Source organism: Syngnathus leptorhynchus, chromosome 22 (genome assembly GCF_054491065.1).
Source record: "Syngnathus leptorhynchus isolate UIUO chromosome 22, UIUO_Slep, whole genome shotgun sequence".
Classification (NCBI taxonomy): Eukaryota; Metazoa; Chordata; class Actinopteri; order Syngnathiformes; family Syngnathidae; genus Syngnathus; species Syngnathus leptorhynchus.
Genome location: NC_141216.1, coordinates 2,731,918 through 2,841,187, shown reverse-complemented (window position 1 = coordinate 2,841,187; position 109,270 = coordinate 2,731,918). Strand labels below are relative to the sequence as shown.

General features: G+C 47.1%; 13 protein-coding genes across 25 annotated transcripts; 7 read left to right on the top strand and 6 right to left on the bottom strand.

Annotated features, from left to right (window-relative positions):
- Window positions 1-2,829: 2,829 nt before the first annotated feature.
- Window positions 2,830-7,032, bottom strand: LOC147039308 (alpha-1,6-mannosylglycoprotein 6-beta-N-acetylglucosaminyltransferase B-like). The gene is made up of 11 exons (XM_085904605.1): window positions 6,886-7,032; window positions 6,622-6,791; window positions 6,419-6,550; window positions 6,217-6,350; window positions 5,356-5,480; window positions 5,104-5,259; window positions 4,865-5,011; window positions 4,684-4,800; window positions 4,550-4,624; window positions 4,322-4,482; window positions 2,830-4,257 (listed from the first exon to the last, which is right to left on the bottom strand). Exons 1-11 carry the CDS (start codon window positions 7,030-7,032, stop codon window positions 4,068-4,070), a joined length of 1,554 nt encoding a protein of 517 aa, XP_085760731.1. The 3' UTR covers window positions 2,830-4,067.
- On the top strand, window positions 6,891-14,487 carry tbc1d24 (TBC1 domain family, member 24). 4 transcript variants are annotated; one of them, XM_085904277.1, is made up of 8 exons: window positions 6,891-7,211; window positions 7,684-8,034; window positions 10,737-11,806; window positions 12,161-12,319; window positions 12,388-12,451; window positions 12,520-12,615; window positions 13,293-13,539; window positions 13,621-14,487. In XM_085904277.1, exons 3-8 carry the CDS (start codon window positions 10,821-10,823, stop codon window positions 13,773-13,775), a joined length of 1,707 nt encoding a protein of 568 aa, XP_085760403.1. In that variant the 5' UTR covers window positions 6,891-7,211; window positions 7,684-8,034; window positions 10,737-10,820; the 3' UTR covers window positions 13,776-14,487. The 4 variants fall into 4 exon arrangements, with proteins under 4 accessions (XP_085760403.1, XP_085760401.1, XP_085760402.1 ...); XM_085904275.1 differs by lacking the exons at window positions 6,891-7,211; window positions 7,684-8,034 and adding an exon at window positions 9,894-9,971; XM_085904276.1 differs by lacking the exons at window positions 6,891-7,211; window positions 7,684-8,034 and adding an exon at window positions 9,981-10,134.
- A 1,970-nt stretch (window positions 14,488-16,457) lies between these two features.
- atp6v0cb (ATPase H+ transporting V0 subunit cb) lies at window positions 16,458-20,391 on the top strand. Its single transcript, XM_085904098.1, has 3 exons — window positions 16,458-16,714; window positions 18,596-18,779; window positions 19,024-20,391. The coding sequence occupies exons 1-3, from the start codon at window positions 16,642-16,644 to the stop codon at window positions 19,226-19,228; spliced, it is 462 nt and encodes a 153-aa protein (XP_085760224.1). The 5' UTR covers window positions 16,458-16,641; the 3' UTR covers window positions 19,229-20,391.
- On the bottom strand, window positions 20,170-21,914 carry nubp2 (nucleotide binding protein 2 (MinD homolog, E. coli)). The gene is made up of 7 exons (XM_085904097.1): window positions 21,813-21,914; window positions 21,423-21,541; window positions 21,051-21,249; window positions 20,815-20,972; window positions 20,640-20,750; window positions 20,486-20,555; window positions 20,170-20,389 (listed from the first exon to the last, which is right to left on the bottom strand). The coding sequence occupies exons 1-7, from the start codon at window positions 21,823-21,825 to the stop codon at window positions 20,250-20,252; spliced, it is 810 nt and encodes a 269-aa protein (XP_085760223.1). The 5' UTR covers window positions 21,826-21,914; the 3' UTR covers window positions 20,170-20,249.
- spsb3b (splA/ryanodine receptor domain and SOCS box containing 3b) lies at window positions 21,383-26,142 on the top strand. Of its 4 annotated transcripts, none has more exons than XM_085904096.1 (9): window positions 21,390-21,613; window positions 22,149-22,327; window positions 23,173-23,213; window positions 23,302-23,467; window positions 23,545-23,740; window positions 23,861-24,048; window positions 24,119-24,221; window positions 24,373-24,462; window positions 24,560-26,140. In XM_085904096.1, exons 4-9 carry the CDS (start codon window positions 23,387-23,389, stop codon window positions 24,967-24,969), a joined length of 1,068 nt encoding a protein of 355 aa, XP_085760222.1. In that variant the 5' UTR covers window positions 21,390-21,613; window positions 22,149-22,327; window positions 23,173-23,213; window positions 23,302-23,386; the 3' UTR covers window positions 24,970-26,140. The 4 variants fall into 4 exon arrangements, with proteins under 4 accessions (XP_085760219.1, XP_085760222.1, XP_085760221.1 ...); XM_085904095.1 differs by having other exon boundaries at window positions 21,428-21,613; window positions 24,373-24,498; window positions 24,560-26,133; XM_085904093.1 differs by having other exon boundaries at window positions 21,383-21,613; window positions 24,373-26,141.
- Window positions 25,465-27,441, bottom strand: eme2 (essential meiotic structure-specific endonuclease subunit 2). The gene is made up of 8 exons (XM_085904092.1): window positions 27,025-27,441; window positions 26,808-26,929; window positions 26,651-26,746; window positions 26,443-26,555; window positions 26,316-26,355; window positions 26,127-26,242; window positions 25,836-26,025; window positions 25,465-25,770 (listed from the first exon to the last, which is right to left on the bottom strand). Exons 1-8 carry the CDS (start codon window positions 27,371-27,373, stop codon window positions 25,615-25,617), a joined length of 1,182 nt encoding a protein of 393 aa, XP_085760218.1. The 5' UTR covers window positions 27,374-27,441; the 3' UTR covers window positions 25,465-25,614.
- On the top strand, window positions 26,808-30,868 carry mfsd1l (major facilitator superfamily domain containing 1-like). Of its 2 annotated transcripts, none has more exons than XM_085904089.1 (14): window positions 26,808-26,946; window positions 27,792-27,833; window positions 28,130-28,230; window positions 28,298-28,407; window positions 28,533-28,588; window positions 28,826-28,969; window positions 29,081-29,239; window positions 29,315-29,430; window positions 29,515-29,615; window positions 29,703-29,814; window positions 29,897-30,034; window positions 30,109-30,248; window positions 30,314-30,425; window positions 30,502-30,868. In XM_085904089.1, exons 2-14 carry the CDS (start codon window positions 27,812-27,814, stop codon window positions 30,640-30,642), a joined length of 1,452 nt encoding a protein of 483 aa, XP_085760215.1. In that variant the 5' UTR covers window positions 26,808-26,946; window positions 27,792-27,811; the 3' UTR covers window positions 30,643-30,868. The 2 variants fall into 2 exon arrangements, with proteins under 2 accessions (XP_085760215.1, XP_085760216.1); XM_085904090.1 differs by lacking the exon at window positions 26,808-26,946 and adding an exon at window positions 27,598-27,661.
- Window positions 30,869-31,320: 452 nt separating this feature from the next.
- On the top strand, window positions 31,321-39,299 carry LOC147039301 (actin-binding LIM protein 1-like). The gene is made up of 19 exons (XM_085904099.1): window positions 31,321-32,197; window positions 34,462-34,587; window positions 35,333-35,516; window positions 35,624-35,733; window positions 36,127-36,253; window positions 36,325-36,418; window positions 36,526-36,613; window positions 36,679-36,737; window positions 37,130-37,207; window positions 37,346-37,516; window positions 37,652-37,681; window positions 37,750-37,870; window positions 38,179-38,226; window positions 38,323-38,381; window positions 38,471-38,516; window positions 38,601-38,608; window positions 38,787-38,861; window positions 39,006-39,086; window positions 39,152-39,299. Exons 1-19 carry the CDS (start codon window positions 31,894-31,896, stop codon window positions 39,263-39,265), a joined length of 1,923 nt encoding a protein of 640 aa, XP_085760225.1. The 5' UTR covers window positions 31,321-31,893; the 3' UTR covers window positions 39,266-39,299.
- A 2,262-nt stretch (window positions 39,300-41,561) lies between these two features.
- mpripa (myosin phosphatase Rho interacting protein a) lies at window positions 41,562-61,767 on the top strand. Of its 4 annotated transcripts, none has more exons than XM_085904086.1 (25): window positions 41,562-41,704; window positions 43,152-43,229; window positions 44,435-44,500; window positions 48,540-48,691; window positions 48,879-48,963; window positions 49,188-49,229; window positions 49,580-49,808; window positions 49,872-50,376; window positions 50,889-51,018; window positions 51,089-51,202; window positions 51,961-52,017; window positions 52,091-52,159; window positions 52,226-52,315; window positions 52,820-52,929; window positions 53,796-54,468; window positions 54,543-54,659; window positions 55,272-58,754; window positions 58,970-59,117; window positions 59,273-59,378; window positions 59,492-59,651; window positions 59,726-59,833; window positions 59,895-59,981; window positions 60,085-60,247; window positions 60,336-60,421; window positions 61,114-61,767. In XM_085904086.1, the coding sequence occupies exons 1-25, from the start codon at window positions 41,585-41,587 to the stop codon at window positions 61,183-61,185; spliced, it is 7,050 nt and encodes a 2,349-aa protein (XP_085760212.1). In that variant the 5' UTR covers window positions 41,562-41,584; the 3' UTR covers window positions 61,186-61,767. The 4 variants fall into 4 exon arrangements, with proteins under 4 accessions (XP_085760212.1, XP_085760211.1, XP_085760213.1 ...); XM_085904085.1 differs by having other exon boundaries at window positions 49,185-49,229; XM_085904088.1 differs by lacking the exon at window positions 41,562-41,704 and adding an exon at window positions 41,717-42,994 and having other exon boundaries at window positions 49,185-49,229.
- Window positions 61,768-63,612: 1,845 nt separating this feature from the next.
- Window positions 63,613-85,544, bottom strand: lrp2b (low density lipoprotein receptor-related protein 2b). The gene is made up of 80 exons (XM_085903394.1): window positions 85,397-85,544; window positions 84,447-84,557; window positions 84,233-84,355; window positions 84,047-84,163; window positions 83,785-83,895; window positions 83,431-83,547; window positions 83,221-83,337; window positions 83,004-83,147; window positions 82,539-82,655; window positions 82,336-82,464; window positions 81,965-82,134; window positions 81,674-81,897; window positions 81,346-81,552; window positions 81,086-81,288; window positions 80,885-81,025; window positions 80,574-80,783; window positions 80,176-80,368; window positions 79,968-80,093; window positions 79,756-79,886; window positions 79,546-79,683; window positions 79,189-79,467; window positions 78,872-79,111; window positions 78,617-78,739; window positions 78,419-78,535; window positions 77,959-78,336; window positions 77,642-77,890; window positions 77,321-77,529; window positions 77,061-77,245; window positions 76,764-76,992; window positions 76,523-76,700; window positions 76,328-76,456; window positions 76,072-76,238; window positions 75,842-75,985; window positions 75,663-75,772; window positions 75,417-75,594; window positions 75,136-75,349; window positions 74,824-75,060; window positions 74,559-74,750; window positions 74,014-74,486; window positions 73,461-73,908; window positions 73,233-73,398; window positions 73,002-73,160; window positions 72,631-72,920; window positions 72,344-72,547; window positions 72,030-72,272; window positions 71,723-71,848; window positions 71,530-71,649; window positions 71,320-71,451; window positions 71,010-71,211; window positions 70,637-70,932; window positions 70,050-70,566; window positions 69,819-69,974; window positions 69,584-69,754; window positions 69,302-69,525; window positions 69,050-69,227; window positions 68,772-68,968; window positions 68,451-68,696; window positions 68,258-68,383; window positions 68,068-68,187; window positions 67,875-67,991; window positions 67,669-67,785; window positions 67,451-67,588; window positions 67,257-67,379; window positions 67,060-67,188; window positions 66,823-66,954; window positions 66,629-66,754; window positions 66,413-66,556; window positions 66,181-66,346; window positions 65,980-66,108; window positions 65,684-65,904; window positions 65,416-65,598; window positions 65,228-65,347; window positions 65,068-65,155; window positions 64,922-64,986; window positions 64,693-64,846; window positions 64,530-64,593; window positions 64,299-64,424; window positions 64,005-64,085; window positions 63,831-63,887; window positions 63,613-63,750 (listed from the first exon to the last, which is right to left on the bottom strand). The coding sequence occupies exons 1-80, from the start codon at window positions 85,461-85,463 to the stop codon at window positions 63,712-63,714; spliced, it is 13,767 nt and encodes a 4,588-aa protein (XP_085759520.1). The 5' UTR covers window positions 85,464-85,544; the 3' UTR covers window positions 63,613-63,711.
- Window positions 85,545-85,996: 452 nt separating this feature from the next.
- muc13b (mucin 13b, cell surface associated) lies at window positions 85,997-91,478 on the bottom strand. 2 transcript variants are annotated; one of them, XM_085903895.1, is made up of 13 exons: window positions 91,328-91,478; window positions 91,209-91,256; window positions 88,881-89,459; window positions 88,693-88,815; window positions 88,496-88,605; window positions 88,352-88,410; window positions 88,117-88,271; window positions 87,856-87,987; window positions 87,722-87,767; window positions 87,596-87,633; window positions 87,410-87,497; window positions 87,003-87,282; window positions 85,997-86,926 (listed from the first exon to the last, which is right to left on the bottom strand). In XM_085903895.1, the coding sequence occupies exons 2-13, from the start codon at window positions 91,228-91,230 to the stop codon at window positions 86,699-86,701; spliced, it is 1,860 nt and encodes a 619-aa protein (XP_085760021.1). In that variant the 5' UTR covers window positions 91,231-91,256; window positions 91,328-91,478; the 3' UTR covers window positions 85,997-86,698. The 2 variants fall into 2 exon arrangements, with proteins under 2 accessions (XP_085760021.1, XP_085760020.1); XM_085903894.1 differs by lacking the exons at window positions 91,209-91,256; window positions 91,328-91,478 and adding an exon at window positions 89,963-90,216.
- Window positions 91,479-91,563: 85 nt separating this feature from the next.
- Window positions 91,564-98,335, bottom strand: znf281b (zinc finger protein 281b). 2 transcript variants are annotated; one of them, XM_085903584.1, is made up of 7 exons: window positions 98,196-98,335; window positions 96,340-96,852; window positions 96,155-96,268; window positions 95,946-96,069; window positions 95,584-95,667; window positions 95,397-95,515; window positions 91,564-95,321 (listed from the first exon to the last, which is right to left on the bottom strand). In XM_085903584.1, the coding sequence occupies exons 2-7, from the start codon at window positions 96,781-96,783 to the stop codon at window positions 93,735-93,737; spliced, it is 2,472 nt and encodes an 823-aa protein (XP_085759710.1). In that variant the 5' UTR covers window positions 96,784-96,852; window positions 98,196-98,335; the 3' UTR covers window positions 91,564-93,734. The 2 variants fall into 2 exon arrangements, with proteins under 2 accessions (XP_085759710.1, XP_085759709.1); XM_085903583.1 differs by having other exon boundaries at window positions 95,584-95,677; window positions 95,947-96,069.
- A 907-nt stretch (window positions 98,336-99,242) lies between these two features.
- kcnj19b (potassium inwardly rectifying channel subfamily J member 19b) lies at window positions 99,243-104,847 on the top strand. Its single transcript, XM_085903585.1, has 3 exons — window positions 99,243-100,243; window positions 102,653-102,869; window positions 103,205-104,847. Exons 1-3 carry the CDS (start codon window positions 99,575-99,577, stop codon window positions 103,858-103,860), a joined length of 1,542 nt encoding a protein of 513 aa, XP_085759711.1. The 5' UTR covers window positions 99,243-99,574; the 3' UTR covers window positions 103,861-104,847.
- Window positions 104,848-109,270: the final 4,423 nt, after the last annotated feature.

Below are 109,270 nucleotides of genomic sequence, written 5' to 3'. Positions count from 1 at the left end.
TGATTGAATTTATTAGCTTTGTTTCATGGAACTCAACACCTGAACTTGTTTGGGAATCTAAATATATATATTGAAATGAATATATTTAGGTTGAAGGAGATGTTTTGGATCGGTGATCTTGAAAATGTTGGTCTTTGTGTCGTTTGGCTGGTGCTATTTCCTTCATTGTGTGTGACCCCGCCCCCCCCTCGTACTAAATCCACACTGGACGCTGTCTCATCCTCACACAAACAAACACACCCACTTTGTCTTCCTTCTTCCTTCTGTGTCCCGCTCCTCCATGAAATCAATTCCAGGTCCCTTTTCTCCCAGCAAAGAGCAAGACACATTTCCGTGCCAGCCTCGCAATTCCGCTCATCGACCCACAACGCCCCCCCCGAGCCCCGGCCTATTTGCCTCGCTCCCACAATTCATCGGTGCTCCATCTGAATCTTCTCAAATCCAAGTCAAATTGTTTTTGGTGCATGAATCGAATAGCAATATAAAGTGACTGGGGGGAAAAAAAAAAGAAAGTTGAAAGGAAAAAAAGGCCCCTCGCTCTCTCGCTTTTAGCCTTGACCTGCGAATTACAACCAGACCTCGACCCAAACATCGGTGATGTAAGCCGCTCAAATTTGAAAAGCACGTGTTAGCAAAGAGGCGGCGTGACATTCGGAGGCTTCCATCGGCGCCGATTAACTCCTGAGAGCTTCTATCGAGAGAGACGGCGATACGGCGAGTCGTTAAAGCGGGATGTTATAAAAGTCCAGATGACACGTTCCAGATTCTTAACGGATGAAGAGGAATTTTCCAGATTTGACCAAGTCGTAGAAAAACTCGGGAATCGTCATTGTAAATTAGAATCAGAGAAGGAATGAGCCTTGATGCTTTCCATATGATGGATGGGATGACTGCTGGAAAAAAAAAAAAAAAAGAGTTCACAGATTCTGAATTTTAGAATATTTTTCTTCTCTTCAACCAATTTTGGGTTGTTTGGTTTAACACATTGTAGCACTTTTGTCTGGTGGGGTCATGTCAAAGAAGTGCTTTGGCGCACTAGACGTAATAAAACAGATGTTTGCTCATTGTGACTTGATGACAGACGATCATCAAGAAGTTGGAAGTTCATTCAATCTTCTCATTTGATTCCAAATCCCCAAATTGGCTTCAAGTGAGGCAAGATGGTCATAGCGGAGCTTATATCGTTGCCCCCAGGTGATGCCCGCCACTTTTCCCCCCTAATCCGCACTGACAGGGTTGTCATCATCCGGCCAAGCGGGAATGATGGAGGACTCCTGGGAATGGGGAGGAGGAGAGGGGGGGCGGAGGAGGAACTCTCCACTTCTCGCTCCACCCAGCGGCGCTTACGGGTCTCGCGGCTTCAGCAAGGCCCCCTTTGTGTCGCTTATCACCAAGTGGTGAGTGATGCCGCCCCAAAGATGGAAGAGCTTTAGCTTGGAATGTTCCCAGGTGAGAATGGAAGAAAAGAAAAGAAGGCGGCATTTGTAGCGCTCTCGCAGGTGCAAGAAAAGAAAACATGGGCGGAGTCCTGGGAGAAAAAAAATAAATAAATCAAGATGGCCGCCGTGATGTTTTGCCGTGGCAACCGCCTCCTTATCGTGGTAGATCTCCCCTTCCGCCCTCAACGCACCTGTGGTAGCTCCCTCATCTGTCTGCAGAGATAGCAGCATCACAAACATTCCTGGACCTGCGCACCTGGGCTGCCGGCTGTCATCGCCGTGGTAACCGGCCTCCAGCTGCCTGCGTCGCTATCATCTGCCTCATCTTCTCCAATAATAATTGGCCCAGCCAGAGCAAAAGATTGAAGTCAATCTTACCCTTAAAAAAAAAAAAAATCTCCACCTTGGACCAACTTTTCCTTCAGTTTGTCATCCAACTCCAAAGTGACATCACGCGTTAATAAAATCCACATGAAGAAAAAAAAAAAAAAATAACACATGACCACCCAGATTAAAACATCAGGTCTTGTTATTCCAATTTAATACCACAAAAAAGGCCTCATTCCTGACTTTTTAAAAGGTCAGGATCAGGCGTGAGGGAGGGGGAAACAAGACTTTTAAAGGACCCCCTGCATGGGCGGCTTTTATGACATCACAGGAAGCGGCGGCGCTTTAATGCCAACCACCCTGCTCGCCATCTTGTGACTCTTGAGTGAAAGCAGAAATACCGTTTGCTAGCTTTTAACGCGCTAGCCGTGTGTGGCGTAAGCACCGTGCCGCATATGTGCAGGCGTGCCTGCAGCGAGAGGACATCAAAAGGTGGGGGGGGGCCGCTGCCCCCCCGCGGCACCCCGCCGCACAGCCCATTGCCACTCCATCCTCACTAAAAATCCCACCCCAAAAGGAGCCATTTATGGGACAATAAGAGTTGGATTTATGAGGCTCCAGAAAATGAAGGCACTTTCGAGGTGTGGGATGAAAGATGACAAAAAAGATTTCGTGGGAGGCAAGTTGCACTTTTCCCTCATGATGGCCTCCATCTTGAGAAAAAAACAACCTGCAGTAAGGATCTGAGATTTTATTGGCTTCCATCGAGGAGCTTTTTAGTTGTTCATTACAATCTTGGCACGCCAATAAGAGCTTTTAACGAGAGCAGATGCACGGGATTAAAATACTCTCTTCCCTCGCTATCTCCTTTTCGGAAATAACACACCGATTGGGCTTTTGTCCGTGTCAGCATATTTCTTTTTCTTGCGTGTTCTGGTTCAGTCATTTTTTTAAGTATTGCCATGAGTCCATATAGACAAAAATTGGGATTTTATTCTTAATAAACAATTATGCAGGAATTAATGAATGCAAATGTCCTGCAATCCTGTGGAAGAGCCTTCATTTTTCTTGGCTGCAAAGTGTAACTTTGTGAAAGGTAAAGCAAAAGCCATTCCTTCAAAACTTCCCATCCTGTATGTAAAATTTCCAATCGCTAACCTGGAGCGTCAACATTCCTCGCTGTCCGTCAGCACGTGACCTCACTCGGTGTTTCCTTTTCGGCTCGCTCCATCAATCATCTCTTATTTTCACACCGTCTAATGGTTATTTCAACATGGATGAGGTGGCACGAAACTGGCACTTGGATAACATGGTTGTTCAGAGATGGCTAATATAAAGTTTCACAAGTTTAAAAAAAAAAAAATAGAAAATGTTCTTGATTTCCTCCTTTTGGTTGCACAATTAAGCAGAATTCACAAAGTGACCATAAGTAATTGTTTACACTTTGGAGCCCAGTGATGACATCATGGTTTTGCTCCATCCCGCTATGACAATATATTCCCGTCGCACTGAGCGCATCAGTGAGAAAAAAGGTTCCCCCCCTTTGGCCAATAAATGTCAATTCCGGGAAAGGTCTCCCGTCGGTTCCAGTTTGAAAGAGTGAAATCTGTTGACGCCGCTTTGGCCAAAACAGCTGCAGCGTGTCGGGCCAGAATTAATCACACTCGGGTTTATTATGACCTGGATCTTGGACCTTATCATTTCTTTCATAATGACAGAAGAAGGCATCTTCACATTTTTTAAAAAATCTCCCAACGGCCTTGACTGACAGAATATGTGTCGGAAAGACAAACAGTGTGATGGGGGCGGGGCTTGCAAGTTAAACAAAGCCAGGACAGTGGCGTTTCATATGACAATATAATCACGCTCATATGGCAGTGACCACCCAAAGGCATCCAGAGGTTATCCGTGATTCACTTCCATAATGAGCCTCATCACTTAGGCTGTCAAAATATCTCCGAAGAGGCCCCGGCCCATCATTTACAGCCCACCAGGAATCAAAGGACCATGCAAATGTGACCCGTATGATTCATTTGCAATTGTGCAAAAAAAGTGGAGTTCAGCTTTCACTGATCCTCTTCTCGTCTATTTCATTTTTAACAAAGAAGCAATAAATTTATATTTGACATCAAATTAATGAATCTAGGCAAGAGTGATTATTTTGGTTTGCACACCATGGCCACCGGGGGCAGTATAACACAGAAATAAAGACCAAAAAAAAGAGGAGTTTCACAATGAAGCAAACATTCTGCAGTGATTTTAAATATGTGTCAAGGATTTGAAACACTGCCCTAAAGTGGATTAAGGACTGAGTGCAACCTGTCCAGGTTGGTAAGTTCTGCACGGACACAGGCGGCGCTGAGAAGAGTCCGAACCGGCACAGCTGAACAACAGCGGCTCTCGCTGCAGGCGACAGTGCCGACCCCACGGGGTGTAAGCGGGCAAGATGTGATTGACGTCCCGGGCCAGGCTGGAACAATCGATCGCAAGGCTGCAAAAATGACATGGAGAGAGAAATCGAATCGAATCCATCGGTCAACAAAATCAGAACTAACCTTGCAAAGACTTCAGGGCTGTTGAGGCGGTGAAACTGAGAAGGTTCGCACACCAGCGAGGCGCGGGCGCACACGCTGACGCACGACTCCCCGAGGGGACCCACGTGCACCCTTAGCTCGCTTTCCGGCGGCCACGTGACGATTGATGGAGTACAGAAATTCTGGAAAATCACATCGGGGCTGATTAATGATATGTCAACATTTCCGCTGGGTGAATAAAGACTTGACCTGCTGTGTGATATAATGATGAACCCGTTCCAGCATTCCGTCACAGGAGAACTCTCGAGGAACGAGAGGCTTCACCTGCAAATTCAATGCAATGTCATTTCATGTCACGTAAATGGAAAAGTATTTTGCGTTACCTCTGTGCGTAGAATTTCACGGAGGGCTTCCCGTACTCGCGTTTCATTGGTCACATCCACAGTCCACACGTGAGGTCTGCCAATGAATTCTTCAGCGTACGGATGCTGGGAGGAGATCTGCGATTCAAAGTTGATCATTTTTATTCAAATTGAATTGATTGTATTTTATTCCAACGCATACCTTTCTACTTGTGGGTTTGCTTTTGTAGAAGTCGTTATTGTCCGAGGAGTGAGGCGGGTCGAGTCGCGGCTGCAAGAAGACGCAGCCCAGAGCGATGGCCTCGATGGGCGCCGGACCCTCGTAGGGGAAACCGAGACCTACAAAGACCTGTCGGGGAGGGGTGAGTATGTGCTCTACTAACTGTTGACTTTAATCTTCAATATTGGACAAGCGATGTGGAAAAATGGCTGCTGTCTGACCTTGGCTCTGCGGAGAAGTTTCAAGAACTGCTTTTGAGACAGCAAGCCGTGATTTCTGACATAGCTTGGCAAAGCGGAGACATGTCCAGAAGGTTGGTAAACTGTAGCGTGACTCTCTAGTTCTTCACTGATTACTTTTACATACTCTGAAAGATCCTGAAATATTCACACACCCAAAAAAAAAAGCGAGACAGCATTATTTTCCATGCAAAATAAAAAAAAAAAGAAAATGTACATTGCTGTTTACATTACCTGCCACATGTACTCTTGTTTGCCGTAGATGACGGCAATCTTCTCTTTCCTGCTGAGGTCCGACTCTGGGCCTCTCTCCGCGTCCTCGCTTACAAAGCCCAGGAAGGAGTTATCAGGTGTATGAGCTACAAACAAAAAGGGAAGAATTCTGATTTGTGCAGATGTACCTAATGGAATGTCCAGTGTGTGATCAAACATATTGATTTGATTGGAGGAAAGAGTGGAAATCCAGCTCTGACTGTTTGCTTAGGCAGCCGCAGTGGCCGCCTCCCTCTGACACACTGAGTTGAGGGATGACTATTTACCTAAGAAATGCAGGAATGTGCCAGCAAAAGGGTAAGTGCCACTCGAGTTGAAAAACATTTGTGGTGTTTGGGCAGAACAGAACTGATTCAAACCCAGAAACTTTTACACTGCCAAATTGACAGTGAATTGATGTTTGGAATTGCTTTGTCGCCCTCTGGTGGTCAATATCTGAAGCACACGCTTAAACCCTTCTAAAACGTAATATAATGTATATTGTATATGTGTATTTTCTGCCCCGTAGGCTGAGACAGTGAAAGTTATCCCCCTTTTATTTATTTATTTTTTCATTTAAAAAAAAAAAGTGGCCTTTAAACCTAACACCTATCTATAACTCTCCTTCGGCAGGATAAATAAACACGTTCCGGGCCGAGGGATGAAAACCGACTCATCTCGGCACATCCAGCTTGTCTCCGTCTGCCAGCGGGCCAGGAAAGGTGACAGGGCGAGGTGTTCCACTGAAAGTTCTGTCTGGACCACCAGTGGATTCCATCTCAATTTTTTCTCACCATGAGAATACTTGAAAGTATCTGAGGGAAACATACAATACACACTTACGGAACATAGTCATGTACTGCAGAGGTTGGAGGCCCCAGCTACCCCAGAGTGTTTGAAAGCCATGGGCACGTGCATAACTGGCCAAGTTGAAGGCTGGTTCGGTGCCAAACGAGTCCAGAATCCTGAAGCGGCATCTGAAGTACAATTTTAGAAGCATATGTTCAGAATAATTTCTCCACTACAAACAATGAGCAAAACTTACCGGTAATGCTGGAAAGCCAGTCCCATGGCTCCTTGTAGGTGAGCAAGACCGTGATAGTCGGTATAGATGAGGTCAAAGGTCAGGGGCCCCTTGATGGGACAGCTGCCTCGGCCCGGAGCCGCACCGATCAGTCTGGACCGTCCCCAAACATGCTCAGTTGCTTCAAATGTTCAAATTCTATTTGCCAGGTTTTGGTTGCCCACCTGTGGAGGTGGTGCTGCGAGGTGGTGAGGATTACATCGTGACCCAGGATAGTCAAACAGGCGCTAAGGTCTGCCCACTGGACCAGTTCTCCAAGAGGACCTCCCGTGTCCACCGTAGCTTGGAAATGTTGGCCTGCAGGCCCAGCGAGAGCGCCGGGGTAAAGCAGCACCTACAGGTCAATAGAAACACGATCGAAAAGTTGAAAGCCGTTGTGACTCCGCCCCCCCCCCTGTTTCTACCAGTGACAACAAGCATGTTCAAACCCTCATGAGGGATCCATGTGTCTTGTTTTGCTGCCTCATCTTGAGGGAAGCCTGTCTCCAGCATTCCGACATCATTTCCACTCTGGAGCGCATGAATCCGAATGCCGGGCCGCTGCTGTTACTGATGATGTCATAGAGTGAACTCATGGTGGTCCTTATCGTTGCCTGCGTGAAAAGCAGCAAAATGGTGTAGGGATGTCAAGCAAGTGGAGTCCTCACTGAAATTCCGATACCTTCTTTGCGTAGAGCTGAGGTCTTTGATGCCATGGAGGCAAAGAGTGGTTTCGTCCAAGTTGAGGCGGGCAGAAGGTTTCTATTTGACTGAGGTAAGTCAGTATGGAGCAGGTGGTACCATCCACACCGTAAAAGGCGTAGCAGGGGTCTGACTGCCATTTGGCTTGCAGGAACTTGAAGATAAATGAGAATTCCTTCAAAATGAGAAGTACACACTAGTTTTTTTTGAAAAAAGACTTTGTCACCTCGACTTTCTCCGCACATAGCGGATAGGCAGGATCTACAGGCACCGCACATTCTTCTTTGGGCCCTTCTAGGAAGATAAAGATTTTTTTTAATCCATTATAATTCCCCCCCCCAAAAAAAAAACGTGTTTTCTGTGATTCTCACGTGTCTCAGTTGCGTGAGACAAGCGATGATGATTGAATTGGTCCAGTTTCTGGGAAACTCTCTTTAGCTCCGTCTCCACCAAACGGGCCAAACCTTGCTGGTCCTGTCGAAAGCTAATAATAATCATAAATAATTGTTTTTATTATTATTTTATGATTATGATTACCTCTGTAGAAGCATCTGAAGAGCCTCGGAGGTCATGGTAGCATCTCGCTCTCTGCTCAGCCGCTGCACCTGAGTACCAAGAGCTTCCAAACGAAGGGCCAGCCTACGAAAGCGTGGATCTCGCTGACCTGAAAACAACAAAACACATATTCTGCAACAATATTCATCTTCAGCGTCACGCCATGATAACGACGCTCAAGATAGGCTCCTCTTTTTGTACCCTGATCGTCAGCAGGGGACCTCCCAGCAGGGTCATGTGAGGACATTTCAAGAGGCACCCAGAATGTCTGCAGCAGCAAAGTGAAGGCAGACACACCGAGGCAGAGCACCAGGCAACCACTACGGAACGCATTAGACAAGGTGAGATGAGCGTTTCAATCCTGACAGCCCAGTTCAATAAAATAATAATAATAATAGCTCAATAAAATCATTTTACTGGTTGATTTGTATGGAAATACAATTACATTTAAATACAAAAAAAAATGCAATTATTCAAATGTTTTTATTGGAATAAATAGTCTTACAAAATATAGTACTGTATAAAAAGAAAGTAATATTTGAGCATCATTCATTCAAGCTGCAATTGTACTTTGTGTCCACAAGAGAACACTGTTTTACCAAAATACAACAATTAATTAATTCTCTTTGTTTTGTTTTAAAAACACCCAGATTTCAGCCAAAGTACACTTTTAAGTGATGAAAGGGAAATTAAAATAATTACAATCATTTTTTATGAAAAAATTATATTTAATTTTACATGTATCAACTAAATTGTCTACAACGTAATGCGCGAATAAAGTCATTCAGTTATTTGAGCGGAACGCAGCTAAATCTATTGCATCTGGAAACTGTGAGCATTAATCTGATGATGCTCAGTCTTACCTGCGTGGCCGCAGTGCAACACGCATGACCTCCTTTTTAAGCTGTCGGTGTCAGGCCTCACTGCCAAACACGGGATCAATCGAATTGTACAGCATCATTGTGTAAGACAAGATCAAATTTTCAATTCATTATATATTTATGTGATGCAAATGCATGGCTGGCCAATAATCTGGCCTCGTCTGTTTGGCAGAAATAAAAAATTTTTAAAAAAAGCCAAGTCAGCAAATTGTGGATAGCACTTGTGTTATAATAGACCAGCCACATGCACGCACGCCACACCTCCTGAGATCGGCTTACCCTCTGCCAGGCTCCCATCAGGCCTGTTTGCAAAACATACAGACTTTAAAAAAAAAAACAAAAAAAAAAAGACAGAAACAAGCAAAATAAATGAAGTCGGGTCTGGAAAGTCCTTTTTTGTCTGCCGACGCTCTCTTTACATCCTTCTCTGGCAGCGCCCTTTCTCTGTCTAGCGACCCATGGGTGGGCATCCTGTGGTTGCCGTGGTAACCTGACTCCCCTTTTTAAGGGAAACAATACCCACTGTAGCACTGGGGCTTTTCACTCACACAATGGAACCCACGCTATAGGGGGACGGAGTTTTCTTTCAGGACTGTGAAACACACTCAAGTCTGGGCTGTGAAATGACAACAAGATGCTCCAAGCACCAATCACATAAAGTATGTTTGCTTTTATTCATCTGTATAGTTGCATAGTTGTTGTTTTGCATTTGTTCACTCCTACGTGATGTCATGCCATGTGTGAGAGCGGAAAGATTTGACAAGTATAAACCTCCATAAGCTAGGCCCTGAAGGCTTACTGGCTTTGGAAGCCATCTGTCTCGCTCGCCGTCACGCATGCACAATCATGACATTTCATCGCAAATGTCTAAAAAAAATCATAAACTTAGCGTTTGACAAGGATGATGTATGATCTTTCTATTCACTGACTTGCAGTATAGTATTCTAAAATGAATGACGTCATGGTGCGACGCAAGTTGTTGCAAGTAGCACGGGGAGGTTCTCCACAATTGAATCATCAGTAATAAATGTCATGTGTTGGCTGGTTAGTCTTGGTGGTAGCTTTGACCAGAGCACAAAGGAAGCTTTTGTTGCCTTATTAAGATGCTTCCTGTCCAACTGTCATCCACTTAGACAGCCTGGAGGTAAACAAGTAGCTTAGATAAGTTGTATTATGCGCGAGGAATAATGCATTTGGTTTTGGAAGGTGTATGGAAGAGCTTAAGTCTTAACATTGAGTCAATATATCTAAAAAAAAAAAAAAAAAAGTCCATGTGCTCTTGAACTTCTCGTGCAACTACAAATGGACCCTGAAGCAAAGTAGCTTTTAGGAGCAATTGCGCATGCGCGAGGCGACTTGATGAATTCCGCTTGACGTCTCAAGACATCTGCATCCAGGTAGGAAGGAGGAAGATCGGCGTTTTTCTGCACCGAGACAAGTTCTCACTCCTGAAGACGTATATCTGCTGCTTCTTGACACCGGGGCTTAGATGCACTCGAGTCGTTTTCTTGCCAAGTCAATGTGAAACGTCAAGCGCTCTGTAAATTCGTGTGGCTGGGTGTAGGTGACATTTCTGTTAGCCGATGCTAAATTGTTAGCTGATACATTTATACGAAGTTGTTTTATTTTGTGTCTCGGCGGGATATTTGCACGATTTGTGTGTGTGTGCGTGTATATGCATAGGGCGTAAGTTGCTATGCGTTTCAAATGTTGGTAGTTTGTCAGTTTGACAGGAGCAGCTTGCTGCTAGCTCATGCTAACAAGGCTAACTTGACAAGAATGAATGAGACAGTTTCGTTTTTATTGCACCTTAGCTAATTATATGAGGATCGCGTTTGGATTTTATTGCCTAAAATGTTTTAATTGCATTTTTGCAGCTTTGTGTTGGTGTAACCAGGTGGTTGACCCTTCTTTCAATTATTTCCAGGATACTGCAAGATTTATTGATGCTTTTTGTCAATGTTTTTTAATATCTGTAGCCTTATGTTTATTTCTGGGCAAAATATAAAAACGAATATAAATTTAGCTGCATTCCAGTTACAGCACAGATTCATTTGATCTAATTTTCCCAGATGTTTTTGTGCAACCCGATTGGATTAGGCTGGTTTGGCTCTCAAATTGTGTGTTCATTTCTCCCCCCCCCCCCCCCATTTTCTTTGCAGCGACAAGTCATGGGGCTCTCACTAGAATAGGCTGGTGATCAGCTGTGTAGAGGAGGCGTTAAGTTCTAGCCTCGATTTCCCAACATGGCCCAAGAGGACTATGGCACCTTTGTGGACTTCAACCAAATGGGGGATCTGGAGAAAAGCAGCGGGCCCACCAAGGTGGACTGCAAGGACCTGAGAGAGTTTAAGCTGATGGCTCGACAGGGTTACTGGGCCAAGAATCACAAACTTCGGGCGGAGGTGTACCAGCAGCTGATCAAAAGCATCCCCTGCCGTACGGTGACGCCGGACGCGGAAGTCTATCGAGACCTCATGGGAAACGCGGCCGCCAAGAAGCCGTCCACCAATATCCCCCTGCCGGACTTTGTGGACAGTAACCCCGTGCCGCGCTACTGCCTGAAAGCCGACGCCGTCGGCTCCGCCCACCGCATCATCAACTGCCTGGCCGGTCAGTTTCCCGACATTTCCCACTGCCCCTCCCTGCCGGCCGTCACTTCTTTGCTTCTGCACTTTAGCGCCGACGAGGCTCAGTGTTTCGAGCACGTGAGCCGCATACTGGCTTGCAACGAGCCGGGTAAGCGGCTCCTGGACCAGACCTTTCTGGCCTACGAGTCGGGCTGCATGACTTTCGGGGACCTGGCCAACAAGTACTGCGCGCCGGCTCATAAATTGATCGTCGCCACGGCCCGGGATGTTATGGAGGTCTACTCGGACTGGCAGCGATGGGTGCTGGGCGACTTGCCCTTCAGTCACATTGTTCGCATCCTAGACGTCTACCTGGTGGAGGGCTACAAGATTCTCTACCGCGTGGCCATTGCGGTACTCAAGTTCTACCGGAAACACAAGGCGGGAGCCGCGGCGGGGACGGCGGACCAGCAGCAGGATTCCGGCAAAGTCAGGTCGGACATTCAGGCTTTTGTCCAAGGAATCGCTTCGGTGGTTACGCCCGATAAGCTGCTGGAGAAGGCCTTCTCCATCCGGCTGCTGAGCCGCAAGGAGATCACCTTGCTTCAGCTCACCAATGAGAAGTCCCTGCAGCAAAAGGGCATCACTGTCAAGCAGAAGAGGTAAAACTGTGAGAGTTTTTAATTGACACTTCAAAGTATTTCTGTTCTCAACAAAGAGGTCAAGTGTGCTTGCTTCAAGCTGTTTATTGGTTTTGCTTCTCAGGATTTTTTTCTTTTGTATTCCTGACTCACATTCTCTCCTTGTTTCCTCCTTAATTGTTCTTTTGCCTTGTTCTTTATATTTTCCATCTCACCGCCACTTCTGGTTCAGATTGAGGTGGGTTCTCACCTCTCCCATCTCCATTCATTGCTTTCCTTTCTCAATATGTTACAAAGTTGTAAAGCGCTCACGAGGACTGCGAGTAGATGACCAAGCGTCGCTTCCTTTTGTTTTGCTTCCCTCGGCATCGCCAGGAGGAACGTGCAGCTCGCGCTTAACCCGGATACCTTCTCCTCGGAGATCGTCAGCGCTAAGGAGATGCGAGACATTTGGTCGTGGATCCCCGAACGCTTCGCTTTGTGCCAACCGCAGCTCCTTTTCACCACCTCCACCCACGGCTGCAGCCTTAACAGGTACGCTGAGTTTTTTTTTTTTTTTTTTTTACATTTTAGCGGAGGTTAACCGTCACTTCTTCTCACAGATTTTACGAGCATTGCGAAGGTTACGAACCCACGCTGCTCCTTATCCGAACCACAGACGGCGACGTAAGGCAGTTTAAAAACCAATGTTAAACACGATGAAGCGAATCATCCCGTCGTTTCTTTGGGCTCAGGTGTGCGGAGCCTTCCTGTCTACCGACTGGGAAGAACGCAAGAGGGGAGGCAACAAGCTGAGCTTCTTTGGCACAGGGGAATGCTTCGTGTTTAGGGTTAGTTGAATTTCCTTCTTTTCACAAACTGTTTTTCTTCACTTTGCAAAAAAGACAAGTATTTTGCGGCCACAAATCATTTTATTTGCGTAGTATGTCTAAATTGTAGTTTTTTTTTTTTTTAAGGTCTGAGGCTAATATCCTGCCTGGCTATGCATTTTCGCATTATGACCAGCAGAGGGTGCTGTGTATTCGTTTTTGAGGCTCTTGAATTCGGCGTCATTGGCTGCTCCAAAAAAACTTCTCAATTTCAGGAGCCAATTTTTTAGTCATGTTAGACAAAAAAAAAACCACTCATTTGTCTTTTGCAATTTGGGAGTTTATTGCTCTCAAAATAGAAAGGCTATTATATCTCATATGTCCCCTTTAGTGTGAATTATTTACTCACCACGCTGTCAGCGCTGTGCACACCATCAAGCGCACTCGTCTTGCGTACACATGTTCAAGCGTGGGCAGATCCGGAACAGCTGTAACCTGATCTGCTTTCATTTCATCCTGGCGTCAGATGACACCATCGGGTTGCACGAGTCAACCTGTGACGCTTATATGCTCTTCTAGCTGGTGCTGCGCGATTAGATTTATTTTGATGATTATTTATTGTAGCTCAGGATGAGTTTTCTTCAACACACATATCCTCACTGACAATTCCTGACTGAATCCAAATTGTTTGTCGCCAGCTCAAGCCAGAGATGGAGCGCTATGAGTGGGTGGTGATCCGTCACCCGGAGTTAGCCTCCGCCGTTAAGAATCAAGTTCACGACGACACGGAACCCTCCGAGAACCAAAACTCTGACGGCGATAATTTGCAGCAGCCAGAGAAGGCGCTCGGCGAGCTTTCGCCCTTCCTGTCCGCCCGCCATTTCAACCTCAACTCAAGGAACACGTCCATGTTCATGGCTGGGAACTTTGACTCCATCATTGTTGGTGAGTGGCAGACGACAGATGTTTTGCCAGATTCACTTCAAGTCAGATATAAGATTGGGTAAATCTGCGTTCTCCGATCAGGCGGCGGCGAAGGCAACGCGCTCTACATCGACTCGGAACTCAACCACGGGCGTACCGGCCGCTGCACGACGTTCGACAACCCGCCGCTGTGCGCCGAGAGCTTCCAGGTGGCCCTGCTGGAAGCGTGGGGCTTCCAGGACACCATGGCAACATAATGCCACGCCTACTTTTCCGTAACAAAAAGCACTTCTTCTACTCTGCTCGCAAATAAAAGCCACAAGTGAATTACAGAAAGGCATAAAAGCGTACGTCCAGAGATTTTCCAAATTCAACTTCAGCCGTCCTTCATAATATCAATCCATGATTGTATTTGTTAAAGTCCAAAATGTGAGATTATTATTATTATTTTTTTTCCTGCTGTATGCATCTTGAGCGGAAGTAATTAAATTCGTGAATCTAAATGTCCGTTTGGTGTCGTGATATTTCCAAGATTGTGGCAGTTCCCGAAACAAAATGGCCGTGTTAGTCGTGTTTTCTCTCAAATAATGTGCAACCATGAAGTATTTTGTAAATGTGAGATAAACCGGATTCAAATGTCATAGTCATGTGGATTAGTTTGAGCGATGTGCTTGTTATGAGTTATTTCAGACTTGCCGTTTTGCACTGTTTATTATGCCAAAGCTGCCGAGAGACTGACAGCTAAGCAAGCCATTTTTGTTTTTGTTTTTTTAATGAATGTCTATTTGTTTTGAAAGCAATGCTAACTATCCTCCGCTTACCGTTTGGATTTTCCGTCCTTGTGAAAAAAGGCCTAGAATCGAGGCCCGTTTGTGAAATCGTCTCACTTCTGCAACCTTTTTGAGTTTTGATATGTGTGGATAAAATGTCACAGGTGAATTCCATGTCATAATACAGCACTTAATCGACTGTCTTGTGGTCTTCTTTCTTTCCTTCACTCCCTGAAGTATGCCAGATGCCTTTTGAGGTCAGCTGACCTGGAATTTAAACCTTTAATCCGTATCTGCTTGTGTGCCTCGCTCGTAACTCATTCTCCGAGTTAGTACTGCAATTTTATTTCAGTGAGATAGTCTTGTTTGATGCGCAAACATTTTAATAAACTTAATGATGCTTTTAAATTGTTAATATAGCACTTTATGGAAATAGATATATGCATGTGAGGGAAATAATTTACTCACCTCTATTTTTGTTGTCTATATAGGGAAGTTACTGACTGAACCGCATAACTGGAAATTATGTACACAGCACGCATCCGCAACTGTTTGCAGTCTGTTGGTAATCCCTTTTTTTTTTTCATTTCAATAGAATTTGTATTTGTGTCACGTGTTGGGTTTGACATTAACACAAAGTAGGAAGTCAACATTTCATACAATTATTTGACCCACTGTAACATGAACATTTATTTTAGCAATACTTTTGCGCAACACTAGAGAAAGTCTGTGAGCGACAGTATTGAAATGAACTGATGAAAATAATTTATATAAGAAATTCGAATCAAAATGACCACAATTGAAACATTCCCCATTCTTATAGAAGACACAATGTATTAAAACTTGTTATTAAAAGCCAATTCATTTGCAGTGGGCGTGGCTGCGTAATGCATCCTGTGAGATGTAATGTCCGGGATGGTAAAGCGGCGTCGTAATTCCCACTTTACGATAAGTGCCATTGACTCTGGCTTGCCAAGGCTGCACTCTTCATTGAGGATTCTGCTAATCACGCATGCGCTTCTATATTTAGCTGCTGCTTTGGGTGTTGGTCTGGCGCATCTCATGAAGAACATGCTTTCCAGCATCCCCTACAATAAGATGCTTATGGCTTAACCCTAGATGGGCTTCTTCTCTCTACTAGCCCCCTTTAAAAATAAAGACTTTAAGAAGCAGTTATGTGTCATGTGAGAGGGGGGGGGGTTGCTTTTAGAGTACCACTGTGACCTCATCATGCCCTTGTGAGAATTTGTCACATTTCCCCTTTACAGAGGCTCTGACAAGGACAGTCATGCTACAAATGTTGGCTTCTCTGTTCATCCAAATGTTTTTTATTTTGCAGCCACTTGAAAAAGAAGGCCTGTGCTGCTGGTGAAATTGTGACGTGTGATGGGGCTTTGCCGTGACACAAGGAGGAGGAGGAGGGGGGGTCTCTAGTGCTGACTGGGCTGCAGAGGAGGAAGGATGGAGGAAGAGGATGCAATTTCTGACGCACGCACTAGCTCCCCATCCCCTCTCTGAGCCTGGAGGAGAGGGGATTTCTCAGCAGCCACCCCCACGTCAACAAATTCTCTCACTCCTGTGCCCCACGTTGCAGCATGTCACAGCTAACTGCAAAGTAACAGTGCAAAATGCAGGGATATATGTGTGAACGCATGCAGTGTAGTGACAGATGGTTTCATTCAGTTAAGTCAATTCATTGTGCTGCTCCTTCTGCTGTACACGCCTTTGCCACCAGGGGGCAGTTTAATGCAGTCATACAGATACAAATGAAGACGTCACTACTCATATCCGTGGCTCAAAAAAGCTACAATAATAGAAAGTGTCATAAAATTCATAAGCATATATTCTTCATCTTTTGTGAAAACAACTGTCAAAGTTGTTAAATTAATGGATTGTGCTGATGTTGCCTCCAAACGGTCCAAAGGACGCCTGCAGCGGACTGTACCAAACGGACTCTTACATAGGGGTGACCTCCAACAAATGAGCGACAAAAATCAGTATTTTGTCCAAAGTACAAGAGTGCTTCAATATATTTTTAATTTAAACGCCGTTTTAGACATTTTTTGTGGAATACGTTATCACTTAATGTTCGCTTAACGTAACTAAACACGTTAATGGCCCCGAGACTGGTCAGGTGATACATTCCGCTTCGCCATTTTGTGCCTCTTCGCCCGGTATTTATCACAAGAGTCGTGACTGAGGTACGATACAAGCTACTGCTAGTTTAGGTCGACGGTTGTTGCCTCTTTCATCCGCCTACTCAAGCCCTTCGGCTGGGTTTCCCTTTTTCACTCGACGTAGTTACCTTACTCCTTTTCTGCTGTCATTTTTTAAACGTATTTTTTGTGGAACAATGTCGGCCGAAAGTCCCGAATACTCCTCGTTCTTCGCAGTGATGGGTGCCTCTGCGGCGATGGTGTTTAGCGGTAACTATCACTCAAGCTTGTCTTTATTATTGTCAAAATATTATGCTTATTTTTTTATTATAACCATGTTGTTTTCAACAAAATGGCGACGTGTGTGTTTTTGTATTGTCATTTTACGCCAACAGCTTCCACCAAGTTCTTCTCAAAATGACAACCGTGAAATTGGTCTTCAAGCTAGCTCGTAAATGTCGGTTGCTCAATTTAATTAAAAAAGCATTTGTTCTCGGTTTAGTCGAGTCGTAGTTGAATGGTTTTATCACAGTATAGCAGCCAGTCAAGCTAATAGTGCTAAAGCTAACAGATGACGTCCACCAAAATGAACCTAAATTTAAACAGACTGAAAAATAAAATTCTCACATTATCAATTTTCACACACGTAAACACTCGTCTAAAAAATGCATTAGAATCAACAAAATAGAATCCTTAAATGGGTTCACGAATATCACAGAGGTTGGCCACAAAATTCCACGTGTAACGTCAGGAAAACGATTTAAATAAACCAAAGTTATCGATCAATTATGACATTGGAATTGCAGTAAACTGTCTTCCCCTGTATACCAAACAGATTGAACGATTGTTCTAGTCTGCACCACAAGATAATTATGCAAAATTGCAGTTTAGTGTAGTTTAGTGTGTGTATCATAGCTGGTTTATGGTTTATTGAAATGGGCCTCAGTGACTTGACTTTATGGACAGGCCATATTTTAAAGTCTCTGTCAGAGTTGAATCAATCTGGGGGGGGGGGTTAAGAATATTGCAAAGACACTGAGTATATCATGAACTGTCGTTTTGGGAACTGGGCTCGGAGGGCTAACTTCCTTGTAGCTCACAGGAATGACACCAAGTCACATGACAATCACATGATGAGCCTTCTGACTCGTACCACCCATCTGACTGGTCTTGTGAAAGATTCTTGAGAGGCATACCTTGACGTGACGTCTGTTTGATTAACGTGGCAGATGTTTTATCGTCTCGACACGAAACAAGGTCCTTTAGGCTAAACCGCAAGGTAGCTGCGACACCAAAATGATCAGAAGTTAGATCGCGAGAAGCAATGTTGAGAAGTGACAGCTGGAGAATTAGCATCCTGTGGGGTGAGGGGTTTTGCGCTTTCATGGAGAGAGAGAGAAAAGCGGAACTAATAAAGTTGGTGCCGTGGCGACATTACCTGCTGTTTCTGCTTGACTTCACAAGCTTCAGTCAACATAATGTGTGCTTTTTGGATTTTACGATTTATTTAGCTGCAATAAGATGTCTTTCCTCTGATGGAAAGCATTGTGTGCACTCAATGTATTGAATTAAGTATCAGTAGTTAAATTATCCCTCAGCTAATCTTGGCTACGCCAGCTCTCGACACATTGCCACGAGAAACGAGTTAAGTGAGAGAGCATCCCCAAGATGTCTCTTGAGGCCTTTTAGATGCTGTTAAGTGTTCTGTAGAGAGCTCTTGTGTACGTCTCCATGTCTTTTGTTCACAGGCCACATCAGCAATGCAGCGTGTTGACTGAGCCACGTAGGAACGAGCTTTATTTGATTACTAATTTTTAAGCTGGGTATTTGTAATGCTCTCAAGCATGCACACGCGTGGGGCCTTGTGCTTGTTTTGTGTCGGTCTGATTGGAAGAGGAAAAAAAGCAATTTTCTAGCTGTCTTGCAGCTGCCAAGTCCAGTTCAGGCTTGAAATTCAATTGTGATATGACCTTGGAACAGGAACCATCTTCTACTCTATTTGAATGGAAACAAAATTCTCCCCCATGTCAGCATGCTGGATTTTTGCGAGGAACTGAAAGTGACGAGAGTTTTTCCACATTTCATCATTCGGACGCGATGTCTCGTCTGTGCAAATCCTAACTGGTTTTGTTTTGTCCTGTTCCACGGCAGCCCTGGGAGCGGCCTACGGCACGGCCAAGAGCGGCACGGGCATCGCCGCCATGTCGGTGATGAGGCCGGAGCTCATCATGAAGTCCATCATCCCTGTGGTCATGGCGGGCATCATCGCCATCTACGGCCTCGTCGTCGCCGTGCTGATTGCCAACAGCATCACAGAGCAGGTCACCCTCTACAAGTGAGTTTGCTTCCACCACGCTCCTTCTTTTTCAGACTATGAAGTAAAAGCAAAATGTTATTTCTCAAAATAGGTCATTAATTGAATTTGAAAAAATAGAATAAAATACAAATACTATTCAAAATGTCAGTTTTCACATGCCTTCAAAATCAAACCTGTACCTTAACAGGAAATGCAAAAATAAAAGAGCAAAGCAAACGTCAAGAATAAAACTTGAATAAGACTTTCTGTCTCCGTGTTCAAGGAGCTTCCTCCACCTGGGGGCCGGCCTAAGCGTGGGCCTGAGCGGGCTGGCGGCCGGCTTCGCCATCGGGATAGTGGGCGACGCGGGCGTCAGGGGCACGGCTCAGCAGCCGCGACTTTTCGTGGGCATGATCCTCATCTTGATTTTCGCCGAGGTCTTGGGTCTCTACGGGCTCATTGTCGCCCTCATTCTGTCCACGAAATAAACGCGGGCCGCCACGCAGCACCTCTCCGCTACAAGATCTGGTCCACGTGTCACTGCTGGAGAAGGAGTGTGAATTGTGTGTGAGTGTGCGTGTGTGTGTGTTGTGAGGGTGGGGTGGTCTATTTGTAAAATATCTCCAACACAAAGTGGAAGAAGAGAAGACGGTATCAAAAAGAATCAAAATGGCTCCGTGATAGGGTCTCATCTCAACAATGTGTACAAATTTGGTAGTCGACTTGTAAATGAGCTATCTAGTCATTTGTCTGTCTTGTGTTTGCGTTTCAAACCAATTGTATGATGAAAGTTCCTCAGCAAACCCCCCCCCCCCCTCCCCCCACTCTCCACTCCACTTATTTGGGGCCTGGAGCTGCGCTCTCGAAAGAGCTGACCAAATTCTCCTGCGGGGATAATCTCGAGGATCTCTTTGTAAAATGGACTTTTTTTTTTTCTTTCTCCTCTCCGCTGATTTTATTTATAAGAAATTGTCCATTAAACTGTTGATATTCATCAAGTCTAACTTCCCAAGATATATATTTACATCTATACAGACATAGATAGGTTGAATATGCTAAGTGGCTGGAATTTCTTCAGGATGTAGTTGTCGGTTTCCTCATTTCCGACCGCCCGGGCTTTGTCGCTGTCGGGCCGGGAGTTGTCGTGTGTATCTTGTGTTCCAATCATGAACGCGGGAAAAAAACAAAACAACGTTCTCAATGTTTTTCCCTGTAGTACTCATGTTTGCATTAAAGGCGCGAGCGTGCGTGTGCCCAGTGTCGGGTCTCCCAAACGCTCCCCATCATCGTACCACTTATCTGTTGCTGTACCTCGTTTTTTTTTTTTTTTTCCTCCTTCCATTCCAGCAGCTTGAATCCCGCACAGATACATTTTGCAAATCCTGAATGCACCAACCTTCCGATCCTGTATTATGTTTCCACAAGCAAATTAGTACAGTCAAACCCAAGTTCATAAAGTCATGTTTATTTTATTTTTTTTGTTTTAACACACTGGGATAAACTTTTTATTCAGGTGGTTTGAAGACTGTTGAGGAGAGTCTTAGTAATTCCGCTAATGGCACTGAAGGTGGCGCTGTCTGGGAATGACTCGAGGAAGTCTTTGCCTTGCTCCACACTTGCGCTCAGCTGAGGATCCAAAGGCACCGAACCTGGATGGGAGACGGATGTCCATCGCTTATGACACTCAATGAATTGAATCGTAATTATTTAAACTATCACAATATGGCAAATTTGTTTGAACTCACCTAAGAAAGGTGAGCCGGTAAGTTTGGCCAACTCTTCCCCACCACCTTTGGAAAATATATTACTGCATTCCTAGAAGAAAGGGAAGAATATTAGTCAAAATAATTTTGGTGGGGGGAAAAAAAAAAAAAGGAGCAGGGACAAAATTCCACTCACTGAGCAGTGCGGGCAAACAAAGCCGCTCATGTTTTCGACGATCCCGAGGATACGCACTCCAGTTTTCTTGCAGAAAGTCGCCTCTCTCCTGACATCCCCTGTTGACACCGCCTGCGAGACCAAGATGTCTAAGAATGTAAGAGTTAAAGTTCACGTCATCTGTCGTGTTCTTTACCTGAGGGGTGGTGACTAAAACCGCCCCGTCAACTACTTTGTGCTTCTTGAGGTTCTCCAAGATGGCCAAATGCTCGTCAGATGTCCCCGGCGGCGTGTCCACCAGCAGGACATCCAACTCGCCCCATGCCACGTCTGACACAAACTGACCAATCATTGCTAGGAAGACAAAAAGGGGCCAAAAAAAAAACATTCTCATGAAGGTTCCCCTCCACATTTGACTAGAAACTAGGCAACCTGTTTTCTTGGGCCCCCTCCACACCACAGCTTCGTCCGAGTTGTCCAGTAGGAAGCCGATGGACATGAGAGCTAGGTTTTTCTCCGCGTCGGCATACACGGGCACCCAGCCTGAGTCGCACTGGTGCACATCTTGATGGTGCACGTTTAGCATGCGCGGGATGCTCGGGCCGCACAGGTCGACGTCCAGGATGCCAACCTGGTGGAATAAAAAAAAGTTATTGTGCTGTACGTGATGGGCCAAAAGGTTAGGCGATAAAGTTGACATTGATGACAGGGACTTCCTTTGCATCCTTCCAATATTTCAAAAAGTGCATATCCAACCGCATGAATCAAAATGAGCTTTTCTTTGAGTTCTAAATGATCACCAGCCTTTTTGCCAGCATGCCTCAGTGCCAGAGCTAGCTCGGTGGTGATAGTGCTCTTCCCCACACCTCCTTTTCCGGACAGAACCAAGATCACATGGCGTACTTGGGCTAGGCTGCTGCTATCTAGAAAGGAAGAACACGGTTTATTTAGTGGTGGGAATGAATGGACAACAAACATTTCGTTACTGCACTGAGGTACTGTAGATTTTTTTTTTAGGATAAAACAACTTTCTATTTGTCCGGTTTTGCAAATTATGAAAGCAATTACAAAATACAGTAGGAAGCGATTTTTTGTTTATATTAGCCATTTGAAAGACGGTTAAATGTGTTATTTCTATCTGTTATTATTATCCTACAGGTGTTTAGAGGAATTGAAAACTAACTAAACACTCACCATTCTGTTCCATAACTGTTATTTGGTAAACTACGCAGCATCGGTACACATTGGATGCCGAACACACTTCCGTAAATGGCCTAATCTCAGCCAATCGTATGCCGTTTACAACTCGAAAGTGGCCAATGGCAGAGCGCGTGGCGTTCACTTCCTTCATCGTTGCTCGGATTTTTCTATTTTATTTTATTTACAGTAACTGTAACTGACTTACCATACTCGTGGTATATGCTTGGTCGTAAAAGTAAACGTTTAATATATTTTTTTAAATTAATGTCATTTAAAAAAATATATTGATTACTCCAAAGAGATCGGACGCAAAACCCCTCCCACTTGTAGGTCTTATCCAATGAGCGGAAGACAAAGGCGTGGCCAGGTCATGTTTACGTCTGGCGATCTCGGGGGAGAGGAAGTGGGCCACAGCAGAGTGCACCTGTCGCACGCTCGCTGTGGTGGTGGCACGCTGACAGTCAAATGAGCCACTGCTGCGAGGCAAGTCACTAGAAGATTCCAGTAAGGTAAGACCACCAACCTTTTGTTTTTTTAATCTAACTTAGACTGACAAGCTGAGGCTGCACATGTGCTCTCTGATGTCACGTCGCTGTCTGACAGTTCAACCACTTGCTGGCTTTGATTTGATGATGTCATTCGAATTGCATTGCCAATGCTTATTTCCAGTGCAGTATTCTAAAGGAATGTCAAACTAACTCATTAAAGCTGTTCACTCACACCACAGTACTGGCTGCTCATGAGTCCAGATGATGCATTTCCAGTATGTAGGGCAAAACCCACTTAAAGCGAACCCAGCCCCAGACTAACTAATCTAAATTGTTGGCAATTATCTGGTCCACCTGCTTGGAAAAGCAGTGACCAGCTGCTATGAACACTGGCATGCCAGGCAAATCGATCAACAGTACTACTGCAATTTCCCGTGTAACAGGTTAAGATGATTTACAGTAACTTGTGAATTTGTCTTTCATTATTTAAAAAAAAAAATTCCCTCAGCTATTTTATATTCTATATTTTATTGCTATAATTGACATTCTGCCCTGTTGTATATCTTATACTTTTGTGAAAGGAGTTGAAAATGATTTTCCAGAAGCCGCAAGGCAAATGCTCGACATACAGTACGTGACCTAATTTGTGCACAAGTATAGATGAGACTTGCTCCAGCAAACATGGCGGCACACTATCAGCAGAAGGCTGGATTTAAACGTTGCACATACCAATTGCGGCATATGGGAGAGGTAGAAAATAGGCACACTGACTGCTGACTGCGAGGAACCTTGAATGAAATCAAATGCAGAGTAATACACCGTACCGTATTGGAGTATTAAAGTCACTTATCTTTTATCGATTTCAGAGCTTGATCTGATTTGAGGGAAGCTACAATACCAAAAGAAGGTAAGTTCCCATCTAATGAATTGAGTTGACAGTATTTCAAGAATGGATTGTAAATTACGACGATTGACTTGAAAACACTGCCTTCTAGGAACACTCATAAAGGGGGCCAGCTCTGCCAGTTGCACATAAGAAAGAGTAGGAGCGGCCAGGCTCGACATTTGGCCTGGAACGAAATGTCCCGGAGGATGGATTCCGTCACGATGATGCCGATATCAGCCGAAGGGGAAGAATGGGAAAGCCAAACAACAACGCAGGTCCAGTGTCTATCTAACTTGATTGATCACTTTGTCAAACTGGAATATACTACGGCATTGTTGTTTGCATCATGCAGATCAGTGACGTGGAGTCTGAGGTGGATGACCCGGTGACCCAGACGGGCTCTGAGTCGATGGAAGCCGTGTCCCCATCCAGGCTGGCGCCCGTGCTCGGGGAGGCTTTCTGCCAATGTGCCTGGGGAGACGAGCCCAACCCGGGCTTCGGAATCAGCGCCGACTGCCTCTGTGGGGAGGACGACGACGACGTCGACGGTGTGCTCAACAATAATGCAATCGTTACAATTTGTGCCTACAGTAGATCTTTAATGAAGAAGAATTGATGAGATCATATGAATCCTGATATTCATCTTGAAAAGCTTTTGGCTCTTTCAGACTTTGACTGGGTATGGGACCAACGCATGAAGTCGTCCGGCGCCTTCCTCAGCTGCGACTACCGGAAGGTGAGCTTCCACTCGGACTACAGCTGCGGCACGGCCGCCATCCGCGGAACCAGAGAGCTCACCGAGGGACAACACTTCTGGGAAGTCAAGATGACCTCGCCCGTCTACGGAACGGACATGGTATATACTCATAATGATATACTCGTAATAAAATACGTAAGGTCTCTCTTCCACTGTGTGTCTTCTGCAGATGGTTGGAATTGGAACTGCAGAGGTGAACCTGGAGAAGTTCAAGTATAACTTTGGCAGCCTGTTGGGTCATGACGAAGACAGCTGGGGGCTCTCCTACACAGGTTTGGGGTTGAAACTGGGAGTAGCGATAGTCTTGTCGAAAAGAAAAGATGTTGCTTTGTCGCCGCCTTGTGGTTTCTCCGGGAAATTACAAGCCTTTTAGGCGAGCCTTGCCGTTTTGTCTTAAAAATATGTTTTTTATGTCTTGTATAGGTCTCCTCCAGCATAAAGGCGAGAAAGTGGACTTCTCCTCTCAGTTCGGTCAAGGCTCCATCATCGGACTGCACTTGGACACCTGGCACGGTACCTTGACCATCTATAAGAATCGACGCTGCGTAGGTGTGTTCCTCAACCTTTTGGGTCACTTGCCAAGGCCAACATATCCATTATCTGCCTCCAGGTGTCGCTGCCACCAGGCTGCAGAACAAGAAGCTCTACCCCATGTTGTGCTCCACAGCGGCCAAGAGCAGCATGAAGGTGATCCGCGCCTGTTACACGCCCACCTCCCTGCAGTACCTCTGCTGCACGCGCCTTCGCCAAATCCTCCCCGCCTGCCCGGACGTTCTGAGCGCCCTGGAGCTGCCTCCGGGCCTGCTGGCGCTCCTGCGCCGGCGGCTCGGCTGGGTGTTTTCCGTTACGCAAGACGAAGGGTCGGGCCCGGTCGTCCTCAGTGCCTGCGACTCGCCCAGTTCGGAAGCGGAACATTGTCCCGAGTCACCGTGCGGTCGCTCCCCACCGACGCCGCCCAGCAGCGACAACGAAAGTTCCGAGCCAGAAGATTATCAGAGTAAAAGATGCCGCTGGACATGAAGCCTGCCGCTTCCCATCAGTAAGTCTGTGGCAAATGTTCTTAAACTCTTGCCGTTTAAGATGAATTGAACGCTTTACTTGTCCCAACTCAAATGTGACAATCGGCAAGCGTCGTTTCTAGCGGAGAACTTCAAGCGGAAATTACGTCAAAAGTTTTCTTTGCAATAATATGTACTATCCAGCCCCACTAGTCTAAACGTGCTATCCAGATTAATATTGCATTCATTACTTGGACTTGGCTTCTGTTTTAATGACTTGCTCTCTTTGTAAGTGACAATCAACAGATTAGACCCCGGGGAAAAAAATTAAAATAAAAAAAAGCTCAGTTGAAATGTAATAGGAGCGATCCATATCAGGAAAGAAATGAATTACTTTTTGATACTATGAATATAACCTTTTGTAACATATCACTTTCTTACTTGTACACTAAAAAATAAAAACCAAAAGACCAAAAAAAAAAAAGTTCTGCTGCAGGTTTTTAATTGAATGCTACAAAAAATATCCCCAAGACTTGAAATGGATTTGCTTACGTCACAATGTAGTCTTATTTGGAACATAATTTATTTTAGCTTATTGACACCGACAATCAGTCAGCTGCAGTGACATCTGCAACTTGTAACAAGATGTACTGTAAACATTTTCAAGTCAGTCCAGGACTAGTTCCGGGTTTTGAGCGGTGAGGCAGCGATAAACTCTGGTGGAAATCTCAGGTCCCACCCGCCTGTCTTTGCCTTCGCCCTTCACTGCCAGATCGGCCAGCAGTTTCTTTCGCTCCTCCTCTGACCTCGATGCCTTGTAAGCCTGCGACAGAAAATTATTGTCACACACACACACTCGATTACACCTCACTGAGGTCGAAGGCGTACCTGCAGCAGTAGCTGCGGCGACGGGTAAGCGGTTGTCACACAGGAAGCGGTGGCCTGACTGACTCTGTTGAGTTGCTGGATCTGCTTGCTCCAAACCTGCTTGAGCCCGGAGCCATCTTTCTCCACCCGCACCCCGCTGGCCCACGAGCCGTCCACGCAAAAGGGCAACTCCGACTGCTCCGTCAGCTGCCTATACGGAGAATCCGAAGCGGAATGAGAGGTGGGAGTCATTCAGATGAGTTCTCTGACATTGTGCTGTCCATTTCAATTCACCCCTCTGAAGCTACGTACTTAAAAGGTCGTTTGGACAAGGACTTGGTGACGGCGCACACGTGGTCGGTGACGTCCTGCCAGCCGTTCGTAAAAACCACGGATATGTTCTTATAAAGTTGGAGATACACGAGAACCTGAGCAGAGCGCAAAGGACGCGTTCCGGTATGTCGTCTTTTCGGCGAGCGCAGCAGATGCGATACCGCTAACCTCTTCTACGTCCAAATTCGTTTCGCCTAATGTGTGTCTCCTGTTGGTCAGAAGCACAGAATCTGCAGTTGACAAATCTACTCAAAAACAAGATATGACTAATGATAATGTATCTTTTGACAGTCACCTGTAATCCATCTGGGACTCGGTTACCAAGAGAGTGATCGCCTTTACACCATCCCGATCGAGGAAAGGACCGAGGACAGAGTCCACCGCTGGTTCTTCCTCATTGTCCATCATCTGTAGTAATAATTACACATGCAAGTAAATTCAGGTGAGATTGGAAGACTCTTATCTTCAAACTAAATACCCGACTCACCGGAACACCCACTTACTTTTTTCACAGCGGTAACCATGTCTAAGAATTCAGATGGACGTAGCACCTGCACGAGCTGGTCCTCTGCGACCGTTCCAGCGCCATCCTCAGCCAGCTGGACGCAGTCACAGACATTTTACGGTGATGTTCATATACGGAGAGAGGGATTCTTTCACCTGAGGTAAATCCCTGATCCATGTGATGCTGTTTGGAAGGCGCTGCTGTTGGATGCTGTACCTCCATTCAAAAGATGACAGGGTGCCTAACAGGATGTCACAGCCTCCCTGTTGCAGGAGAGCTGCAGCCAAGGGACAGGTAAGCCGGAAAAAAGAAAACATTCAAATCGTGATAGAATATTTTTGGTGGTGTTAAATGTGATCAATAGCGACAGACCTGAATCGATGCAGACTGTCAAGCGTTTGAGATAATTCTCCGGCTTGAGACTGTTAAGATGTTGTGCAGCTTCTTTTCTTTCCTGCTGCTCCTTTCTCTTCTCTTGCTTCTGTCGCTCCTTCGCAGCTCGCTTCTTCTCTCGATCCTCCCTCCGTTGCAACGCTTTCTCCCTATCCGCCTCGATTTCCTCCTTGGAACGGCGTTTTTTTGCTGGACTCGGTCGATCGTGGCCTGGCGGGGAAAAGTTTCGATCTGCGGAGTTTTTAGTACTTCCGTCACGTTGTAAATCGTCTTTTGATTCTTCATCGACCTCAGTATCTGAATCGGAAATTTGCCATATCGCAGACATTTTAATAAGAAAAATGCTACAAATCCCAACAATCAATTGAAAAACGTTGTGTTTACATCCTGCTTGTGACGGTGTCCTCTGAGGGTCATTTGAGTAAGGCACCTTACGGTGTTCGTTGGTAATCAAACTTAGAAAACGCGTTTCATATTTTTGCTCGTAACATGTGTCATAGAATGCCAGTATTAGTGCTTTAATAGTCAATAAGAATAATTCGAAGTCAAAAGTACGTTTTAATATGCTATGGGTGGTCAAAAGTGTCAACAATTTTGCGACTATCACGTGAGGAAGGTAGTAGCATCTGCGCTTGCGCACCGTCGGCACTGATTTGTAAACACACCTTTCGGCTTGCTAATGTCCATGTAAACAACACTAGTAGCTCTTGTAAACTGGACTTTCCCCTTTTTCTCTCTCCATTCAGTCTTCCTTTATCCTCTCAGCATGGCACAACCGGCAGAAAAGGGTACGTTTCACATAAATGCACAATTCTGCTTAGTTAGTCGCGTGACAATATGTTTCCTAACGGGGACGCTTAAATTGCCAACTCAGCATGCTTGCAGTGCCAAAAGTCAGGAATGGGAATTTAACAAAACCCATTTAAATGAATTAATGAATGCACAATGTGATAGCAAACAACTTAGTGTAACCATCTTTGCATTATGAAAGCCACTTAAAAAAAAAAAAAAAGTCACTATGAGCACAGAACTCTAATTAATTGATCAACTGTCATTTGTGTCAAACTTTTATTTTTCTTCCCAGGTTACTATCGCTTCGTGGTGCTGCTCTTCAACTGCTTGCTGACGTTCGGCTCCTACTTCTGTTTTGATATGCCCAGCGTTTTGCAAAACCAGTTTCAAGGGGTATGTAAAGTTGCATCCTAGAGGGGCTTGTTCTGTCAAATAAATCATATGATAATCTCCCCCAAAGAACCTGACGTGCCCCAATGCGTCTGTAATCAATGGGACAATGGACTGTGTGGAGGGCTTGGGGATGACCCCCCAGGAGTATAATCTTCTCTACGCTATCTATGCATGGACGTAAGTACCCAAAAGCACAGGGTTGATCTGATGCACACAGGCAATATGGATTACAAAATGTTTCAGAAGCAATCTCTGCCATGCGCTTTTGAAAAGATGGCTGATTGTGTTTCTCTCATCGTCAGGAATGCAATTGTGGTGATCTTGGCTGGCTTCCTGATTGACAAATTGGGCAACCGATGTAAGACTCTTCCCATATCATTCTGTGTTTTTATTACATTTTCAAACCATCGTTGTGGTAGTCACAAAAACTTATCAAAATCAATCATTTTGTTGACAAATTAACGTTTGTATTGGTAATCTATGTAGTCGACCTGATTACATCCCCCAGCTGATCAACTTATAGAGCACTCAGTCAGTTTGATATTGATTTTGGCCAGTGACTTCTGCTAATAGTTGTGTTTGTGGTTCTCCACAGTTGGAGTGTTTGTCTTCTCCTTCTTGTGTGTTTTGGGCTCCTCTCTGTTCGCTCTGGGCTCCCATTTCAAAGGAACTCCCTATCTGCTGCCCCTGATGCTCACAGGACGACTCCTCTTTGGGTCTGGCAATGGATCTCTGACCAGTAAGAATCAAAACTGCAATCACTTTGGAATGATATGGAACTGTTTTGAATTGATAGCGGGGGGGGGGGGGGGGATACTTGATGTGTGATTAAAGTGTACTTCTCCTCCAGTTGTTCAGAACCGCATCACTGCCTTCTGGTTCAAGGGGAAGGAACTGGCCTTAGCCTTCGGGCTGACCTTGGCCTTCTCGCGCTTGGGCTCAGTCCTCAACTTTTTCCTCACGCAGCGCTTTGAAGAAAGGTTTGGCATGCAGTGGACCCTCTGGGGTGGTAAGTAACAACAAACTGGGATTCTACCGTAAGCCTGCTGTCATCTTACTATACGTTTTTTTTATTTTTTTTTAGGTGCATTTTTGTGTGTGCTGGGCTTTACGTCTGCCATCATCGTGAGCTCTCTGGACAAAGTGGGAATGAGGCAACTAGGTCTTGATGGGGTCATCCAAGAGGAGTCTCGCAAAGTGGTACAAAACTCGCCTTTGGTTTGTGTTATACAAATCAATCATATCGATATCATTCCTAATTCCCGTGTTGGTTTGCTTCTGTAGAGAATTCAAGATGTGAAGCAGCTGTCCTTAAGGTACTGGCTGCTAGTTCTGACCATCATGTTCTTTTACAATGGAATCTTCCCTTTCATTGCTGATGCCAGGTATTGAGAAAAAGAAACAAAAAAAGAGGAGAGCGTGCATTTCCGGGCTTTTTATGAAAAATCTTCCCATTGTGATTATCTGTGCAGTAAATTCATTCAGGATAAGTACGACGACTACACTCAGAAGGAGGCATCCTACGTGGCCGGGGCCGTTTACGACAGCTCCCTCGTCCTCTCCGCCTGCGTGGGCATTCTTATCGTAAGTTGTGATGATGTTTGGATTATATCCGAATCCTGTAACTAGAAGTGAATTGAGAAATCTGTTCCCGTGTCTTTTTTAGGATTACGTGGGTCTGCGGGGCATTTTCGCCGTGTCCTGTGCCGTACTAACGCTGCCCGTGTTTGGACTGCTGGCGTTCACTTTCGTGGCTCCTCTGGTCTCCACTATCTGGCTGGGAGTCACCTACTCCTTTGCTGCCGTCAGTTTGGCTCTCCATGCAAGCCAACTTTTAATATTGCATTCATTTTTCCCATAATGGGCATTCTGTTTCAGGCAAGCATGTGGCCATCTATCCCTCTGGTGGTGCCTCAAGCGACTATCGGCACAGCCATGGGGATCGCCACCTCCGTCCAGATGATTGGGATCGGGATCTCCAATCTGGTTGTCGGGCAGATTTTGGGCACCAAATTCAGGTTGGGAATCCCGCACAGTGCGTCGTCGTTTTGGTGCATAATATTTTGATTTCCTGGCCGCTCAGTGACACAAAGATCCCGCTGTGGCGCTGGCAGAGGATGATGATCTTCATGTTGGCCAACACCATCGCTTGCATCGTCACCTCGGTGCTGCTCAACATCGTCGATCACAGACAGGTCTGGCTTGTATTTCATCTATTTGAAATGATTTCCTCCCTCTTTGGCCGTTTGGGACTAAATGTGTTTGATTTAGGGCGGGACCCTGAACAAGTTAAGCAAAAGATCGACACAGGCAGAAGGGGAGTCCGACACGGAGCCGCTCGCCCGTGGAGAGGAAGTGGACGACGAGGACGAGAGGGACGCACGGCCACCGTCTGGCTCCATCAACTCCTGACTTCTCCATTGTCCTCAAGTTTGAGCATTTCTCTAAGCCTCTTTTATTTGATGAGCCGTTTGACTTGATCGTGACTTACTGTCAATGAACACTTTTTACAAGAAGCTCAATGAAGAGCAGTGCTTTTGTTTTCAACTCAAAATATATTGCATGATTTTAATAGTACTGAATAGTAAACCCAGATCCATACAAAATAAATAATCAAAGCACATTGTCTTGAAAATAATACCTCTGACTGTTACAGTTTTATTCCACAGCTATACGGTTGATCTATTTGAATTTGTAAATCAACTATTTATGGCTAGTGACTTTAATATATTCTTGAAGAAGGGAATTATATCAAGCCATAAAAGATTTTTTTCTTATTTAAAAAAACAAAACAAAAAAAAGGTTTACCAGAAGTGACCACACTTCAAAACTTTACAATGAAGTATACAGATGTGACCTTAATGTGCAGGAGATGAATTGAAATCCACCGCAGTTGTTTTTACAAACATAACCATTAAAATACGTTTTTCTATGAAGAGGCTTTTTATTTTTTTTCGTGTGAACATTTTACACATTATAGTCTGTAGGTAGAGCTGTGACACTAGCAAACAAGCATTTACACCGCCTAAAATGGATTTGTCAAATGTGTATTTATTTATTTCATTAAATAACTGCTCTTTTGTTGTTTTAATTTTATTTACAAATCAATCCTTTTGTCATAGCACAGAATGTGGATTAGTAAAAAAAAAAAAAAAAAAAACCAATCGCAAGTCGTGTTTTGGGCCGGTAGGTATTTGGTACAGTTGTTTTCTTTTAATCCGACTCAGAAAGAAAAACAAAACAAAAACATTCAATTTTGATGCTTTGTTTTCTCCTGTGAGTGCTCATGTATCACATAGAAAAAAAAACAAATAAGTGACAAAGGGGGAAAAAAAAAAAAAAATCTAATTTAACAACCAAAATGCAAACTAAATGATTTCAAATGATGGACCTGATGATTTCTATCTCCACACAATGGTTCAGTTACTTTCCTCTACTGCAATTATGGGATCCTATGGTGACATACTTGGAAGAATGTAACCTGCGAGACTCTACGAAACACTAAAAATACACCTGCCTTAATCTTCTTACAGGACCTGTGCTGCCTGATGGACCACACACACACACACACACACACACACACACACACACACACACAAAGGCAGATTGATCCTTAAGAGCAACCTTAATTCGTCGAATCATCTCGTTCCAGGGTCCGCTCGTATGGTTTCTCTGCTGGAGGGTCTGTGCGGCCCGGACTGTTTGGCCGAGATGAGCACGTCGAGCCGCCTCAGCCTCAACAGCTTGGGTCGCATCTGCGGAATCGGACCCAACAACGACACGGTGGTGCTGGACCGGGTCAAGCGGAAGAACTCGGTCAGGCGGATGTCCATCATCGAGGACGGGCAGATAGCCGAGGTGCTCTACTTGATCCCCAAGCAGTGCATGATGGAGCAGCTGCCGTTCCTCAATCCCAATGACTACGTCCTGTGCGAGAAGTTGGCGGCCATACCTGCTGATGTGTCAGGTACGCACACACACACGCCACTTTTTCCCCCCCCCCTTGGCTTGTAATCTGAAAAAAAAATTCTTTTTAGGGCCATTTTTAAATCCAGGTCACCAAATATGTCCAGAACTGTTAAATCATCATATGTAACGTGTCTTTGTTTTTGTTGTTTAATTGCAAACTTTCCTTTTAAACAATTTATTAGCTCAAAACTACCAGACTTAATTGGTTCAATTAATTGACTGATTAATTTAAAAATATTTATCCCCCCCCCCCCCCCAAAAAAAGCCAAGGAACCACTGTATCTATATTCGTGCGTACGTTCGTGCAGGCTAAAGAAAAAACACACATACTTTCCATCGAGTGGATGATGTCATGGCTCAGAAGCACATTTACTCCCTTAGCTTTCATTTCGAACACACACACACACACACATTTTGTCACATGCACGCTCGCGTTCTCGGCCTGCTCGGACCGCCCCTCTCCCATTGTGAAGCAATAGTCCAGCTTGTTCCCTTTCTCGCTCCGATCCACTGCAGTCAAGAGTTCTCGCCGAAAGACGCGCAGTCACCGCCATGAAAGAGAAAGGTAGTGTGTGGACATGTGTATGCATCTTGAAAGTTTTTTTTTTTTTTCCCCCAGAGAAATTATGACATGCAGTTTTAAAGTTTATAACATATTTTTATTATTCCTACTTGTAGCATGTTGATTTGATATGACAATTTGAAATGATGACTTTGGAAAGTGTTTGAAAAGATTTGCTGTTGTATTTATGTAGAACACGCAATTCCTCTGAGTTCATCTATAGTTTTCAAAAGGTTTCAAGAAACCCAGACTTGCAACGTTTACGGAAGGAAAGAAACTGGAAGGAAAAAAGCATTTCTTATTTTCAGCTTTGATGCGTATCACCCTTGACCTCTTTCCAGAAATATTTCAATTGACAGAAGGAGAAAATAGTCAGGAAACAAAATGAAGGGATCCAAACTTTGTTGTTGCCAAGTGTGGAAAAGAGAAAGCTCAGCTGGTGCAGTTAAACATAGAGCAGCGTGTGAATTTTGCATGACCATTAAAGAAAGAAAAGCCTCCTTTCACATACCTACTATTATTTTCTTTTTTGGGCACAAGTGCTCTTTTGTGACTTATCTGCTTCGTCAGGGCGAGACGTTTTTCACTTGCAGTCATAAGTGGGAAAACAGTTCTCTCCTGAGACATTCCACAAGAATCTCATGAGCCGCCTCTCAGCTTACCTCACAATTACAAGATCATCGTTTTGCTCAAATGGGACTCATGGCCAAATCAAGTTTTCTGTCAAAGAATACAACATTGTTAAACGCTTCCTGTCTTGGACGTAAAGATGAATGGCGATACCTTAAATAGATTCTCCATCGCTCGGCCGCACATACGCGATTAAGTGAGCGTCTCGGGTTTCTCGCCATTTCTAAATCTACCGTTTGCTAATACCTGACAGCAGATCAGCTTCACGGGAAGAACTTAAGAACTGCGCAGAGTCGTTCGGATCGTCTCATCGATTCCATTGTTTACGCATTTGATTATATACAGCAATGATTGTGCGCCCTCTAGTGGTGTGTGAAAGCATCGCTTTAATTGATCTGACCGAGTGATTATTTTTATTTCATCATATTTTTGCACGTGTAATAAAAAAAAGTACAATGAAGCAAAATGTTTAAAAAAAAAGATTGCAATGTTGCCAAAGGTTAGCACGTCATGATTTTTCAACATGCTAGCACACAATGTCGAAAAGATGACAACGACCAGTCCGGGCCCCTCTCTCAGTATAGCTTAATCAGTTAACGTCAACCTTTGTAAAGCATGTTCTTGTAATCTTGTTTGTTGCTGCATACACGCCTGTAACCATGGTAACAAATCTCTTCTATAGCAGGGCCGCATACCGATGTCTCAATTTTATTAGCTTTCACCAGGCGGAGTTTTTAAGTTCAGCTGAGATACAAAAACAATACAAAAAAAAGCCATCCACATGCAGAGTGGGAGAAGCAAAGCTGTCAATGTGTCACATTTGTTCCTCTGCCAATCACAGGCGGGACCTTCGCAGTGGCCTGTGATTAGATTGTCCAGGCATCCTCGCTTTCTGGCTGCCAGTGAGTGTAGATAGAAGAAGAAGAAGAATGGGGCCCCAAGCACATGCTGCCATGTGACATAACTCGATTGCGAGCCGCTAAGTCTCTGAGGGGGGAAACACATTTTTTTGTATTTGAATGATCCCGAGTCATGCCGATGACAAGCACCTTCTGTTCTCCCCCTCGCAGTGCTTCACACTCACTCTCCCGTGCCCAAGCGGGTCATCAGATGCGTCAAATGCGGGGAGGTCTGCAAAGGGGAGGTGCTTCGAGTCCAGTCCAGTCACTTCCACATCAAATGTTTCACCTGCAAAGGTCGGTGTACCGTTCCAATGACACCCGCAAAGCAATGCGAGCAGGTGGAAATACTGTCGTGTTGCCAAAGCTGTTCGCGAGGATACGTTCGTTTAAAAAAAAGTTGATGACACAGTTCTAAGTTGCTGCTTTAATTATTCAAGCTTGATTCATTGTAAAATATTCCCTTTTCAATGGGCTCTCGTGGTTGCCAGACAACCACGTACGGGAGTACAGGCTTCACGTTTACCCAGCAGGCCTTTGTCTTCACCTAATTGAGCCTGACAAGCTTCTCACGTTGTTTTCTTCTGCTGAGTTTGCATCAAAAGTGGAGTATCAAAGGCATCGATTAATAAACAAATAAAAATAATAGCAAGTAGGAATTCAAAATTTCAAATTGAAACCCAGATGGCGTAGCTATATATATATATTTTTTTAAAGTAATCCATAAACCTTTACCTAGTTAAAATGTAATAAATTGACTGAACGAGGGTACAGATGCTTGTTTTCATTGTGTCCAACAATGTTCTTGTATGACTGAGTCCCAAGACAGAAATAGACAGCCCTTGGCCTTCGAGTGCATTCTGTCGAGGTGCAACTGTTACGGGCTCAGATGGACTCAAATATTTTTTTTCCATTTGTCTTCCAGCTATCCAAATACTTTTTGATAAAACAGGAAAAAGATTTAGTATGCAGGGATTTTTTTTTTTTTGTTATTCATTGTGCAACATTAGATTGTTTCTTTTCTCTGGGTGTGTTTGTGTAGTTTGTGGCTGCGACTTGACCAGGTCGGGCTTCTTCATAAAGAACGGCGACTGCCTCTGTCCGCTGGACTACCAGAGGCTTCATGGCACGGTCTGCAACAGCTGCGGGGGATTTGTGGAGGGAGACGTGGTCGCCGTTTTGGGCAAGACCTATCACCCGACCTGCTTTGTGTGCACCATTTGCAAGTAATAATAAAAAAATAAAAAAAACACATTTCTATTGTGCTCCTAGTTTATAAAAGGGAATTTGTGATCTGCGAATCAACTGTCTCGAAATTTGTGTTATTCCTCAGGCAACCTTTTCCTGCGGGCGATTGCGTCACCTTCAGTGGGAAAGAGTGCATCTGTCAGCGGTGTGTTAACCCGTTGACTCCTCCGCCAACTGGTATCAGATACTCCGACAGTAGGTGCATCTTTGTGTCATTTTCAAGGCTTTTATTTTTTTTTTGCTATTTCGATACATGTAGACTTTTTAGCTTTTCTTTCCGGAGCGCGTCGAAACAGCGACTCGGTGACCTGAGTTTGACTTGACCTCACTTGGAACTGCATACAGCAGTTCTACCGCCAAGTCTGAGGATTAGGAAGACAATTGTGCTCGACACAAAGGGATGAGACAAGCTCGTGTTTACTTTTTGCACTTATAATGCGCTCAGGTCACTACTTTGTCCGGAACGGCATCCCTTCGGAACATTTACGTGTCGAGGACATCTGTTAGCTAGTTAGAATCGAAAGCATTTTGCTAATGTTTGAGTCATATTAGCAAAGAGTCGATAATGTTGTGTTTTTATCCTCGTAGACTGCAACGCCTGCGGTCGTGACATCAAGAACGGTCAGGCTTTACTCGCTTTGGGCAGCCAGTGGCACCTCGGCTGCTTTAAATGCAATATCTGCAAGAAATTGCTGAGTGGAGAATACATCAGCAAGTAAATAGCAAAAGCTGAGTTTTTTTTTTTCATTGGACCAATCTTATGGCATTCTGCTGTGTCATGTTCAGGGATGGCGTTCCATATTGTGAGAGGGACTACCAGCTTCAATTTGGGGTGCAGTGTGACGCATGTCAGAAGTTTATAACGGGGAAAGTCCTTGAGGTACCCTCCTTTACATTCATATTTAAAATAAATAAATAAATAAAGCACTGACTTTAGGAACAGCCCTTTGTTTAACTGGGTCATGATCCTTTGTGATTTTTCAAAAGGCGGGGGACAAACATTATCACCCGGAATGCGCGAGATGCAGCCGATGTGACAAAATGTTCACCGAGGGCGAAGAAATGTATTTGCAAGGTGAGTGTGAAGGCAGGATTTTTTACGTAAATAGTTAAGTGATGAAGCTTTTCTCTGTTTACTAGGCTCAGCAGTGTGGCACCCGGACTGCAGAGAGAGGAGCAGGAATCATGACAGCAACAGGGTAAAAATTCAACATTTGAAACGAGGGATGAAATGCAAGTCTTAGCCAACGGGATCTACTTCTCCACAGATCCGACAAAGCAAAACACCTTGTCTTGATTTCTTTTACCCTCCCAGTGAACTGAAGGTTAATCTCATAGGCGACCTTTGCAGTTTGTTGATTTTTTTTTTTTTTTTTTTTTTTTGGAGTGCGCTGTGTTATGTCGTAGTTTGAGATTCAGCAGCTGCCATCATGCCTCCTTAACTCTTTGCTCACTCGTGTCTGGATTGTGTTTGATATCATTCTCATATCCATTGTAACCTTTATCCACTGCACATTCTAGTCTTTTTGCAATAAGAAAATAGAAGAAGATGAAAGAAAAATGAAAATGCGTCTTTCTCTCTCTCGCTCAGTCGACTCTGACTTCATCTGAAAGCTCCTGCTCCAGACCCGGCTCGTGTACCCCCGGAAGCTCCGGTCGCTCCATTTGTGTAAGTCACGGAAATGTCGTTTGTCCCCTGTCCGACATTGACAAGCGTGCAAACTGTCTCAGCCGTAATGTCTGCTCCCCTTTTTTCCAACCCTTCTCCTATTGCCGCCACCTCCCGCTCCCACTGTCCCCCACCCAGGCCAAAGTAGATGATGAGATCATCGATTACCGAGACTTAGCGGCAATTCCCAGAGTCAAGGCTATTTATGACATCGAGCATCCCGATATGATGTCCTATAAGAGTGACGACCTCACCTCAGCTGCTATGGACGGCAGAGGCAACACACGGGACAAAAAAAGCTCCGCCGAGGTAACGTCATTCAGCGGATGTGCCATATTTAACCGTCAACTCTTTTTTTAGTTTTTAAAACCACAAAAAAACAAGCGGTGCGTCCAAGTTGAGTCTTGCTGGCTAATTCTGTGCATCTTTTTTTTTTTTTTTAAGTCTCTAGCAAATGCATCCGAGACCACCGAGGTAAATATAGTCGCCGTTCAATCAGTTTAACATCAACAATCATCCATTTTTTTTGTTTTTTTTTCAAGGAAGGTTACGAACTGAGGAAATGCATTCCCAAATCGGCGAGCCACGGATCATTCGGCGTTCAGTCGTACAGTCGTCACAGCTACACGCCGACGCGATCGCCTCAACACTTCCACCGGCCCGGTAAGACTCGTGAGATTTTTTTTTATTCCAACTTTAGTGTCAATAGCGCCCCTCTCCCTCTTGCTTCTACACCTGGTTGCCTTTCCACTTGTCTTTTTCATCCTCCACTCCCTTCCCTCCTCTGGAATAACAAATAGGCTCTTTATTTTCTGCCAACGACACTTTGCCAACTTCCTGTCACCTCTTAGCTCCTGACAACGCAGGTAAGGTCACCACAGCCTCTGCTACTGCGCACTACCCTTATTTTGAAAAATGTCACGTGTTGTCAAAATGTATTTTTTGTTCATGCCACTTTTGTCCCGCTACAGATCAAGGTTTCAACATGTATAGAAAACCTCCAATTTTCAAGCAGCAAGGTACTTTGAAGTGTTTGTTTCATAAAACAACATGGCGCCAACATGCACACATACAGTATGTCGGATATATAATTGTGCTATTTTCCATTGACATAGATCCAAACTCCACCCAAACGTCCTCCTTGCCTGGATACAGTTGTAACGGCCTCAGTCCAGTAGGTCATTTGATTCTTATTTTTATTCAGACTGCGACCCCCATTTTGAGAAATTATACATCGTTATTTTTTGGTTTGTTTCTACTCAGCCACATTCTACTGAATTCCTCCGAAGCAGCGGTGACACATTAAGAGGTATTTTTCTTTTTATTTCTTTCAACCCTCATCACTCTTCTTGTTTTGTGTCAATCATTCTAAAGCAAGTATTTTCCTTTTCAGATTTCAAGGTACGTGAGAGGACTTGAATCCGTAACATTTCTTCTTCTCCTCCATCAAGCCTCCACGTAACATAATGGCGTCTCGATTAACCTCACAATCTCAACCGTACACGTTTTAGTTCAATTTGCCACCTCGGCTTAACGGTGACTAACCTCATTGCGGCGAGTGTTTTGCTTGTGTCTGTAGCTCCCTCATGACAGCCCGCATCCATTTGCACGAATGGACAGAGGAGTGTCAATGCCTAATTTGCTGGAGCCAAAAGCAAGTATTGCATTCATGTTTGGCGCTTCCTTCCAAATTATTGTCACTCTTTGCTAACTAAAACTAACCAAGCATGTATTTGTTGCCCATTTGTTTTATTTTTGAAAACATCTCCTGTATTTTGTCCTGCTTTGTTGTGTCTAGATCTACCCGTATGAAATGCTCACGGTTGCCAACAGAGGACGTGCGAAACTTCCCAGAGAGGTCGACAGAACAAGATTAGAGGTAAGGTAACGGCATTAGTTTTGCTCTGACAGGTGGAATTTGAAAATTGCATTCTTTCATTTCAGCGTCATCTGTCCCCAGAGTCCTTCTTGGAAATCTTTGGCATGACCATAAGAGAATTTGACAAACTGCCGCTTTGGAAACGAAACGACATGAAGAAACAGGCCAATCTCTTTTAAATCATTGCTATGTTCTTTTATTTATTGTCAGATTGCTCCGACTCCATCTTCCTCATGGGGGCACTAGAGCAGCAAAAAAAAAAAAAACAACGTTTTTTTTCTTTCCTCCCTGTCTGTTCAACTTCTCATATTGAAGGATTCCGTGGACTAAATGATCTGAGCTAAAAGCTGAATCATAGCAATGTCTGCGCGTGGAATGTTATGTTAAAGCAATCTGGAAGATCTCAACGCGGGGCTTCCAATGTTAAGCTTCCCGTCTTACCATTGCGACACTCATGCCTCAGTTCATATTTGCCTTCAGAAAATTATACAAAAGACTTATTAGGGGATATATATTTGTAGATATATTTCTAAAATTGCTGCAATCATAATCATACATTCAAAGAGAGAAAACCAAGTGTATTATTAGCCTGCCATAAAAAAAAGAGTGTTATTGATTGGGCAATATTAGTACTGTATTGTTTTAAATCTGCTTATAAATCACGAATATTGAAAGGTATATAAAAAAAAGCTATTTTTCCACATCATTCTGCTCAAGCGCTGTAAAAACATGAGCCAAAGTGGATATTCATGCCTACGTCTGTGTTTCTATGCACATTTGAAATTTATTTTTGGCTCACGTCCCTAAAGAGTTGCACATGAATGCCTCAAATGAAAAGTACCGGGTTGTCATTTTCCACTTTCATGTGGACCTCAAAGAACCAGTTTATGATGACAGATGACTTGATCTGCTTATCTGGACTGTGAAGAGAAAGATACGCTGTATGTTTTGGGCTATTATCCTGTCTGCAGATTATTTGAGCTAATTTCGGTAGAAAAAGAATTGCTATTTTACATCCTGTCTTCTTCTTGATGGCTTTTAATTTTGAATCTATTCTTAAGTTAAACCTGCTTTTTGCCTTCTTTACTGTATTCTTCTTCACTGTATTTCAGATGCATTTTTTTTTTCTCTACTTTCTTTTCTTCAAAATGTTTGCATCTTTAATTCTGTCCCCGGCTTGGTTGTCTCATCCCCAAACGTGATGTCATATGTTTTGACTGAGTTTCAACGAAGCTGCCAACATTTTGCAAATGTTTTGACACACTGTCATCTTTCCTGTGTGTCCTTTGTCCTGTTTTTCTGAACTTGCAGAGATTTACACAGCAGACAACTAAACAAATTATCAGCTGAAGAAATAACCTTGACTGATAACGAGAGTAAGCTGAATAAACGGAGGAGAAAGAATGAAAAACATTGTCTCAGGTTGATGTGGAAATTACTTTTTTTGTAATCACATATTCTTTAAAACGGTGTTCCTAAGTCTTTTTGTGCCACAAACTGGTTATATTTGTTATATTTTAGCATCTTCATTTCCTTCACCTTGACCAGGTTACTGGTTTCATCTGTGGGTATGGTGTTCTTTCGGTTAAGTTGTACAGGATGAAAACGTTTTCAAATGATTTATCATGGTTGCATTTTTTTTTTTAACACATAAACCTGCCATTTCATTTGTATCTTCATTTCAGAGTCTGTATTTTGTTACTTGAGTTGATACAGATGACCACTTTTTTTTTAATTATTATAAATAACATCTTTGTCTATATGCATCTGTATCCTTAGGAGTACTACCTCTGTCCGGTACCGAATGTCCCACGGAGCGATTCCGGTCCGCGGCCCGGTGATTGGTGACCAACGTTTAAAGCCCACCTAACAGAGGAAAGGTGGGTCTTCATCGGCGTCCAATTGGTCAATTTACAGAGCGTCCACACGGGCAGGTGCCTGATTGGCCAATGTTGCAGTCAATCACCAACTTAGCCCCTCCTTTCTTTACAGACAGTTGATGTCCGTCCACTAGCAGCATTTAGACGAAAACATTCAACTCAGCTGCGGCAGCGTCCATGGCGTGTTTTTCAACGTGAATTATGTCCGGACAACAAAGTAATCGCGTATGAACGCTCGTTAAATAGCGGTCCAGAGGTGGAGGAGGCGGATTGGACTCTCCCTTCGGTAAGTTGGCGTCGTTCCCCCCGCGATGGAGGCTGCTGACGGGACCCGCCAGGACCACCGCAGTGTCGTCCACCACTCGTCGACGCTTGGTTGAGCAACCCATGTTCGACCCAAACATTGCGCACTCGTGTCTCCATTAGTCGACCTCATCCAGAACTTCTTGGTCGGCTCCAGAGACAGCGAGAAGTTCTAACGGGTGAACGTTAGCCCCCCTGGAGCACGATGACCAGCATAGACGTGACCTAAAGAGCCATTTCGTATCATTTGTTTCCCCCCCCCCAAAAGTCATTTGTTTCTTCTATTTTGACATCCCGTCCTATCCTCGACCCACCATGTCAGTCAAAGAGAACCCCTGTAGGAAATTCCAAGCCAACATTTTTAATAAAAGCAAATGTCAGAATTGTTTTAAGCCTCGAGAATCTCACCTGCTCAACGACGAAAACCTCAACCAGGTGAGTATTTGATCACTGTGCAAAAAAAAAAAGGCAAACAAAGTTAAAGTGCTCTTTACCCCAAGTAGAATTACAGATGCTGAAGTTCTGATTCAACATGAGAATGAATGGCCTTGCGCTTCGGTTTGTTTTTTTGCTTCATGTGTCAACAGAGGCTAGAAGTGCAAAGGTTTGTTTCTCTGAACTCAATTAGTCATCAACCCAGGGATGCTTATTGACCTTAATTTCACGCTGAACTCACAAAGCTTTCCACTCGAAACAATCACCGGCTTCATCGTCTTCTATTTGTCACACTGTCCAAATTCTTGCTCCCCGCAAATCGCATTACTGTATGTTCCATTTGGTTGATTAATTACAAATGGTTATATTCCAACAGTATTTCCCAGCTGGTCAGAGAGTGATGTCTCTGGAAACGTAACGGCGCATTTTCCTTTCAAATATGATGGAAAATAGCTCGTCTTTCCCTGCGGAACACCGGCTGTCAACCTCCAACCCGGCCAGTCGTGTCTTAGTTGGAAAGTTTTCCGACAGCGGTGCGCTTGGAGGCACGCCGGTGTCATTCGGTTCATGTCTCGAGCCCAGCCGGATAACATTTTAGAAATCTATTTTTTTTTGCCATAAGAAACAATTGGAACTGACATTAGGCCGCATTCTAATTGGTAGAACGAGGAGGTCGGGGGCTGTGGCGACACGCGCCGTTTAACCACCGAACCAATGAAGGGGAAAGCTTGACCTGAAATGATCAGAGTGTATTTTTTCAAACGGGGCCTGCTGTCAGGTCACGTGAAGAAAGACCACAGCTCCTTTTGGATTTCGGGCATATTTTTACAGGCTATCAGCGCGATTCCTTCCTGCAGGCGAGCCCGTTATCAGATAGCCTGGCCGCAAAATTCAGATTGGAAAATTGCGGTTCTTTCGTTTTTGTTTACAGAGCGACCGTAGCTGAGCTATGTCCCGCCGTACTTTTTTGCAATCAAAACAAAAGCGGATTTTAAGGTGGATTATACTTGGCTTTGCGTGGGATGAAGTTATGACTGTAATCAAAACCCCCCTGACGGAGGAGCCGGCCGGCCGTAAATGTCAGAGCTTAATTTCTAGCCCACTGTTTTGTGGATTATTCTTTTTATTTATTTCTTTTTACATGTTATCTTCCGAGCGGCAACGTCTGGCAAAATTCCTCGCGATATTTCTCACCATGCACACATCAAGCCAGCCACCCAGCCAGCTGTGGTTAGGCCGGGCTTGTTTGACTCGAAATAACTGCTGACTACTCAAGTGGCAGAAGTTCAAGTATGTGGCACAACTATTTAAGAAAGCACGCCAGGCTAGGCCAGGCCAGCCCGCCTTTGTTGAATTGAAATTGCAAATGTATAACTTTCCCTTTTCCCCCTTCTCAAACATTTGTGTTTCATAGTTGATGTTTATCATCGCATCTTGTCATCAACAGGCGAAGCCGATTTATGGAGGATGGTTGCTGCTCGCGCCAGAGGGAACCAATTTTGACAATCCCTTACACAGATCTCGGGTAAGTGGCTTCAATTCATGATGAAATGGGTTCAAGGAGTCTTGTTTGCTCGCTGGCGTCATGATTTATATTTTATTTCATGAAATGAAATGGCCAATTTATGTTTGAATTCTCTTCGATATTTATTTTCACTTTGCCATCGGCTGTTTTCATTTTGCTATCTTTACTTGCACTCTTTGGGAAAAACTTGACTTTAGCTTCCTGTGGGAGTGTTGTTGTTTTTTTTAGTCCCCCAGAGCGACAAATGGCGGTTCACAAGCAATAATGATCCCAATATTGACATGATTCCGCGAACCCTGCTCCCCTTTGGCACGGTGAAACGCGAGCCTGCCTCCGTCGCGCCGCCTTCTTTATCAACCCCCAGATAAAACCGTGGCGATGCATCCCAAAAGTGGAGCTGGGAGAATGTGGGGGAGGTGATGGAAAAGTCCCAGTTCTCACAGCCGCTCTGATGGATTCCACATGTTTTGTTTTTCAGGGGGGTCGTTCACCCCTGCGTTTGTCAATAACCTGCTGTTTACATTGACGACACTGATTTGGTCGACCTCGTCCGATTGACTGCGCCCCAAAAAATTGTGGGGAAAAAAAAAAAATCAACCTTCAAAACTGATGTGTTCCATGCTAAAATAGAATAGACTTTCCAACATCCCATGGTAAATGTTTACCAAAGGTTGGCTTGTATATTTACTCTTTGCATGTGTGTGCACTAGAGTGCATTGATCATTTTTCTTTTCCCTTCCTTTAAAACTTGGAATGTGATTGCAGGGCGGCATGGTAGCGTAGCGGTTAGCACGTGCCCCGCAGTTAAAGTCTGGGGTTCGAATCCATAGCGCCTGCCAGTGATCACTCCCACAATTCCTGACATTCAGAAAATGTGCAGCAACATTTTTTTTTTTTCTCCTTTTCTGCGCTTCGCATTCCTCCGCCGTGTGAGAAAACCACGTCGTTGGGAGCCAAATGTGGCTCCAAGGGCGGGGAGTGACAAATATCAAATAAAAAAAATGTTGACACTTTGAACAGTTGTGTGCCAGTTGTACTCCGCCGGTTCCAAAACACTCAGAAGCTTTTCCTAGTCTAGCAGTACGGGACAATTCCAAATTCCTTGACTTCGGTTCATAAAATTTGAAACCTCCAGCGCATGAAAAGTTTTCCAACATTGTCTACCTGTCATTGTTTATAATGCACATCTTTGTCTTTGAATGCAGAAATGGCAAAGGAGGTTTTTCATTCTTTACGAGCACGGCTTACTCCGCTACGCTCTGGACGAAATGGTGAGTAAGAGCCTTTTTATCTCCTCTTGTATATTTGTGGAATTTACCACCTTAAGTACTTTTCACTATAACATTGCTTATCTTCCCCCCCCCCCCAAATCTTCTTTCGTAATTTCGTCTCATCAAACGTATCGGTTTCTCCTCGGCCGATTCTTTCTTTATACCTGCCGGTAATGAAAACCCGCACTGTATTAGACAACAGGAGGGAAGTGACCGCCCCCCCAGCCCGAGATATCTCAAAGGAGTTCCTTTGAAACTCATGGTCCAAAGTAGCACGGCCGTGTCTGGAGGAATGAAGTTCCACCACACACGATGTTGATGCGGCGTCATGCTCTCTGTTTGTTTTGTGGCCTGTTCAAATATTGTGCAAGGTCCTCGTGATAGCGTTGGCTTCCCAAAGGAAAAATGCTTGAGATGGTTTTGTGTATTGTAGCAACTCGCCTGTGTTTTTACAAGTCACCTGTTCTGGCTGCAGCGTGTCATGCGATTGAGCCAGAAGCGGCGCTTTTCAAAGCGCCGTATTCTGGTCAAGCATCAGCACATCCTTTATTTCAGCTTTTGTGGCATGTTCTGGCACAAGAGCGTGAAGAAAAAGCTGGCCCGTGTGTCCTCTGTTCATTGTTGGCCCGATGTCAATCATCCTCTTTTCATCTCCTTACTGAATGTCGTCGGGTCTTGGAAAATGTCATTTTGTTGTTCCAGCACGTACGTACTATGGCGAAAACATAGATTCACTTCCAGTGAATAACCGAGGACTATTCAAGTCTCCTGTACTCGACTCTAAAAGCCGGTTTCCCGGGGCAACCGGCGCAGTTATTTCAGAGGGGGGGGACTCTGTTGCCAAGGGCAACATGTTCTGTCATTTATTGCTGCAACTAATGCCCAAGACATGTACTGTAGAACAATGGACAGAGTTAGCTTCTCTTCTTCTCCTCTTTGCAAAACTGAGCAAGTCACTCGGGTGAGCTCGATCAGAACAAGTGCGTCGGCCGACTTCAAATATCTATCAAAAATGGAGAAGTGGCTTTTTTTTTTTTTTTTTTTTGCTGACTTGCAAGTGTTCTTGTGGCGTGGTCAAGGGCGCTTGACCGCGTCAGGAACATGTGCTGCCCGGCGGAAACTTCAGCGTCGTTACCATATTTGAAGTCTTAAACCGTTGGAGCCCGTCCGTCCAGCTACATGAAAAGCCGACGCGCGCATCGGTACATCACGTGGTGCACAGGACTTGTCAGATGGGCGTTAAGAACCCTCCATAGGCATGTGGATGAGTGTTAATGACCAACACCCACGTTCAAATAACCGCTCGACATTGCTGATCTAACCATTAGTAAGTGGCGGCTTACTGCACTTTTGTACAGCGCGTCAAAAATAGTACGTGGGAGGCGGTACTGCGCTCAAACGTTGCACAAGTTTTATTTGGAATAATACCCGCTGAAAAAAAATATCAGTGAGGTCATCGATTAATCAACTTCACATGGATCGTCGGCTATAAAAAATGTTGTTATTATTTTTCTAGCCCAAATATAAAAGTGACTTAAATCAAAACAAACTGTTTAGTGCGTCGACCGCATCCCTCATTATTCTCCACAAGAACATGATGTGCTCATGATGTGTTTTTTTTTTTTTTTAAGTAAGTCTTTTCAATTCATTTCCTGTGTTTACTGGAATTCAAAGATGTCTGGACAGAGAAGCACCCGTTTGTAGGAAAGAAGGCGTGTCGACATCTAAGAAAGACATGATTGTTGTATTCGTCAAAGAAATGTTATCAGTCTGGGAAAGAGCACACCCACTCGGGCTAATTCTGGTAAGACGGCGGGCGGGCGCGAGTGTGAGCAACGGGCCACGTGACAAAAGTTGAGCGGAGCACCTGTTTTAGCTCTCTTTTCCCAGCCAATCTGTCACCATCTCAAATTATTTCTCACAGTCCATGATTGTTCGGAACGCTTGCACGTTAAAAAGTGTGTGTTTGGCCCACACATCCAGTTCTCCGTCATCTTTTTTAATACAACAACCAATTTGGAAATAGTGACGGTGAACCTTCTCTTCATCCTCTGACACTTCCCTCCTCCTCTTCCTCCTCCGCATCCCCCCCCCCGTCCATCTATGACGATGCCGGCCTCCGAACAGGCCGCGCGAAAGCGCCCACGCTGCTCTCGCTATTTGCAGCGAGGACCAAACGCTGCGGCTGCCCACGCTCTCCCAAATACCTGCTGGCAAATGTGTGAAGCGCGTTCGCAGATGGTCCAGTTTGAATCTGTTTGGATCCAGAAGCGACTTTGGACGCGATTCCATCCGTCTGGCACCCGAGGCCATTTCCTCCTTGCGGCTTACACTCGTGTTTACCTCTATTGTCCCCAGTTGCTAGGGAAAGTTTTCTGTTATCGGTAATGAGCAGGATGTCGGAGACCCCGAGCGCTTGCCATATTTGTGAGTCAGGGTGATTCAGTGCCAGCTCATCGTCGTTCCTCCGCACAAAAGGCGAGCGAGCGAGCGGTGACGGCTTTGGAACCTGTTTGAGGGTTCATGTTGTTGCACGTCAAAGCGTTTTGAATTTGTCAATCCCGGCAGACGAGTGACACCTAATACCAGACAGATGTTTACGATGGTCCTACAGGTGTTTGTAAGTGAGCAATATCCCTCTCTGAAGTTCTGATTTGAGAAAGAGCGCTCGTACGGTTCCACTGTAGCTGACAATCCCACATTGTGTGAATTTGCGCCGACGCACAAAGGCCCCATTGTGCTCGGACATGGCCCGGAGAGAGGGGACGGGGTCTGAGATAGGTGACAGAGGTGCGGGTTCAAGGGGGGCCCGGCTCGGGGGCTACAGCGGACCCAAATAGTGTGTGGCCATTGCTGGGAGGGTCCACACGTGTGAGCGGAGTCTCGTGCTGCTTTTCCTCTTTTCTCTGATAGCCATGTCAATTCAGTTTTATTGCTTAAGAACTTGTGGAACTGTTCCCAGAATCACAAATTTCTGTTTTGACTCCCAAGTCCAGGACAAGACTAGCACGAGCAGGGACGTCCTCTCAATATTGTTTACGCGGACAGATGGGCAGCCCACTAAAAGCATTTATTGCCCACCGACCAGTTGGAAGTTCCCTAATCCGCCCCGCCACTTTTCCTTCCCGGCTCCTCCGGGCCAAGTCTGAGAGTGACAGGGCTCTCAGGTCAAGCTGACGCCAGTCTCCCCTTTTTGCCATCTGAAGCAGGCCCACCAGGCCCTCGCCCAGCTGTCCCAGAGTCTGTTTGTCCGTCTGGCTGTCAAGCACAGCTGTCGTGCCGACCTCTCACCCAATGGAGGACCCTTCATTGATTTTAATCCACGGGCAAGTGGCTACCACTGTGGCACACCCGAGTCATGATTTGGTGATGTCGCGAAATGATGAAGTGTCACCGCATCAGCATTTGGAGCCGGTTTCCAATGCAAAAGAGGTCAGCGGTTAAAGTCACGGGGGGGACACGCAACGCAGCAAGTCGACCGCCCTCGGGGTGGGATTACCATCAAGTATTGACTTCTCCATCCACATCAGAGGCCATGCGCCCCATTTAATTGCTCTGGTAACAGTCATGGCACGGTTAATGCCGCACAAATAGGTTTTCCTGAATGTGATTTATTGGCTCAGCGGCCAAGTCGAGCGCCATGCCTTTTAATCTCGTCCCGACGCTGTAATTTATCATTTGTGGCTGGTACTTATAGACACCAAGACACCGCGTGGGTCGCGCGCTGTAATGTTTCCCGTATGTGACGGCGGAACGCAAACGTTGTTCAAAGAATGCTCGTTCCGCTCCGCGTGACTCATTTGACTCTTGTTTCAAAAGCGGACAAGAAAACCCCAAAACGTCACAATGCCTCCTTTTATTGTCATCTTGAATCATATTTGGAGTCGAAGCGCCGACTGTTGACGTCTGCTGTGCAAATTCTGGCACCGTGTTGACGTCTGGGTGGATGATGCGAGAAAATCACGCCGAGCGCGTCTGTTCCGTCAAGTCGCCGCCCTTCTGTCGCATTTGCTGCATGTCCTTCTGTTGTGTCTTGCAGCCCAGCACTCTTCCCCAGGGCACCATCAATATGAACCAGTGCTCCGACGTCATCGACGGAGAGTCCAGGACGGGTCAGAAGAACTCCTTGTGCATCCTAACCCCTGAGAAGGAGCACTTCATTCGAGCCGAGTGTAAAGAAATCATTAACGGGTAAGCGGGCTTCTGAAAGAACTGGGTCAGGTGAGCTCGGAGTTACGGGCCGAGTTTTAAAAGACCAGAACGCGTGATTGACTTTGATATCGGAGCGACTCTGCCCTCTGCTGGCTTCTTTGGACTACTTGTCCTTGGTGACTGCACATTGTTGGTCATCAATCGAAATGTTCTCTCCACTCTACAGATGGCAAGAAGCTCTGACCGTGTACCCCAGAACGAACAAGCAGAATCAGAAGAAGAAGCGCAAGGTGGATCCGCCCACTCAGCAGGTAAGGCATTGCTTGCCACTTCACCCGCAATGTTGTGTGTGTGCCCACAAAGTTCCATTGTTTGGTCCCCCTAATGACGCTGGCATAAATGAGGCCGAGTTGACGGACGTTACATAACTCAGAGTGGCTGAACCTCCATAAAAATTTTGCCAAAAAAACATTGTAGTATAACGGTAACGTTATTAAGGATATGAAATTAAAAAAAAGCTTTGTGTGATCAGCAGGGGGGGCAATGTTTTTCCACCAAGGACATGAATGGACATCCAGTGAGTCAGCTCCAAAAATGCAGAAGTAGATTGTCTGTATAACACTCATTCAAGGTCAAAGGCAATGAACGGGCATTTTTCTTCTAACATGGAGAGGCTTGATTGGAATTGCATGTTGGCGGTGATTGACAAAATTTAGGGGCTGACACAATCAGGTGTTGGAAGAAAAAAAAAAAAAATCAATACACAATTTTCCTGAAGTCAACATTTTATTTCTTTCATCAATCAAGTCACCAAATATTTCTTCTTTTTGTGGACTAAGACGAAATGCATTTTTCACTTCTATTCTCACTTTTCCCCTAGTCTCAATTTGACCTCTCCCCCTCCTTCCATCCCAAACCCCCGTCCAGGAACCGGGTCCGGCCAAGGTGACGGTGACCAGCGGCGGCGGCAGCGGAGGCAGCATCCCGTGCCTGTCCAGCAGCATCGCCAGCGCCGAGCGCGTCCCGATGAGCCGGGCCACTTTGTGGCAGGAGGAGAACCGCTGGAGTCGGGCCACCATCCCCTGTAGCCGCAGCGCCTCCTGTCTTAGCCAGCTGGGCCAGAGCCAGCCCGACTCCACCATCACAACTCAAGATGGTTAGGACAATAATTTGATTAGTAAAAAAAAAATAAAAAATAAACAACTCATATGAATTTCAGATGGCGGAATGATGAGCACCGGACGCAAAGTACGAGTGGAGAGCGGTTACTTTTCCCTGGAAAAAAACAAGTCGGAGCCTTCTCCAAAATACGCGCAGAATTCCCAACCAGCGCAGCAACTCCCCCTGTCTTCGTCCACCTCCTACTGTTCCTTAGGAGCTCCCGGTCCCAGGTACAACTCTGAACCCGAAGGCCAAATTCCCCCCTGTCCCCCTTCCCCAGGAGCCCTGGCGTCCCCTAGCTACTCCACCGTCAGTTCCTCCCAGAGCTCCCTGGACTCGGAACCCAGCGGCGCCACCGCCGCCTGGGAGGGCCGCGGCGGAGGGAGCGACGTTTGCGCCAATAGCAGAGGGGGTCGCGCGGGCAGGCAGTACGCGGCGCTTTCGGACGTGCCGCGAGCACGCAGGATGACCTTCCGTACGGAAAAGAAGCAACAAGAGCTAAGAGCACGCACGCGGAGTCCCGGACGAGAAGAGGTGGCCCGGCTGTTTGGGGAGGAGCGCAGGTGAGAACAAACGGATCCCAGTCTCGCATGGCATCTCCTTAAACAAGACGTGGATTGGATTTCGGGGTGCATGTGTTACCTTTCTCTTTTCCACTTTACGCTAGCTCCTTTTGTCGTTTTGATCTTTTCCAGGGGCTTCTGAACAGCAACCCCTCCGAATCTATCCCAATGCTGTTCCCTGCCGGTCACCGTCGATTCCTGCTTTCTCTCATTTCATCTCTTCTTCTCCTGGGAGCGCACACACGCTATCGTTTACGCACACGCACACACACACACGCTCACGTTATTCACGTTTGCTGGTACAGTACATTGGTTTCCTCTCTTTTTCCGACGCCACCTTAACCGATATTTGTCATCGCTGCTTCTCCTGCAAAGCGGCCATCTTCCAAATCTCTTTTAATTCAACTGCTGTATATATAATTTCACAATTTACTCTCTGAAGTTCATCTCTTGGGGAGAACTTTTTTTTTTTTTTTAAATTGATCAGCAATATGATCTTCTGTCGTTCACAGACGTTCGCAAGTCATCGACCGATTCAAGGAGGAGCGGATGGACACGAGCGGCTCCAGCGAACTGTCATCAGACGTCACCCGTGTGCAGCGACAAGGCCGTAGCGAGAGACGTTACCTGGCCTTCAAACCTGTATGTGGAGCTCTGAAGTCTGTTTGACTTACTTCGATTCCTGAAAGCCTGTTCTCTGGCGTTGTCGTAGGACACGTCGTCATCGGAAGCCGGGAATGAGCGCTCGGTCCCGGACGTGTCCACTTTTGCAAACTTAAGAAGAGCCAAATCGCTTGACCGCAGAGTCACCGAGTCCTCCATGACTGTGAGTTCCTCCAACCGTGTAAATAAAGAAAATTGTACATGACTCGCGCCAGCCAGACAGCCAAACAGAGAAAAATGATCCGCTTGTGCCACCGTGTCAGACGGGCTTAAAAGAATACATTGTACATGACCTATTTAGTTGAATCCCCGGGAATGTGCCAAGGGTGATTGGAAGACGTGTGTAAAAGTATCCTTCGTTCCTTCACGCGGGATTAAAGTGCTGGCCGGCAAGCTGCTTAAGGCCGCAAAGGTGTCCTCCCTCACGACGTCAGTCGCTGACCCCAGACCTGCTACTCGCGGTAATCGCCACGGTGGCTCCCTGCGATTTAGCCGCAGCTGCCAGCGACCCCGCCCACCCGGGTGCTCGCTCCCACACTCGCCGCTAGCTACCGCCGTTTTATAAATAGCCGACGCGGTGGCAGTTACAGTCGAGCGTGCTGAGAGTCGCGTCCCCCCCTTCCTTCTCTCGGGGTAGAGCGACGGCAGAGTGGATTGTCAACACATGAAGTGAAGGCAGATAGGCGTCGCAATGACTCTCTGCCAGACGGTGACTCCGCCGCGCCTGATGAAGCTAAACAAAAACAAGGTAGAGTGCGCGCGGGCCCCGTTGGGACGTTTGCTTTTGACCTCGCTGTCGTCACCTTTTGCCACTTGCGCTGACTCGCCGGAGGCTGAAAATCACAAAGCGGTTCATCTTAAAGTCAATTCCAACAACTCGTGGCCAATGCTAATTGAACTCCTTCTTTGTCTTCACTACAGCCCGATCTGTTGAACTTCAAAAAGGGATGGATGACCAAGCTCTATGAAGATGGAATGGTAATCATCTTTATGGCATCTGCTACATTGTACACTGCCCGAGTCGATAACTCCCCCCCCCTCCCCTCCCCAGTGGAAGAAACATTGGTTTGTCCTCACCGATCAGAGTCTGCGCTACTACAAGGACTCCATAGCCGAAGAGGTGAAGAAGTGTGTCCGAGAGACAATTCTTGTTCTACGTGTCGACAATCTGCTCCGCTCTTCCCAGGCTTCCGAAGTGGACGGCGAGATTGATCTTTCCACATGTTACGACGTCAAGGAGTTCCCAGTCCAGAGGAATTATGGCTTCCAAATCCTGGTGAGTGAGCGTCATCAATCATGTCGCGTCATTTATCACCAGTCGGGATTGAAAAGTCAACTCGTTTAGCCGGTCTGCCCGTCGCCAGTCTATAAACGGCGTTTAGACGCCATGCGGTGCAACTTAAGGTATCGGGTTTTGCTGTTTCTCTTTTTGAAGTGATTCTTTGTCCGTCACTTGACTTGTCATCTCACCGTGACATCAGCGTCTAAATCTGACGCATGGGTTGCCGGCCTCGCTTGCATAATCGCTTTGTAAACATTTGAAATGTGTATGTCACGAGAGCAGTTTCAGTTTTTGTTTACATTTGCTCAAATGAGCTTCCGCGGCTATTTTTTGGCGGATGTCAGAAATAGAGTCGCCGAGGGGATCGTCGTGTCTTTGGCGGAGTTGATGTCAAGAAATTAATAACTCCAGTATTTATATCCGCAATTTGCTCTCACGACAGAGAGGCTCCTGTAAATGCAGTCGCTCCTTTCTAATCCTTGCTCATTGTGTTGTCAGTGTGCAGAAGGCGCGTGCACCCTGTCGGCCATGACCTCCGGAATCCGCCGCAACTGGATCCAGGCCATCATGAAGAACGCTCGACCCACCGTCGCCCCCGACGTCACTCGGTAATACCCGGAGAGACTCAACGCAGATGCCAACGCCGCTTTTCTCACCTACTTGAACTTACTCCCCCCCCTACCCCACCCTCTGTTTCCTCCTCTTCCTCCTCCCAAACCGCTGTTTACAACCTGCTTCCAGGAAAAACATCTCACTGAAACTATCGGTTCTGAAGCCCAGGTTGGAAAGCTTGTGCGTTGAATGTCACCTAACCCCTCCCAACTTGCCTTCTTCCTCTAAAAAGTGATGTCATTGTCCTGCCCGATGTCATGTGACGTTGAGTCGTGTCTCCTTGTCAGTCGGCTCGCTCGACAACCTCGGATAACCCCCACCCCCCCGCTCGATCGGCGGCGCCCGACTTGTCGTAATGAAGATGCAAACCTTCCGTGTGTGTGTCGTCATGTCGGGCATGCCAGTATTAGCTCGGGTGAAATGTCGAGATACATTCTCTGACGGTCATAAAGAAAATCACAAGCTACTAGTGTGTCTGGTAGGCTGCATAGACGCACGCAGTTAGCGCCTCCTCACCAGCGAGCGACCCGTCCCGACGGAATCCATTGTGTCACTTTTTTAACAAGCCGCCCTGCCGGTCAATTCCAAACACGGCAATCCATCCAGTTTAGCTCAAATACATCCTTCACGCTGAGCTGTCGTATAAATGGCATTAAGAGAAGGCGTCTGCCATCGGGCTTATTTTAGCTTGTGTGTGTAAACGCTAAAGCTGCTTTCAGACCGGCACGTCGTGCGCTTGGATTTTCATGTGTCTAACTGTGTGTCTGTTTTTTTTTCAATGTGGCTCCACTGAATGTTCCCAAAGATTTCTAAATACATGGGAAAGACCTGATTTTTTGTTTTGTTTTTCCTCCCCATTCAGATCCGTCTCCGAGGAGAAAATACAAACACAGGTGCTGCTGGAGCCGTGTCAACAGGTCAAGCCCGAACCGAGCCCCTGTCCCGGCGGGCCCCCCGATCCCGACGGCCCCGGGCAGCCCACGGACAACGAGGCCTCCACGCCTCCCTCGGAAGCGCGCAAAAGCAGAGTTCGCGAGCGCAGACGGGAAGGCCGCTCCAAGACGTTCGACTGGTCCGAATTCAAAACCGAAAAGAAAGATAAGCCGGCCAACGAGCGAGCGGACACCGTCGACCACGGCTCGTCACTTTCCGCCAGCGCATCCCGCTGCTCCGTTTCCTCCTCCCCAGCGTCTACCTCGGCCCTGCAAACCCGCCGCGTATCGGACTCCACGACAGAAGATAACAACGCTAGCCACTTGCCGAATCCCGTTCTGGTCACTTCCACCTTGAATACCGTCTCTCCCGCGCAACCGTCCTTACCCGATCGTCAAGAGCAAGGGCGGATGGAGGTGGACCGCAACCAAGATGGGTCGAGCCCAACGTCGGGCGTGAAGGAGGAGATCGAGCAGCGGTGGCACCAGGTGGAGACCACGCCGCTAAGAGAGGAGAAGCAAGTGCCCATCAGCTCCACGACACACAATTCCGACGCTGACAGACTGCCCGCGCACGAGCTGGCTGCACTGCTCGACAAAGAGGTCGGACTTTCGGAAAAAAAAAAAAAAAAGTCATCAAAGTCTGTGTTTGAATTTGACTCCGTCTCTCTTTTCAGTTGGGGCAGAAGCAAAAAGAGTTGGACCAACTTCAGAGACAAAACAATTTGTTAAAGGAGCAGCTGGAAAACGCGCTGGGAAGAGAGCAAAGTGCTCGAGACGGCTACGTCCTGCAGGTAAGGAAAAATGGCTGAAAATATTGACAGTATTGCATCAATGTAACCTGGATGGAATTCAACTAACTGGGTGCGGGTTCTAATCTGAATCTGAAATGCATGATTGTCATCTTTAGCATGTGATTTATCTATCCATGCTTTGTTACGGAGTTTCACATCTCCTGGGAACGTAACTAACTGGAATTTGACGAGAGGGCCTTGCGCTGTGCTTTTTCTTTGTTTCATCTGTGCCTTGTGTGTGTCATTTCTTGGCCTGGTTTGGGTTTTTTTTTTCCCTAAGAAATGAAATTAACCGTGGATGGATGGGTCTATTTTGCATGGACTTTGAGAATTTTTGAGCTGATGGCTCTTTTCGAATTAATTGCGTATTGACCATGCATGCTAAACAGTTTTGTTTTCCCCATCACATCAGAAAAGAGTGTCACATTTGTTGACAGTTTTGGGTCACTACATTCATCCAATTTCTCAATTGTTTTTTGTCACGTCACCCCTGAAAAAGCACAGCAATGGAGGGAGAGAAAAAAATTGGTACTCGAGATGTGGTTCTCCGTATCAGACAGGGAACGCGAGGCGACGCAACTAATCGAGCTTGTTTGATCGATCTCTTTAAAGAGCGCCACACCCCCCACCTTCTCGCCATGGCAACACTTGCACAAGCTCAACCAAGACTTGCAGGGCGAGTTAGAGTCCCAAAAGCGCAAGCAAGACCTCGCTCACCAGCAGATCAAAACACTCAAACGGAGCTACACCCAAGCCCAGAGCGCCGCCGACCGCCACGAGGCGGATATTCAAGCCCTGCAGTCCAAGCTGGCGTTCGCCTTGGCCGAAATCTCGGCCGGCGAACAAGCCGTGGCTCGTATGCGCAACGAGCTCAAGCTGGAGCAAGAGCGATCCAAGGAGCAAGAAGAGGAATACGGACGCAGCGAAGCCACCTTGCGAGCCCAGCTCAAGGACAGCGAAAGCAGACTCCGTGAAGTGGAGGCCAGCCTTTTAGAGAGGAACCAGGCCCTCCGGCAACTGGAGCACCAGCAGGCCCTGCAGCGGGACCACGTGAGAGAAATCCAGAGGTTACAGGAAAAACTGCAAGAGGTGATCGCCCGACTGGCCGCCACAGAAGAAGGGCAGGCGTTGAAGGACGAGCGTCTGAGAAAGGAGCAGCTTGGCCTTCAAGAAAGCCACGAGAGGGAAAGGCAGAATCTGTGCAGGAGGTTAGCCGAAGCCGAGAGCGCGCGGAAGGAAATGGAGGTCAGACTAGCCGAGGCCCAACAGCAGGTGGAGGCCCTGTTAAGGGGCCGGCGGGGCTCGGCGGCAATAGAGCGCAGTGAGGAACTGCTCAAATTGCAGGAAGAGCTCACCCAAAAGAGCAATACGTCGGAGGCCCTGAGAGAGAGCGTCCGTCGACTGGAAGAAGAGAGAGCTCTGCTCACGCGTCGTTGTCAGGAGCTCCTCAACCAGATTGCAGAGGCGGACCGGGAGGTCAACAAACTCCGCGAGCGCCTCCGAGGCGAAGAGGCGGATTATTGCTCTCTGGAAAACTCGTACGAGAGGGCCACCCGGGAGTTTCAGAGGATCAGCCAATTCCTCCGGGAAAAGGAGGAGGAGATCCGTCAGACTAAGGAAACGTACGAACGGCTGATGAAGCGCAAAGAGGAGGACTTGAAAGAGGCTCTGGTTAAAATGACTGCGCTGGGCAACAGCTTGGAGGAAACGGAGCAGAAGCTCCAAGCTAAGGAAGATCTTCTCTGTCAAATGACTCAACGGGTCGAGCCCGGCGGCGCCGAGCAAAATCTAAAAGCCAAGCTGGCGCTCGCGGAGAATCGCGTCGCCGAGCTGGAGCGGCACCTCGACGCGCTGCAGCTCGGCTACGCCGATCTCCAACTGAGGAGGAAACACGTCCGAGAACAGAGCCCGCGGGAAAGTTTGGTTCCAGATGAGGAGAGCCCGCCGTCGAAAACCGAGGACGCCGCCGCGGACGAAGAGTCCCGAGCCAAGAAACCGAGAATCCGTTTTTCCAATATTCAGTGCCAAAAATATAACAACCTGGACGATTGCCATAACGATGATGTTAATCAGACAGACTTTGATTCCACTCAAGCACTTAGCTCACCCGATACCGCCTTCCCGCATCCCAGTGACTCCGAGAAGTTTATCTCCATCGTCCGTGCCCTCGAGACTAAACTGCTCGCCACGGAGGAAAAGCTTAAAAATCTCACTCGAAATCTCCAGGAGCGTCGCTCCACACACGCCGAAGATCAGAAGACGGTCCAAAAGGAGCCTTTAGGTTGCGACGACGGGCCTCAGATAACGGATCCTTACGCCAAGGCCCTCCTTTGCGTGGAAACGAGTCGGCAGAAAGTCAAGGCCTTTTTGTCGGGCTCTCACGATAACTCCGAGTCACAGCTTCACTCCTTGTCACAAGTGGAGAAGGAACTTTTCAGCGCATCGGCGTACATCCGCCACGGCCAGAAGACCTTGGAGGAAGTGTCGCCGTACGGCCCTCAAACGCAGACCGCGGAAGCTTTGGATCAAGAAGCAATTCATCTCTTTGCCAAAACGCTGACTTTCGAAGCGCTCGTTTTGAACAAAATGGCCTCCCTTCTACAGACGTCCGAGTCGGACCTTCTCCAAACGCTGAGCGCCGTTTGGGAAGACTCTGAGGACATTCAAAACGCCGATTGTTTAGCAATCGTTTACGCCGACGTCTTGAGCAGAAAGTTGACGTTAGAGGCCGAATTGAGGAAAGAGCCGGAAAGGGAGGCGACACCCCGGGACGGCGCCAAATCGCAAGACGTTACGGCTGAGCCGGACGTTAACGCCGCGGCCGTCTTTAATAGCTTCATCAAAGCAGAAGTGTCCTACTCCTTTCAAAACCTGAAGCTCGGCTACGAAGAGAAAGTCCGGCTACTTCAAGGTCAGCTGGCCGAAGCCCACCGCAAACTCCGTGAAAGGGAAACGGCCTTGAAAGCCATCATTGACGCGTCCAAGAGGTCCGATTTAAAAAGCGTGATCAAAGAAGTCAAGAGCAACTTTGGCTCGGGCAAACAAAAGTTAGCCGACATCTGCCCGCCCGAACTGGCGCCGTACGCCGAGCAGATCCAATCGCAGGAAGCCCGGGACCTGGCCGAAAAAATCGTCGAGCGCCATCTGGACGCCGTCGACTCGGCCGAGTCTCTTCAAAGCGCCCATCGCGGCTTGGCCGCCGAGCTTCGACAACAAGCGGCAAAGCTCCACGAGTACGCTCAAGAAATACAAAAGACCGGGAAGCACCCCGAGCTGGCCAAAATGCTCTCTGCGCTTTTCAGCCCCGGGACGTCCCACCTTTTCACGAGCACGTCTCTTTGCATGCGCGAAGCTCTCATCCAGGCTCAGGTGGCCTACGTGGCGTGCAGGTTGCGATGGGCTCACCGACGAAACGTGGCCCGCTGCGAGCGGACGCAGCAGAGCATGGACGCTCTGGTGCAGCAGCACGCCCGCAGCGTCAGAGTCATTCAAGAGAAATACCAAACGTCTCTCCAGCGGGAGCGCCACCGTTTGGAGCAGGCCCTGGAGCAGCTCCAGAAGGAGAACGCCACCCTGAAGGAGGAAGTGGGTCAGCGTTCCACGCAACTGTTAAAACAGCAAGAGCAGCTGGCCAAGCTGGGGGAACATTTTCAGATCCAAGTGGAAGAGCTGGAGAAGAAGCACCGGGAAGAGCTACGCCGAGCCGAGAAAGACCACGCCGCGAAGGAGTTGGCTCTCTCGGAGACGGCTGCGGACAGCCGGCAAAAGCTGAAGGACCTTCTGGCTGACATGGAGGCCATGAAGGAGCGGCACCAGAGTCAGGTCAAAACGATCCAGGCCGACTTTGAGCAGAGAATCGCCGGGCTTCGGCGGATCTACGAAGACCAGATTGCCACCTTGCGGTCTCCGACGGAAGAGGAGGAAGAAGGCGGGACGGCCGAGTCCGAGGGGCAGACCGTGGTTCTTCTGAGGGACAGGATCCAGGAACTGGAGACTCAGATGAACACCATGAGGGACGAACTGGAGAGCAAGCACCTGGAAGGAGATGTGGCCAGCCTGAGGGCGAAATACCAGCGAGACCTTGAAAGTCTGAAGGTTTTTGTTGTTCCACTTTTACTCTAGCTATCTCGTGAGTAGAACGTAGCGATGCTTCTGAACGGCGTAGTAGATCCATTTCCGCCTGCTTCAACCTAATTTTAACGCTTGAGGTGTTTTGCTTGCATGACCGCATGGAGCCGACCAATGTGCACGCAATTAGATCAACTTTAGCAACCTTGGGGTAACTCAACTCGCTTGCCTCTGTCCGTCAGGCCACGTGCGAGCGTGGCTTTGCAGCGATGGAGGAAACCCACCACAAGGTGGTTGAAGACCTCCAAAGGCAGCACCAGAGAGAGATTTCCAAACTGATGGAGGAACGAGAGAGGCTTCTGGCTGAGGAGACCGCCGCTACGATTGCTGGTACTTCATCGCCGGCCGAGCGCTATGCTAATTTCTTTAGCGTGTGAATGGCCTTTTTCATTGTAGATTTGCATTCAGCTAACTGACTTTTATCCTCCAAGTGTAATTGTGCGCGATGTCTCCTCCCCCCCCCCCCCCCCCCCCACCCTCGCTAGCTATCGAAGCTATGAAGAATGCACACAAGGAGGAACTGGAGAAGAACCAGCGCTCCCAGCTCAGCGGCCTCAACTCTGATATTGATGAACTTCGATTACAATACGAGTATGTTTTTCTAGAAGTGGAAATAAAATCAAACAACGTAGCTAGACTAATAGCGTAGTCATCTTTGATTTTTTGCCAATTGATCTGAACTTGAGTTCTACACGACTGTCCAGGGAGGAGCTGCAGTCCATCCAGAGGGAGCTGGAGGTTTTGTCCGAGCAGTATTCTCAGAAATGTCTGGAGAACGCCCACTTGGCTCAGGCCCTGGAGGCCGAGCGGCAGGCCCTCAGGCAGTGCCAGCGAGAGAACCAGGAGCTCAACGCTCACAACCAGGTTGGAACTTGTCCGTCCGTGTATGCGTGGGCGCTCAAGGTCTCCTCTCCCTTAACTCCGTGCCGCTCCGGCAGGAATTGAATAATCGTCTGAGCGCCGAGATCACGCGGATGCGCTCGTCTTTCAGCGGCGAGACGGCGCTGTCGCCCAACACGCAAGGCAAAGATGTCTACGAACTGGAGGTGTGTTGAAGCCTCGCGCTCGCCATTAAAAACGCCGTTAATTTTGTCGGCGGTCCCGAAGGTGCTGCTTCGAATCAAGGAGTCCGAGATTCAGTATCTGAAACAGGAAATCCACTCTCTGAAGGATGAGCTGCAGTCGGCGCTCCGGGTCAGTACATGGTCATGGTTCGATGGAGTTTAATTTTTATTTTATTTTTTGGGGGGTTATGTAAATTACACAAGATGATGTCATTCATGCGTTCTGGCAACAGGACAAGAAGTACGCCACGGACAAATATAAAGACATCTATACGGAACTGAGCATCGTCAAAGCAAAGGCCGACTGCGATATCGGAAAACTGAAGGAGAAGCTGCTTATTGCCACCGAAGCGTTCGGCGAGAGGAGCGTCGACGGGACCGTTACTTCGGGATACGGTGACTCATCGCTAAGTGCAACGAGAACAATCTTTGATTGCGACCGTTCAACCTAAAGTGTCATGTCGTGCGCCGCTTGCTTTTGCAGACATCATGAAATCCAAAAGTAACCCTGACTTCACGAAAAAAGAACAAACCACAACCTCCAAGCCATCCAGGGGTGTCAGGTCAAAGGCAAGTGTCACCTTATTTAAAACAAAAAATGTTTTGTCTGTGCGGTGAAGTCTTGTCAAATGGTGCGTGGCTTGTCATGCGTGTGTTTTGTCCACCAGTCTGTCACTGGACAGGTGTCGTGGGATAGCTGACACTCCTCATGTGGGTCTTAAGCCCTCCCCCCCCAAAACCCGCCCGAGAGACACCGTATGTATATATCACCAAATAAGCATGTGGAACAAAAGCATCCTTTGCATGACATGACCTCACCTCACCTCACCTCCTTTCTGCTTATATGACGCACGGAGAACTAATTGCAGACATATGAAAAGCGTTGCCTTGACTTTTGGGTTCAATTCATTCCAAACCAAGGTAAAGGTTGAAAAGCTACATGGTATTTATAAAAAAAAAGCAAAAAAAAAAGCAATGCATAACATTGCACAATGGCCTTTTTCCTGATTTCTCTTTTCGACTGCCCCCTGGTGGCCAAGAGATGCAGATTAGAAGAAGCAACAGTAACCATTGAAATATCATGCACAAACCTTTTTTTGAATTATTTGTCAAACCACGAATAAATGTTTGTAAAATGCTGTGCTGTGGATGTCCGCCCCATTTCCCGTCCTCCGTGCTCATCCTTTTTGCCATGGTCTTTCCGCCGCTCGCTCGCTGTTGTGTCCTCAGAAATTCTCATGGTCCTGTGTTGTCTTTGGCAGAGCCTGAAAGAGGGACTGAGCGTGCAAGAGCGCATGAAGCTGTTTGAGGCAAAAGATTCCAAAAATATCTGAATACCACAACCCCGAAGCTTCTCCTCTCTTCACCGCCACTTGTTTTTATAATATCCTTTTTTTTTTTTTTTTTTTTTGCCATGAGCTCGATTTAGGACAGGTGAGAGTGAAAGGTCTGCTTTCAAGACAAAAACCCTCTGATTTCCTAGAAGACAAATTTTTGCATGTCTTACTGGACTGAACAAACAAGTCTCATAGTAAAAAAAAAAAAAAAAAGTAAATTGTCATTTAAGTTGGGGAAACCCAAAATAAGCTGTGAGGGATACATGGCAGCATTTTTAACCCCCTTCCCATATGCCAAAATAAATTACACTCTGAAATAATATATACAGTATATATTTCCTGACATTAATAATTTGTCTGCTGTAATTTATTCTTATTGTTACAATTTCTATATCGGAATGATTTTAATGTGTTTGGTGTACTTAACTACTTGAGATTCAGTATGTAAGCGTGTGGTTTGTTCTGTTGACTGAGGCATCTGCTGTAATATCAATTTGAGTTTGTGGAATTTTTGTGATGCTTGTATAAGGTTTTTGTATATATTTTTTTTTAATCCAATAAATTGTCTCTGTGATGGGGTAGGGAAAGGTTGAACGTGGCGATTGGCTGACGCTTCAATCTGGAAGTCGTCTGTATTTCAGTTTGTGTGACAAATACATGTTTGGCATGATTATATTGAGCACGCGGCCTCAACTTCCTATTTTGACACTTCAGTGCGTAACTCTCGTTACATAAGCTCTGCTTTGCAAGTCCTACTGTTTCACTGTTACTGTGAGCTGCAATTCCCAGAAGCACTTGGCCCGACCCCTGACCTCTCCTTTGCATTCTAATTGTGCCTCAACCAAGTGGAAAAACTCATAATGAATCCCAATACATATTTAAATAAAAAGAAACGTGCAGCTATTGAAACACACTGTATAGTATTGAAAATGCTTTATATATATATATATATATATATATATATATATATATATATATATTATATATATAATATATATTATATTAACGTATATATCGTTATATATATGACGATATATTATATATATATATATATATAAAATAAATGTTTGGAAAATTGCAATATTTTTCTCCTGTGATCTGTCACGTCATTTTTTTCTTCGTTTTGTTTTACGGCGAGGTGGCACCAGCTTCAATGCACATTACTGACACCTACTGGTTGAAGTCATATGAACTCACAAAAGAATGTTCACTCTCGTTCACTGAAAACATGCTGAGCTCTGCGGTCACCCCGCTTTCACTTCGATTCATGTTTTTGTTCCGAGTGGAAACCTCCTTGTGGTGCCAATGGCCGAAAGGTTAAAGCTTTTCCCTTGAGTTTGGGATAGGCGGGTTCGAATCTTATGTGTCACCCTATTTCATTTGATAATGCTGCCAAGTGCAAGTATCGAACCCGAGGCTGCTGGACACCAACCCAAGTCATAAAACCATTCAGCCATTTTGGCGTTGAAAATTTCGGAATTTTCTTTTGTATTCATAGTATGTTTCACGAAATGGATAAATTTACTAAATCACCCAACATATTCCGAACATTTAATGGTCTAGTAGGTAAAGCTTTTGCCTTATGTTCGGGAGGACCGAGTTCGAGTCTCACACTTTTCCGACTTTGGCTTAGTCTGCTTCGTGCGGGGCTCGAACCATGGTCTCCCGAACACCGGGTAAAGTTAAAAACCACTTTGCCATTTTGGCTGCGAAACTCCAGCTTTTTGTTGGAAAGTGTACTTTAAAATGTCAACTTGCATACTAGATAATGCTAATCTACCAGTGTTTGTGTGGTGGATAAAGCTTTTGCCTTATGTTCGGGAGAACCGAGTAATAATGCAAAATTTAGTTTAAAGTTTTCTTCGTGCGGGGCCCGAACCATGATCTCCCGAACACCTGGTCAAGTTATAAACCGTTCTACCGTTTTGCCGGGGAATGTCGGCCTTTTCATTAGGTAGTGTAGAGTACATAGAGGCCGTCTGGTCGAAATGAAAAATGGACATGTTCACTTTACGCTGGGTTACATACGAGCGAATGGGGGCACTGCCATCTTGCGGTAGCTTATACCCTTTCTTAAGTTGAAGAGAAAAAAACAGGGTTCTGACAATTAATTGAAGGGAAAAAAAACATTTTAATATCATGCATTGTGTTGCTTTTGTTCTTTGAACAAGGTGATGTTCATGCACGGCTCATTTTGTGCACCAGTAAAACAATCTGTCTTCTATTTCTCTTTTATTGCTTTTAGTCATCATTTAGCAAGGACAACATGTTTGTTTGGTTGAATCGAATGGCAACAGACTTTTAGCTTAAAAAACAAGGACAATGGTTGAAATGAACAAGAATCACAATATACAATTTGAGATCATTCATAATAAAACAAAAAATAGCATGACACTTTGATCTAACTAAATGCATGACTTATTTTACAAATTTGCAGATTTGAAATATTCCATGTCGAGTACAAGTACAAAATAATTTCAGACTTTTCAGTGTTCTGATGCCGCCTGAGAAATGTTGGCAGCATTAGACGTCAGAATCATCTTTGAACGAACCCTCGTTCTCCTGCGATTAGAAAAATATGAGCACAGGCCATGATTATTATAGATGATGAAAGAAACAACAAACTTCTTTTACACACTAACCGTGTAGATTGGATTTTTGAAAGACACAAATCCGTCACCCTGTACAGGCTCAAAGCTCTGCCAAGAAATCAAACTAAATTAGAAATCTGCACACAGGGTCATGAAATAAAACAATTCAGCTTTTGTTTTATTGACTGGCTATTCAAACGTTTTGCCAGGCGTCTTCATGGTTACCTGGGCATTTGAGGCAGCGGGCGGAGAAGGCACGTCGGCGATTTCAGTCTCAGAGCTATACACCGGGTTTTCAAAGGCGTCCTGCGACATCCGCACATACAAACAATTCAATCGCACAACACAAATCCAGAAAGTAAAAAGACCTGGACCAATATGGAGAAATAAATCTGCGTTTGTATGCACGAGGAGGAGTGAGGATCCTCGTTGGACATCGCAGCTTTGGTCACGCGTGGGCTCATCACCACCCTAACCCAAACTAACCGGAAGAGTGTGCGCAGCAGAACGTGTATTGACCTGGCTCGTTTCATTGGGAGTGAGCGGAGTGGTGGCTGCGCTTCTAGCGCCACCTTGCAGTCCATTCACATAGGCGGGATTGTCAAAACTCTTCCGCTCCGTCTCCTCCAAGGACATACACGGAACCTGACACAAGGACGGAGGTTTGAACGTGGCGTGAAAAAGCAAAGGCCAACTGTATAATAAGCCATTTGCCGTTAAAGCACCACAGAGTGTTTCTTTATGCCTTACCGCCTCGGAATTCTGCCTTGGTTCAGGGTCTTCGAAATTGGATGCGTTTGGAGCTGGACTTTTTCTGAATGACAGTAACGTAGGAGCAATTCATTCAATTGTAATACTAGAATACAAAAATATGTATACAATGGAAGACTAAAAGTGACATCTAAGAACTCACCTAAAGAAAGCAATGTTGGGCACTGAAGGCACGGCTGGCATGGAAGGAAGGTTGAGCCGGAGTCTCTCCACTATGTTGGACTTCTTCCCAGCAGCGTAAACCAGCACAACCAGCAGAAGCAAGATGATGACCGTCACGCCGATGGCGATGCCGACTGCGGCGAGGAGAACACACGGTGAGCGAAATTAGCAGCTAGCGTGCAAGTGCTGTTCTATTAATTTCAACGTACTTGATGAGGCCACAGCGGTAAAGACGCTCGTCTGGCAATATTGGCCCTTCCAGTCTGGAGGACACCTAAGACAGAGGAGACAGAAACAGCGTTGGGACACAATGCGGCGGTGATTGGTTTTCCAAACGGAACGTGATTCCACTCACTTGCAGAGAGCCATGTTGTCGTTAAAGTAGCAAGTGCCGCCGTTCTGGCACTGGCACGGCGGCGGCATAGTGGGCGGAGGCTCAAAGCCTGCAAAATGGCAGACGTTCGCTCAGTTGTCCAGCAACAAATCAAAAGCCACGATGAAAAGTGACTACCGACCGGCATCGCACTGCGTGTTACTTCCAGGGACGAATTGGGTGCCTTGGGGACAGGCGCACGTGTAGCCACCTGGGCGTAGCAGACACAGGTGACTGCACGTTGCCTTACATGGATTCTTCACTGCGGGGGATGAAGAAGGTCACGTTTAAGATTCACAAAAGGCGTCCGTGAGCTTCTGGGTGCCTTACTGCCAATGGAGTTGTATCGCTGCTCCTGGTAAATAGAAATGTGGCTCAGCCAGGGCCCCACCGTCAGGACCTTGGTTTTGGTCCCGCCGCCAAACTTGTCTTGCCGGAACACTTCGCCTTTCTCCTGTGTGCTCCAGTAAACGTGGTCCTCGAACACGTTCACGCTCAACGGGTTTCTCACGTCTATGGGCAAAATTTCAAATTCCATGTGTGGCTTATTGGCTGAAATCTTATTGGGGTTAGGTTTTTTTTTCATGACTGTTCTTACCAATAAAGACAGCCGTTCTGCGGTCCTCCCCTGACGGCAGAACCGACTCGATGCGGTTCTCCTTGGAGTCGGACCAGTAGATTCTGTCATTGTTGGTGAAGTCGACAGACAGGCCGGTGGGCCAGCCCATGTTTTGCTCCACTAGGACTTTCCGCTCTTGACCGTCCAGCCAGGAACATTCAATCTTGGCTGCTTCCCCGCGGTCGGACCAGTACAACATCCTGCACAAACAGATCTCATTTAGAATTCATGATTGCTTTTTGTCCATTTCACACTTCCGCTATCTCGGCTCTTACCCCAATCGTGGGTTGACCGCGACAGCAGACGGGTGGCCCAAATCCGCATTGACTAGGTGCTTCCTATAGCGACCATCCAACATGGCCACCTCTAACCTCCCAAGCTTGGAGTCAGCCCAGTACAAATTCCTAGAAAAAGAAATTATGTGTGTTTCTAAATGTAAGTGGACTGCCATTGTGCAGAAAGACAACACAACTCACCTTCCCACCCAGTCTACAGCGATACCATCCGGTCTGGTGATGTACTTAATACCGAGGTCAACGGCGGCGCCCACGTTGTTGTTCCCATCATCCACCGATGGTATGTAAGCTCTCTTGATGGCGCCCGGTGCCGAGTCCTTGCTGGCCACGGTGAAGTACACCATACCTGATGGACGGCATCGACAAGGTGACGTCCAAAAGTGCTTTTGCTCCTCCTTCCCTCTCAACTCACTGAATCCGGTGTTGTTGTGGTCCCAGTCGTAGTCCAGCGCCACGATGCGTTCGGCCTCCCGGATGAAGTCGTGGTAGCCTTCCGTCTGCAGGTTGAACCTCCGGATGCGGATGCTCTCGGGTAGAAGCAGCATGGGAGCGGCGCCTAGTGGACAAAAGGAGGGCAAATATGTGACGTTTCCTCGCTAGCGTGGCCTGCTCTGGGGACTTTGCTCACCCTCGACCTCGCACATGTTGCCGTTGCCCACTTTTCGGTGGCCGGGGGCGCATTCGCAGTCGTAGCCGCCCTTGGTGTTCTTGCAAAGCTGAGGGCAGGTGCCGAAGACCTCGCACTCGTTGACGTCTGCCAGAGGGAGTTTTTTGTAAGGACGAGGTCTTATCGAGACACATCATGATGCAGTTTGTGCGCACCCAAGCAAGTGTAAGTGTTGTCCGGGTCCACGGTGTATCCGGTGCTGCATGAGCAGATGAATCCCGTGCCGTTCAAATTGGTACATAGCTGCTGGCACCGCTTCTCCTCACAGTTGCGGTCGTGGCCAAAATCTACATCCAAAAGACGACTTGAGACATTTTGGCGCAGCGTCACAATAGCAGGATCGGTTTCTACGGGGCGGTCCGAGCAAGCGGAACCATTCTTGTGTTACTTACTGCAGCCCAACTCGTCGGTGCGGTCGCCGCAGTTGTCGTTGTGGTCGCACACGTAAGGTAACGGCACGCAGTGGCCGTTGGTGCATTTAAACTGGTCGAGCGTGCAGGGGGCCAACGTGGGTGGGCGGCCTGACAAAAGGACATCTCGTAATATTCGAATCGATCCGAATAGTGGACCGTGAACATTATCGTCGTACAAAGCTCCTCCTTCTCGTCACTGCCGTCTCCGCAGTCGTCCTTCTGGTTGCAGAGCAGGCCGGAGTAGACGCAGTAGCCGTTGGCGCAACGGAATCGAGACGGCATCTCGCACGTGATGTTCACTGTTTAAAATAGCGCGTGCGCTGTACGTGATATTGCTCCGCTAAGACCGTTTGCTGACGGCGAATCTCACGGCATAAAGCGAGCTGCTCGTCAGATCGGTCCCCGCAGTCGTCGGTGCCGTCGCAAACCCAGGCCGTGTTCACGCACAGATGGTTGGCGCACTCAAATTGGCCGTGAGGGCACCATCGGCCTCCGGGGTAACGCGTGGCTAAGATTGTGCGGCAGATGACACAGTTGAAATGATGAGTCGCTTTGACGGGTGCCGTGACTTTTGTGGCGTCAACTTACGACAGCCGGTCTCATCCGATAGATCCTGACAGTCGGGGCGACCGTCGCACTGCAGCACGGCGGGCACGCAATGACCCGAGTCGCACTGGAACGTGCCCGGCCGACACGTCTGCAACTCTGGAAAAGGGGAAGCCGTTATGGGCAAAAATATTGGGACAGCGGGAGACGTTCTCCGCGTGCGGTTGTTTTGCCGAGGTGCGTCTCACCGCAGTCTCGTTCGTCCGAGTTGTCGCCGCAGTCGTTGTCGTGGTCACACACCCACTTCCCGGGGATGCACTGTTGGTTGTCGCATCGGAACTCGCTCTCTGAGCAAGGCCTCGGCTCTAGAAAGAGCAGTCAGCCAGCGGCGTCGCGGCTTTGAAACCCAACGCGAGGGCTATTTGTGCAAAGGTCACGTACGACAGTTCCTCTCGTCCGAGCCGTCGCCGCAGTCGTTGCTGCCGTCGCACTTCCAGCGAATGGGGACGCAGCGATGGTTGTCACAACGGAAGTCGCCCAGGGGGTCACAGGTCACTTCCTCTGTTCGAAAAAAACAACAACCCATCAGCACAAAGGATATTTGTACCCACGACCGAGCCGCGGTACTGACCGCAGCCTTGCTCGTCGCTGTTATCGATGCAGTCGTTGGTGCCGTCACATCGGGCCCACTGAGGAACGCAGCGGTAGTTTGTTTTGCAGGAGAACTCGGTTTCGTCACACTTGTAATCAGGGCCCACTGGGAGGGGGAGATCAGAGGTGTCGCTAAGGGAGGAAAAGCACCGAGCCTTATCCGCCTGACTCACTGCAGGTCTCGTAAGGTTCGTCGGATCCGTCGCCGCAGTCGTCCTGCGCGTCGCACACGTAGCTCGACGGTAGACATTTGCCATTGGCACACTGGAACTGTCCCGGTTGACAGGTCCGCTGCGCGCACGTCTCGGCGTCCTCGTCGCTGCCGTCCGAGCAGTCCTTTACGCCGTCGCAGTGCCACGACGTGGGGATGCACATTTTGTTCTCGCACTGGAACTGGTTTTGCTCACACCGATGGTCGCCTAAAGCCACAAAAAAGACGTTTGCCTCCCGAGCCCAAAATCCACATGAGCTCAAGTTCACGTTCTCGGACATACTACAGAGAGCGGCGTCCTCGTCGGAACCGTCGGGACAATCTGGGTGTGCGTCGCAGAGGAAGCCGGGATACGTGCAGTTCCCATCGCGACACTGGAAGCGGCCGATGGGACAATAACGAGGGGGGCAGGTTTGGGGTTCATCGGAGCCGTCGCCGCAGTCCGACTGGCCGTCGCACTTCCACCATATTGGAATACATCTGCCGTTGAAAGATCGACAGCGGGATGAATGAAGATCCATTGCGTTGTGTCGATATTCCAAAGCCATCTAGGACACAAACCGCTCGTTGTCCCCGCAGCGGAACTGCGTGCTGGAGCAGTCGGCAACGCATTGGATCTTGAAGCCCACAGAGATTCCAATGTAGTGATCGGGACACTCGCAGGTGGCGCTCTGCCCACCGGGTGCAATCAAACACAGATGACTGCAGGTCAGGGTGTGGGACGAGCACGGGTTTTCACCTGCGGAAGAACCGCATTCAAAGCTGCGGCTTTGCCACATTTCAAAGATGGCGAAAGAAGGCAAACAATCCCACTTGGCGGTTGCCTGTAAGGGTGGACCACGTGAAGGTCATACGGCCGGTGCGTGTTGTTGCCCATGACCACGCGCCCTTGACCGGTGTACTTGTGAGCCTTTTCCACCGAGTGCGTGTTCCAGTCCGTCCAGAAGAGCGAGTCCTCAAAGAGCGACACGGCAAAGACGTGCGGCAGTGTGCCGGCGAGGGCTCGGTGTCGGTTCTTGCCATCCATGTCTGCGAAGCTGCGAAGGAGTCGAGTGAAAGCGAGAGTGACGTACGCTCGGGAGATCGCGGACTTACTCCAGATAGTTAAGGTGGGCGTCGGCAAAGAAAATCTTATTGGTGGTGTAGTCGATGGTCAGAGCGTTGGGCCACTCCAGCTTGGTCGTTATAATGGCGCTGACGTTGCTTCCGTCCATGCCTGCTCGGCCGATGTAAGGAGTGTCTGCCCAGTCGGTCCAGTACAGCCATCTGTATAATACTTAGAACACATTATAATGACTTGACTAACGGAGGATGAAGCCAGTCTCAGTACCCATATTTAGGGTTGACAGCCACAGCCCGCGGTCGGCTAACGACGTAAGTGTGGTTTCCATCCGTGAAGTGGCCGGAGATCAGCTTCTTCATGTAGCGCCCGTCCAGCTCCATCACGTGAACGGAGCCGTAGTACCCGTCCGCCCAGTACAGCTTCCTGTACAACCAATGAATCCGTTCGCCTTGGTTTTAGCTTCGGTTCTTCTACTTTTCATTTCTCCTGTTTCCTCACCTGCCCACCCAGTCGAGCGCCAGGGCCTCTGTTCCCAGGACGCCGTTGTCCACCACCACCTGCCTGCGGCTCCCGTCAAAACGCACGCGCTCAATCTTCCCCACCCCTGCATCGAACCAATAAAGGCTTTTCTCCGAATAGTCGAAATCCAACGCCACCGCGTTGGAGAGCCCCTGCAGCACCACGCTCAGCTGGGAGCCGTCCGTGGTCAGGTTGCGGATGTAGTAGCGGTTGGTGTACAGCAGGTAAGGCTGGATGCCGCTGTTCTGACGGCAGCTGCGCCCGTCGGGCTCCCGCAGGTATCCCGGCGCGCATTTGCAGTGATAGGAGCCGGCGGTGTTGTCGCAGATCTGGCTGCAGACGGACGGAGTGGTCAGACACTCGTCCACGTCCTCGCAGGCTTTGCCGTCGGCCATCAGACGGTAGCCGGGGTTGCAGGAGCAGAAGTAACCGGTGGGCGTGTCAGTGCACTGCTGGGCGCACTGGTGGACGGCGGGATTGAGGCACTCGTTGATTCCTACGTGAAGAAAAATGGGAATCAAATTCTGTCTTTCTCATCACATCATCACTGGTAGCTGCTTTCTCACCGCAGCCTTTCTCATCACTGTTGTCCGGGCAGTCCTTGACTCCGTTGCACACGTTCTTTGCGTCGATGCACTGGCCCGACTTGCACATGTACTGATGAGGCGCGCACGTGGGTTGCGGCGTGACGCACAGGCTGGCCGCTTCATCCGAGCCGTCCAGGCAGTCGTTCTCGCCGTCGCAGATGTAAGAGGCGTAGATGCAGGCGCCGTTGCCGCAGGTGAACTGGGAAGTGGCGCACGTGTCGTAGGTGCAGCCCAGCTCGTCGCTGCCGTCCCCGCAGTCGTTCACGCGGTCGCAGCTGAGGAGGGTGAGAAAAAAGTGGCCAAAATGCTCCTCGGTCACCTCAATGGATCTTTTACATGGTGCTCTACTGACTGATAGGGAAGGAAAATGCAAAGGCCGTTGGCGCAGGCAAACTCATTCATGTGGCAGGTCCGATTCGGGCAGTTTTGGAGCTCATCGGCCGCGTCCGCGCAATCTTTGTCACCGTCGCACACGAAGTTGAAGGATATGCAGCGCGGGTGACCCGGCAGCCAAGTCGGGCAGGTGAACTGGTTAGAGCTGCACGTACGCTGGCCTGTAGGAAACAAAAACAACAACAAAAATCGATGATATATATAACCCCTTCTCATTTTGAATTGAGATTCCACAGGATATATATATTTTTTAAATCCTAATATCTGACCACACTGCAGCTCAGGAGCCTCATCGCTGTTGTCCCAGCAGTCATTGTTGCCGTCACACACTATCGACTGAGGAACGCAGTTTCCGTTGGTACAAGTGAACTGGCTGGCGCTGCAAGTGTGCACCTGATGCTCTGTAAAAGAACACAACACTTGGAAAATGTCTTTCCTATGCTGGTGAAACTTTTATGATTACGCTGAAATGAACTTGCCGCAGGAAGGAGGTTCATCAGTGCCATCCTTGCAATCCTTGTAGGTATCACACACCCACTCTTGGGGGATACACTTGCCGGCGTCGCACTGGAACTTATTCGGGGGGCAGGTGCGGCCCTCTATTGCAACACAAATTGAACTTGAGGGCTCAGCAACAAATTGAAACGAGGCCTGGCGAATCAATGGCTTTACCACAGAAGAGAGGATTCTCATCGCTGTTGTCGCCGCAGTTGTTGTAACCGTCGCAGAGATTATCGGGGTAGATGCAGATGTTGGTGTTGTCGCATTTGACCTTGCCCGACGGACACTGCCTGTCAGCTGAAGGGGGACAATAGTTAGGATGAGCAATTTTTTTTAAATTTGAGTTACTGTTATCTAAGACAACCTTAAAAAAATTGCAGATTAAATAGCAGTTGCAGTATTGAGGGGTGGATTCCAATGATGTTTTATTTTCTGCTCTAAGGTCATGGCGTCACCGCACAGAAAGGAATGGACTCACGGCAGTTGATTTCATCCGAGGTGGCGTTGTCTTTGCAGTCGTTGTAGCCGTCGCAAACAAAGTCGGCGGCGATGCAGCGGCCGTTGTTGCAGGTGAACTCCGAGTCGGAGTTGCAAGTGGGGAAAGGGCAGCCCCGCTCGTCGCTATTGTCGCCGCAGTCGTCCGTGTAGTCGCAAGTGTAGCTGAGCGATACGCAGCGGCCGTTGTCGCAGGTGAACTCATTACTCGAGCAGGTGTGGAAAGCTGCGGGGTGGACAAGGGGAAATTAACTTTTGCTTTCTGTCGCAGGATCGCCGAAAGCCGTCGGCGCTCACCGCACACCCTCTCCAGCTCGTCCGAGTGGTCGCCGCAGTCGTTGAAGCCGTCACACGTCCAGCTGGCCTTGATGCACTTGCCGTTGAGGCAGGTGAACTCCTCGGGCTGGCAGCGCGTGCCGTTGTCTCGGATGCAGTCCTTGCCGTTATTGGCCAGGTACCACTTCCCTTCGTGGGGACATTGGCACTCTGGTCCCGTTGGGCCTGTGGAGGAAATTATTTTTTTATTGATCTTGTGTGTATTGTGTACATTCATTGTGTAGAAAAATTAACATTGGGCTGCTTACCAGGTACACACACGTGACTACAGCCTCCGTTGAACTGCAGGCAGGAACTGGAGCAGCTCTCTTGCTTGGACCCGGAATAAACGTGAATGTCGTTTGGCCGGTACTGAAGGTCCTGGGCCAGTACCGCCACGCCAGAACCGTCGTCTTTCCCCGCCCTGAAGATGGCCCGGTCCGTCCAGTCGGTCCAGAAGATGTCCTGCTTGAAGACGGTCAAGGCAAAGGGGTACTGGACCCCCAGCACGATCACCTGCCTGTTTGCGCCCGTCAGGGTGGACCGCTCAATTTTATCTCTATAGAGGACAAGAGACCAAAAATACGTTTTTGAGAAAATATTCAACTTGGTCTTGGGTCGAGGATTTTAGCAGACGTACTGTGAGGCATCAGCCCAGTACAACAGCCTTTCCTCAAAGTCGATAGCCAGGCCATTGGGTGTTGACAAGCGGCTGTTGATGATGGCGGTTCGGAAGTTCCCGCCCAGAGTGGCTCTTTCGATCTTGGCAGGGATGGCCCAGTCGGTCCAGTACAAGTACCTGCACGGGCCAGAGAGCGGTGTCATTTCGAATGTCGTGATCATTGTAATGTCAAAAGACGGGAGATTTTACCCGTAGCAAGGGTCGACTATGATGCCCCTAGGACGGTTTGCGTGGGCGATGATGGTGCGGTTGGCGCCGTCCAAGCCGATCGACTGCACGTTCTTTTGATAGAGGTCGGTGTAGTAGAGGCGTTTGTTGATCCAGTCGTACGCCAAGCCTTCGGGGTCGTCCAAATCTGACAGAAAATTCACGCCGTTTCAATGTTGTGGTATCAACTCAGATTAGCGCTCGACTCACTTGACGCGATGATGGTGGGCGCGCTACTGGGGGACGTGGTGGTGACGTAGCCAATCTTGCTCCTGCCGTAGCCGTTGAACTGGATGAAGAAAACCCGTCTCTCCTTGTAGTCAAAATCTAAACCTATTAAGTTGTAGCCCAGGTTAAAGGTGGGGAAAGGAATGCTGTGGTCCTGGGGGTCCAGCCTCATACTGTTGAGCGTGTAGTCCGTGGTGAAAACCAGAAAGTCATCTTGTTTGTAACCGCACGTTACTCCATTACCGAGGAGCGAGCCGTGGGCACAGCCGCAATTGGGCCGGTCCTGGTTGGGGATGGCGAAGCAGAATTGCTGGCAGCGCCCGTTATCCTCGTGGCACGGGTTGAAGCCCACCTGGTGGGCCGCTAAAGGCTGCACGTGAGGGTCGAAGACGGCCACGTCCGTCGCGCCCTCGAGGTTGTCTCGGATTACCTGATGACATCACAGGTCTTTGTTAGAAGTGATTTTTGCCAAAATGGTAAAAAATTGACTTGGGAGGATAAACTATTAGAGCCTATGTTTGTGTTCATCCCTTACCTCTGATTGGTTAAGATTTCCCGGCTGTTTACTGGCTTGATAGAGTTTGCCAAGTTTTTTATCCACCCACAGCATGACGTTACCAAGTATAGCGACTCCTGTAGGAGCCGGGTAGCGACTGCCGTATCGGATAATCTGCCTCTGCGAGCCGTCGGGAGCCATACGAGAGATCATGTCCAGAACGTCGTCCGTCCAGTAAAGGAAGTCGTTGGTGTAGTCGACGGTGAGGCCGCGAGGGGCGAGCAGACTCTCCGAAGCCAGCACGGTGCGGTTGGTGCCGTCCAGCAGCGAGCGCTCAATTTTAGGCATCTGGCCGCCGTCGGTCCAGAAAAGGTAGCGCTGCTTGGGGTTGACGGCCAGGTCGCGAGGTCTGTCGTGGATGGACTTGAAGAGGATCAGGCGGTAGGACTTGTTGATGGCCTGCACTTCCAGGAAGGTCTCCACGTCAAAGGCGTTGGTGAAGTACAAATTGTCTGGGGAGGGAATCTGGTCTTAGAAAAATGACATGTCATATATGATTTGCAGATAATAGTCGGATTTCATACTAGCAACCCAGTCGATGGCGAGTCCCTGGATGCCTCCTCTTCCAATGCCGCTGGAGACCACCTTTTGGTAGTTTGATCCGTCAGTTTTGCTCCTGTAGATGCCCTTGACAGAGGTGGAGCTGCTATTGTCAATCCAGTAGACGTAACCTGACTCGATGTGGAGGCCTAAATTCTCTTTAGTGTTGTAAGACGCTGCAAAATAAAAGTTCAACAATTTATCATCTTTGGCAGAAAAATATCTTGAGTTGCGTCCAAGTCGACCTACATCCACCGATGGGCACCATGGCCTCAGAATGATCCGAGCTGTTAATGTGGAAGCCGCGGATGTATCGGGGCGTGGAGACGACGGCGAAGGAGTCAAACGCTTCGCAGCGGGAGCCGTCTGGAGTCGGGTGGAAGCCTGTGGTGCAGGCGCAGCTCCGTTTTTCGTTGGGTTTGGGCAGACAGAGGTGAGGACAGTCTCCGTTGTTGGAGCTGCAAGCGTTTGCCGTCCCTGCTGAGTCTAAAGTAAACAGGAGGCCAATTGGGTGGGGCTAAAAACCACCTCCTGTGCAATGTCAACTTTTAATCCACATACTGTCTCTGGCGTGCACTTTGATGGCGGTCAGTTTGGACAAGCCGCTTCTCATCACCACCATATTGGCGCCCGTCTCTTTGTCCACCCTCTCGATGACCTCAAAGTCACGGTCCGTGTAATACAGATGGCTCTCGTGGATAGTCAACCCCCACGGGTGAGACAGGCCGCTGACCACTGTCGCCCGGCTCGCCCCGTCCATGGTGCCGCTCTCGATCTGAAGAAAAGCGCGCACGTTAACTCAAGCACGCACAGTCTTTGTATCTTATTACAGACCGACGTACCACTCCTGAGCCCGACACCCCCCAATAAAGTTTCCTGGTGGAAATATCGGCAGCGATGTAGCCGACGTTTTCCAGGTTGCCCGTGAAGAGGTTTTTGACGTTGCTCCCATCCATGTCAGCGCTGCTCACCTTAGGAGGAACCCCGTTTGACCACCCTTTGTCCGTCCAGAATAATTTCCTGCAAAGGTTGATCATTTGGCTCGATCGTTGCGACAGCATTTAATTCGGATACAAGCGACGCTCTACCCTCTTGCTGGATCTAAGGCGATTCCGAGAGGTTGTCCAACGCCTTCTGGTTTCCCGGTAGAGGTGATGAGAGTTTTCCGGTAGTGCTGCTCTCCATCAACTCGGATGACCTGAATGAAGCATTTGGAATTTATACGCATGTAGACTGTCTGCCTTTAGCACATCTTGGTTCTTCGTACCTCGATGGACGGAGCAGTGGGGTTGCTATAATACATAATTCGGCTGATCCAATCAAAAGCCAGACCAGACGGCATACCCAGGAGAGCGGCTGGCGCAAACTGAGACCTGTTGGTGCCGTTGGTGTGCACTCGCCATATGGAACCCTGGCAAAATGTGAAGGAAACATGAATGACACAAAGCAAAATGGTTGAAAAATGAATATCCAAGTTCAGCATGCCCGAGTACTCACTGATGATGCCACCCAGTAAATAAACTGCTCCCGGTCATCAAAGTCAATGTCGCCGCTCGGACCGATGCCCGACACCGGCGGCATCGCGTTGTCGGAGGGGTTGGCCGGGTCCAGGGGGATCCCGAAAATCACGGAATCTTTTGCCACCGTCAAGAAGGGGGTTTTATCTGAGACAGAGGAAACACGTGGTGTCTTAAAAAGCAAAGTGGCGCTTCCAAGTACTCTTAATAGCTGAAACAATCATAAAACTTTCCACCTTTATTGCATGTGCGTTTATCTTTATCCAGCGTCCATCCGGACTGGCAGTGGCAGGTGTAATATCTTGGCCTGAAGCCCGACAGCAGGCACAGTTGACTGCACAGATGGTCTTTGCACGGATTGAGGCCTGCAAACAAACCGGCCGCTGAGCGACAACTCTGCGCGACACTCAAGTGAGGTTACGATAGGTCACCTGCGGGCTGTTTAATGGGATGCTCCATAACGATGCCCATGGGCTGATAGACGCTGTTGAGCAGTACGCTCACGTTGCCACCGTGGAACTTGTTGGTGCTCATCACTTTGCCGGTGTAGCGCTCCGACCAGAAGACGTTGTCCTCGAAAATGGTCATGCCGTGCGGGTGCTGAAGAACCTGCGGGCCCACAAAGGTTTGACCGGATTCCCATCCTGACCATGTGATTTGAATTGAACCTACCATGTCGCTTGCCATAACTTGATAGCGGTTCTTGCCGTCATAGTCACAGTAGTCGATATATTTAAGGTAAGCGTCGGCAAAGTAGACCCTGCGCGCGGTGTAGTCCAGCGCCAAGCCGTTGGGCCAGTATATCTTTGTACTGACGATAACCTGTCTCATGCCTCCATCCATGTCGGCTCGTTCGATCCTCGGATTCTGACCCCAATCGGACCAGAACATGAGGTTGGTGCTGCGTGGGGTGACCAGAAAATGTTGAATCAATTACTCAAGCGATAAGTCAACTTAATGCTTCCTTACTGGTTGCGAGGGTCTAAAACCAGGCCGCGGGGGCTTGTAATGTTTTGGTTGAGGAGCACTTTACGGAAGCGACCGTCCAGAGTGGACACCTCGATGTTCTCCATGGCCCAGTCGGTCCAATAAAGGTTTCTGGCCACCCAGTCCACCGCGATGCTCTCTGGCACCATCAAACCGCTGGAGAAAAGCTGGAGCAACGTCGTCGTCATTAAGCAATTGAAGTATGTCTGAAAACATTGCAAAAGCGAGAAGGAAAAACGTACTTCTTGTCGATCGGTTCCATTCCGGTAGGCACTCCAGATCTTCTTCTGGGTGGCGTCTGCCCAGTACACCCTGGAAGTGACTCGGTCAAAGTCAACGGTCACGATGCTTGAACCGCCCACTACGGGACTGATGGTGGGAGGCTTTGCGTTGATGCTGTAAGCGATGACTTGGCTACGCTTGGCTACCAGGAGCACAGCGGCCAGAGGGTCTAAAAAAGGAAGAAGAAATGTCATTCATCAGAAGTCAGTCAGACTCAAGTGGCCAATTTTGGGACTCCTACAGAACACATTCAAGCCTTCCTCTCCCACACCCAAGCTCACCTACAGCTTTGCAAGTGCGCCCGTCTGGTTCCAGGAGGTAACCAAAAGAGCAGTAACAGCGGAAGCTTCCTCTCTCATTGTAGCACTGTTGGCTACAAAAGCCCGGGATGAGACACTCGTCGATGTCGTCGCACGTCTTGGAGTCGTTCAGCAGTTGGAAACCCGGCGGGCATTTGCACTCGGCTCCGAACGGTCCTTGAGAGCAGATGTGGCTGCAGCCGCCGTTGTTCAGCGCGCAGTCTTCTTCATCTTTACACAAGAGTGACGCTTCCATCAAGCCTTTGAAATCTGAAGAATGATCGGCGAGCAAAACTCACTGCAGATAGGCGACTCATCGGCTCCGTTCGGGCAGTCCTTCTGACCATCGCAGACCTTATCTTGTAGAATACACACCTGGTCCGTGGGACACATCCACTGACCGCCGGGACATTTAAAAGGCGGCGTGGGACAATTCTGCTCGTCACTGTTGTCCCGGCAGTCGTTTTCCCCGTCGCACAACCAATAATTTGGAATGCACATCTTGTTTGGGCACTGGAAGTAGCTGGATGAGCAGGTGACGGGCGGGCAGCCGACGTGCTCGTCCGATCCGTCCTCGCAGTCGGGATGGCCGTCGCACTCCCAGTCATCCGGTAAGCAGAATCCGTCCGTTTGACACTGGAATTCGTTGTCATGGCACAAGCCTGGGCCGCGAGTGGCTGGTGGGGAGGTGGGGGGGGAGCACACACATTATAAGACAATCTAATTCATGCCATTGATGGTCTTAGGTCAGCAACTTACGACAGTTTCGCTCATCAGAATGGTCCCGGCAGTCAAACACGCCATCGCAGCGATAACTGCTGCTAATGCACTGGTCGCCGTTAGCACAGGCAAACTCATAGGAGGCGCAGGAAAACTCTTTTGTCGGGAGGAAATTGTAAGAAAGTGTTAGCGCCACACGACTAAACAGATTCCGACGGCGAGTGGAGTTATTGCTACCGCAGTTTTCCTCATCCGAGCCATCCAAGCAGTCCTGGTCTCCATCGCAGACGTAGCTTTGGAATATGCAGCGATGGTCGGGACACAGGAAGTAGGCTGGGCCGCAGGTTGTGATGGTGGAATCTGACAAATATCCCAAGTGGGAAGACATTTAAAAATCAAATGAGGTGCGTCACGTAGATCAGGAATCGCAAAACACACAAATTTGTTTTTATTGCTGACTCCACTTTTCGATAACGGCCCAATTCCACTTACTGCAGTTGTGTTCGTCGGAACCGTCTCCGCAGTCGTTGTCGCCGTCGCACAGCCACGCCGGAGAGATGCATCTGTTGTTTTCGCAGGTAAAGGAGTCGGCGGAACAGGTGTGGGGGACGTTGGTGGGACAGCCGACTTCATCGGAGCCGTCGCCGCAGTCGTCCGTGCCGTCGCAGCGCCACGCGGCCAGGATGCAGTGCTTGTTGTTGCAGGTGAAGGCAAAGGGCGAGCATGTTGCTCCTGACGGGAAGTAGACAAAACTTCAGTGGACCAAATATTACTGGCTCATTTTTGTCGCACATCTCCTGTTAACTCACCGATATGGGTGCAGTTGGCCTCGTCGGACTGATCCACGCAGTCCAAGTAGCCGTCGCAGCGGTAGGAGTTGGGCCGACATCGGCCCTCGTCGCACTCGAAAGAGTAGTCCCCGCAGTTGTTGTCCGGCGGGGGGACGCTGTCGTCCTTGACGCAGTCCTGCTGGTTGGCCTGCAGCTTCATGCCGTAGGGACACCCGCACACGCGGCCGGAGGACGGCGTCGGGAAGCAGAAGTGACTGCAACGTCCGTTCGGTACCGAATTGCAACGGCTACCGATACCTGCGAGGAGAAGAACGAAAGCCACGTCGGCTCACGTCTCGCGCGTGCCGTTAAATTTTCACAAGACAGCAAACGTACTACTATGGAGGTCGGCTGTGTAGGCCTTGATGTTCTTGATTTCGTTGAGTCCTTGTCTGATCATAATGTTTCCTCCTCCATCCCGTTTTCTCAATCTATATATCGCGCTGGTCCTGGTATCAGCCACATACAGGTAGTCTACAGGGTACAAATAAATGGCTCAACTTTTAATCTCCCAAAATGCTTACGTTGCGTTGAAAAATAACAGACCTGAGTAAACAGTCAGAGAGTAAGGATTTGTGATTTGTCCGATATTGGTGAAGGTCTGTCTGTTGTTGCCTTGAATGTCAATGTGGCCAATCTGATCCAAGAGGGCGTCCACCCAATATAAGCCGTTTTGTCTGTTGAAGACAAAATGTAAAAATTGTAAAGCAATTTTTCCGAAAGAGAAGAAACGTAGGAAGCTTTCAGTGTGCACTTACACATAGTCGAGCGCGAGTCCATACGGCCATCCCAGTGTTGTATTGACCAACGGTACCGCATTGCTGCCATCGGGGTAAGCCCTCATGATGACGGCCGGGCGATACCAGTCGGACCAAAACAAGTAACTACGCACAGACACAAACGGCCATTTTTGTTCATCTGTATGTTTTGGAAGAACATCAAGTGTTGGATCCAAATGCAACTCACCCAGCACCAGGATGGATTGCAATTCCTTTTGGGCTCCTCACTCCGGTGACGACGTCCCGTCGCGACTTGTCAGTGATTCTGAAGGCCGTCACCGACCTGTAGGAGCTTGAAGTCCAGAACAGAACTTTGGAGGTCCAGTCATAGGCCATGGCGTCGACGGACGAAGCTCTGTAACCTGTCAAAATCTGCTGAACTGAAAAAAGAACGAGAGTATTGTTGTCCCAAAAAGGAATGCAAAGAATTATGAATATACTAGCCACTTTACTAGGAACACACACACACACACAGCTAACAAAATCCAATATATGAAACACACTAAAATACTACTACATATAAAATGTACATTCTCGGTGTGAGTGGAGATCCATCTCGTGCACTTTTCTATAACGCATACTTACCAGTTCCATTGAGGTTGGACTTATAAATAATGCCCCGGGACCTGTCGTTGTAGAAAAGCGCCTCCTCGTTTCCATCAAATTCCACAGCAGAGCCGGAGAAGGACGAAGCTAGCCCTGTGAGGGGTAGGGTGATGTCCTCCTGGAGGGAAAAGGAGAGCGGGATCCCTCGCACGGCCATGGAGGTGGCCAACAGCAAATAGTTCTTCACCTCTGCTCGTAAAAGTTTGTTGTTAGTAAATGTGTTTTGAACAATTGCAATTATTTAAAAAAAAAAAAAAAAATCAGGTGATTATCCCCAATCACAAACTCACTGTAGCAAGTCCGAAGGTCGTCCTGCAAGTCGTACCCGAGGCGGCATTTACAGCGGTAGCCCAGACCGTCATTGTCGGTGCGGTGGCTCAAGACGCAAATTTGCTGACAGCCGCCGTTGTGACGGCCACAGGGGTTCATCACTGTGGGAGGAGATGAAATTATTCAGGCCAGGCGGGTTTAAAGGCAGGACCGGCGCTTACCGATGGGCTGCAGCACCGAGTGTGAGACGACAATATGGCCAGGTTTCTTGGCCGTGCGATAGAGGAGCGCCGGGCTGTTGCCGTTGAAGCGGTTGGCTCTCACCACTCCCATCTTGGTCCAATCGGTGAAGAAAACATGGTTCTCAAAGACAGCCATCCCGAAAGGATGCGGAGCCTGGGTTCCACCGTTAAGCACCACTTTCCTGTTCACAACACCACAAGTAAATGACAAGCTGAAGCGATCCCAACGTGACGCTTACCTGTGTAAACCGTGATAGGTGACCGTTTCCACGGTGTCAAAGTGGCTGTCGGTCCAGTAGAGCCTCTTTGTGACGATATCGATGCTCAAGGCGGTCGGGGTGCCCAGCCGGGTCTTCACCAACTCCACGCGGTTACTACCGTCCATGAAAGCCCGTTCTAGCTTCATCTCCTTTTTACTGACGCCCATGTCGGTGAAGAACATGTAACTGCAAAGGCAGATGGAAAATAAACCACACTAAGATTTCAATCCAACAACAAATACAACGAAATAAAATTCAAACATTTCAACTAAATGGAAAAAAAAAAACATTTCCATTGTCAACCCACCCCACTGTGGGATCCAGGACGAGGCCGTGAGGACTCTGCAGGTTTTCAGCAACCAGCGTGACCCGATTCCCTCCGTCAAAGTCGCACATGTCGATGCGCTCCACTGCCGCCTCTAACACGTACAGCTTAAAGTTGATCCAGTCCACGGCGAGATTCTGCACGTTGTGAACTGCCGTGGTCAGAACCTCCTTAATGTTTCCGCCGTTATAGTTGGCAGAATACACCTGGCAGCAAAAAAAAAAAAGATGGAAATAGCTTGATTTGAAATTCGGCTGGCAGGTGGGGGCTCACCTTCTTGTTGTACGTGTCACTCCAGAAGACGGTCTCACTGTACTGGTGGCACGCCACGCCGACAACTACACTTTTCCCCTGAGCGGGCACCAATGTTCGGACGTTGCGCCCGTGTACGTCTGCCATCATCACATCGCCTCCGTCTGTGAAAATGAGGTGTGGCATTCCACCTGGGAAAAAAAAACGTCGGACACAGGCGTCATTTTTTACTTTTTTAAAGTTCATTTTTTTCATGTACTTGTCATGTATGTTGTGCGCTGTAAATGCTATGGAATCATGGCTAGTTTTTGTTCTTGCTATCTTCTTTATTTAAAAGACCTGACAAAAGTGTCAACTTCAATCTAGATTTCAAAATACGTGGCAGTGAGTACCTGACACATTGGCCTTGCAGATGTGACCCTGTTCCAAGAAATATCCGGCGGCGCAGCTGCAGCGGTACGCGTTGGGCCGGTTTTCGCATATTTGGTCGCAGATCCCCCAGATTTGACACTCATTGTAGTCTATAAGAATAAAAGTCAACTCTCCAGCTATGCATGCACGCAGCAGCAGCCGCATCCACATGGTCTCATCTTACCTACACAGGAGCGACTGTCATTGCCTACAATGAAACCATCAGGGCAGTAGCAAGCGCCTCCTTCCGGCGATACGTGACATAGAAACTCGCAGCTCAAGGTTGAGCAGTGCTCCAGGCCTGCGGGCGACGTCGATAAAAGTCCAGTTTACTGACGCATCTTGTGAAATGCCTCTAATCATCTGCAGAGGTGTCATTATAATTCTTTGCTGGTTAAATTATGGCTATCCAACCCTGCGTTTGAAAGCAATTAACAAGTTCCATCCTGGAGAAAGGTTAATGTTATACCAAGCGTTTGCAAAGTAACATTGAAAGCTGTTATCGTATAAAAACTTCAGCAGCTACCGGATTCGAAATGCTTATGGGGGCATTAACGGACAATGTCGATAATCTTTGGACCATGGCTTTAGAGCCCTATGAAAATTAAATGCGGAAACTTTGTCAAGTGTGTGAAACTTCAAATCTTACTGCAATTCTTCCCAATAGCGGAGTTCGTTTCATCTGTTCCGCCAGGGCAATCTGCTTTCTCATCACAAACCTTCCCCACCGGTATGCAAGCCGTGGAGCCCGGGCAGCCCCACTCGCCGGGGTAACAATCACGGGAGTTGCTGTCTGCGAGCGACATCGTTTATTGTCAACGCGCACGGATGAAAGCGAGAAATAAAATTGAGCGTTCATTGCTTACCACATCCTTTTTCATCACTATTGTCCCCACAGTCATTGAACTTGTCACACACCCAGTACTGAGGAATACAACGGCCATCGGTGCACGTGAACTCATCGCCGCGACAGCTCCGATACACTGCAAGAGAAAAACGGGCAGGAAAATGTCATTTGAGGTCTATCGGCGCTCCAGCAACCTGAACATTTGAATGTTCCTCTCGCGTGGTTTTACCGCAGCCTTGCTCGTCACTGTTGTCCCCGCAATCGTCCCAGTGGTCGCATAAGAAGTAGTTGGGGATGCAAAGGCCATTGGCACATTGATATTCGTGGGTGGAGCAATGATTGACAGCTGTAAAGCAGAATTAATAAGGGAAAGTTTGAGTTCACATTTTTTATTTGGTAGTTGTTTGCAGAGCTGCTGAAAGTTGCTACCAATTATCGCTACCTATTGGAAAACTTCTCACCACAATTACTTTTCTTGTTATTCGCGGAAATTGGATTAAGTTGACCGTGGCTAAGATCTGCATAGTTCCCAGTGGTCTTGTTGGGATCAATATGAAGCTATTTTTTATTTTTTTTTACTTACTGCAGTTATATTCGTCCGAACCATCTCGGCAGTCTTGGAGTCCATTGCAATGCTGAGAGTTGTTGTAACAAGCCCCATTGGCACACTTCTTCTCAGTGCATTGTGGGTAATCTGCAGAAGAAAAAAAAACTTGATTACATCTGGATCATATCTACATCAAATGACATTACACTAAAATATCCTTTTCCATTTTTATTTTATTAAAATATGGGCTCAGAAAATGTCATAATAAATCATACATGCTAATTATATTTATACTCACTGCAATTGTTTTCATCAGAATTGTCCACGCAGTCCTTCACATGGTCACATTTGTATTTGCCAGGAATGCACTGGCCCTCCCGACAGGTAAACTGGTTTGGGCTGCAGGTTCGCCCGTCTGAATACAAGTAGTGGAAATTCAAACTGGAATCATAGAAGAATGTGCTCACACTCTATCCCTTCATACCACATTGTCTTTCTTCATCCGAGCCATCCTTGCAGTCCTTCTCGCCATCACAGACAAATTCCAGCGCGATGCATTCACCGCCGGTCACACATTTAAACTGCTGTGAGCTGCATGATGGAGGCGCTGTCAAGGCAAACAAAAACAAAACAAAAAAGCAATGGAATATTGTTACATGACACTTAACTCCTCATAAAATGGATGCATGAAAACTCACGGCAGTTGAGCTCATCCGAGTCATCCGTGCAGTCTTTGGTTCCATCGCATTTCCAGGCGGTGTCTATGCATTGTCCATTGGTGCACTGAAACTCCTCGCTTCCACAACTCCCTGCAAGAAAACACACAAAACGTCCATTTTTACAAGATAACATTTCCGAGTTTTTCATTTGCCTTGTTTATGGCGCTGCGTTTACAAGTGCGCTTTATGACGGTTTCACACTCAAAACATGTGATTTGGGGAGTTCATTCTCCACCGTGAATGATCTTTATGGTCAATAGTCAAACTGAATCAGCAAAATGTAATAAGTGCACTTTGGATCTGTTAAGCGCAAAAACACACAAGTGTAAACAGCGGTCAAGCTTTTATACAAAGTGGCAACAAAATAGCTGCGAAAATTCAACATTTCCATTAAAGTGCGCAACACATGATGAACTTTGTTTTGGATGTCAACCGGCTGCTTTTTCTTCAAATGAGTTTTTATTCTTTGGCATGGTTGTTTTAGTTTAAAAAAAATATATAGCACTGTGGTTGTTTTAAGTGCGTGAACAAATAAAGTTGAGATGAGTGATATACACGCACCGCAAATTTGCAATTATTGTAACAGTCATCAACATCATGTCGCAGTTCAAATGTTTTGAAAAACAATGCAAAAAATTGTAGTTGTATCTAAATCAATATACATTTCGTTGTGATTGAACAAAATGATTTATGTTTCAGCAAAAGCACATTGAGAAGTACAAGAATGATGCAATATAACATTTTGCATGTCCCGACACGTTTTTACAACTGATAGGTTAAAAATTGGACCGACTCAGGAACTTGGGTTAATTAAAAAAAACAAAAAAGAAAAAAAGAGAGAAATAATTCTGGGAGGGGGGAATTCATCGATCCAATTTCTGACCCAGCAGTTTTAAAACTGTCATCTAAAAATAGCAATCATCTTCTACCTCCAACTGAGTGAATCCCTTGAAAGAGCAGAAGAAGCGACAGAAGCCGTAGACCCAAAAGGTCCATCACTGATGAATCCTCAGCCTTCCCTTTCTATTAGCTTCACGTGTATCCCAACAAGGTGCTGAAAAGGGTCCAGGATGGAGATGTACTGTGAAGCAGCAGCAAAGCAATAATGATCTCTCGGGGGAGTACAACTTTCTTTATGGCTTACCGCTTTTACATAAACTTGATCCAAGATGAACTTTTACCTGTTGGTATATTGTCGACATCAGCAAGAAAAAGAAGCAGCACACTTTTATGGAAACGGCAGCAACATGTCAAGTGTTTACAAAACAGAGCAGCGGAATTGATTGAAACTTGTTGCTGAAGACAAAACTATAAAAACACAACATTTGTGTTGCTGAAGGCAGAAACTTTTCCTACCGATGGCCATACTGAATTAATGACTAAAAATAGAGGATGCAACCATCCAACTAATTCTTTTTTTTGTTGTTGCCTTAATTCAATTGACTTTGTGGTGCACCTTGGCCACCAGGGGGCAGTATAATATCGCGCGTCATTATAGGCGCTCATTGATGTTATCAGTCCATCTCTGCTGTTTTGTGTGCTAGCATCATTTTATTTTTCGTTTGTCAACTTAGATTTTTTTTTTTCCAACTGCAAAATTGCAGCTTGTTAATTGAGTAAAGTTTGTTCACCACCACCAAGTGTGAGCTAAAGATGTGGAGCTTAAGTGAAGTGAACCACCCCGAAAAAGAAATGAAAAAGAACACACAGTCCACCAAGATTTTTATAAAGAACATGTGTCATACATATTTCTATACAACATTTGTGAATTTACCAACTGAAAACACAAAACATGCAAGTCGTGTTGTGGGGTACGTTTAAAATAAGCTAAGTCACCCAGGTGAAACGGGGAAGGAATAAACACTAAACCTACCATTTTGGGGTTTTAATTGTTGCATGTTGGAACTGGATTTCACATTTCACACAAGTTTGAACTTTTCCCATCTAGAGATAAATTCATAGAACTTTGTTGAAGTTTCCAGTTCAACTAAACGGCTCGGCTAGCCGTCTTCAAACTGATTCTGGCCCCTGTCAGTTCAATATTCCTCCACCTGATGGCGCCAACGGACAGAAGCGACACTGCGCTTTTGAAATCAATTGCGACATTTTTAAAATGATTGTTATTTGGAAAGCAGAATTAACAAGGGCAAACTTTGAGTCCAAGTGTTCCCCATATTTCAGCCACTGCAACAAATGTTTCCACTTGTGGTTTGTGTTGAGAAAAATGCTCTTCAGTAGTTGAATGGTCTTTCATTGTCATGCGAGAAGTTTGGGTTGCTTTGGCCTTGGTTCCGAGCGTAAGGGTTGGTCCGGGGCCGATCCTGAATGTACGGGTTGTTCACGGATTTGGATTCTGAGTAGGGGTTATTCACGGGCCTACTTTGGGCGTACGGATTGGTCTGGTTGTGAGACCGCGAGTACTGACCACCGTTCATGTCTTCTGGGTTGTCATTGAGCCACTGAAATCCAAGAATGTTGTATTATTTGTAAATAACGTACGGATGGCTCATTTTCTACTCAGAATACGGTACTCACAGAACCTCTCTCGTGAGCCACGGAGCTCGGGCGACTATTGCTCGGCGTCATCTCCAGGTTGATCCCGCTGTCCCAGTGACTGGCGGCCGTGGCTCGGGGGATCCTCGGCACCGCTCCGCTGGGGAAGGGTTTGACGCCCGGGACTGGCGCAGGATTACCCAGAGAGCCCTGCTTATTGGTCGGCAGGCTTGTAACGAGGGGTTCCTTATCGGAAAAGTGGATCACGTCGGGACTCCTGGTTTCCAAATCTTTTTTTGTTTTCTTGGAGATCTTTGGGGCTCTAATAAGAAGAAATACACAACAATATAGTTTTCAACGAAAAAAAATCTTTGGAGGTTCTCCTGAGTAATTTCTCGTTATGATATAGTCATGTAATAAACAGTTCAGAAAGAAAAAAAAATGTTTACTTGGTCGACACGACGATTAGAACGATGATTGTGATGAGCAGTAATCCCCCGAAAACCGAGCCAACGACGACCAAAGCTAGCTTCCATGCTAACAACAAACAACAGTAAGAGGATTGAGACATTCAATTTGATGGCATTTTATGTAACTTTATCCACATTAACTTCAAAATTATCGGTCGTACTCACATTCCTTGCAGTTAAAACCAGAGTAACCATATGGACAACTGAAAAGAAAAGATTCCAAATCGAGACAATACATAAAAAAATAATAATAAATTTTAAAAAGTATTGCGTGATTGTGAAAGCACCTACTCCACACATTCCCGAGTTCCCTTTGGTTTCTGACCACTTGGGCAAGCTGCGGAGGAAGAAAAGTTGCAAAATTAGACCTTCTGAACAAAGAGTCAGTAGAGTCAACTCAAATATTTTTAATTGGCTTCACTTACCAACACACGCTCTTTGACTGTATTCAGTGGTGACGTAACCTGTCGAACAGCTGCATAAGAAATCTCCGTCGCCTTTCTCCGAACATGTCGTGGTGTTCGCGTCGCAAGGTTGCTTACTACATAGTTCAGTTTCTATAGTAGACGTGCAAAGGAAATCGAAAGAGAAAATCAGTACAAGTTGGCTCGGATGTTGCTAAGTGGAAAGATACAAATATGGATAAGAACTTTGTCAAGCTTTGGAAGGAATTGCGGCAAACATACTTTTGAAGTTTGAATTTGCCAGAAGACACTTCTCACATGTGGAGGCGTTGGCCAGGACCATCTCTATTTCCGTTATTTTGATTTGAGCAGACGTCTGGAAGACCATCTCCACAGAAGCGATGACACCCGCCGTGGCTCGTACTTTTGGAGATTCCCTTTTCCATATGCGGACAAAAGTTGCTATGATTAGAAGCAAAAACGTCCCATGGAAGCAGAAATTGCTTTTTGGACTTACTGAAGTTCCAGCACAATGGACCGCAAGTAACCAGGTCTCTTAGTGAGACGTGAATCAACCTGTATGATGGATAGAAAAAAACAAACATATTTTTTAGAGATTTTTATCAAACAATTCCGTGTAGAAACGCAAGACAAATTTGACCTCATCAGAAATTAGCTTGGCAGCAAGTTGAAACGCAGTTGATGTTTTGTTTTTCATCTCATCTGTAAAATCTAATGCAGGCACTTCCAGCTGTCCGGGGAAGACTTTGGCTGAAATATTACAATTTATACAGTTGAGGAAAAAAAAAACCCAGACAGATTCAAATATATTAGTGAAACATTTGTACCGCTACTTACCCGTCTCACAACGCTGGCTGTCCTCATTGAAATAATCGCCGGCCATACACAAGCAGACGCGGCTACTATTGGCACGAGCCTCGCATTGGCTCCCGCTCGGACATGGCAGTTGCTCACAGATATCTACACAGAAAGAAATAAAAACATGCAAGACACTTTCCAAAGGATTCAAATATGACTAGAAGTACCTGGTACAGTCGTGGGCTGAGGATCTGTTGCCGGACTGACAGTTGAGGTTGTAGAATTGTTTTGTCCAGGCGTTGTTGCGTTTGGCTGGGTGGTCGGAGTGACGGGCGCAGGCGTCGCTGGACTGGGCGTTGGTGGCTTTGGTTGCTCAGTCGGTTTGACTGATGCAGGCGTCGCTGGACTGGGCGTTGGTGGCTTTGGTTGCTCAGTCGGTTTGACGGACGCAGGCGTCGCTGGAGTGGTCGTTGGTGGCTTTGGTTGCTCAGTCGGTTGGACGGTCGCAGGCGTCGCTGGAGTGGACGTTGTTGGCTTTGGTTGCTCAGTCGGTTGGACGTCCGCAGTCGTCGCTGGACTGGGCGTTGGTGGCTTTGGTTGCTCAGTCGGTTTGACGGACGCAGGCGTCGCTGGAGTGGTCGTTGGTGGCTTTGGTTGCTCAGTCGGTTGGACGGTCGCAGGCGTCGCTGGAGTGGACGTTGTTGGCTTTGGTTGCTCAGTCGGTTGGACGTCCGCAGTCGTCGCTGGACTGGGTGTTATCGGTTCCGGTGCATTGACAGCGTTTGCCGTGACTAGCTCCACAGCATCTGCAACAAATAAGGGAACAACCAAAATGAGAGCTCATGTTGAAGAAATTTTAAATTTGGAAGTTAGATTTTATTATCTCTATTTCCTTATGGCCCTATTTTGACACGCTGCCCCCTGTTGGTAAGCAGTGTTACGATCACCGACAAAATGGGTTTTTTTTTTTCATTCAGTGTCAGCCTCTAATAAAGCCCCACAAAAAAAAAAAAAAATGAAAAGAAAAAAAAAAAAAAGAAAACAAATGGCTACATGGTTAAGATTTAATTGCTGTTATCAACACACTAGTCAAATATTGACACAGTGTGCACTTGGACTAAGTCAGATATTGAGCGGCGACGCAAACCAGCTGACTCGCGTTGCTAAGAAAAAAGAAAGGAATCAGAGCTTAAAACCAACTAAGATAAAGAGAAGATGTAAACAAAGAAGTCAAAGTAAGACTTAGAGTAAATTTAGATGTGAACTTCATGACAATTCCATTCAAAAACAAAGAAATCATTTTACTTACAGCTCGCAAAGAGGCAAAGGATAAATTTTAATTGCGGCGTCATCACAGTACTAACAAAAAAAAAAAAGTCCCACGAAAAAGAATAAAAAAATTCTCCGAAAGCTGCAAGTCGTGTAAGCTTGGTCCTTCCAACTTGGATGATGACGGCTTGGCTGCCGTGCTCACTTTTTAATCATTAGCCACACCTTCATGGAGGCTGGAATGTAAGCAGACCAACTGTCCAGAAGGAAAAGGTTTCCCAATGGACGATGCGCCAAGTGCTTATGAATTTCAGAAGGCTTTCTTTCCTTTTGTGGATGAACTGAATGGACTTTTTTTTTTTTTTTTAAGAGAACCAAGCTCACTTTTGACGGATGGGGCACGTATTTGTAGTTTTTCGTTGAATTCATTTTGTCATGTCAAATAATTTTAAATAAATTTCATTTCATGTTGAGTGAATAAGGCAACAACTGAGTGCTAAAGGTCACGACATGAATGACATTTATCGACGACGTGCTTATTTTGATGTAGCAAAGTTCCCAAAACACATCTTACTTCCTTATTCCGCTTGCTGATAAAAAAAATAAAAAAAACAGAATGAAAGGGAACACATTTTAAAAAAATGGCAGTGAGGAAGAACACACATTGCTTCCTTTCTATTGTTGGTTCATGAAGTTACAACACATCTTCTAGTTTCTATTAAACGCTGAGACAACATCTTGGACAAACATGATTTCGCAACACTTAAACGTAACGGGGTGAACCTGGTGGCCATTAAGTTTTGCCCGGGACAAAGGTGCGGCATGTGACCTTTGAGCCTTCAATCTCATGATGGACCATTCTACCTGCTTCTAAAAATAAACTCATAATACTGAGCGCTAGAATACATTCCACGCAAAAAGCTGGAACGATCAAAGTCAAATTTGGTCAATAAAAGTTAATTAGACGTTCCTTAACTTCCCGTTTTGCTGGCGTTATCTGAAAGTTGACTTTGATCCCGGATGCTATCGAGAAGCAACACGCACCTTAACCCAGCCCCGACGTCATTAGAGGGCGTTGGTGGAAAAAGAAATTACGCCCCCCCCCCCCCCCACTACAATCAGAACAAAACCCACATGCTTCAAATCAATGTTGAGTCAGTCAAAGATATCGCTTTCCATGACGCAAATATCAAAAGCAGTAGATTATTTTTTTTACTTAAATAATAATAAATGCCGCATTATTTTGTTTTCACTTGAAAGATTTGATGAGTATGTTCTGAATTTACCTTCTAGCGTGACTTTAGCCATTGTAGTTCCAATTTGTAGACAAGTATCTGTCAATAGAAATTGAACAATTAACATTCATGCATCAAAATATACTTTTTGACATTTTTGGTCTATTTACCTTGGCCAAAAATGCCTTTTTGGTCCAGATGTTGGAATTTTTTTTTTTTTTTTATAGCTGTAGCTGGACACGCTGCCTGCAAAAACAGATAAGATCCACATGCAAGCGCTAACTTTCAAGCTAAAGGCATGAATGAAAATGAAGGCACGCCATTTTTTTCCCCGATTTAAATAGGGTTCTGGTGATGACGAAAAAAAAAAAAAAAAAAAAAAAAACCATCGGGGAGAAGTCTTGCGGTAGCACCACCAACAAACCCAAAGGCCTTTTGTTTTGTAACAAAAAGTTTTTTTTTTATTGGCTTCTCTAATCCGGTCATCATCTCAATAACAGGTACAGCCCGGGAAATCATGTCACGAGGGTCTACTACTAATGAGACAAAGGAAGGAAGAGGGAGGGGGAGGCTTCTGCTACAACATTTGGTATTGAGGTGACAGTCAGAAAAAAAAGCCATAACCATGCATACTTGATAAAAACTCAAGACAAAAAAAATGAACACACATTTTAGTGTTTTGTACATTTTTGTAAACAAAATCCTTCTAGAGTTCATATCAAAAACACATTATGGCAAGTAACAAAAATAAGAGATATACCATGAGTGAAAAAAAAAAAACAATTCTATGAGGCATCTAGAATGCAACACTGCTTGGCATGGATGTTTCCACATTAAAATAAAACAACCCCCCCCCCCTCGCACCACATAAAAAAAAAAATACATTTTGCATTTTGACAAGTCACTTGTTCTATCATTGTAAACACAGGCAATGTAAAAATGATGACATGTCCAATCTATTCTACAAATATTTCCACTACATACAACACAACGCGTGTCCCTGCTTTCTTACGCTTTTATGATATGAGGTATATTTAGTCAATCTTATCGTCTTTTTCTCTCCATTTCCGTTCAAAGCATAGTGTTTGGAGGGATGTTGCTGGTCTGTCAAGTTTTTTTTGTTGTTTTTTTTTTTGTTCTACCCCCTTTGCAGCTTCAGAGTCCCAGAAAACCAGCGGGGAGGGACAGTTGGAGGGGGGGGGGCTCGCAGGAAATTGACTAACTGAAAAAAAATAAAAATAAATCAACCCTGACTGCCGGGACAGAGAGAATGGCTTTAACCGCGGAAGACAAAGAAGGCCATTGTTCATTGTGAGTGCAGGACTGATGCATATTCAGGAGGCGTGTTGTATAAATTAACTCTTCTGCTGCATTGGTGCTACAAAGGTGTGTGGCGGATAATGGGGAATAAATACAATGTAAAAAAAAACAAAAAAAAAAAACAAACAAACAGAGAAAAGTTCCAGCATGTCAGTCGAGCTCTGGAGAAACACTTAAATACAAAGAGCTACTCTCAAAATATTGGCGCATAAAATTATGGCAAATCCACTTTTTACATCACCCGACAATCCGCAAGAGACAAATTAAGCCCCGCCCCCTTCCAAGAAATTCAAAAATAAAAATGCCCATTAAAAGCATCATCCCACCCTCCTAAAAACCTTGTTCACAGTTTTCTCCTTTTAAAATAAACATTAAGAATCACAAACTGAATGGGTTGCTGTTTCTGCTGATGATATGTTTCTTTTTGGAAGAAAAAAAAAAAAAAAAAAAGTGCTTGCTTGATTCCATTGAACACGCACACCAAAAAAGTGAGGTGAGCGTTTCCGTTTGCTTGCTGGCTGTCCATCGTGTTTTCAGTCAAACGCGTTTCAATGGAGTTCTTTTCTCCAAGCTGGTTTCACATTGATACGCAACAGTACCGTCATTTGGACTAAAACATGGTGATCGTGTGGAGTAAAATTGAAAACACACCCGGAAAAAAAAAAAAGAAATTCAAAGCTTTGTCGTTTCAAAGTACACCTGTAAAAACTGTGCTAATTGCATCTCAAAATACAAAGTCTTATTACACAATTTTGCCTATTTCCTGAGTTAATACGTTTCTTGTAACAGACAATATATACTTTTTTTTTTTTGCCATTTGAGTTCTGGGCTTTCCCTGCCACAAGTGTTGTTTTTTTTTGTGTGTGTGTAATTATCAACATTATTATTTTACAATTGGATGACGATTGGTAAAACACAAGGGTTTGGAAAGTAATAAGAAATGCAAGTTCATCTCTACCCTCAAAATGTTTTAAATTACATTTAATATCTACGGTTTACGATCATTAAAAAAAAACAAAAAAACTACTTTTTTTCCCCAACAAAATGTAAGAGACTAAAATACGTGATAAAAAAAAAAAAATTGCATTTGAGGCCATGGAAGACCCTCCCTGGTCATGTTTGCATCAACATTTAATGGCAGTGTTTAAAGTAAAATTGCTACGAAAAACAAAATTTGAATGAGTCGGAGGCGGGGCAGGGTGGACAAAAACAACCCCCCCCCCCTCCATCCCCAACTGGTTTCACCTCGTCTGAGCCTTATCTGAAACTTTGGCTTGTTGGGGTTTTTGATCCTGTACTGACTGGCTCACTGACGTCAGCTAACAAGCTGCTATACCCTGAGAACTCTGAGACCGGAGTCCGTATTCTGTGGTCCACCTCCGCCCCGGGGTCGCTGCCGTAGCTCAGAGGGGTGCGGCGTCCCGACTTGAACTGGGAGCCGAAGGCCTGGGCGAAATTCTCAATCTGGTACGTGGTGGACTCTTTTGGGGGGTTCAAAGGAGACAGGTCCGAGTAGCCGGAACCGTTGGCGGCGCCGGCCCCGCCCTTGGCTTGTTGCCCCTTGGAGCTTTCCGTCTGGGCGGTCAGATCCTGGGGAGGTAGGTTGAAGGCTCCGGGCGAGTGCTGCTTCTCCAGCTGCTCCGTCAGCTCCTGAGAAGGCGTTAGCTGCTGGTGGCTGGCCGGCTCCAGAGTCAGGTGGAAAGCCGTCTGGGAGGGGGAGCCCACCAGCATGCCGTAGTGGGACTTGGACGAGGTGGAGGAAGAGGCGGACGAGGGGGCGGCGATGGGCAGCGGCGAGGAAACGGCGGGAGGGTAGCCGCAGTCGTAGACGTGCTTGTCGGCGAACAGGGGCCCCGTGGGACTGGAGCTGCTGGACAGGAGAGTGAAGGGCCCCGTGGCGCCCAGGCTGGGGAAGGGCCCGCTATGGCTGGTGCGCTCCAGGGCTTGCAGGAGGAACTTGGAGTACTCGCTCATCACCGCCGTTTTATCGCCCCCGTTGGCCGCGTCGTCCTCCAGCTCGGGGGTGACGGGCGCCGCCGGCTGGAGGTCCACGTGGTGCGGGTGGTCGGACAGGTCGAAAGCCACGTCGTGGTGGTGCCCTCCCTCCGGCTTATGGCTGTAGTGGTCCAGCAGGCTTTGCAGAACCTCGTCCGGGATGCCCGACTTGTCGTGCTTGAGCTCCAGGGGGGACGTGTCCAGCATGGCCAGCGTGGGTTCGGGCCCCAGGGAAACCTGAATGACGCCGCCCCCCTGCGAGGCCATGTGGAGAGCGCCCGCTCCGTAGTCGCTATTGACGGCCTGGAGGTATCGCCGCTTTTTCACAAACTGCATGGCGTCGTCGTAGTTGGTGCTGGTGGTGGGACCCTGCTTGCTGCCCCCGCCTCCTTGGAGCAGACCCATGTTGTCCAGCCCGGAAGCGTCCATGTGATCCAAGGAGCCGGCTTTTTGGCCTAACAGTTTGTGTCCGTCGCCGCTGTCTTCCAGAGAAAGGAGAGCCTTATCCAAACCCTTGCGGCCCGCTTTTTTAAACACCAATTTGGGAGAGCGGCCCTGCATGGCCGAGCCCGAAGGTTGCTCCATGCTATAGTCCTGCAGGCCCATGGCGGCGGAGGACGAGGCCGCCGATGCGGCCGCGCTCTTCTTCCTCTTGCGCTCGCCGCCCTCCCCGTTTTTGGACTTGGCCCGCTTGCGCCCGGAGGTGCTCGCGTTTCCCTGAGTGAGTGAATAGCTGCCCTGGCCCAGCTCGGCCTCGCTGAGCTCCAGCATGTTGGGGTCCAGGCCCTTCTTTATGGCTTCTCCGCAAGTCCGCTTGTGCTTCAGTAACCGGTCGGTTCTTGAGAAAAACTACAACGTCGACAAAGAGACAAAAACAATCAAACGCAGAACTCATTTCACCGGTGTTTATCGGCCCAAACCTACTTGTTGGCACGTATCGCATCGATACGGCTTCTCGCCGCTGTGCGTGCGTTTGTGTCGCTCCATGTGATACTTCTGGATGAAACGCATGTTGCACTGGTCGCAGCTGAACGGCTTCTCCCCTGCGACAAACGGCCGGGGACGTCGTTTGCGGCTTACGGCAAAGTCGGATCGAAATAGGCCAACTCACCGCTGTGGATCTTCTCATGCCGCTGGAGCAGGTACTTCTGAATGAAGCTCATGTTACACTGACTGCACCGGAAAGGCCTCTCACCTGTGCGATCAAGAGTACAACCGTCCCCGCATCACATTAACTAGCGCTCTGCCTCATTTCTGAATATAAGTTGGCGCCACGTGGCCGCTTTTTGTTTTTTTCCCCCAGCCAGGAAGCAATTGCCAGGGATAAAGGGACTGTGAACTTCCCGGCAAAGGGGGATGACTAACACGTCCAGAAAGACATGAGCAATGGATGAGTCAGCTCCCGGGGATGTCGGCCATGACGCCACGCTACCCGACGGAGGCGCAAAAGCCCAAGCAGTGAAAGCCTCTCACCTGTGTGTATGAGCACGTGTCTGCGCAAGTGATAGGAGCTGCGAAAGGCGGCGTTGCAGTGCTCGCAGATATGCGGTTTGGAGTTTGGGGACAGGCAGGCTCCGTCCGCGTCCAGCATCATGGCCTACCGGGACAACCAGGAGACGCTTAGGTCTGAGCCCGCTCAATACTCAGATAGATCCACCCAAAAAAAACAAAACAGGATTAACCTTTGCGGAGTCGTTGCGTTTCCGCCGGGCTTTGCCTCCCTGTCCGTCCCCGTTGGTCCGCCTCCCTCGTTTTCCCGACGAATCTTTTGGCTCTTTACCCGCTCGTCCTGACATCTGAGGGCAAAGCGCGAGCGAGATCAGTCTCAAAGTGACATGCGCGTCTAAGCCTCGGCGTTCCCACTCACCGGGTCCCCGAGGGAGCGCACGTTGCTGTGGCTGAGGTCATGCAGGAGCATGTTATGGTGATTCTGGTGGTGGTTGCCGTACGACATGTCCGGCATGTCGGCGGCGCTCTTCCCCGCGCCGGCGCAATTCATCGACACGCCCCCGCCACCGTAGAGAGGCATGCGATAATCCAGCTCGCTTAGCCGCTCCTGCTTGATGCCCATGCTGTGGAGGAAGCCGCCCGCGTTGGCCACGCCGGCGCTCTGGTGGTCCGGGGGCGAGTCGCGTTCCTTCTTGAGGACCATCTCCTGCGGGAGGTCGCCCATGACCGGCTGCGGCGTGAGCCGCGTGAAGCTGGTGACGGGCGGCAGGTGGCTGAACATGAGCATGCCGGGCGCAAAATTGGGATCCATGCCACCGTTGCGCAAAAACTCATTGCTGATTTTGTCTTGGATAATACTCATGGTGGTAGCTTTGCTGTGTGCGGGCGCGGGTCAGGCCAATGTATCTAAAAAGGAAGGCAGGTGAACACCCTGGAAGAAAAAGAGGACACACAACATTACACTAACCTGGATGTCAAACCGTTTGTGACACTTTAGGTGACCTGACCAGAGTGAGGCCGCACGTAACCTGGAGTCCAAATGTAAAATTTGGAGTGAAACACTGACTAGTTACCATTTTATACACTCATCTGCACAAATATGACAGTCAAAAAAAAATCTGATGTTTGAGCAAACGTCTACCCATAATGCAGTCTAAAATATGCATTTGTTTTTAATGAAGCTACATATAAGCCCAAAAGTCAAATCTGGAGTGAATTTGTGTTGTTTTTGACACGCGTTTGCAACTCAGCCGATCAAACGTTAATACCAATGCAACATTACTAATTAGTCGGTTCGGTAGACTTGCCTAAACAAACGCTATTTAGGTCAAACAAGACTTGACGTTTGAGCAATGCAACTAGGACACACTCTTGTACCGAAAGCAGCAGTTGAAGGCTTCGACGACTCGTTCTCGAGCCAAAACGCGAGGCGACCATTTGTCTCGGCGACATATTGAACACAGAGCAGATGAGCTTTTGTCATCCATAATAGTTAGCCAGCTAGTTAGCATAGCAGCCGACTCACCACAATGAGCCCGACGACGCATATCGAGATCGCATTCGAAACCTTGGCGCAAAATGTTTGCAAAACCACCACAAATCCCTTCGGAAAAAGTTGCATTCGAAGCCACGGCTTGTGGGAGAAAAAAAAAAAAAAAAAGAACAAAGTTCCCTTTTTGTTACCCTGGTTAAATCGCCCATCAATTGGCTATTTAAAAATGGATAAGCAACTGCTCGACAAAAATGGTCTCATATCAATCGAGATATATTTATATAAACAATGCATCGTGTTGAATTGATCTTTAAGTTTGCCACGAGCTGGCGTGATGTGATCATCTCTCGAGCTTTGCAGGCGAAATTAGATCTCGCTGGCTGGCGCTCCGTTTATTGATAGCTAACTTTAGCCGTAATTACGAGCGGATAATCATTACCGAGCGTGCGTGTGGCTGGCAAAAACCTTACCGAGGCTATTTCTGTTCCAAGTCGACTCCAGATCCAATGAACAAACACGGGCGATCGCGGCTAAATTAAAGCCAAATTCGAGCTTTAGCACCCAGTTGTGTTAATAACAATCAAACTAGCCACAAGCTAGTTAGCCGGCTGCTAACGCGCTAGCAGTTAGCTCCGAGTGAAAAGCCGCATTACGGCCCGTGCATCACAAACAATGATGCTGCCTTTCAGTGCATCTCCCCCGCGGTTGCGAGCCAGCGTCGCTTCGCGTGGATCTCGACGGAGTCCCAACCGAACCGCCAACCCACTTGGGTTCTCGCTCACCTACACATGACCGCAGACGGCTTGGAACGTGCCCGTGGTGCCTCCGTATTCGCAGCTTTGGAGGGTTTTATTGCCAAAACACTGTTCTCCGGCGGCCGCTGCTTTCTTCCATCTTGTCGTGGCGCGGGGGATTATGGGTGCAGGCGGACCGACGGGTCATGAGAGGAGACAGCCGCAACAGCAGTCGCAGTCGCAGTCGCAGTCGCAGCCGCAGCCGCAGCCAGAGCCAGCCAGGTTGCAGAACACATGACGCATGCGCATGCAACCGTGCATTCTCCCCGACTGCTGTGAATCAGCAACTTGCTTTTTTTTTTTCTGGAACAAAAAACCGCAATTTTTCCTCCCTTCATGTATATTATACAAAAGAAGTACAGACGCAATAGAAGTAAATTGCTCTTTCTCCTGGTTTCACACGTATGTAGCCCACAGGGTAACTATTAGACTCCACAGTTTGTACTTTCCCGAAATTCAATGTCAAATGTTGCCCACCCGTATTACGGACCGGGTCAATAGAAATGTAAGTATAGCCGATGGAATGCAGTATGTACTTCACACATTTACCACGAGAGGGCGACAAAGCAATTCAAAACATCCACCCACCATCATATTACATGGTTACGCAGTCCAGTGTCTTACGTGTATGTGTATATTTGCCCCGCAGCATGGCGCTCAAAAAAGTGAGCACTGAGAAGAACGATGTGTGCAACACAGGCGTACTAATTTACGTTACTCCATGGGATATTTATAATGGCATGTGCTTCAGATATTCACCACAAGAGGGCGACAGAGCAATTCAAATAGTCAGCTTTTTATAAACGAAACAAAACGTCTGCAGACCTCAGTTCAAATGCAAGGGTTTTGTTATTAAAAAGGCAGGCAAAAACCATTTCAATGTTTTTTACTGTCGTGATTTATACTTTACAACTCGGAAAGAAACTATTTAAAACAGGGCATGTTTACTAATCCCTCCCTTCCTTCCTTCATCCATCCATCAATCCATCCATGCATCCAGCCATCGAGTTTTGGAAGACCCCTCCGTGCTGAAGCGCTCACCGAAGTCTGTCATGAGGATGCAACTCGTGTAGATAATTAACTATCTTAATTTGGAAAGCGCACGGAGTGCCACTGCACGCAGACAAAGTTGGCACTTGCGTCAAAGGACCACGCGTGCGCGCGCGCTCTACTGTGCGTGCCACTCGAACACGAGCGCCTGGTGTTCATTCGCAGTTTAGCACCTCCGAAGATGCGTGCGGCGGGCTGAATGTACATTTTTCTTGCCGCGGAGGGTGGCCGGGTGGGTGGAGGTGCAGGGAGCGCAGCAAACTTGCACCGACAGCAAGTATTGAGCGCTTGAAAGAAAGGGTCGATCGATCCGCACCATGGCAGCCATACGCAGGAAATTCGGCGAGGACTACCAGGTGGTGAACACCAACCAGAGCATGACTTTCTGCGCGCCGGCCAAGAGGAAGCGGCAGCGTTTCGTGGAGAAGAACGGGCGCTGCAACGTGCAGCACGGCAACCTGGGCGGCGAGACGAGCCGCTACATCTCGGACCTGTTCACCACCCTGGTGGATCTCAAGTGGCGCTGGAACCTGCTCATCTTCATCCTTACCTACACGGTGGCGTGGTTGGTGATGGCTTCCATGTGGTGGCTCATCGCCTACATCCGCGGCGACCTGAGCCACAGCGGCCACGACGCGTCCTACACGCCGTGCGTGGCCAACGTGTACAACTTCCCCTCTGCCTTCCTCTTCTTCATCGAGACCGAGGCCACCATCGGCTACGGCTACCGCTACATCACCGAGAAGTGCCCTGAGGGGATCATTCTCTTTCTCTTCCAGTCACTGCTGGGCTCCATCGTGGACGCCTTCCTCATCGGCTGCATGTTCATCAAGATGTCGCAGCCCAAGAAGCGCGCCGAGACGCTCATGTTCAGCCAGGACGCCGTCATCTCGCAACGGGACGGCAAACTGTGCCTCATGTTCAGGGTGGGCAACCTGAGGAACAGCCACATGGTCTCTGCGCAGATCAGGTGCAAGGTCATCAAGGTAAGGAGAAGCAACGTTGGACCGTTCTTCTGCGCTCTTCACACTAAACAAAGAGACAGACGTGCAAACCGCCTAACTTTGTCTTACAAAAGTACACCATCTTAATGCTAATACGCAGGACTGGTGTTGTCGATCTCATTTGAACACAAACAGTGAAGCAACACACGAAGACAGCCAATATAACAATAGTAACATTCTTCACCCCTTGCCAAAACTGATGCGTATTACTGCAATTTCCTAAGCTTACAATCGACTGCCGCTTTACAGTGCCACCTGGTGGCCAAACCAGAAGGCGCAGCACCATCTCAACGAGCATCGAAGCATAAAATGACTGTGACAAAATTGCTCTGTTGGTTTCTTTCAAACAAAAAGGCTATTTTCTTTCCCCTCACTCAAGTGCACCATGTGAATAGTTTGACCAGGTCCATTCTTCTGAACTGAATCACTATGATTTATCAGCACTTATAGAGGCCTGCTTTGAATTCCCAGTTGTCTGTAGAATTGAATTGTGACCCCTGAGGGCCAGTGTGAATACCACAGCCCATTGCGTTATGGCACCGTGCACTCAAAATGGGGTCAGTCAAGAAGAAAAGTGCATATTGGATGAGAAACTCCATCAAACCCATGAACTACAGCACCTTCGAGTCAGCCGCAGAATATCTTGGGCTGATTTTGTGTAGGAGGCGGCATTCACTCTGGACTCGAGCTCCCGCACAGTCCCTCCGTGAAGTGTACTTTATCCCGTGTGTGTTCTTGCTTCTTCATGGCTGAGTGGCCCGGGCCGCAGCATGAGGGTCATCACACTGCATCCTGCCTCAGTCAGCAGAAAAGCTCTCCACGGGCTGTAATTCCAAGTTCAGCCTGGCTCTAAATGTCCTCAGCTCAGATGGATGGCTCCCTGGGGGACAATGTCGGTGGGGCACTATATATGCTTTGATTAAAGCCGTGATTGAGCCAATTCGTGGACTCGCTGGACCGCACGTTATTTTGTCACTGTACAATTTCCAGCCGCTAACCGCTGTTTGATATCTCCTACAAGGCAGCGCTATAGATTGATGTGTCATTGTCATCCGCCGTGTCCAACAATAACAAGCGTTTGCCACCAAACGTGTTTTTTCTGCAGTCCAAACGGAAAATGATTGGCTTTGTTGTGACTCAGAGAGTTAGTCGTGCCTTTTGTCCCGGTGCAGCAGCGCCCATGATCTCAAGTGACAGTTTCGCCCTCTGGGGAAAAGTCACAGCGTGGATACACTCATGCAGGCCACAACATTAGGGACACCTTGATAAATTGAATGCGCTCGATCAAGCCTGGCAGAAACAACAACACGGCAGTTTGGACACACGGCTCAAGGTCAGAGTCGGGAGGGTGGCCCTTCAAGGTGACGGCAGGGGGGTTGTAAATCGTTGCACGGCCCGGATACTTTGCCAAAGGAAAATCAGTTGATTACATTAGCAGTATGCCGGTTATTTATGTTTTTCATGCGTGGTTGAAACGGAACCTCATTTGCATTAGGTGCCGATCGCTTGTTTCACGAGTCGGTTAATGGTTTTGTCTATAAAATGCCAGATAAAACAGAGGATAACCATTTGGGCCCAAATTGGATTACACCATTCGATACAAAATTTCCAAAGGAATATTTTCACAATAACAATCAGCCATAATCATAATACTGATTAGAATTTGGATTTTTGTAACGCCGAACATGGGACCCCGAGGATGCTTGAGTGTCGCGATGGGAAAATGAAGCTTCGTTGTAAGAAGTGGTGTGTTAGTGTACTTTCAATCCAATGTTGAGCAGAGACTGCCATCTAGTGGTAAAGAAAATACATTCTGTTCATGAAGCAAATATAATGCTTCATTTTCCTATCAGTCAAAATATGCAGTTAGCAAGACTAAAGATTACCGCCGGCACTCTTGGACAACTCGAGTGTGTGGCTGGATTTTTACTGATTTGAATTCGGGTCAACTTGTGGTGTGTTGTAACCCTCTCGACAGATATCGCTGAGGTTGCTTTTTTTTCTGCGATAAGGGGCAAGAAAAAGCTACAGCGACGTCGCCTCTGCGTCGACGGGGACGTTTTCCATGAATATAATCGAAAGCGGTATCCGATAAGTACCTTTGACTTTTGGAGTCGATGAACGCGAGTTCACCTCAGAAACGAGAGCTTGTCATGCGTGTCGTGACATCGCTCCTCAGCAGGGGAGCCGGCGATCTGTGGGCACAGACGTCTTCCTGTGAAATGTCACACCCTCCTGTCCTCCACATCGCTGTGAATACAAATGACTGCCTGTTTGCCATCTGTGGTTGATCACCCAAAAAAAACAAAAAAAAAACCAGGAAGTGGAATTAAAAAAATAAAGATGATTAATTTTGTGGTGACCTCAAGAACCTTTGGTGTGTTTCCGCAGTCTCGTCAGACCCCAGAAGGCGAGTTCCTGCCTCTGGACCAGTGCGAGCTGGACGTGGGCTTCGGCACGGGCGCGGACCAGCTCTTCCTGGTGTCGCCGCTCACCATCTGCCACGAGATCAACACCAAGAGCCCCTTTTTCGACCTGTCGCAACGCTCGCTCATGAGCGAGCAGTTTGAGATCGTCGTCATCCTGGAAGGCATCGTGGAGACCACCGGTGAGAAATCTTTGAATCCACTTTGAGGGTCAAAAGCTCTGATCCTTTCTTGAGCTGCTAAAGTTTGGGAAAACTTAAATTTGACGAAGAAGTAAAGTTTGGACTCAATAATTTGTGAATTAGCCTCCAGCAATTTTCTCTACAATATTTAACAGAATGTTTAATTAATGGCCTTGAATGATGCACGCTTCAAGCTCGTCTCCATTTCCGTCATGTATTCTTCTTCCCTGAGGCGATTGTCCACTTTTCATTTCACTGTCCATTTTTTTTTTTTTAATGCTCCAATTTCTCTTTTCCGCCATTTGAAATACTGATGGACCGTCTCGTTGCGACAGGCATGACGTGTCAAGCGCGGACATCTTACACGGAAGATGAAGTCTTATGGGGCCATCGTTTTCTGCCAGTCATGTCTCTGGAGGAGGGCTTCTTCAGGGTGGACTACTCTCAGTTCCACAACACCTTCGAGGTGCCCACACCTCCCTACAGCGTCAAAGAGCAAGAGGAGAAGTCATCGCTGACGTCGCCCAACGTTCTCCCGGTGGCCCCCGCGCCTTCCTCCCCCCTGGCGGGCAACCGAGGGGGCCGCAGAGGGAGGCTCCTCTCGGCCGACAACGTGGAGCCTGCGGAGGAGCAGGCCACCAGGCTGCCCAGCAAACTGCAGCGCATGAGCTCCACCAGAGACGAGCAAGTGTGGAGGGGCGCCAAGACCACCACGACGGCGGCGGCGGCGCCCTTGCCCGCCGGCGGCAAGGCCTCCAGCACGGGCGACCTGCCGCTCAGCATCCAGAGGTTGAGGTCCAGCTCCATCCCCGCAGCTCGCCAAGGGGGGCGGCCCGAGGAGCAGGTCCAGCTCTTGTCCTTGGACGGAGACGCTGAGGAGCCCGAGCCGGAGAGGCAGCACAGACCGCAGGCGCCCATTAATACCATCGCCGGCGGGCGTCCGGAGGACAACTTGCCCGCCAAACTGCGCAGAATGAACGCAGACCGTTAATTCCAAAAACTTTGAGATCAGGCTTTCCTTTCACTTTGACCACATTTTGTTATATTGCAGCCAAATAGGAGAAAATGGCAAGAAAGTGAAGCGCGGTGTCTACACCGCACGGCCCGATAAAGAGCAGTTGTAAATTTACCTGCAGCTTTTATTTGCCGGCTACCCTCAGAGAGACCATAAGCCATCCATCCGCCCCTACTGTGAGGATGGCTCGCCATCTGTAAGCCCCGCCTCCACCCTTCTGCCCTTGAGCATCTTTGTTTCTCTCGCAGACTCTCTTACAGGATGAAACGCTCTGTATCTGTAAACAAAGCACGGAAACATTCCGCGGTATAGGATAGACTACAAATCGTTTTTTGTCAGAATTCAAATTGAACAGAATTACTGTCTCTAAAAATAATAAACATGCCAACCTAGCATTAAACTAGAAAAGTCAGAAAAAAGTCTCGAGCTAGCCAAATTGTTTTGTGACATAATGAAGGTACAAAACCAATTCTACCTCTTCCTTCCAATTTTTTTTTAATTTTTTTTTATCAAAGTTGATCTATAACCATCAATGGCACTGAATGAATTAACTGGGTGAACTTTCCATTTATTTTCTTTCTTTGAAAAACTCACTGTGAATTTGTTGAAATATAAAACAACAACACAAACAAGTTGCTCCTGCTTAGCTACACTGTAAATGTGCAGTCCTTGACTTGTATTTGTTTTTATTTTTTTAAACTTATATCAAAAGCCATCGCCTCAACAAAGAAAACCCTTTTAATCTATTTTACTCCAAATGAGCCATAATATAAAAAGTACAGCTTGTATGCATTTCTTTGATACACTTTGGGCAGTTTGTTTGAATTACATTGTGACAAAAAGACTATTTTGAAGAATACCCTTTCCATCCTAAATTGATTTATGAAAAATATCAGACGGCATGCGATGCTTTCAGGGGAAGAATTGTTACATTATTGCATTAAAAAATAAGCTACAGGAAGGGAGGGGGGGGGGCATTTCTCAAGTGCTAAATAAATTCTTTGCAAACCCAGCCGTGTGTGTCGTGTAATACTTTTGGCTGAAGAAAAAAAAAAAAAAAGCCCTGGAGGCGCCGCGTGCCACCTGCCCAGTCGCTTAAATCAACAAGCATCAAATATTCAACAGCCTCCAATACGATTGCGTGTTTTGACACGATGAATCCGTCCTAAAATCTGAATTCAAGATCAAAGTTTTGGACGTGGTCCCTGCTCCTCCCAGTCTCCTGTGAACCAAATGAACCCAGTTAATATCTTTGACGTCTATAACTGTTAATGGCACTGAACGGGTTAAGCTGTCAGCACTCCCAAATGTTCTTTAAGTGTTTTCTCCATCGGTCCCTGCGGACGCGAGTCGTTGTTATTTGCCAGCGCAAAGTGTTTGTTTTGTTAACATTGCCCGAGGCCCGGTGCGTCGGGAAGCTAAGCTCGGCTTTTCATGAACCTTCTCAGCATGTCTGCTCAAAGTTCTTCTTCAGAAACAAAGAAATATTGGCAAAAGTGCAATTTCTGTCCCTTTTATTTCTATAAGGATGTTCTGCGTTGTATGAGTCCGCTCTTCGATTTATAAACGTTTTTTTTTTTTTTTCCACAACAAGGTGAGTCACTGTCATCATGATGTGGGAGAAGAGAGCCGCACGTTGTTGATCCTCGTGCAGGCTCTCTCGGGAAGAGCTTGGTAATCTGACTGAACATCCGCGCTGACCAGATGCTCATCCATAGTCAATGAGTGCAAAAAAGACGGAAAAGCAGTGTCATTAGTCGGGCTGGGTGGCAAATTATGTGGGCTCAACTTTGACCTGTGTGCATGACAACGAGCCATTTACAGGTGGATTCAGAGAGAGAGAGAGAAAAAAAAAAGCTGCACTTGTGCCTACAGAGTGGTGAAGATTAAAAAAAAAAAAAAAGGAAAAATAGAAAAAGAAAAGAATCAAACTGGCGAAGGAAAAAAAAAAAAAAAAGGAAAAATAGAAGGGGGGTGGGAAAAAAAAGAAGAAAAAAAGAAAAATAGTGTGCTATAAAAAGAAAAAAAGAAAAGAAAAAAGAAAAGAAAAAAGTGTGCATTTGGCCCATGAGATAGAGATGGAAAACATTTACATGAATGGAGGTGAAACATCTCTACAAAATTATAGCCACAGTGCGAAGCTTCAAGCATTCATCTTGTTTCCAACCCCGGAGGATAACTGCAAAGGTTTTTTTTTTTTTTTTTCATCCAAAACATCAGCACGGAACGCTTCACCTTGAACGCTGCTACATGAAATTTGCAAAATAAATGGGATGACTCAGAGAATGTCAAACGGCGACACTACTCCGATGTCACTAATCAGAAATGATGCTACGCAGGGAAAAAGTAATTTCATTATCATGCGTCAATGCATCTTAAAATAAACGAGCTACGCTTGGGCTCAATGCAACATTATTTCTCAGAGATGGGATATTCCGACATAGTTTGAGCAAAGCGTCTGAAGCTTTATTTGTTTTTATGAGGCCGGTCACTCCATTAGAGCGACACGATCTTATTACACAATATGAGGCCCTTCGCCATGTTGTAATTGCGCTCTTGGACATTTTTTTTTTTTTTTACATCCAAGAGGAGGCAGCTGCTGTCGAGCCACTGAGCAGATGAGGCATCCTGATTTGTTTTGAGCAAAACACAAAGCTCTCTCCTCAGATTTCACCATCACATGGCTTGCGTCCGCTAAATATTTGATCGATCTTTTATCAAGTGAGCAGGCAGGGCCGCTCGGGGACGACTTTACCCGGTTCGCATGTGTCTCGGTGGGGCGGAAAAACATGGGTGTCATGATTATTTCAAAAGCGTATCGACGGTGAAAAGTTGCTTTTGATGACTTTTAAGCACAAAAAAAAAATTTGCATTACAGAGGAAATTTCTCCTCCCCCACACTGCACAGCTACTAGCATCTTCACACAACGACAAAATGGATTTGATCTTTTCAGGCAGGCCAAAAGAGAAAGCGTCAACAACCTTGACCAAGAAGTTGCTTCAATAGCCCAAATGGCCTTGCAGTCTATTTGCACTTATGTAAATCTTTCATCTTCCTCCATGGCAAATTAACACATTGACTCAATCCCATCTGGCATGGAACCTTCAAAAGAACTATTTCTTTCATGCTCTTGCTAGTTACATATTTTATAGGGCACCAGCAACTGCAAAAAAAAAAAACGACATGTACTAAAATAATAGCGTAATCAATCAGAGCAAAATACAGTAAAGTCCAGGCATTAATCACAAACAAATTTCAATAAAGACCTTGGCACATCATTCAACCCCGCCCGCCTTTCCGCCACCCCCGTTGTTAATGAGTCATCCATCTCGGAGCTTGCAAGAGTTAATTAAAGGTAGAGCTGTAATTAACTTTCAGAAAGGAACCATTTGTCTACACATTTGGGTTCTCTTATCACTGCAGCAGAGAAGGAACCAAAAAAATGAAAAAAAAAATGTAGCAGCTGCGTAAACAAGCTCTGCTTTTTGGCTGTGTGTCACAGACTGGTAATATTTACAAAAAATGGTTGTCAAAAAAAAAAAAAACCGCACAGAATGATACAAGGACTGTATTAGTTTAATTTATGCGCCAAAAGGACAGGAAAATTTGATTTGGCAAGATTTCTGAACCCAAGTATATTTTCGACACGTGATTGTCAAAATGCGCCCTCTGGTGGTAGATGAAAGAATCACTCAATTAAATTTAATCCAGGACAGCTCACTTGTGTAACTTTTACACTTGCAAATGATCTTTTTTAGATTCTTAAGTGCAGTACATTTTAATTGAATCTTTGGCTTAAATGCAGTTTCTTTGCTTGAGAAATAATAACTGGTCTTTTATTTTTGACTCCGCCTCCCCATCGGGCAGCGACTATGACCTCGAAAGCTTTATTATAGCGCTTGCAGTTAATTGACTGGAGTAGTTCCAATCAATTAGCTCCCCATTATTTACCCGGCGAGTCCCCGCAGGATTGGTTCAGATGGCAGCAATTACTGCATGGCTCATCCTCCTCGCTTCTGGACGAGAACAACGCTCGTTGCTTGCCGGATTATTGTTTCGGAATAAAAAATAAATAAATAAATAAAAAGACAGCATACAATGTTTTGTAGCATCTGCTGCAGCACAAACAGATGAATGCGAGTCAAAGTGTGAGTCACATCTCGCGTATTACACAACTGCGAGAAAAGTTTATTCGGAAAAGCTTTACTGCGCCAGGGCACTTATTTGATTGAAAAAAAAAACACGTCAATTTTTTTTTCTATATTTGAGGTGGGACGTTTGCTGATAATACGAGTCATGCAATTCAAGTAGAGCTTCTGATTTGAGGACTGAGTCTGAGCTGTGGGACCATCTATGATAAAGCACTATGGGGGGGGGGGAATGAGATAATGCGGCGGAGAGACGACGGGGAATTCCACTGTTGGAGATACTCAGACCGCTTTGTAATAAAATCGCCAGAGTTCCCAGACAATAGCAGTATGGATCGAGTACATTTCATCCCCGGGTGGCGCGGCTTCTCTATCGTGGAGGTCAAGCCGCCTCCATTAGAGTGAATTTAATAGAACCTCAAGTAGCCTTAAAAGATTCTGCACGGGTGACCTTCGCGAGACAACATCCAATATCCACTCGGCATCTTTCCGTTTGCTGATGACGCAACATTGGGCCAGCTGGCTTGTCTGGAGGATAAAAGCGCCTCACGCCCGATGCGTTCGCCAGGAATGCTTTTGGACCATCTGCTTCAATGGAACACAGATGTAATTGTTTTCAAGATATGTGCACTAAATTTGAAATCATCAGATTCCCATCACCCCATGTCCATCTCGCATCTTAACACCGGGACGTCTTCCTCTGGCAGTGACCTCCAAGGTTGATTAGATTGGTCGCAGTTAATTGACTGAAGCGGTTGCAATCAATTCTGCTCTCTGTGGATAAAGCCTTATTACGCCCCAAAGCATAAGTTAGATTTCAAACACATGACAGGAATCGGAATTACTCTGGTTTTCACGAGCAAAGCCGATTCTGATATTCGCCAGGTTTAAAAAGGTTTGATATTGATCTAGCTGTCAGAATCGAAGACGAGAACATAACGACGATTGGCGAAAAAACATCGTGTGTTCATTAACCTTTCAAACAACGAGGAATCGATTCTCGGCAAACTTCCGTCTCCGAGTGTGACGTCCGCGCGGCAGGAAGTCAAAATCTCGACTCATGCCGCCGGCGAGACGCTTTACATTCGTTTTCATTAGCTGCAGACAAACAGCGTCGGGGCGGGACTTAATCGGATTGCAAAGGTCCTCCTGAAACCTGCACATTTGATTACTCGATTGATTCGATTACTCGGTCCGATCGGCGGCCAGCGCCAAAGAAACTCGAGGATGCCCGTGA

Excerpts from the sequence above, each read along its gene's own strand:
- spsb3b (XM_085904094.1), top strand. The coding sequence starts at position 23,387 with ATGTCCCGGAGGATGGATTCCGTCACGATGATGCCGATATCAGCCGAA. Across the intron at positions 23,741-23,860 it reads GGACGACGACGACGTCGACG|ACTTTGACTGGGTATGGGAC; the intron begins GTGTGCTCAACA and ends TGGCTCTTTCAG. Across the intron at positions 24,049-24,118 it reads CCGTCTACGGAACGGACATG|ATGGTTGGAATTGGAACTGC; the intron begins GTATATACTCAT and ends TGTCTTCTGCAG.
- muc13b (XM_085903894.1), bottom strand. The coding sequence starts at position 90,005 with ATGACGCCGCAATTAAAATTTATCCTTTGCCTCTTTGCGAGCT. Across the intron at positions 87,634-87,721 it reads GGAACTCGGGAATGTGTGGA|TTGTCCATATGGTTACTCTG; the intron begins GTAGGTGCTTTC and ends TTTTCTTTTCAG. Across the intron at positions 86,927-87,002 it reads TGGCTCACGAGAGAGGTTCT|TGGCTCAATGACAACCCAGA; the intron begins GTGAGTACCGTA and ends CTTGGATTTCAG.
- mpripa (XM_085904085.1), top strand. The coding sequence starts at position 41,585 with ATGTCAGTCAAAGAGAACCCCTGTAGGAAATTCCAAGCCAACATTTTT. Across the intron at positions 52,160-52,225 it reads AGGACTCCATAGCCGAAGAG|GCTTCCGAAGTGGACGGCGA; the intron begins GTGAAGAAGTGT and ends CGCTCTTCCCAG. Across the intron at positions 52,930-53,795 it reads GTCGCCCCCGACGTCACTCG|ATCCGTCTCCGAGGAGAAAA; the intron begins GTAATACCCGGA and ends CTCCCCATTCAG.
- LOC147039301 (XM_085904099.1), top strand. The coding sequence starts at position 31,894 with ATGGTTTCTCTGCTGGAGGGTCTGTGCGGCCCGGACTGTTTGGCCGAG. Across the intron at positions 35,517-35,623 it reads TTTGTGTGCACCATTTGCAA|GCAACCTTTTCCTGCGGGCG; the intron begins GTAATAATAAAA and ends GTTATTCCTCAG. Across the intron at positions 36,419-36,525 it reads TAACGGGGAAAGTCCTTGAG|GCGGGGGACAAACATTATCA; the intron begins GTACCCTCCTTT and ends ATTTTTCAAAAG.
- LOC147039308 (XM_085904605.1), bottom strand. The coding sequence starts at position 7,032 with ATGAGTTCACTCTATGACATCATCAGTAACAGCAGCGGCCCGGCATTC. Across the intron at positions 5,481-6,216 it reads GCAGTACATGACTATGTTCC|CTCATACACCTGATAACTCC; the intron begins GTAAGTGTGTAT and ends TTTTGTTTGTAG. Across the intron at positions 4,801-4,864 it reads GCAAACCCACAAGTAGAAAG|ATCTCCTCCCAGCATCCGTA; the intron begins GTATGCGTTGGA and ends TTTGAATCGCAG.
- mfsd1l (XM_085904089.1), top strand. The coding sequence starts at position 27,812 with ATGGCACAACCGGCAGAAAAGG. Across the intron at positions 28,231-28,297 it reads TGCAAAACCAGTTTCAAGGG|AACCTGACGTGCCCCAATGC; the intron begins GTATGTAAAGTT and ends TCTCCCCCAAAG. Across the intron at positions 30,249-30,313 it reads ATTTTGGGCACCAAATTCAG|TGACACAAAGATCCCGCTGT; the intron begins GTTGGGAATCCC and ends CTGGCCGCTCAG.
- eme2 (XM_085904092.1), bottom strand. The coding sequence starts at position 27,373 with ATGTCTGCGATATGGCAAATTTCCGATTCAGATACTGAGGTCGATGAA. Across the intron at positions 26,930-27,024 it reads GACAGTCTGCATCGATTCAG|CTCTCCTGCAACAGGGAGGC; the intron begins GTCTGTCGCTAT and ends CCTTGGCTGCAG. Across the intron at positions 26,243-26,315 it reads CGAATTTGGACGTAGAAGAG|GTTCTCGTGTATCTCCAACT; the intron begins GTTAGCGGTATC and ends CGCTCTGCTCAG.
- lrp2b (XM_085903394.1), bottom strand. The coding sequence starts at position 85,463 with ATGGACCTTTTGGGTCTACGGCTTCTGTCGCTTCTTCTGCTCTTTCAA. Across the intron at positions 68,969-69,049 it reads CGCTGCGGGGACAACGAGCG|ATGTATTCCAATATGGTGGA; the intron begins GTTTGTGTCCTA and ends TTTCAACGGCAG. Across the intron at positions 66,955-67,059 it reads CACCGACGAGTTGGGCTGCA|ATTTTGGCCACGACCGCAAC; the intron begins GTAAGTAACACA and ends TTTTGGATGTAG.
- atp6v0cb (XM_085904098.1), top strand. The coding sequence starts at position 16,642 with ATGTCGGCCGAAAGTCCCGAATACTCCTCGTTCTTCGCAGTGATGGGT. Across the intron at positions 16,715-18,595 it reads TGCGGCGATGGTGTTTAGCG|CCCTGGGAGCGGCCTACGGC; the intron begins GTAACTATCACT and ends GTTCCACGGCAG. Across the intron at positions 18,780-19,023 it reads GAGCAGGTCACCCTCTACAA|GAGCTTCCTCCACCTGGGGG; the intron begins GTGAGTTTGCTT and ends TCCGTGTTCAAG.
- nubp2 (XM_085904097.1), bottom strand. Across the intron at positions 21,250-21,422 it reads TGAGGCATGCTGGCAAAAAG|GTTGGCATCCTGGACGTCGA; the intron begins GCTGGTGATCAT and ends TTATTCCACCAG. Across the intron at positions 20,390-20,485 it reads TACCGGCTCACCTTTCTTAG|GTTCGGTGCCTTTGGATCCT; the intron begins GTGAGTTCAAAC and ends TCTCCCATCCAG.
- tbc1d24 (XM_085904277.1), top strand. The coding sequence starts at position 10,821 with ATGGCCCAAGAGGACTATGGCACCTTTGTGGACTTCAACCAAATGGGG. Across the intron at positions 12,616-13,292 it reads GGGAATGCTTCGTGTTTAGG|CTCAAGCCAGAGATGGAGCG; the intron begins GTTAGTTGAATT and ends GTTTGTCGCCAG. Across the intron at positions 13,540-13,620 it reads CTTTGACTCCATCATTGTTG|GCGGCGGCGAAGGCAACGCG; the intron begins GTGAGTGGCAGA and ends TTCTCCGATCAG.
- znf281b (XM_085903583.1), bottom strand. The coding sequence starts at position 96,783 with ATGAGTATTATCCAAGACAAAATCAGCAATGAGTTTTTGCGCAACGGT. Across the intron at positions 96,269-96,339 it reads TGCGCTCCCTCGGGGACCCG|ATGTCAGGACGAGCGGGTAA; the intron begins GTGAGTGGGAAC and ends CTTTGCCCTCAG. Across the intron at positions 95,322-95,396 it reads GATGCGATACGTGCCAACAA|TTTTTCTCAAGAACCGACCG; the intron begins GTAGGTTTGGGC and ends TCGACGTTGTAG.
- kcnj19b (XM_085903585.1), top strand. The coding sequence starts at position 99,575 with ATGGCAGCCATACGCAGGAAATTCGGCGAGGACTACCAGGTGGTGAAC. Across the intron at positions 100,244-102,652 it reads TCAGGTGCAAGGTCATCAAG|TCTCGTCAGACCCCAGAAGG; the intron begins GTAAGGAGAAGC and ends GTGTTTCCGCAG. Across the intron at positions 102,870-103,204 it reads AGGCATCGTGGAGACCACCG|GCATGACGTGTCAAGCGCGG; the intron begins GTGAGAAATCTT and ends TCGTTGCGACAG.